This window comes from Camelus bactrianus, chromosome 8 (assembly GCF_048773025.1).
Source record: "Camelus bactrianus isolate YW-2024 breed Bactrian camel chromosome 8, ASM4877302v1, whole genome shotgun sequence".
NCBI classification, from domain to species: Eukaryota; Metazoa; Chordata; class Mammalia; order Artiodactyla; family Camelidae; genus Camelus; species Camelus bactrianus.
The window spans coordinates 28231874-28376052 of NC_133546.1; the positions used below are offsets into that span (position 1 = coordinate 28231874).

At 37.0% G+C, this 144179-nt stretch overlaps 3 protein-coding genes and 1 pseudogene across 5 annotated transcripts; 1 reads left to right on the plus strand and 3 right to left on the minus strand.

Annotated features, from left to right (window-relative positions):
* Nucleotides 1-248: 248 nt before the first annotated feature.
* On the minus strand, nucleotides 249-60705 carry ENPP3 (ectonucleotide pyrophosphatase/phosphodiesterase 3). The gene is made up of 25 exons (XM_074368358.1): nucleotides 60542-60705; nucleotides 57198-57273; nucleotides 53246-53368; nucleotides 51361-51486; nucleotides 48261-48321; nucleotides 47193-47290; nucleotides 43034-43113; nucleotides 40885-41004; nucleotides 40207-40316; nucleotides 38709-38774; nucleotides 38122-38194; nucleotides 34758-34866; nucleotides 33256-33384; nucleotides 32838-32869; nucleotides 30083-30210; nucleotides 24900-24966; nucleotides 22812-22899; nucleotides 21269-21447; nucleotides 19607-19658; nucleotides 18087-18241; nucleotides 11609-11744; nucleotides 9093-9170; nucleotides 8340-8472; nucleotides 6577-6733; nucleotides 249-793 (listed from the first exon to the last, which is right to left on the minus strand). Exons 1-25 carry the CDS (start codon nucleotides 60614-60616, stop codon nucleotides 623-625), a joined length of 2622 nt encoding a protein of 873 aa, XP_074224459.1. The 5' UTR covers nucleotides 60617-60705; the 3' UTR covers nucleotides 249-622.
* A 23412-nt stretch (nucleotides 60706-84117) lies between these two features.
* On the minus strand, nucleotides 84118-85065 carry LOC105077427 (microtubule-associated protein 1 light chain 3 alpha pseudogene; annotated as a pseudogene).
* Nucleotides 85066-88017: 2952 nt separating this feature from the next.
* Nucleotides 88018-127152, plus strand: MED23 (mediator complex subunit 23). Of its 3 annotated transcripts, XM_010965556.3 has the most exons (30): nucleotides 88018-88266; nucleotides 88614-88645; nucleotides 88803-88890; nucleotides 91222-91346; nucleotides 93008-93119; nucleotides 94582-94680; nucleotides 95256-95357; nucleotides 95756-95825; nucleotides 97213-97325; nucleotides 98537-98632; nucleotides 99188-99205; nucleotides 104276-104476; nucleotides 106023-106166; nucleotides 107254-107399; nucleotides 108427-108672; nucleotides 110262-110404; nucleotides 111510-111684; nucleotides 112354-112517; nucleotides 114688-114812; nucleotides 115831-116036; nucleotides 116125-116305; nucleotides 117270-117440; nucleotides 117873-118089; nucleotides 119630-119866; nucleotides 120793-120958; nucleotides 121507-121579; nucleotides 122547-122761; nucleotides 123423-123543; nucleotides 124291-124422; nucleotides 126041-127152. In XM_010965556.3, exons 1-30 carry the CDS (start codon nucleotides 88219-88221, stop codon nucleotides 126206-126208), a joined length of 4134 nt encoding a protein of 1377 aa, XP_010963858.1. In that variant the 5' UTR covers nucleotides 88018-88218; the 3' UTR covers nucleotides 126209-127152. The 3 variants fall into 3 exon arrangements, with proteins under 3 accessions (XP_010963858.1, XP_010963857.1, XP_074224460.1); XM_010965555.3 differs by lacking the exon at nucleotides 99188-99205; XM_074368359.1 differs by lacking the exons at nucleotides 121507-121579; nucleotides 122547-122761; nucleotides 123423-123543; nucleotides 124291-124422; nucleotides 126041-127152 and adding an exon at nucleotides 121090-121393 and having other exon boundaries at nucleotides 88213-88266.
* A 594-nt stretch (nucleotides 127153-127746) lies between these two features.
* Nucleotides 127747-141400, minus strand: ARG1 (arginase 1). The gene is made up of 9 exons (XM_010965554.3): nucleotides 141321-141400; nucleotides 140875-141071; nucleotides 137082-137154; nucleotides 134231-134405; nucleotides 131747-131906; nucleotides 130447-130541; nucleotides 130012-130116; nucleotides 129664-129800; nucleotides 127747-129420 (listed from the first exon to the last, which is right to left on the minus strand). Exons 2-9 carry the CDS (start codon nucleotides 140929-140931, stop codon nucleotides 129254-129256), a joined length of 969 nt encoding a protein of 322 aa, XP_010963856.1. The 5' UTR covers nucleotides 140932-141071; nucleotides 141321-141400; the 3' UTR covers nucleotides 127747-129253.
* Between the last annotated feature and the right edge of the window lie 2779 nt (nucleotides 141401-144179).

Sequence of the window (144179 nt, forward strand, 5' to 3'; positions counted from 1 at the left end):
AATTTGCTAGCCCTGAAAAATGATAGCATACTACATATGCTATTCTTTCACTTGCTCTTCATTTAACAGTAGCCATACATTCAATATATAGATCTACTTCTTTCTTTATAATAGTGGAACAGCATTCCATTGTTTGTTTAAAACCAGTCCTTATAGGTTATTTTCTGGTCTTTGCAAGAGATAAATATTTTCATGCATTTATGCAAAGTATATCTGTTGGCACAAGTTTTACAAGTAAAATCACTGAATGAAGGTAATGTGTGTTTTTTTATTTTAATAAATATTGCCTGATGGACAAGTATAAAATATTTTATAACAAAACTGAAGTAGAATTGGTTCAATTCAAAAGTGAGACCCACTTCTCTTGTTCTCCATTCTGTTTAGATAATACTGGGCAAGAAAATATAGCCAAGGATTATAAATGAGATAACATGGAATCTATAGCACAATCTATGTATAAAAAAACTTTAAAATAATACATTTTTATAGAAATGAAAAAGAGAAGGGAATAATGAAAATGATGCAACATGGCTTTAAGAGGAATTGAGGAAAAATAGAAAACTTTATGTTCTTCAACAGAAAAAATCATTTACATTTTGCCAAAATTGTTTTATGTATTAAGTTAGATAACGGTTTCAAATGTGGGTAAATATGTCTTTAGTTGCAATATTTCAGAGACAGGCTGTACTTTTTCCTGATAAAAGTCAAGCCCAGTAAGAAGTTCCACATCGCGGACCCGGGCAACATGTGCCTTGAATCTTTCTTCAATCCAAACATCTTCTTGTTTATCTTCCTGAAAAAGAAAAACAAAAGACTATTTTCCCTGAGGCATGATTTTTCATTAACAGAAAGATCTTTTATTACTTGAAAGTTGTCCCTTTTCCTGTGTGTTTGTTTTTTCTTACTGAGGTGTAATTGACATACAACGTGATATTAGTTTCAAAGGTACAACATGATGATTCAATATTTGTTCTTGTGGTTTTTATTGCCTTACATCTTAATTTGATGCACCTAGTTTTGTTATTAAAAGAAAAAGAAAAACAAAAGTACAAAGTACACCTTAACAAATACAGGCCACCATAAAGTCATAAAGTCGAGCCATTTTTATATTCACTTCAAATATAAATTTTTTAAAGGAATGAAATATTACAGATGAAGTTAAGTCGCCGATGTTCCTCTGCTCAGAACTAATTGTTATCATGAGTCAGCACGAATCCAGTCTATATTTTTAAACTTTTACTACACACCAATGTACAATATATAGCATTGATTTATGTTTTCAAATTTATATAAATGATGTAAGTGGTATTCTATAAATAATTTTTTCATTCAATATTATGTTTGTGATCTATCCATAGTGAAATATCTAGATCTAGTTAAATCATTTGTTTTTAGCTGTGGTTTGTGGTAGCACAGTTTATTTTTTTCATTGCCACATTGATAGTATTTTTGGCCTTATAAATAATAGTGTAATGAATAAATTGGCTCACGTCTTCTATGTTCAAGAACATGAGTTTCTAGGATATATAAATGGAATTGCTGGGTCATTGAGTACATGTAATTTTAATCTTAACCGATATTAAACCTAGCACTTCTCAAAGTGTTTATACCAATTTACACTTGCACTGGTAGTGGAGGATAATCCCCATTTCCCCACATCCTTGCCAAATAGTGTTTTATCCCTGCTTAAAATTTATTAACCCTGAGTATTATTGAGTATTTTTTTCAGCTATTTCTTGGCCATTTGACTTTTAATAGGTTTTTAACTATATATAAAAAATGCACAGTAAAAAATAGTACAATAAATAGTACAGTAAAAAACTTTTTACTATATATACAAAAGTTAGTTCAATAATTTAGAGCCATGGAGTTCTATGAAATTCCTTGCTCTTTATTTATTAATTTTCCCATATTTATATGATATTGCTAAATTTCAGTTAAATTTTTAAAAAGTAGGAAAGTTTAAAAGCGTGTTTAATTAGATGAGTCTGCTTTAATTTCAGATCAGTCTTTCAGTTGACTTCAGCACACTTCAGTTCATTTGTTTTTTAAATATGCAAGATTAAAATAGGCAGCTACCATTTGAGCCAGAGGAAGAATAAGAGGAAATTACTCTTTGTTTTGAACCTCCAAAGCATTTCTCCGTATGAGATTCATGATGTGAGTTAAGATTTTTTTAAATAAATATGCAGTGTACTGATTTAACTCATATTTCCAAAGGCGATCGAATTCAGCCTTTCTTCTTGCCTTCATTATTTCACATGTCAGTAGCATTTAATGTTTTTGGTGACTTTTTAAATGAAGTTTTCTCCCACCTAGCTTTTATCACTCTATTTTCTCCCGGCTTATCCATCTAACTGAATGTTTAGTGAACACCTGAGAGTATTCGCTTTTTGGAATTGCAATGTAATGATCTTAAAGTGTAACATATAGTTATACCTAGGCAGGGGTGATACTCAAGCTGTTTCACATCTGGTAGCTCACCGGCACCAACCAATCTGAACAGAAGCCAGCTATACACAACTGCCCCGCTGCAACGGTGCATCCCGACAGAACAGAAGCCTTGCATATATTCAATTCTTAGGAGCCATATGTAAGTATACAATTTTGATTTTATATATTACAAAATTCATTTATGGATTACATACGTACTAGACCTGTTACATAAATTATTGTATATATCCAAAAATACAACTCAGTTTGTTAGTTTTTGAGGCAATATTAGTTTCAGTGTTTTTCTCCCCTAATCACTTCCTTATTCTCTCTGTTTATTCACTTACAGTCTGGTTATTGCTGCCATCACACTAATGAAACCGTTCTGTCAAAGAGGACCTAACTGAGTGGATTTTTGAAGACCTTTCACTTAGCTGTTTACATCAAGCTTCTAAAAGTTTCTTTTTTTGTCTTCCATAGCTCTGCTTACTTGTTTGATGACACCTTCTGTTTCCTCAAGTGACTCTAGTTTTTTCCATCCTGGAAGAATAGACATTTCCCTCAATCTGATCTTTGGATCTCTACTCTCCACTTTCTCCCCTTTGGCATGATTTAATACCAAATCTAACTCTACAGTTCTGATCTCTTCCAAGTTCCATACCTGTATTGTATACCCCTAATTCTCCTTACAATACAACTGTATACCTCCAATTGCATTTCTGATATATACTGAGTAAGTTACAATAATAATAGTCACGGACTCATGTTAACATTCTTATTTATCTGACAGGAATTTAACACTACAAAGTTGAGAAAAACAGGAAAAAGAAGAGAAGGGAAAAAAGGATGGAAGAACAAGGGAAGAAAGAAAATAGATAAGGAAGTAAGAATCTAGTTCCCTACAAGTATGAGTGGAATCATGACTCTACCGTTTCTACAACTGATATCAGTTCCCTCAAACCTCTTATAGTGCAACTACCTCCCCACACTCAGTGATTAGAATATTTAAAAGTGCAGAATTTTCATATGACATGACCCTTGAAGCCAGCCAATGATTTCATTGGGTGCTTAAAGCGCAATTACCTGTTCTAATGCTTGTGAAAATACTGACTGATTTTCACTTATTAAGGTACGGCTTGTGTATGTACTCTGCTTTCTGGGTGATTTGATTCTGGGTGATTTTATCTGCATACAATTCCATTTTGTGTTGATTTTAGATTGTAACCCCTTCATCAAATGTAATTTCTTAATGATGGCCTCCAAGTGCTTACTATTCATTGAGAATTCTTAGGGGTTTATATGAAATATCTCATTTAACTATCACAACATCTTCCTCAGGGAAGGTGAATTTTTTTACACAGTTGAGGGAAGTGACATTCATTTGTTTACCCAAAGAGGCCAAATTAATACCTGAACCCAGATAACCAACTCCAAAACCTAGGCATTTAAGTTCCATTCCATACTGCCTCTCACATATTCTCCTAGATATTCAACTAGTTTCTCAATCTGAAGACCATCAACCAGCAAATCTATCCTTCTCAAAACGACAAGTCGTCTTATATACTTCCTGGCCAGCCATGTCTAAATTTTCAGTCACCTTTGATTCTATCAATCATCCTCTCTCTTCCCTCCCTCCTAGCTAATTGATAGTCACATCTTATTAACTTCACAATCTTGTAGTTATTTTTATAGATATCATATCCCTATTACTATACTCTTTAAAACCTTGGAATTTGTCCAATTCATTAGTGATCATGTCTTATTCCACAGAGATGATGCCCTGCTAATTTTGAGATCAGCTCCACTTTAGATGTTCTGGGAAAGCTTCGTGCCATTTGTACTTTACCTTGAAGTGTAAGTGGAATTTTTAGCAGATGGAAAAGAAGGGCATTCTAGGGGACAGAAGAGCATGAGCAATTAGTTGGAAGTGGGGAAACTCAAGAGGTTTTCAAGTAATTTAAAGGACTGGCTGGAAACTTGGGTCTGCAAAGTCAACTGAGGGTGATTGCAAAGAGTGTTAAGTACAGGCTGGATATTTTTGTGTTTGTGTTGTATTTTTATTCAGGGTGGATAATCAAAATTTTGGGATAAGAAAGTGTGTCATAATGAAAAACTAAATTTTAAGAACTTGGTAGTGCTATACAGAGATGAAGGGGAGGAAGACAGGAGACAGTGAAACTGCTTAGGATCCATTCATTCATTCAGAAGTCCTGATAGATGGCAATGAGGGCCTAGACCAGGAATAGCATATAGTTTGGCCTTTTCACACTCATTCTGATCAATCCATAATGGCTACCTAGAACCTCTATGATGAAGAGCTATTTAGTCCTGATTCAGTGGAAAAGGGTACCACATTGTATCAGTAACCAATGTCTGCCACTGGAAAAGGAAGTGAAGAATGATGGCTTACCCTTGTCAACCAAATAAACTTCTGACAAGAAAAACTGGAAGAGATTCAACTACACAACATCTTCTGATAGCTTCTTGGTTGGAAATTCCTCCTCATTCTATCTAGGGCTACGAGTGATTCACTGTTTATCCTCTAACCTTTGCCTTCCATCTTTAGTCACTGAAAGCAACCAACCAACACTTAAGTTCAAGTCTTATCTTCAAGATTCAGCTAGAATGTTGCTACCTTCCTTACCAGGAAGTAGTTCTCCTTTGAAATCCTACAATTTTAGCTGTCTCTCTTTGTGCCATTTATTTTTCCTTCTTCTATTTTTTACCAGGCTTCTAAGTGGTCTATGAGCCTTTTTTGCTAGAATACTTGTCTGATTTATTGATTTATTTGTATATCATCTATAGTACACAGCACGGTGAAGGTAGTTATGTGTCAAACACCTGTAACAACAGAGATGAATCCCAATCTGGCCTAGAACCTGGGCTTTAATTTCCATCTCTAATAGCCCATGGGATTTTCCACATGAACGCCTATTTCTACAAACTAGACATGCCTAAACTTAGTTAGCCTATACATCTGCCGAACTAGTTCTTGTTCCTAACTTTTCTCTTTCTGTCTTTTTCCTAATTACCTACATTTAAAATCTCTGATTCAGCGTTGAGTCTCCCTTTTCCTTTGGCTCTTACATGCAGTCACCAAGTCCTCTCCATTCTTCATTCTCTCCATGGAAGATTCTTCCTAATCTTCTCAATCTGTTCAAATTCTGCCTATCATTCAGGGCCCAGCCTTACTCCAGCCTCAATTTATGTAACCTTTATTGATTATTCCAGCTAAAAATGTTTCAAATTTGAAATACTGAATCCTTATAACAGTATTTGGCAATTAATTCTAACTTTGTAATGTTTCTTATTTTCTAATTTTTAAAATATTTCTTATATGATTGACCCATTTATGTGTTTATATCTCATTTATATATCAAAGTTATATATGAGCTGCTTGAGGGCAGAGACAATGTGCTCCTCTTTGATGTGTTCTAAAAAGTTTTACCATGATGTTGTGCACTTTATAGGTACTCAACACATTTGCTGAATGATCAGCAAATCCAATTACCAGAATACATGTTTTTCTGTAAAGAACATATATGAAGTTGAAGTAATCATTCATATATAATTTGCCTCAATCCAAAAGATTTTGAGGCGCCCTAATACAGATGTTCAAAAAAGGATGGTTATTTGCACTAACTTATTTTGTAAATAAATATATATATATCATCTCTATCTATAGCTATATGATATACATCATATAGACATACACATGTTCTTTCAGACCTCATGTTTCAAGTTGATGGAAATTTTATATTTACATATTCATATGAGAAACATTAATTTAGTGTCAACTTTGAGACAGAAACATAAGGTTGGTTTGTGTCCAGAATAAAAAAAATTAATAAGATACAACCCCTTCCCTTATTAGTGAATGTGAATAAAATGTGTCTAAATAAAATATATAACATGACTGTATAAACACATGTTCATGCAAGCATATATATGTTTAAATTGATATTAATTACACAAAGATCAACGGTCTAAGAAAATGTTTAAAAATGATGGCATATTTAGTACAGCTCTAACCCACGAAACACCTAAAAACATATTGGCATTAGAGTCACTTCTATGAAAGCCCAGATGAGCTCTGACTAATCATTTTCTCAGGGCCCGGAGACTTTCCGAGGGTATACTCACTGGGCAGCTTTCCGTGTTGGTAGGTCGGTGGGGGATGACAAAGGGTAGGACGTCCAACCACCCAGGGCAGGCGTCGGGGGTTTGGCTCTTATTTTGACAACTAGTCAGCACCACAAAGTAGTGCGTGGGGATGGGAACGCTGGTGTTGGCTGAATATCTAAAAACATAATTGAAAAGATTTGATGTTATTACACTTTTGCTTCGGAAGATTATAAATGCCTATTTTTTTTAAAGAAATGTCAAGGTAGAGTTATTTAAAAGAAAGTAAATTAATAGAAAGTAAAAAAATCTTATCATACATTTTTAGACTTCAGTGAGCCAGGATAGAGGACTATAGAAGTACAGGCTTGGTCATTTTAACATCATGGGAAAATATTAAAATACAAAGAAAAGCAGCGCATGGCATTTTGCCTTTTGTGTTTCCTAGTTTTGTTGGCTTTATACTTCATAGCAATGTTTACTAATAGAGTAGGGGCTGGGAACAAATGAGCCAGGGTCCCAGTTCTAGCTGTGCACTTCTCCTACATGTGTGGACATGTACTAATCCTCGAATATTCTACGACTTTCCAAGTTTCCTCAACTTTAACACGGAAGCAGTCCTATGCTACGAACTTCATGGCACAGACAAGGATAAATCCATGCAACTGATACATGACAGTCCTTCAGTTTCAGATAACAAACATGAAAGTGTTTAAAAAGTTTTAAGTGCAAACTAAAGGTAAGCTACCAGTATGAGTCCGCTAAAAGGAATATGAGTAGTAATATATTACTGTGATGGAGAGTAAGAGCTAGACGAGATGGGTTTGTGTCCTGGCTTTGCTACTTAACTGTGAAACTTAGACAAGTTACTTAACCTCTCTGTGCCTCTGTTTCCTTTTCTAAACGGGAGCTAATGGAATCTAACATGGGGATGTTTTGTGGATTAAATGAAGTATATGTAAGTGCTTAGATGTGTACCTAGAGTGTAGTAAAGTGCTATCAAAGTGTTTGCTACGATTATTAAATGGTGAAAGATAGGACTATTAAACATTGAAATAAGGAGTAGGCAAACAAAATCAAAAAGGCCACATACTTAGTGGTCATAAGTGTGACTTTATCAGAACATATAAGTAGAAATCATTGCTTTACATAATCCAGGCTTAGACAGTACAATAATTTAGTTTGACCCTCCCGTTCATTTTGATAATAAAGAGAAATAATAGATGACACTTCTAAAACCCTCTATTCCTGTGTGCTGCATTCAAAGGTAATTCTTAGCAACTTGTTATGACCAATTTTAGTACAAAGATGTACAATTTAGTGGGACTAGTGTTCTACAGGAAGCCTATACTCTCTCCTGGGTGATTTAATGAATCACCCACTATCCAAACTATTGGACAATATTATGAATAGTCACTACTTGATATTTTTAGTTATTGCTGGGCTGGTTCTACATTTATTGATAGTACAGCGAGTCTTCCCTACCTCCTTAACCTTGACAAAATCACATTTTCCCTTTCCCATTAGTGTAGAAAATTTCCAAATGCAAATTTTGCTAAAAATTTCCTGGGTATTTTTTCTTTGCCAGTTAGTTTAAATTGTTGCCGTATAAAATTTTTGCTAACTATTTAGATAGACTAGTTGAAAATGCTCAACAATTACACCTCTATATAAATATGCTATGTAACATTAAGAATACTGAGCTTTAATTTAAACTATTGAGGTTTCCTCTTAAAATACCCTATTGCTAAATCAAAAAGTCCATTTGGTTTCAAACTACTTACTCTGTAATTTCATTTGGAGCATCAAAATTACCATCATAATTATAATCAAATACTGGTCCACTAACCACATTTACTCCATTTCTGTCCATGGCGTATTTTACAAGAAGAGCACTATGGAAGTAATTCCACATTTCTAAAAATGAAAGAATAAGGTGTTAAAAAAAATCTACCTCTATTGGATGTGGAAATATTTTCTATTATAAACAGGATACATTTAAATAGTATCCAACTCTGCTTCAATACTTGTCAGTGGTCATTGAGTAATTCTGCAAAATAGTCTATGCAACAAAAACAAACAGCCCATCAATAATAACTTTTTGTTGTTGATGGAGTTGCAGTCTTGAAATTACAGTGAAGCATGTCTCCAAATGCCTCCCCAGGGCTGAGCTGCTTTGGGGACAGTGAGTATTCAAAAATGGTCAGAACACACATACTGCCTTATTAATTATGACTATGGGGACAAACACCTTTCATTTACCTATAGTGAGTTTCAGTAAAATTTTGCTTTGTGATTGGTTCTTTCCAGTTAAATTAGGATTTTTGAAAAAAATTATCAAAATTCTAGCAACAAGTCAGCCAAAGTTGAAGTAAGTGGAAAAGAATTTATGTCAGAGATCCTTCCTGTTTCTATATTTAAAATATTGGAACAAAATGACTCAATAAACAGGAACAAATTGCAATAAAAGATGTGTCTAGTTCAGAAGTTCAAGAAGTCACTTGGATATTTAAAATTTAATAATCTTATATACTTACTTTTGAATGCTTCATACATAGGGACCAAATTGCTTGTAATTAAAGCATCGTATTGACTATCAGAAGTTCTATTGTTTGCTGCAAAACAAATGAATTTTAGTAAATCTAGCTATAAGAGAAAAATATGACATACTACAGAATAGGCCCATTACTCTTACACAATAATGTAAATTTATTAACACACAAAACACAGAGACACCAAGCACTCTCTAGTAGAAGTAATCAATAATGCAGGCAGATTTATGCATTTGATACCTGTAGTGGGTTGGCGACCCTGAAGAAAGTATGTCCAAGTCCTAACCCCCCATTACCTCTGAATGTGATAGGTAAGAAAACAGTGTCTTTACAGATGTAACTAAGGTAAGGGTTCAGGATGAGATTATCCTGGTTTTAGGATGGGCTCTAAATCCAGTGACTGGTTTAGCATGCACGAGGTCCCTTATAAGGAGATGGGAGGTTGAGAAGAGGGGGGACTCAGGGGAGAAGGCCAGGTGGAGATGGAGGCAGAGATTGGAGTGATGCAGCAGCTATAAGCCAAGCCACACCTGGAGCCCCCTGACACTGCAAGAGGTAAAAAAGGATGCCCCCCTAGATTCTCTGCTTCAGTGGGAGCATGGCCCTGCCCACACCCTGATTTCAGACTTCTGGCTTCTAGAACTTTGAGAGAATAAACTTCTATTGTCTTAAGCCACCAAGTTCGTGGGTAATGTATTACACAGTTTCTAGGAAACAAATGTAATATTATGGATAGGAAAGCATAGATGTTGAACATACATCAAATAATAATGCTATGATAAGTAACTCATCCAAAATAAAATTTTCTTAAGAAAGTGAGTTTTAACTCAATGAAGACTGCTGAGAACACCACGGATGAGTGGCTTTGAGAACTCATGGTGGTGCCATTTAGTACAGTGCATGCTGGGCGTGTGTACCATCGAGTATAGACTGCCTGGGTTGGAATCCCAGCTCCACCGGCCACCAGCTGACCCACTTAGGCAAAGTGCTGTGTCACTCCATACTTCACTGGTCTCAAGGCCTCTACCTGATTGAATATTGTGAGGATTTAAATTGCTGCAAGCCAGTTAATATTTATTATAATGCTTTTTATATTTAAACTACACTTGGCTACCTTAACTAATACTCAAAACAAAAGGCCAATATGTGGGCACCAAAAGGCAATGAGAAGCAAGATTTCTTTTTTCCCTTAAGATTTCACATTCTGTTTATGGTCCTCGGATCCCCTCTAAGCCTGTTCTATTTTTTTAAAACTATTTTTAAGGGGTGTTATTTATGGTTTTTTTTAATGGAGATTTTGGGGACTGAAGCTGGGACCTCGTGCATGCTAAACATGTGTTCTACCACTGAGCCATACCTTCCCCACCTTTTCTACTTTTTAAACTGAACTCTAAAAGTTGGAAAATTGACAAACATAACATTATCTTCTTTTCAGAGAAAAATATGAATTTGCTTATAGGGGAATTGCTAACCGTTAGAATTTGTAATGGAGAAAGAAGGGAGTTTCATTCTCTCCTTAATACGTTTTGAGACAAGCTGCTTTTAATTTCATTTCCCTGTCAAGGCAAACATTTATAAATCAACCAACATCTTAGGGCTCAACAGATATACTTTTATATGCCAATTAAAAATTTTGTATTAATAAATATAGGAACTAAGGGTTATCCTAGGGTTTACATAAATTGGGTGGCTCTAATTGTCTCCAGATACTGTAATAAGATATATCAGTTTATTATCCTAATTCTCTGCTAGGAGTTTTTCATTGATGTGCTACTCGCTTTCCTTAAGCCTTTTTTTCCCACTGTAAATCTCAGCACCTCTAAATTATAAACCTTTCAATTGACCTCTTTGGTACTGGCTTCCAGAAAATTGAAGCCAAATATCTGGAGAAAATCCATTCCCAGAAGCTGAAATTGTTAAAAATCTCATGGGTAAGTTAGGGAAATAACAATTCCTGTAGAGCAGAGAAGAGATTTGAATTTTGGAAAAATCACACTGGTTTCTGCATGTCACCAAAAGAGATGCTTTCTTAAAAAAAAAAAAAATTCAAGTTCATTTGGCTGCTTAATCCACAGTTTAAAATTGTTGGACATATAGCATGAGTGAGAGGTTGATTTCCAGCCGATTTATCTTCAAGGCACAACTGCGTTCTTGATGCAAGCCTTATCTTGGCCAGTCACCAGAGGGGAAAAAAAAGTTTTTTTAGATGCTGTGTCCCTCTCCAAAGAACCTTCAGTTTTAAAATTAAACTTAAACCTGCCGAACTCTCTGAACATCTGGGCCAGATTAGAGCTGATGTGTGGTTCCCACTGCAAAATTTATTAGCCTTTATTATAGCTGCTGCACTGCTCCAGGCCAGGCCACAACCACTGGAAGCCTCCTGGGCAGCTGGTTTAGCCCAAGCAGGTAGTTTTGGTGGGGAGCATATGTTTAAGGCACATGCCCACATCCAGCTGATGAGGGCCTTCTAAGCTGCTGCTCTAAAAAAGAGTTATACTAACCAGGAGGGTAGAGGAAGCCGTGGGTGATATTCTTGTCTGCTAAATAGAAGGAACAATTTTGGCTCTCAGAAGGAGCAACCCTGACATCAGCCCGCAGACAGTCTGGGACAGTGGGAGGAAGAGGCGATGTGTCTCCCTGTTGAAAGAGAGAAAAGAAAAAAAAAAATTACACCCACGGTGTGGCTCACCCATCACCTTATATGGTTAGTAACTTCCCTAGAATGTTTTTCATTTAACCTTTTCCTATTTTCTTAGTGAATCAGGTCTCCGGAAGCAATGGAAATGGGTGTCTTCAGCAATGTTTTCTTCTGTGGTTCCCTTCTGGTTAGGGACACGGGAAGGGCAAATCAAATACACCTTGGGAAGGAATATTTGCAGAATAAAACCTGACTTGAGTGCAGAGGAATAATGGGAGCTACTGCTAAAAACCCAGATCCTTTTCAGGATTAAACTTAAGGTCAACTCAAAGAAGCTCTGGTTGTCTAAACTTACTTATTTTGGAACTTTAATAAATGTATAGCCATTCTTTATTCATCATGAAATATAAGAACATATATTTTTAATAATTTTATTTGCAACTTTATGTAAAGACTAATATAATAATTTACTTATTAGCAGGCATCCTATAAATGTGCTGCCTAAGTACTTAAGTTAATACAGTATTACATGATCATGTTTTGGTTAGCATATATTCATGAGTATGTAAACATTTTGCTATTCATTTAATTTTTTTCAGAGATTTTGCCTTATATGCCTTCTATTGCTCACAATGTATGTATTTCTTAGTAAAATTATTTTATAATTTATTTTAAAAGGTTAAATTAAATTAGAATGTTCTTCCTTTATTTACTAAATTATGCTCAAAGCAAAATTAGCTGTGATATCTAAAACATACCTGGTAATTATTTTATAATATATGCATGTATCAAAGCATCACCTTAAACTCACACAATGTTATAGGTCAATTATATCTCAGTTAAGCAGGGGAAAAATAAATAACGAAATGTACAAGACCAATTCGCAAAGGAAAAGGCAATAAATACTGTGTGTTATATTCACAGGCAGGAGAGTAACATGATGAGGTACAGAACAGGTAGGAGCTGAAGATGAGGGGAAAGACAAGCAGAGAATGTACCCCTAACATACTGCTACAATCCAGTTGGAAAAGACTAGACAGAAGTTGAGTAGAGTTCTCAACTTGATGGTTCAAACCCATTTATCTCAGCTTCCTTTTGAAACCTCATTAAAAGAACGGTAATGGTGAAGACATGAAAGAGATGATAAGAGATGATGTGTGTAGAGTTGAAAAGAAAAGGATAAGCTGAAAGTCTGTAAAGGAGTCCAGATAGAAAGAACATTTACTCACTGGAGAAGCTGAACCAGAGGGACAAGACCAAAGGACACAAGGCACCTTGGAGAGCAAGTGCACTATATTGAAAGCAATAGAATTAAATGAAAAATCTATATACTGAATGGTAAGATTCTGTCCAGTCTCACTGCCCTCATCCATGTAGCCTGCCAATTTTGTATGTTGGTTTGAATCAGAAGTGTCTTTTCTTTGGAAAACAAACCAACCTGAAAGGAAAACTAGATACTTAAAATTGGGAGTCCCCAACAAAATGTCTGGATCTCATCCTGCTTAACTTATAAAGAAGCCTATCAGCTGACAAGCCCCAGCCATGTAGCTTAGTGCCTCAACCTTAAAATATGAGCTGACAGCCAAGGACCACCAGATACTTGGTGTGGCTGGGGAGAGGAACCAAGCAGAGCAGAAGAAAACTCACTTCCCAAAGAGAAGAGACTCTGTGAATGGCATCCATAGAGAAGGAGCAGAAAGCACAAAAAAGTGAAAGAGATAACAAAGAGTTCTTGGGATTTCTGGCAGCAGAAATAAAATATTAAATAAAATCTAGGAGACCAAATTGCAGACATTTCTCAAAAAGTAGAATTAAAAGTAAGAGATGGGGGAAAGGAATATATAAAAACTTTATAAGTCTGATATCCTATTAATTTTGAAGAAAGATTATTTCTAAAATTCTAAAACTAAGCCATCAATTAAGCATATGGATAGAACAAAAACATTTTGAGATGCACAAAATCTCAGGTATATATCTTCCCTTCTTCCTTTCATAGGAAGCTCCTCAGAGATACAGTCACTAAAACAAGGAGTAAACCAAGAAATATGAAGATATTTGTAGAATATCTCTACCATTTATTTCACTCTCCTTCTGGTGGCAGATACTAGAAAACTAAGAACATTTCTTTATATTTAAAATATATATATATAGTGAACAGTCCTGAATGACCAGGTTTCTTTACTGGGTATAGAAGGGCACATAAAGCTGTTGTAAAGTGGGAGAGCCAGGGAAATGGACCGCTGACCGAGTCAGTCCTTAGACACCCAGAATATTGTGAGTGATGTTTCCTACCACACAAATTATTGTTTTCCTTGAGAAAATACATAATCCATTAATGTAGCCATGGATGGATTTTCCATGATATAAGGAAGTTGAAGTGCCTGTATTCAATAGTCAAAATCGTAACAGTGTTAAGGAGGGAAGTTTATTGTAATTTTTAATGAGCTTGCAGCTGTGGAGGTTGTGCTCAAGCAATTTAGTTGGGCAAAATGTTTACTATTTTTCTCAAAGTGGCATAGACTTTGGAGTAGGAGAAAAGGACCAGGATGACTTTAGTCAGAAATTACTAAAAAAAAAGTTACTTGTTTTCTGCTAACTGAAAGTCTTAAGATGTGTTTCTTACATGCCAAACCCAAACCCCCAAATATAAGTGCACTGGGAAAGGCAGGATGTGGCCTCCTTCATAAAGGTGAGATCAGGTGTGGGAGGGGAGGAGAGATAAATTAGGAGTTTGGATTAACAGATACACACTGCTATATATAAAACAGATAAACAACAAGGACCTACTATATAGCACACAGAACTATATTCAGTGTCCTGTAACAACCTGTAATGGAAAAGAATCTGAAAAAGAATATATATATATGCATAATTGAATCACTTTGTTGTACACCTGAAACTAACACAACATTGTAAATCAACTATACTTCAATAAATATTTTTTTAATTAAAAAAAGTTATTTTTAAAAGGTGAGATCATACAGTTGGCAGCTTTTTAGAAGGATGGAGGGAAGTGATGGGCACTTTTCTGATCCTGGGCTTTTGAGAAAAAGCATAGTGAACCACCACCCCACCATCCACCCTCTACACACACACACACACACACACACAAATAGTTTCATCCTGCCATCTTCTCAGAATTCCCTAGAGTTTTTTAAGCCAGAGGATAGAAAGTCAGGAAAACAATAAATAGAACTCAGACACTCAGATAAAACCTGAACTCACTAGCTCTCAAAATTCTTCAAGGGAAGCAGACAATGAGCACAGACAGGAAAGTGAAACACCTCCATTTCTAGTCTGGCACGGAGACAAAACAGGACTTGAACAGGGGATACAATTATTTTTTATTGAAGTTATAGACTCTCCTTACCTTTAGTCTGAATGTAAAAGCTAAAACCTTTATTTGAAGATGGGATAATAACGATCCTGCCTTATGGTAAGGATAATAGCTATACACTTTTCTAACTATTTTTCTTGTTACGTGATTTTTTTCTACAGGGAAAAGTATTTCTCATAGTTCAAAAAGGCATTTGCAATACACAGTAATGTCTTGGTTTTTCGAGACCCACAAAAACATGATTGGATCATAATTTATAATATCAGTGCTAACAAGCTTCAGAAACAAAAAGGACTGTAAAAATTCAGAGATGGGAAATATACACATAATGTGTAGAAATAGAGGAGACATTTTTCAAAGTGTACTAGATTTTCTTCTCTGAAAAAGCCATTTGACTTTTCAATTTCTGAAGTATATATGCTAAATAATAATTGTAATTCTTGCTCTTATTTTCAATTTTTCACCTAGCAACAGAAAAAACAATTCAATCTTCCTACTGAGAGGCCCATAAGCAAGGCTCATACACAGTCTGGTCAACCTTAATGGTTTTGAAGCAATCACTGTAGGACCATGATTTCAAATCACAACTACTTCCCCAGAACTCTTCTGAGATAATAACAACAACAGCAATTAGAAAACCCACCAAAACCACAGGAAAACAAAAGCTCCATAAAACTTAAAGACACAAGCCAATTGGGTCCATGCTCCAAAAAGTGCTTATTTAAAGTCTGATTTTTCAAACATAGAGCTGATTTACAACATTTTTATGCGAATCTCAAAACATGCTTGTATGTAATTTTCTTGAACCACAACATACTAACAGAGTAATTTCTGAATTGGAAAGCAGAAAATTGCTAGAATTCCATCCTGTCACATGGAGGGAGAAACACACAAGCAGTTCTGTGGGATCAGTGAAAGGACAGGAACTTTTGGTAACAAAGAAGCTAGTTTTAAAACAATAACAAAAAAGAATTGTCCCAAACTCCTAGTCTAAGCCCACTTAAAATCTCTCTGCCTTTGGTTTCCACTAAAGCTCATATAAATTCAGGAATGCAAGACAGCAGGGGGAAAGTATTAAAAACATAAACGTTCCCCTTAACTCCACATAATCCCTAATACCTGGACTTTTCAAAATAGAGGACTGAATTTAAAAACTGGCTTTAAATATACTGCCCCTCTCAAAACCAAAAATGAAATAGAAATTATTTTAAGGAATAAATAACTTCATATTCCTGTTTCATAGTATGCTTCATAGCTTGTTGAAGAAAATCACAGACAACTGGACCTTTTGCATATTAAGAAAGCGATGTTGCTGAGTTCTTAAGAAAGAACGCAGGTAACTGAAATATTTGCCCACATTGGAAAACAACTTCAATGCTCTCCTACCACGGACCACAATTAAACCATTGTCAGCAGCAGAGATGGCTTTCAGAACACACAAAGCTTTCATTAGTAGTGGGAAAGAATGTGTTTCTTGAAAAATCTTGAATTGGAAAAAGAAGAGTAAACAAACTGACTACAACCAATCACTTCGTGTCCACAAAAAGAGATGGATACAGTCGTAATGGAAAAAAATCTGAAAAAAAAGTATGTATATGTATAACTGAATCGCTTTGCTATGCACCTGAAACTAACACTGTAAATCGACTACACTTCAATAAAAAATAGTAATTAAAAAAAAAGAGATGGAATATCTGTACCCTTCACAAGAACAGTGATAGGTAGAGGTTTGTCATCAGAATCTTTGGATCTAAAATGCTAAGATTTTCTCCACAAAAACAGTTTCCTGATTATTTATTTACCCTTCTGGTTGGAAGTACTGCTTTGTCTCTAGTCCTTTAAAAATAATGGTTGGGATTAATTTACCCAATGCATTCATTCAATAAGTATTTACTGGGCAGCTCTGTTGTACTGGGGATACATTAAATCAAACCATCCCAGCCACGAAGGAGTGTTTTGGCTGACTTTTGACAGCCTTTGATTTTTGCTTTACTTTACATTTCCCTGATTGCTAATGAGGTTTAATTGCTTGGTTAATAGCTCTTGCCCATTTATTAACTAAGATGCTTGTCATTCTCTTGTTTACTGGTAGAAATGTATTAGCTATTCTGGATCCTAATTACTATTCTGTATATTCATCATTTGTTTCTTATATGCAATGCAAATATATTGTCCCAACCATAACTTAGTTTTTTTGTCACACATTAAAGTTAATTGTAGTAAATTCTTCAGTTTCCTCTGTATGTTTGTTGTTGTTCTGTGTCCTAAGAAATCCATCTCTAGCCTAAGGTCATAAAGAGATACACAAAGAAAAACATAGATCTGTTGTTTACATTTAGGTCTACAAATTCATCAGCAATTTAATTTTGTATGTGGTGTGAAGGTTGCCAATCTCTTATGGTAGCCAACTGTCCTGGCGCCATTAATTGAAAAGGAGTTTGCAAAACAGTGAAAGAGGAAAATGGATTTAAACAGTTGGATTCTCAACCTCAATCCAGAAAGATATGTGACACAGCACACCTGTACATGTAAGTCTAGCCTGACTTATTAGTGAGCTAGATCCTTCGGGGAAGGATTGCCTCTTATTCACATTGTGTTTCTCGTGCCTACCGTGGTCCCAGAAGATAGTACAGTATTTTTAAGAAATCAGATAAATACAAAACCCTTTATAATTTAGTCACCATCACCTTCTAGGTACACCCACCATATACTTGGGAAATACCAAATACAGTGTGTGCTTCTGTACTTCTTGCTGCTTCTCTTTGAAGTCTTTTTTTCTACCTGCCACGTCCATTGGCCTGTAAACACAATGTATTCTCCTTTTGTGCCCATATGGGTAGCACCTTTAAGAAGCTGTAAGTAAAACCTGGGATATTGTCTTACCAGCCACTTGCCGGTGAACTCCCTTTGGGATCTCTACCTCAAATCAAAATTCAACTTTTAGAATGTTAAAGAGATACAGTTTCTTTCCATCCTGTGGAGATCAACGGACCCTGGGACTTACCGGTTTAGGGACTGTATACGAGCTCCAAAGGGGCATCCTGATGGTTTTGTCAAATCCACTTACATACTCCCTGTGATAAAGGAGACAGGGCTCCTTGTTCTTCTGCATAACCCTGGGTCTCCCAAATGGCAAATTTAGTTTCTCTGTTGCTGTTACTAAAATAAAAATAACAAAATTAAAATGTTTATGAAGTTAGCCAATGTTTCTATGCATAGTAACCATCAATCTCTGATAGTTTATTATTTTCCAGTAATTCATAACTATTTAATATATTTAACCTCTTTTAATTCTTAGAAACCACCCTATGAGGTAGGTGTCATTATTTCATTCTACAGATTATAAAACTGAGGCTTAAATTATTTACCTCAGCACCTAACAGCTCACAAGACATATCTGAAGGTTTTAAGATAAAACCTTAAAATCAAAACACATACTTTATAACAAAGATGATCTACTTTAATAATTAATAATTATCATAGGAAAGAAATGGGAATTTTATCAAAAGTATGGCCTAATGTATTTATTCATTTTTATTTGTCTGCTATTGTAACCTAAATTTTATCAATTAGTGATGGTTAAAAAACCTGCAGGGTATTCATGCCATGGAATAACACTTAGTAGATTCTAAGAAGATTGTCAAAACAACCAACACATTTACTGAGCTCTTACTACATGCCAAGCACTATTCTAAGTACACACATATGTTAACTCATTTGATTTTCATAACAATTTTAAAAGTAGGTATTTTCATTCTATAAGTGATGAACAAGCCTAGAAAGTATAATACAAGAGTACTCAAGCGATGACAAGTTGACCATAGTTAATAATACAATATCGCATATTTGAAAGCTGCTGAGAGAGTCAATCTTAAAAATCCTCATCACAAGAAAAAAAATTTTGTAACTATGTGTGGGGACAGATGTTAACTAGACTTATTGTGCTGGTCATTTTGCAATATACACAAATAGAAAATCACTCTATTGTACACCTGAAACTAATGTTATATGTCAATTATACCTCAATAAAAATTTTTTAAGTAAAAAATAAAAAGGTAACAGGTAATCAAAATATTGCTCCAAGCCAGACACTGTTCTAAATTCCTTCCATGGATTAGCTGTTTTAATGTTTACAATTACATGAGGCGAGTGCCGTTATTATAGACGAAGAGACAGACACAGAGAGGTTAAGTAATTTGGCCCAGGTTACACAGTCAAGAAGCAGTAGACATAGGATTTGAACCCAGGCAGTTTGTCTCTTCACATCTAAGAAGGTGAATAGGGGACTGTAGACAGGTACAACCATTTGAAGGAATTTGTTACGTGCTTGGAACCATTGTAACTACTCCATGCTTGCTATTCTTGTTATTAGATGTGGGGTCATTTTCCCTCCTGTATATTGGCAATACAATCTTTGTGTTCAAAAGAACCTGTGAGCTTACTTCGTAGAATCCCCAAAAGGCAATATGTTATGTTTTGTTAGGTCTAAACACGAAAGACTTAACACACTTATTATTGACTTACTTTCATTTTGGGTGAGATTTAGCATTTGATTCACATGTTCTAGATCAGAATTCTGCAAGACAATGTGGGACAGGGGAAGAAAGTGAATCTAAGTAACATGTTCTAAAAGGTGATCAAGATTAGTTCTGTGGGAATCACGTGAATGCTTTACTACCAAACAAAAGAGCTGTACTAACTTGAGTTTAAATTCCAGTCTGGCCACTAACTCAGAAATACACAGGGATACTTTTTACTGCAGGAGTTTGCAAAGATATAACCGATAATGGGGCAGAGTATTCTGACCACAGCTCGAATCAACTAAATTGAGATGAAAACATCCCACGGCTTCTCAGGCTTGATTTGTAGGCAACTCCTTTGCAGATTCTGATTCAGTAAGCCCCAGCTCAGTGGGGTCAGAGATTCTCGACCTCTAACCAGCTTACAAATGATGCAGATACTGATCTTGGCACCACATTTTGAGTAGCAAGGGACATTCCTTACAGAGATGAACTTGGAGTTTGCTGCCAGATAGACCGAGTTTCTGTGGCATGGGACAATTTACCTAACTTCTCTGAGTCCTCTTTATCTCTAAATTGGGGATAAAACATCCACTTTAGAATATTTAATATTATTATTTTAAATGGCGGTTCCATTGAACTTATCTGGAGCAGTAGGAAACCCACACTTTTATTCTGATCTTTGGTGTAGATTTGATTTTTATTGGGAAGTTTGGACTTTCATCCCTTTAAGCCTTTTTTGGTTGGTAATGTATTTATGTTTGATTTTTTTCTGTGGTTTAATGTGATTTTGAAGATTAGAAAATGGAAAGTCTTCCCTAACCCCTGGCTCGAAGAAATAATTCTTACCTGAGGCAGTAGGTGTTTATTTAGCTCTACAACCGCACTTTGAACTTGGCATCAGATGCACCTTGACATTAGTTTTAGCTTGATGGACTCCTGATAACTGGGCTCCAATTTCATTCTGAAATCTCAGCCCCACCCATGTGGTCCAGTTCTCACAGGTGGGCTTGTCCTTGCATTTTGACCTCCTGTTCTGACTCCTTGCCTTTGGGAGGCCTCCTCCTAGGCTGAAATCTCACCTTGTTGAGAAAATCTCCTGGGATCTGAAGTCCTGTTCTGGAACTCAGCGGGGCACCTGATCTACTAAAAAAACCTTCCCAATGCTGACTGTCAGCCAGCCTCCAAGTTGTCAGATCAAAGGATTCTGGCTGCTACCCAAAAGAACATCTCCTACTTTGAACGTTAGGCTTCCTGCTGAATGGACTCCAGAGCACCCACCCGAGTGGGTGTGTCTGATGCGAGATCGCAGTCCCTGCGCTCTTCAGCTACTTTTGCTCTGAAATAACCAAGCATGACCATCTGACCTTTAGCGGTAAGAGGGATGGTTTATGAGGGAAATCAAAGAGAACTCCAGGATTCCACTGTTTGGAATGGTTAAGGACAGTTAGCTCCCAGTGGATTCACAATTTCCAAATGATGCTTTCCAGTTTACAAAACATATTCACATACTTAATCTTAAAATGTATCTCTCATTTGTAGAGATGGTTGAGAAAAGCCACTTAGGAAATATCTGAGCTAGAACACAAACCTGGTTGTCAGCTACCCTGGCTATAGATTAGCTTGCCCCTTTACATTCTTATGGATACATGAAGTTCTTACTTACGTTTTGTAGCTCAGAGCATGAACACTGTAGATTATCTGTGGGCAATGAAACAGTAAAGCCACAAACAGAAAACTTTGACAATTCCTCTGGGTGAGATGGTTCATAATAAGGCACCTTCAGAAGATGGTTTAAACTACCATGGGTACCATTGTTTGGTGCTGGCTGAATGTGTAGAAGATCTGTTTAAAAGATAAGTTCAAAAAATAAGTTCAAAGTAGTTTTAAAGTAGAAGGCAACAACATCTATGCAGAAGATGGGAGAAAACAAGCATCTACCATTTACCTCCTTTAATAAATTCTGCTCTAAATCAGTGGGACATTGCATATTCCATTCGGTTTACCAGATTCTCTGCCCACTCCCTGCCACACACACACACAGACACAAAATTTCTATACCTAGTCTTTCTGGAAATAAAAACAGTTGCTGTAAATGAACCACAGGAATTTCCAACAACTATTTCTGTTCCTCTAGAGAAAACATCTTTGCTTAAGTGATCACTTTGTGCCTTAAACATATCATGGTTTTCTAGCATAAAAACTATACTTTTAGTAAAAACAAGTTTAGAGAAGTTAAATAATTTACAATCTTACTTGTAGTATATTCACTTAATTATAGGAAAATTCTTTAAGTACAGATACCTTAAAAAATTAAACTAGTGAACTTTGCTTAATATTTAGAGGAATTTTTCTAGTTTTTCCTACAAAAACAAAACATACAAATATTTCACAAACATAGCCTTGTAAGTGGATCCTGCTGAGAACTACCAAGGAAATCTACCCCAGAACTGGAATCCTACCTAGTTCCTCTTAACCCTTCCCGAAAAGGGCCAGCAGCCCTGAAACCACAAACTCAGCCTTGGGAGCCAAGAATTTAACTTGTTAAGGCTACAACACATTAGTTTGTTAAACAAATACTCTTCAGTCTCTAAGTCATATTCAACTACCACAGGCCAGTGCGAAGAAGGAGTGACAACTGTGAGTGTATTTATGTTCACAAACTCCTATAGCTAAAGGTGAGATTGCAGCTTACTCATCGCCTTGCCTTGAAGTGTGGTCTGAGGTAAGCATATTGGCAGGAACATAGGTTAGATTTCCCCTAAACTCTAATTCTTTAAGTTTTTTTAACATTGTGTGTAATAATGTGTCTATCCAAATAGGACTTTTTTTTTATAACATCCTTTTATGTCAGAAGCTTTCTCTCTGTAATTACAAGAAAATACTTGTGTTTTTAGACGTGTTTTTCCTGCTTTGAAAAGTTGGAGGTGTGATTTTAATAATCTAAGTTCTATTAAATTAGATTTTCAGATAGTAACTAATAGAGAAGCTGGTCTCCCAAGATCTAATGTTTATCATTACTAGAAAAGCAAAAAGAACTCTCTCTCAAAACTGAGTAATTCTGAATTATAAGCAATTCTTCCTCAGCTTTTCTACTTCTTGTTTTCTTAGGAAAGAGCATCTACTTCTGGGGTTCCATTTATCACCAATTTCAAAATACAAATTTTTAAGACTCTCTCCACATTTTATTGTTGAACTTATGTACTCACCGCATATTAAGTTATAAATTTCAATATTGTCAAATGGTTCAACTTCAGTCTTCTCTTTAAAACTGGGTCCATGTGCCAGAAAGATAGCCTAGGTGGGGGGGGGGGGTAATAGTCCTACTATTACTGGGTGTCACGTAAATGCGAAAACAGATGTTGGAAGAGACACAATTTTCTTTCTGTAACAGCTCTCCTACTTGTATCTTAGACCTGTGGAAGGACTACTTTCCAGATCTGAAAATGATTTTGACATCATTTCCTCCTGTGATGTTGTACCAATCCCAATCAAACATAATCCAAACCATGTTTACTTTTTCTCCTGCTTTCACAGCATCTCCTCTGTCAACAGACCAGGCAAATACAAGCAACAGTGGACAACCAGTGCCAGCACAATTCTACAGTATCGGGGCAGTACATATTAGAATTCATCATACAATGTCATAGATTCTTTTTGTACTCCTTTCATATCATTGTTCAATTATGTTACAACTACTACGTGACCAAAAAAATGTTGAACTTCTTAAGCATTAAATTTTTGCAAAATTTATACTCACCCACTGATTTCTCAAATACATCTCCCATTTACTTTAGGATGAAGAGACCTAAATATTTTTATTTATGTTTGACTAATTAAAGTTAGCTTCATTATATTATTTATAACAGATCTAATTGCTTTAGATTCTAAATAATGAGAACAGTATCAAATATGGATAAGCAATTCTTTTCAGGTAACAGGAATACATTTACAGATATATATTTTTCCAAGATAATCAGCAAAGAATTGGAGGTTTTTCTTGCAGTAATTAACTGAATTATCAAATAGTCCCCTAATTAATAAAGAAGCATTCTGTCTCCAGAAATTTCTCAAGTACTTACAAAGAGATGTAACTCGTCATGACAACGTTAAGAGGCCGTATATTCGTAAAGAGCCTTTTTCTTTATTTGGAAACCATGTGTTTGTGCGTGTCTGTGTGCATGTGTGACAAATGGAACTAGATAAGACAGTCAGGTTGCAAAATGATAAAGCTTTACCTATGGGCGAATATTGAATACACTGTACTCATGGGCTCCTTCAGTAGCTTCTTCCCTGGGCTCCCAGGACACCACACACTCCTGGTTTTCCTCCTCCTTCACTGGCTCTAGGTCCAGGTCTCTTTGCTAGTATCTCTTTTTCTCCTTCTCTTCAAGGAAAAGTCCTCAGGGCTCAGTGTTTGGTCCTCTTCTATACCTGCACTCGATCCCTGAGATGCTTACCTAGCCATATATCTTCTAAATAATCTATACGCCTAAAACTCAATGTTTCATCTCTTTAGGTAGACCCTCTGATTGTCTATATTTAACATCTCTACTTGCACGTCTAATAAATATCTTGAACTGAATATGTCCAACTAACTCTCATTCTCTCCCCTCTGCTCAGCAGCAGCCACAGTTGACTATCCTAATAGCCTAACGAAGGCTCTCTTGCCCTCAACACATCAGACATGCTCCCACCTTAGGGCCTTGACACTGGCTGTTTCCTCTGCTTGGGACACCTGCCCCCTGAATATTTGAAAGGTTAATTCTTTCACCTTGAACTTGAAGTCTCTGCTCAAATGCCATCCTGATGAATCTTACCCTGTCTATCTCATTTAATTCTTGGGTAAGTTGTTTATTTTTCTTCTTCTTCTTTTTTTTTTTGGAGGGGGCAGGTAACTATGTTTATTTATTTATTTATTTTTAATGGAGATATCAGGGATTGAACCCAGGACCTCATTCATGCTAAGCACACACTCTACCACTGAGCTATACCCTCCCTGCTTCCATCTCATTTAAAGTTGCACTCTGCCCCTATGGCACTCCCCAAAACACCCCCAATTTCCACCTATTCTGCTTTACTTTTTCTTTATTTCCATAGCACTTAACTCCTAACATACCAAACAATATACTGCTTTATTATGCTAAATGTCTATATCCACCTGTTAAGATGAAAACTTCATGAGGGCAGGGATCTTTTGGTGTGCTGTTCACAAATGTATTCAAGAGTTTTGAACATCACCTGTCACAAAGTAGGTGCTCAATAAATAGATCTTTAAAAAAAAATCGCTAAGTTACCTCCATGCTCTTAAACTCATTGTTATAACCATGGTTGCCTCCTCCACAGGATGAAGATGCATTATTCCTATAAAGAAATGACATCATTACACTCTGATCATCTACTGATATGAGACCTTATTGCAAGCTGAACTTTAATGGATTTTGATGTAGCTTCTGCTTTTATATGAGTAAAATTTTCTGTCAATGACAGCACTAATATATTTATTTTCATGCTCAAATTCATACCACAGAGGAACAAAGAGAATAGTAGGAGAGAAAGAAGGAGAAGTCCAGGGTCTATAAATAGAATTCAAAAGCCTTCAACTCTGAAACATTAAGAAAAGGATAAACAAAGTCATATATTTTTTAAAAAATTGCCTTTGAGCCCATCTGTGCATTTACACATCCATGTCTGCGTGATGAAGAATGATTTGATTGATACGTTACTTTAAGCATTTCAGTGCTTTAAAAATAAATCTTAGAATTGCGGGAAAAAAATCAATTCCTATTTTATCATGGAGATGTCTAGGGAAATAATATAAAAGTATGAATAAAGAATACTCAGCTCACGTTAATTATAAGACTTGGGAAGGAAACTGTAAATGCAGAGTATATTTTTAACTTTCGGGATTTTCTTCCATGAGTTGTCCTATTACTTGAATGATTTTTCAAAGTTAATTAATTTGTATTTTGTGTTTGTATTTTGCCTATTTTTTCACATTTTAATCTTTGAATTGAGCAGTCTTAGCAATTTTATATGTAGCTAGTGTGTATACTTGAAAACGAAATAGTGATAAGTGAACCTAGATTTTTTTTTAAAAAGACTACTATTTCCAAATATTAGCCTTAAAAGATTTCTCTCATTTGTTTCTCTAAACCCTACCTCCCACTCCCTGCAAACACACACAAACACACGCACATACACACACACATATACACACACAGAGTTTCTGTTGTTTACACTGTAGCCTTAATTGAGAGCAAGACTTTAGTGTCTTTAAAAATCAACTTAAAAAAAAAAAAATAACTGACTCTCACTTAGCTCAAACAAAAAATAAAAATAAATCACAAAATAAAAAATAAACTGCAACACTGACCAGGCCACACTCAACTCTACCCAATGGAGGGAAGAAAGAAGAAACTAAGTACTGCCCAGAATGAGGAAAGCAAGGGTACTACTTACAAGGAGTTTTTAAATTCAGTTACTCTAAGGTTCCAGTCCATGTCATCCTAGTCAATTCCTAGTCAATTCCAATAAAATTGTTGGTAGAAGGTAAAATTGTCTTAAAAATATTTTTATCCTTATTGCGTAGATATTTGGTTCCCCAAGATTACTGGAACTATTGTGGGTAACTAAGTTTTAAATTCTGTGTGGCAAACTAGAGTGCTCATTAAGGAAAGAAAGAAAAGTTCTTTTGAACCAAGTCATTGGTAAAATTCTCTAAAATTGGTCTTTTATTTATCTTTCTGTTTTCAGAAAAATCTAGTTTGTTTATTTTTATATTTCCAACCCCTAGCCCAACTCAACTAGAAAACTTTACTAAGTATTACAAAACTGTATTAGGAAGAAAAAGGTCAAAATATTGTGTGAAAAGCCCTATTTCCTATTGCTTTCCAAGTGAAAACTTTAGAAATGTGCTCTTCTAATTGCTGATGTTCGAGCTTTCCAACCATTAATTTGGTTCTGGAAATTACACATGGAAAAATGGAAGCTGGCACTTGGAAAAGATGAGTTGATTTTATCTGTCATAACTTAGCTCAACTTCCAACTACTATATAAAATCCTTTGGAACAAATTCTCTTTTATCTTCTCCGTGTCTAATTAATAAAGTTGAAATCAAGGCCCTGTTTCTCTGCCATAGCTGGGAAATGACACAGATGGGAGGTGAGCAAGACTTCTTCCCTGATATCCAATTAATTACCAAGTCTTATCTTTCTCTGTAGTACTTTTCACATTTCCCTCGCTTTCCTCCTCTCCTGCCACAATTCTGAGCTAGCTCTGACCTGAGTTGGTTATCCTGATTCTGAGCTTCAGGACCTTCCTATATAACACAGACACAGACACACATACACACACAAACACACATAGGCCCCTAATTGTATTTAACACTGCATATCTCTGCTGGAAATGGAAACATATATTTCGTTTGTTTGTTTTAATGGAGGTACTGGGGATTGAACCCAGGACCTAGTGCATGCTAAGCATGTGCTCTACCACTGAGCTATTACCCTCCTCCCTGGAAACATGTTTCAATGAATACAAATGTGAGACAGAATATAATGAACCAGACCTACCCTGGAAAATCTGAGTCACAAGTTCACCATACATACTTTCCTGCCAGTATCCTAACTAACCAGTTTTACTGTCCCCCACAGCACCACAGCCTCCCTTGGGGCTGTCATAATGCTAAAGAATGGGTCACGACACATCTTTCTAACTGGCTTCCCTGCCACTCACTTGACCATAGTCCCCCATATGGCAGCTGGGGGTGCTCTCTGAAATGCAAATCCCAATATATTTACCTCCAGCTATCTTGTATCTACTAATGGTCTCCTACTTTCTTCACAAAGCCACACTCCTTAGTGGTGATAGACAAGGTCCTTTGTGCAGAGGGCAGCTTCATTCACCAGGTGCTCTAGCAATAAGGAACTACTTGCAATGGATGGAATCTAGTCCTTCTGCCTGAAACTTGACTCTCTCTATATCCTTCCTTGCCCCAGAGCTGCTCCTGGCTTTAGAGGCCTTTTAAAGGCACTCCACTGCTCCGAGCTCCACTGCTCTCTTTCAGAGAAAGAGGCACCTCTGAGAAGACACAGCCTGGCAGTACTCAAGGCTTGGCAAGCAGATGAGTGCCTTCCAGTAAAGAAAAGGGGTCATTTTCCTCCTGCAGATGCAGACTGTCAAGGCTTGGTGAGCTGAGCAAGGGATATCCACTTCCACTCATCTCCTCGGCTGAGTGCCTCTGTGCAATACACACGCTAGACAACTGCACAGACCTGCTTATGCGTCAGCATTTAGCCTAAGCCATCCTGAGTCTTCAAACCCTGGAGCAGGAATCACACCCACCAGGAAGCATTCTCTGACATCCTCTGGCATCCGCACCTGGGGTGTGAGCTCACTCTTTGTTTCCTTGTGGCTTGTACTTGATCCTAGTGTGGCAGTTCTTACACTTGATTGTAACTGTTGTCACCCTCCCGCCTGGGAGGGTGAGGACTGTCTCCGTTTCTTAGAAAGTTGCCCGGGACGTATTTGTCAGTTTTCAATCATAAAATGAAAAGCTTTTATTCACATTCTCTAAAAGGGAACTTTAGCTTTCCTTCAATTAACTTCAAATAATTGGGTGCCCCAAATTAGCAAAATCTAACACATTTTAAGCAAAATAAGGATGAAGAGGGGGAAGAGGAGGAAAACAGATTACATGAAATGATGAAATTTGCTACAATTTTGGAAAGGGAATCTAATCTAGTTATCAAATTCTGAACATGATAACTAAAGATGACATACTGTAACACAGAAGGTAGGTAGCCTGAGACTGATGTGGTAAGAGCTGGAGACAGAGTGAGGCCAGGACCTAATCAGATGAGGCTCCCCAGATGCCCTGGCTAGGGCTACAGCCAACATTTCCTCTGGTGTGAGTTAGTTTATTTTGTGTACAAATAGCAACAGAATAATAAAACTGGGCTCATCTTGTGTTACAGATGAGAAAAATGAAGCCCTGAGATGTTAATCTCTTCAAGTTCTCACAGGTCAGGTGTGAAGCCCGGCCTTGGACTCTGGGGCTGCTGCCAGCTAGTAAACGTACAAAGCTCACAGTCTGAGACTGAGTGTCAGTGTGTGAAAGCCAGAGGTATGCTGGTGGCTGGACTCCCTTCCCTAAACCATAGTCTGTGGTGTGGAACCAATGGGCACGTGGGACCATGGTGTCCTAACTCCTTTGATCTCATACTCTTAACAGTAAATATTTGGAGAACTCACTCACGTTTATATATCACACACACACGCTACTAAAAATCTTATATATTTAACATTAGTAAAGCCTAATTTTGTTTACATGTTTTAATCCTTTAGAGAAAGCTGTCCTGAGCCACACTGACCCAGAAGGTGATGATGCTCCAATTCCATGAAGAAAGGCCAGTGCCATCTAGCGGTCCCCGTGTTAAACTGCACCCTCTGGCCTAGCCGGGGCACTGGCAGGCTTTCCTGTTATCTCAGATAAGAGGCTCAGCCAAATCTCCAACTCCTCATCCTGCACATGTTTATATTAGAGCCCAGCTTCCTCGTCTTCCTTTTCTCCTCTCCCTTTGTTAAATGTATCTTTCAGCCACTGTATTTCCACTTTCCTCTGCATCTCCCCTGACATCATGTAATACAAGTAAGACAGAAAACACAATATGATCCTGATTCCCTTTATATCCATTCATGCATAAGGGAAAAATCCTGGAATAAAATACAAAAAATAGGGAACATGAATTAAGCTACCAGATAGTGTGCATGTATTTGTTTACTGACTTATTATCAGGCTTCTTCATGTGATCAGGAGGGCAGGAATCATTTCTGTATCCCAAATGCCTAGAACAGAGTTTGGTGCACACCTAGCAAGCATCAATAAAATGTTGTTGAATCAATTAATTAGTTGGTTATTTGGGGATGAAATGATTCAGAATGGTTTATATTTCCTCTAAACAGACTTATATTTTGCAAATGTTCAATGATTAATAGGAATTAAAATTATAACCAAAAACAAGTTACAACTAATTGGTCAGCTTGGCCATACAGACATAAGCGTACTTTTTATAAAAGCCACAAAAATGACAAAGGTCTTAAAGAGCCATTTCATCAGTTACTCATCACCAGCCTGTAAGACACCTGATATCATCTTTATACCCTGTCTGCTGCCTAAAGGAGACTGCAGTCGGGGATAAGAATGTGCTAGTACCGACAGTTTCCGGAACAGTCGATGAACAGTCAGGCTTCTTCTGACTCATTCTCATTCTCATTTATCTTGTGAAGATTAGGATGCTAAGATTGGCAACCTAGTAACAGTCCTTTCAAATGCAGAAGTGCTAGATAGCATATAAAAGGTCAAGAAATTGTCACACTCAGGAAAATTCATGTAATAATAGCAGGATAAGGTGAAGAAAATTTATTATGAGAGATGGCTGTTAACAGTATTATGAGATTAATTAACAGACACACAAACCTCACAGCCAGCCACTGTCGATCCACCAAAAGATGAGCTTTGTCAATTCTGACATTTTTGGCATAGTGCAGTCGTTTTGGCAAATCAGGAGTCAAATAGGGTGTGAAATGCTGATCAGGTTTTCGGCACTGAAAAAGAGGTAAATTATTTCTTCATGACACTTAATAAATGTATAAGCTAGTACAATTTCATCTCCTAGGACCATTTATTAAACATTTTTTAAAAGTAAGAGGATTTAAGCCTGGCTAAAAAATACAGGAATATTAAACCTATTATCAATGTACTCACATTCCCTAGCTATACTGTTTTTAATTGTTACAACATTATTTGTTGCAATTAAAAATAGGATGTATATTATACTGTTTGATGTTCAAAGTTTTATTCCTGTGTATGTATCTTAAACCTTCATGAATCTCCCCTCCTTTTTTGACAGAAAACAGATAGGTTTAGATTTAGTGACAATTACAACTTTTGAGTCTAAATTCTACATGGAAAGTATACAATACATTAGTAATATGAGTGAAAAGTCTAAAAATTAGTTTAATAGCACAAAAAAAACTCTTCACAATTGACTCAGTTTAACCTTTGAATAACCTACATTTGCTTAATTTTCAAAGTCATTAGTTTTTGAAATCTAGTACAGTTCTACTTGTGAAAAATTCATGGGTTTCTTCATAAATTAGAAATTGTTTCTTAATAATCACTGCTAACTAGATGGCATACTTTAAAACTATGTAAAGATGCAAATCATACTGGCAGCTATATATGCAATAAAAGTGAGAAAATGAGAACTAAAACTACAAAGAAACTTTTTCTCTCTTGTGACCTTTTCAAGAAACAAAAGGGAAAAAAAATACAGGGAAGCATGTGGGGGAATGAATGGTTTTTTCCACTTTCTCATTTTCTTATTTATTTTAAGCCTCAACGATGTTACAAAGATTTCAAGTCTGTGTCACTATTATCTCACGCTCAATCTATATAAGAAAAAGAAAAGATACTATGAAATTGACAAAAATTTTAAAAAGAAATACAGATAGCAGGCAAGTGAAGACTTATAGAATGAAAAAGGGAAAAGTATTTATTGCACAGTTATTTCTGCACAGTTATTTTTTCTTGCCTACTTTGCTATCTTTTTCAGTCTTCTTATTTTTCTACATTTTCATTTGTCATTACTTCTTGCTTAAGTCACAATTTTTGTAACTTCCAGGCAAGCACATCATGGCAGCTGCTGAGTATGCAGCTTCCTCAAATATACAAAGGACTAGAACGTGCCCTTAAAGACCACCAGTCATTTGATGAGTCACACTTTGCTGGCTGAGTGCACAGCCAGAGTGAATACAGAGAAACCTGGGGGTGTACTGCTAACCTCTGAAGAAGTTCGGTGTTTTTTGCAGCATTTGAGAATTTAAGTTAAAGACACTAGAATTAAGATAAAATTGCCATCCTTTTATCAAACAAAGTTGATGCTGTTGTCTGTCATGCAGCCAGAATGTTTGGAACTTTCCAGTTCGTGTTTGGGTATGTTTGCCCAACAGAAGCTCAGTCTAGGCCCACAGAACAGCATTCCTGGGGATACTGTACTACCACATGGATATTTTCCTAGGAATAATGGACTACTTTGTAAAATGAGAGGCTGTTTCTTCAGGCCCAGGCCATGTCTGTGATGCCACATAATAGACTCCCAGTGTCTATGGTATCCAATCCCTTTGCACCACTAGGATTATTGGACATCACCCTTCCTCATCTCACCAACAGGACTTCAGCTATATGGATCATAAGGTGATGGGGAAAAGGGAAAACAACGTGCAGATTTAGAAGTGTCCATATGTTGATGCTTCTCAGCTACCCATCCAATCAGCATGAACACACTGTATCCATACCCCTCACCAGTAAGGGATGACATTGTCCATCATGCTTACTGAAGATCAGAATATTAGATGTAAGAGAAAAAAGGAGCGATTAACACTTAAGGATCTCTGCTCAAGTGGTCCTTCCTACTTCAAACCTGCAGTGGGTCCCAGATTATAGTAACCATTCTTTCCCCAACATTTCCTTATCCTCAGTCTTTCACATTTCATTCTAACAGATTTTACTATAATTGCATATCACCCATACAGAAATAAATCCAGCCCCACCCCAAGGAATGGTAAACTGGTGAATTCATATAACAGACATACATTTGCAAATATACTTTCAACACAGAACTATTAAAACCACCACACAAGAATATTTCAGATCTCTCCAGGAGTAGCGAAATCCACCTGGAAAATCTGGATTGCTTTAAACTATATGGAATTTGCTCTGCTTGTTTACTCACAACCTGAGATGTAAGAACCAGTCAAAAGCAGTCGCAATTATAGCTAGAGTAAGGAGATGATTTTTCTGATCTGTATAAAAAGATCTGTAATATCTGTGCTTCACTGTTTCCTCATATAAAATGACACAAAAAAATGTGAAAAACGATACTGCCTGAAGCTCAGTAGCCCAGCTCCTTCTAAGGAAACATCAGTCCATTCAATTCAGGAATCAGTGCCCCTGTTACCCGAACCAGTTTCCTTTAGAGGTGTCAACTCCAGAATAAAATCAACTAAGATAAAAACAACTGGCAAGAATATAAAACAATGCTGAAGAAGGGTTAAAGAAATAAATTATAAGTGGCTTGGGCTAAAAAAGGTATAGAATATAAATTTCTCAAAACTCAGATTAAGGACATTACGTTAACTTAAACATGTATGCTAGGAGAGTGTATACTTACACTGAGGTTCCTAATAATTTCTTCAGAATTAACTGTTTCAAAAGAAAAATGAATAAATAAATCACATTAAAGTTGATACTCGACAACAGCAAAAAAATGTAAATAACTCGTTAATTTGACACACATTTATTAATGATTACGATCTGATAAAATTAAATTAATAAGTATTTTAAGCAAAGAATTGCTTTAGCATTTAAGAATGGAGCAGAATATATTTTAACCTAACAATATTAAATACTACCATAGACTTTATAGATGGACTGTACTTAAACATGAGAATCTCTCATTTGCTTCTGTGTGGTCCTTCCAAGAAGTCAGAAGGGCAGGCCTGGTAATCCCTACATTCTCAGAATTAGGGGCTGTGGTTATTCACTTTCAAGTTTACCTTTATTTTTCCATTGAGCATCTTCATACTTACAGGTAAAAAAATCATAAGGTATATTACGAGTCCTGATGCGGGGAGCAGGTCCTTCATACATGTAGAAGTTTATTTGGGAAAAATAATCAGTCATATATTCCCGTTGCTCACAATAAGTTTGATCCATTCCTGAATTTAAAAAATAAAATTATCCAGTGAATGGTAACAATTGGTTTGTCTTTGACAGGTCAAATAGAAGACATTTAATGCTACAGATCTCAAACCAAGTTTCACTGAGAACCTCTAAAATTCACTCCATTTTTTTTACTCTAAATGGCAGGCCTTGAAAATCTTGGCATTGGAAGAGAAGAATCATGTTTATAAGAGAAGGATTGACAGAAATTACAAGCAGATCATCTGTTCAAAGAAGATCAATTACAATAATTTCAAAGATGAAAACCCTCTGTAGGAAGCAAATGAGATCTTTATAACATCTGATTTTTACATAAGACAACTCGATATATTTTTAAGTCAAAAAAGTAACATGCATTTTTATAAAACAATGCAATAAGTATGAGAACAAAGGCTAGAGCATATTCACTTTTCATAACTGTATTATTTAAATTTATACAAGCAGCACGCACTCTAAAAAATATTTGGTAGTTAAACCTTTTTTGTTTGAGGATTCTTCAGACTCCATCTAAATTTTTATTGTTGTCATTTTTATTTATTTTATTATTTCTATCTTTTATAATTTCTTTTGACAAAATGTGCCTTAAAATATTTCCTTTAATTTTGAAGCAACAGGCCAAAGTATCAGGGAACCATTTTAGAAATTCTAAAATAAAATACTATGTTTCACATTGTCCTGATGTCCTAAACCATAAACCAAAGTTTTGCAGACCTGCTCCTTTTCCTCATCTCACTTCATCTAGACCACCTCATCTAGAAAATGTCCATTTCTGCTTTATGTACTTCCAAACACACCATGTCCAGGAACGTACTTGGCATTGAGTTAGCACTTTGAAAATATTCGTTGAATGAATGAGTACTTTAAAAATGAGGTTGTGACAGCTATCTCACTTCTTTTAACACTGGGGTTAACTAAAATGGAGAGCCATGCTCAAGTAGACAAATGTAGAGTGACAGGGACTCCATAGACGTCTATTCACATGACTCAAAAGAAATACACAGGAAGTGGTAAACTAGCCAGTGTAATGAACTGCAGCCAATCTACATGAATGCACCGGTCACTGAAAAGAAGGCACCTTTTAAGACTGAATAACAGCCTGATCACCTCCCTATTCAGTATTACTAACTCCAGTTTTACAGAAAATCAAGTGTATGGATGGACTTTCACAATGAATGTTAGAATAATTAAACTGGAAAGATAAATTTTAGTCCTCTGTTAATCACAGCCCACCACAAGACTCATTCTTTGCTCATAAAAGAGTTTCTAGGTCTAGAAATACAGGCATTAAAATATCACTGTTATTCATGTGTGCTCCCTGAAGTGGTAAGATATAATCAATAATAAAATGTGATTTAAAAAAAAAGCATACCATGGTCAGCCAAAAGGATTATGTTGACACAATTGTCTAAGTTTCTCTGTTTTAGACCTTCCATCAACAATCCAAAAATGTTATCTACTGACTGTAAGGCTTGAATTACCTAAAGAAAAAGAAATGGCATTAAAATTGTCTTCGTGATTTAAGGTTTAATTAACCAAATCATTACCTAATAGAGTAAAACACTGAACACGTTTCTTCCTTTGAAATTGCTGGGTTTTGAAATAGGGTATCAGAGCCCAACTCCCACACTACAGTTACCAAATACCAATTCCTGTATGTCTATAGACAGAAAAATTAAACACTGTTCCCTGCAAAGGAAAATAGACTACTGGCCAATAAATATCTAAGAAAAACAACCTCAACAAACATTATTCAGCTGCAAAGGTTCTCAGAATGCTGTCCAATGTTGGGGAGAAGAGTCCACAGACACTTCCATAGGAGCCTGAATGGTTACACAGGATCTGAAGGATCACATGACAATGCTTAATCAGGGAGTTTAAAAAGGGGCATAGCCCGTAACCTAATCATTCTGTTTCTGGGCTTTTGTCCTAAGTAAACAGAGTACAAATGGAGATTCACATACAAGGATACTCATTACATTGTTTATTTATAATTTAAATACAAGAAAAATTAACTTATACCACATCCTTAAGAAGGCATGTTCAATAACCATTAAAAAATATTTTTAAAGAACAGTGGCATAGAGAAATGACCACAATACAATGTTAAAGATAACAAATTAAAACCAAACTGCATAAGCACCCAACATATTGCATAATCCAGTTTTGTTTTTAAATATATTTAGCATTTCATAGTAAATTCACAGGCACAGAAGACTGAAAGAAAATGTATCAAGGTACAATTAAGAGTGATTGTCTCTGAATAGTGGAGTTCATTTTTATTTTATTGTTTGTATTCTTTTGTGTTTTTTAAATTTCCTACACTTCATCAATATAGTATATTGCACTGACTTAAGGTTTAAATGAATAATTTTTTAACCAACATAATCTCATTTTTTTCCCAGTGAATAAGAAAGTGTAATAGCAATGGATTGAGAAAAATGTTTAGCCTTATAATCTATTATAACAATGATTGCCTTTTTTCCTTCTTTTTTGAGAAAGACTTTTACAAGCCATTTACTGTTAAGAGCGTTAGTGCATTATCTTATAAAATTCTCACAGCAAACATTCATGGATGGTGCTTTTGAAACTTCTGGTTATAGAGACCAGGGAATTTGAGGTTTAAAGAAGTTAAGGAACATGTTCATGGTCCCACAGTTAATGAGAGACAGAGCAGAACTTGAATTCAAATCATCTCTATCTACTGCCAAATCTATCATCAACTCCAATCCAAGATGCTTTCCTGACCCTCATTCTCAGGGGGACCACACAGTCTGGTTTGCCAGTGAGTCACATTTCCAACTATTGTCGTGGCATAATTACCTCCCCTTTCACAGAACCAACCTACTCACGCCTCCTGGCTGCGCTAAGAGCACTTCCTCCTCTGTCTTCCCCCATTATCTGATCTTCTCCTCCAAATTTATCCCCCTTCAGTGGAAGGAACCTGCTTGCTTATGACAGAAATCTGAAAAATCATTGTTGATCCTGCATCACCCATCTCGCCCCAAGTCATAGCAAGTCTCTCTCTTAAATAAATTTTAAGGGCATTTTCTTCCACCCAGGATGGTTGCCACGGCCATAGTCCAAGTCACTACTATCTCTTTCCTGAAATATTGCAAATGCTGACTCATCACTCCCCACTTTCTCTTGCTCCCTCCAATTCATTCCTCTTACACAATAAAAGTGAGTTTAAATGTTCATAGAACTGATTCTGTCATTTCCCTGATTAAAATGCCTCCGTGCTTCCCATTGTACATTTTATGGCCTTTAGGGACCTGCATGGTTTGGCACCCGCCTCCTCCTGAAGGCTTTCTCCCAGCCCTTCCCCGGGTTCACAGTGCTCCAGACATTAGTGGGAGACATTCCTCATACAACAATTCGAACAGTTCCCGGCACAGAGCAGCCCACAGTAAGAGTCAGCTGCTATTGTTATTGTTACCATTATCATGCTGTCTGTTTGTCTAGCCAGCTGTCCATCTGTCTGTTCATTTGTTCATTTTATGTGTCCCTCTAATGTGCTCTGCTCCTCCCTCAATCAGGCCGTTTGTGAGCTTTTTTCCTTTCTGTTATTCAGAGGAGAACTTTCCAGCCAGCCTCACCACCACCCCAACCCAGGCTAGGTTGGCCCCTCAAGACCTCTCAGGGCACCCTGATCTTTTCCTTTGAGGGACTTATCCAAATTGGGCTTAAAATTTATTTGGGTACGAAGCTAGGGCATTGAATAGAAGAAGTTACGATGCCTAAAGTCAGCTGGAGGGGTCAGACAAATGCAGGTGAAGTAGTTGATCACAGCAATATGTATAATGATTAGAATAGAAAAGGAGAAATGGTAAATACATTTTAGAGAGTTACTAAGCCATTCCCTTTCAGAATAACCTCAGTATTAAGAGTCTGTGATACAATCCAGGGTGGTGTGTATACTATATAAAAGAGGATGTATACTACACAAAAGAGTTCAGACGTGAACAGGGCCTTATATTAGAAATTATTGTGGTTTAACAGGAAGGAAGCAGAAGGGCATATCTTGTACAAAGACAAATCATGCTGCCAGAATAAATATGCTGTGCATCCCAACTGCGGACAACTGTTACATGAGTTTCCACGGGGTAGGGAAGCACCACACTCACGGGGGCCTGTGCGGATTTACATTACGTCCAAGACAATGCAGGCCTGAGTGGATTGCAGAAGAAAACTGGCTTTAAAAAAAAACCATTTTTAAGAACTATATTTCTGTGGTAAATACAGAATGGTGTAGATAATGAAGAAACTAATACTAGAGTCTACTTCAATTATAATGGGGGCCTAGAAGGGGAATGACTCTACCTGAGGGTAATAATATATTAAGTCCAATTATAAGAAACTTCTGATTGGAACTGTGCTTGAGCAGACAGTGGATATTCTCCGGTGGACTTTCAGGTGACGTGCCTTGAGATGCACTGTGTTAACCTGTTAAGCTGACACACAGTATTTAGCCTTGACGTTTTCATTATGTGAAGTAACTGCCTCTAAGTATTCAGTAGGCATTTATCCAATTAATTAGGATGCAGTTAATAAGGCAGATATTCTTTTTAGACTTTTAATTATCTTATGGTTAATAAAGCAGACCATCTTTTTAGTCTTTTAACTATTTTTATGTCTTTGTGTGTATATCAAATACACTTTGATTCAGTTGGAATTAAACAACAACATTTTAGGTTGTGGGTTTTACATTTGTTTAAAAAAAAAAAAAAACTCACTGCGGCACTGACTGGTCCCTGTTCGTGTCCTGCAGAATCAGGTTCCTCCACATATATGGTATAAAAATCAGGCCTAGGGGTGAAATAGAAACAGAAAGGCATTATCCATTTGCAATAAACCTACAAGGTGGATTTGGGGAATCTGTAGGGCTAGAACTTTGTGGCAGTTTCCTCCTTTTTGCCTCTGGTCTTTCCTTCTCTTCGCCCAGGCCCAGTGCTTCCACTTGGCCGCAGCTGGGGTGGTGTCCCAACAGGGCATAAATGAGTCCTTGCAGGATGTAGGCACTGGGCTGACTCAGCTCTGAAACTCTCTCTTGGTCTTGCTATTAAGACCTCTCAGTTTGCCTTGGCCCTCTGTTATTTCCAGGCTTATGAGTTTTTGCTGATTCTTTGTTCTGCCATGTTAGGTCCTTCTCTAAAAGTCTGGTTTCAGGAATAATTCTTGAAAAATGCCCATAAAAAAGGAAATGCCAAGTTGTTGGTTTTTTTTTTTTTTTCCAAAATGGTCATTTAAACTAAAAAAAAACTTTCATTTGATGCCCACAAATTTCCTACGGTGCCAGCACTTCCCCGACACTAGATATTACCTTTCAGCTTTGGGCAGGTCCAGCCATTTTAACAATGTAAAGACCCTTTCTTCATATGTCACACTTCTGAAAAGAGGAGGAAAAGTAATTTTTAAAATTAAACAAATATTTCCTTTCTTTCTCATCCATCCCTCCTTCACTGTCCCCTCAATTAAAATAAAAGGCAATTAATTATTATCCATTCATTCAATAAGTTTATTTTTATTCGCTTCATTCATTTTTGCATTTATATGTATTGACTATCTATTTTCAGACATGACGTTCATTTTAAACAGAATTTATCAGTGGACAAACCAAAGATGCCTTCCTACCTAGAAGTTACAGTCTAGTTGAGGAAGACAAACACCTATTAAAAGATAATAAATGCTATAGAAAAAAAGCAAAGCTAGAGCTAGAATAAGGGACACTGAAAAAAAAAAACCATAAATACAAAACAGAAACAGACTTATAGACATAGAATACAAACTCGTGGTTGCCAAGGGGGTGAGGGGTGGGAAGGGACAGACTGGAGTTTCAAAATGCAGAATAGATAAACAAGATTATACTGTATAGCACAGGGAAATATGTACAAGATCTTGTGGTAGCTTACAGCGAAAAAAAATGTGACAATATATGTATGTTTATATATAACTGAAAAATGGTGCTGTACACTGGAATTTGACACAATGTTGCAAAATGACTATAACTCAATAAAAAATGTTAAAAAATAAAAATAAAAGAACAACAAATTTTAAAAAAAGAAAGAAAGAAAAAACAAAAAAAAAAAGAAGGGGCACTCAGTAACTGGAATGGGCCAGTTTAGAATTTGACATCTTTGTATGACCAGGCTAGGACAGTGTTAAGAAGGTAATTCTGGAGCAACAGCCAGAAGAAGGTGAGGAAATAGGCTGAGTGGGTACACGGAATGAGACTATCTCAGACAGAGGAACAGCTGGTGCAAAGGCCCTACAGCTGAAGCAAGCCTGGTGTGTTGGGGGTCATGGAGGAGGTCAGTATGGCTCCCTCAGCATGAGAATCCGGGACAGCAGTAGGAAAGGACATTTGAGAGGCGGGAGGACAGCAGGGTTCATACCAACAGGGCCTCGTAGGCTTTTATGCTGCATGAAACAGGAGCCATCGGAGTTTTTAGTGCAAAAGAGGGTCGTAATGGGATTTGTTTTTTTAAATAATTATTCTAATTGATGACATGAGAACAGAAATAGAACCAGGGAGATGTGTAAAGATGCAACTGCAGTAATACAGGCAAAAGAGGATGACATCTGAAACCAGAATATTAATGCTGGAAGTAATAAAAAGTTCTCAGATTGCAAATATTTTGAATTAGATGCACAGCATTTACTGATAGATCAGATGAGGGATGTAAGAGATAAGAAGCAATGTTAACTACAAGATTTTTGGCCTAAACAACTGGAAGGATACAATTACCATCAAGATTTAAAACCAGATAAATGTAATCATTTCTGCCAAAATGGGGTCACGTCTGCAAGTGTTTCACTACCTGTTGTAAACCTTATACATGGAAGGAAAGGTGCCGTTTATAGCCACATCTGATCCTGGCCAAAAGTAGGTACCAGCTTTTAAACCTTGATACATTGCTGTCAGCCAGATCTATAAGAAAAGAAAATTTCAGATAAGTGGAGGTCAAGAGAATAATTAGTTTGGGTGAAAATGGTACCATTTATTAGGAACTGAACATATTAACAGTTGCACATTTTATTTAATTACTAAAATTCATTTAAATTATTTGAAACTTGTCTTTGTAGCAGTTAAAAAAAAAACGTAATTAGCCAGGCATTTACCTCGAAAATCAAAAAACGTAGCAAAGCGATAAGAAAGATGGCTTCTCAAGTTGGAAAAATTGTACAGTTCTTCCTCTTTTAAAAATTTACAAAACAGAATGAAGAAAAAAATCAATAGATAATCTTTCTCAGTAACTTCCAGAATGATATGTTTATAATACAACATCCAGGTTTCAGATGAAGGCAACTTGGGAGAACAATCACACTCATTTAAAAGATTCAAATTATAATTATAAATAGTAGTGAAACACCTTCCCACCCCTCGCTCTTAGAAATTAGAAAGATAATGTGAAATTCAAAGTGGAGAGAAGAGAGTGATCCACTGTCATGTTGGGAAACAAAGGTTACTTTGGTGCCACATGCAGGATGCTACATACTGGTTGTCCATGCCACCAAGCTGGATTATCTTTCTCCTTCGAAGAAAGTGAAAAATTCTTGTTGAGGTTTACATCATACATATTATTGTCAATGATGCCATGTGATTCTGGAAATAAACCCTAAAATAATAATTTTTTAAAAGATTTAAGATAAAATAATATATTCAGAAAACATACTTAAAATAGCATAAAAACTATAACTAATGTTTTGAAAAAAGTCATACTTTTAATATAAAACCCCTGTACATACACATATATATACATACACACACACACACACACACACACACATATATATATATGCTAGTTCCACCATGGTCTATGCTGCAAAGGAATGACATTAGGCAGATGGTTTATTGATGGTTTTAATATAACTCTTGTGTTATTAAAAACTGTTAATTAAAAAATCCTATATTAACAATAATGATTAACCACTGATATTATTGACAATAGGAGCAAGAAATTTACTATATAGATGCTTTTCAGTATCAGATATCCTGGCTAAATGGGTTAAAATGTGTTACCAGTACTTTAGAAAGAAGCCTGCCAAGTCTCTGTGCTTCCTCGCAGCCATCCATCCATCAAGACCATCCTTCCTTTAATCCAATCACACCTATTCATTCAATCACTGCACACATTTCCACTGAATGCCTATGACATCCTATGCAGTTATAACTACATTTAGATAGATTTTAGGGTCATTATTTCAGAATATTACTATATATGTGAATATGGATATGCACATATATAGGAAATTAATAGCACTTATGTATAATTCCTTATTTACAATACATACATATATATGTATTATATATGCATGTGTATTTATGTACATATGTGTACATATAGTCAAGTCTTATTATTTGCAATAGTTATGTTCCATAAAGTTGCTGCAAACTCTGAATTAGTGAATACTGAACCATTTCTCCTAGGAAAAATACAAAGTTAGGTTCCTGTGAACCTCTGCTAATAACATTTTTATCTACTGATCCATATATAACCTTGTTTTGTGTGTGTTTCTATTTGAAGATACCTTATTTAATATATATCGTTGATTCACTGTAACTCATGCCTGAACAAAGCTTATCTAACACACATATCTTTTTACTCCAAATGGTACATCACGGCCTTCTTGCTCTTAGAAACACTAGAAAGTACTTCAGCTATATGCTTAAGGGTCATTTTAAACAACAAAATCTCTGGCAAAAAAGTACAAACATGCAAAAAACATGGCACTACATAGACAGTAGACTGTGATAACATTTGTTTACAGAATGAGAGCTAAAACAAGAAGGCAGAGTATTGCCTTGTAGGACCTCAGCTGGGGACATGTGAGCTGAGCAACTCAAATGTTTAGGTGAATCTGCAGAATGGAATCTGCATTTATACACCCAGACACACATGCGCATTTATACACCCAGACACACATGCACACACATACACATATATATATACAAATATATAGTTACTTAAGGACTAAAATTTAAATAAGTTGTAATTACTATTCCATAGTAATAAAAGACTAAATGCAAAGTAGGAAAAACATAACATCCTTTGGCAGTAAAGGCTTAGGCAGAGGACTCCTTAAGATGCATTCTAAATCTATAAATATTAAATAATTTAATTTTCCTTTGAGTTCATTTTGATCATTTCACTTATGTCTTCTTATACATTGAGGGGAATTCACTTGCTTTATCTAAAGAGATATAGCCAGTTTGAATTCATCTATGAAACAGGAGACTTTGTCAAGTTAAATACATGAAAAAAAAAGACTAGGAAAGAAAGAAATATCCCACATCAAAGTGACCATACTCATATATTGCCTCCCATTCCTAGCAGACCTTCAGATAAATGAGACTAATCAAAAGATCAGAGCAGAGGGAATGTCTCCCATCCAAGAGGCTGTCCTAGCCTGACAGAGAGGTAAATTAGCCAATGGTGGGATTCTCACTCACAGTTAACACCTCACAGCCCTGGACTGGCCTCGCACTAAGACATTCCTTCTATACCTGAATTAAGCCCTGACTGCCACCACATGTGCTTGTGAAATGTGTGACCTACAGCTCATCTGGTTTCTGCCTGAGCATGCCTGGTGTGGTCAGTTGCCTGCCAGGGGCCTGTCAGTCTTGCTACTGGGCCAAGCACTCACCGTGACAATGGTGTAATGATTTGGGAAGGTTTTGGTCGGATAGGCAGGTCTCAGGTATTTTGAATGAATCCCACATGTTTCTGCAACAAAGTACATTGAGAAATTAAGATGTGGCGGGAGGCTATAGCTCAAGTGGTAGAGCTCATGCTTGGCACACACAAAGTCTTGGGTTCAATCCCCAGTACCTCTTCTAAAAATAAATAAGTAAACTTAATTACCTTCCCCCAAAAAAAGAAAATTAAAAAAAAAAAGAGAGAGAGAGAGAGAGAAAGAGAAAGAGAGAAATTAAGATGTTTCTTCCTCAGGAGTTGTTTGAATAACTGAAACTTTGAACATGAAAATTTGTCAGAGAAATAGAAAACTGAGGGGTGAATTGTAAATGGAAAGAAGTTGAAATGCTGATGCCTAAAATGCCTCCATTCCAAAGAATGTCAGTTCTTAGGAGAGGAATGAGCTAAGTCAAGGGTCAGGAAAATTTTTCTGTGAAGAAATAAGTATCTTCTGTGAAGATAATAAGTATGTTGAGCTTTGCAAATCTATATGGCCTCTGTTGTAACAGCTCAACTCTGTTATTAAGGCCCCAAAGTATCCAAGGACAATATGTAAACAAATGAGCATGGCTGTCAAATTTCTAAGTACCTAAAGACACAGAGTATAAAATAATACACAAACTAAGCTACCAGTGATGTGGAAACATGACACCACTCTAGTTTCAAGTAGGACACACTTGCTATCTACAGATTCAGGCTATGACTTTGGATCACTTGCCTTTGAACCAGAGCTATTACTGAGCAGCTCATCAAAAGCAAGATCTTCTGCCATTGTTTCTTCTAGATCTTAATAATCTAAATTATGACTGAATAGAATAATTCTGGAAAGACACACAATAAACCAATAATAATATTTGCTTCTACAAAGAGAAACTAGAAACACCAGGAGAGTTGGTTGGTTAGTTGGTTGGTTGGGTTTTTTTTTTTCTTATTACATACCTTTCAATATTATTTTTAAAAGTTTATCATTTGCATATTTTCCTCCTTAAAAAACATCTTATTAAAAAAGGAAGTATGAGGGGGGAGGGTATAGCTTAGTGGTAGACTGCATGCCTAGCATGCATAAGGTCCTGGATTCAATCCCCAGTACCTCCACTAAAATAAATAAAAACCTAATTATCTCCCCCTAAAAAAAAGAATAAAAAATTTAAGTAAATAAATAAATACCAATTAAAAAAAATTCTGAAAATATAAATGGAATAAACATACATCCATGGTAATGATACACTACAAGGAGGAATATTAGACTGAATAGATTAGCAGGTGAAACAGCTGAAGAACATACAGATACAGCAAAAGCAGCACTAGGAAAGAGGTTCACAGTAATAAACACCTACATTAAAAAAAAAATTTCAAACAAATAACCTAACTTTAAACCTTGAGGAACTAAAAAAAGAACAAAATTCAAAGTTAGCAAAAATAAGAAAACAATTAAGATTATAACAGAAATAAGTGAAATAAAGAATAGAAAAATAATTTAAAGAATCAACCAAATTAAAGGGTTTTTTGGAAAAAATAAACAAAATTGATAAAACTTCAGCTAGATTAAGGGGGAAAAAAAGAGAGAATTGTCATATTAATAAAGTCAGAAACCAATACCACAGAAATAAAAAGGATTACAAGAGACTACTATGAACAATTATACCCCACAAACTACATAAACTTAGAAGAAATGGATAAATTCCTAGAAACATAGAACCTTCCAAGTCTGAATTACGAAGAAATAGAAAATCTGAGCAGACAAACAAGTAATTAAAAACCTCCTAACAAAGTAAATCTTCAAGCTGGCCTCACAGGTTAATTTTACCTCACGTTTAAAGAAGAATTAATGCCAATTCTTTGCAAACTCTGCCAAAAACAAAAACGAACAACCACAACAAAAAACTTAAGAGGAGAGAACACTCACAAACTCATTTTATCAGCATTACACTGACACCAAAGCCAGATAAGGATACTACAAGAAAAAACTCCAGGCCAATTTCCATGAATTTAGTTGTAAAAATTCTTACCAAAATACTCACAAATCAAATTTAATAGTATATTAAAAGGATCACACATCGCAATCAAGTGATATTTATCCCTGGGATGCGAGGATGGTTATTACTAGCTTTGCACTATCCCAGTTTCACACCTCTCTAGGGAACCTGACTTCTAGGTGAAGCCAGATCACTTCTATCTCACCTGCTTCCTAATCCTGGCCCTTCTTTTCCTGCTCCTACCAACACTGAGACAAGACAGTGGCTTCACTTGCCCACGAGAGTTGAGTCCACGAACCACCTCAGTAGTCACTGACACGACTCGGTACTGTGGCATCAGTTCATGCTCAGTTTACACAACCACTGTAGCCCAATCCAGGATTCTAGAGACGAGGGTCTAGACTCCCTTAAAATGATTCCTGCTGTCACGTACCTCACCATAGTCTATCATTCTCGGGAGCTCCTACTTCTGACCCTTTTACTACATCTACTCCTAATTGGACCCCCTAAGTAATGAAGAGCCCATGTGCCTTTGAAGACCAGTTAGTGACGGCTTCACACATTAAAGGGTCGAGATGTTGTCTAAATGACTTAAAAAATATATTAAACCTTAGAAAGGGAAAGCTCTCAATGGTCCAATATTTCATTGGTGTCATTTCCAGCCCTCAATGGGATGAGAAAATCAAATAATATCACTTCAAAAGAGGTTCAGGTCAGCCTGCCTAGCTAAATTCCCTTTTGGACACAGGATTTGATATCCAGACTCAAGGGAAATGCATATAAAGAAATAGAAACTGAGAGCTGTTAATTAACTTTCCAGACCAAAGTAACTTGGCAGTAAGTGAGAAATCCTGAATTTGGAGCCAATTTTTTTCAGGGACCCAAACTCTTAATCTTTCTACTAAAGATTTGTCTCAGAGAATGAGGGAGAAGCTGAGGAGACAAAGCTTCTTGTGTTGTAGGGGAAGTAATTTTTCTTTCTACAGTCATGGAATTTCAGTGCTAGAATTAGCAGTCAAAATCATTAGCTCTAATTCTCTCATCTTACAAATGAGGAAACTGAGATCCAGTAAAGGTGACCTACTGACTTAGCGTCAAACAGCTATTGTTTTTTTAATAATTTGGAAAAAAATAAAGTCAGGGAACCTGTAAAATTCACAAATTTTGAGGGCTGTGGAGGTAAAAGAGGGCCTGGTAGAGGGGGAAGGAAGAGAGGAATTGCAGGGCAGTGAAGAGCACGGGCCCTGGAGCCAACCCTGGATACATCTTAGTTCTGTAGACCTTGGGTAATACCATGCCTCTTTATTATTAACTTTATAAAGTTGCATGAGGGCCAAGTGCCATAACACAGAAATACAACATCATGATAGAAATGATAATAAACTAATAGTGATGGTAATCACTTAAAATCATGGTGTACACCACGTAGATATTCTCACAGTATTTCTATCAGGTGGGAAGTGACCATTTTACAGATTAAGAAACTGGGGCACCAATGGGGGAAGTAAATTTGCCCAAGGTCTCCAAGCAAATAAGTGGTGGAACCAGGTTCCAGGGACTTTGATTCCAGAACTAGACGTAGATACTGGACTTTAATTCACCTAGGAGACTTGGTATGTGCTGGCTCTGTCCAGGCTACTCAGGATCCTGTCCTTACTGGTCATATCCACCTTGCAAAGACCCAGAACCCAGGTCTGACAAACACTACTCTTGAGACAGTATACACAAACAAATTTTCATCCAGGAGAAGTTGTATTCAAATGCAAAACCAATCAGAAGAAACAAAAAGTTGAACCTGCTGCACAAAAAGGAAGGAGGAAGCAACAAGTATGAAAATAGACTACCAGGGGATGGGGAATACAGCTCAGTGGTAGAGCGTGCACTTGGTGTGCACAAGGTCCTGGGTTCAATCCCCAGTGCCTCCATTAAGGGGAAAAATTAAAAATAATAATAAATAAAATAAAAATAAATACGTGTTAAAAAAGAAAATAGATTATCATGTAGTGAAGTCATCAAAATCTTGAGAGGACCTCGGCTGAGACAAACCACTAACATTAAAGGTCAGAAAGAAAGGTGCACCATCTAGAAACTAAGTGTCTGTCATCTGCACATCCCTGATTGTAGGAGACTTACTCAGTTTATTGATAGTAGGTATTAGAGGACCCCATGTCTGTAAATATTCAGCTCTAAATCCATCCATGGAAAACAAAATAACTGGTGGCAGGTCAAATCTGAAAATGGAAAACAAAAAATTAGTTCATTATTTTGATTAAACAAAGGTACTTTTCTGTACTTATAATTCTCTAAATTAAAAAATACTAAGAAAGTACAGTAAGAAATAGTTCTAAGTCAAGTTTTCCTTTCTTTTCTGAAAAATTATTTCTCTTGACAGTCAGTATTTCTAGTACATTATTAATCCTTAATAAAAATGTACGATTTTTCTTGAAGTGGTACATAAATGATCTGGGTCTTTCAACTCAGAGATCTACCACCCTTTGAGTTCCAGAGTTTAAGAAACTTTAGCTAATTTTATTTCCATTTACTCCTTGGCACTGGCTACCTGTGACATCCAGGTATACCAGGTATGAAATTTACAAGAAGGGACAATGAGGGGAAGGGGAAATCCACCTTGACTGGGAAGTGACGTGTGGCATGTGCCCAGGGCTGGACTTAGCCCAGGGAGCAGCCACCATGAACGTGTGCAGGAGATGCATGGGAAGGTGGGGTGAGGGGCGGTGCTTCATGTGCTCAACACCTGTGCAAACCCGACAGAGTTCTCCCCATCCATTCATTCTTCAAAGCCCCCTTTCACTCTGAGGACTTCCATGGACAAACCTCTTCCCTTTCCCTCAGTAAGAATACATCTGAGGTGCCAGGATGTGAACAGAAAAGAGTTCTGGCTGGAGTCATTTAGATCTAAATTCTAGTCCTGATCATAGGACCTCGGCATGCTCATATAAATACTTAAACCAATTTTCTTGTCATTGTTGTAAGATACGACTAACTTAATATAAAAATGCTTTGTAAACAATAAAGCAAACCAAGCTGCGTTACAAGTGTGAAGCCACAAGAAATCTAATCTTTTGTTAACTTTTTTGCATTAAAATGTAAATAGAGTGGAGGAAATTCCATCCTGCTCTCAACTATATTCCCAAGTGCCACCTGCTGAAGGAAGCTAAAACATGCCCCGGGCCTTCTCACCCTTCTGGGCACTGAGGCTGCTGGGCTGTGCCACAATCTTCTTCCACCCATGAGGTTTCTCCTGAAAACAGAAGATCAAGCTCTTCAGACAAGAAAAGGGTAGCAAATGTTCAACGACACGATCTTTCCAAAAGACTTAATTCGCATCACTCCAATGACTAAACGCCTGCAGAACGTAAGTGCTGTTTCACATATCGGCAAGGCCGGTGCCTTTAGTGATTTGCACAGATCAGTAATGTGCACTAACTGAACACCAGGAAGCCTATCTGTACCAAGAAAACAAAGGGAATTTCTTTAGCTAGAAAAGAACAATTTCTTCTTTCTTTTTTAAATAATGTTTTTTCCTCAAGGACAATGTTTTCACAACTGCTAGGAAAAATGAATTTAATAAATATAGGTATACAATCTAAAGAAAAGAGAAAATAAAGCTTAAAAAAAGAAAGAAAGAAATAGCCGATGAGAATAGTTGATATCAAATGGAGAAAACTGAATAAATGTTTGAGATCCTAGCTAAATAATTCTCACTTAATGGATGTTTCTGTTTATAGAACATTGCAAGTAATTAATGAAATAGAAATGACAGAATATGAATGCCACCATCTGTAACCCCCAATGGATCTAGGCAATGATCATCAATGGCTAACATTCCCATGAAAGAGATAGGCAGACAAGACGTACCTCTTGATGGAAGTACACATGGTAGATAGACAGATACATAGATAGACAGACAGACAGACCGACAGACAGATAATAGACAGATAGGGAAATAGAAGACAGATAACACCTGAATCTGAACAGTCCTCTGGTTCTACCTACCAATTCACAGGAAATATAGGAGATGACAGACTGCTTGAGTCACAGGGGATGCAACCTGTAAAACCCATGTTGGAAAACTCTACAGGACAAATGACCCCTTTTCTCCCACATGTTTCATAGCAAGAGGAAAAAGGGGAGAATCTACTTTTCAAGGACTTGAAACATATCAGCCAGCTGCAAAATATGGAAGCTATGTGGATTCTACTTCAAACAAAAAAGATTTTTTTTAAATATTGCAAAACAAACAGAAAAATTTGAACACTGATTAGATATTTGACGACAATAAATAATTATTGATGACATTTTTAGATATGTTGATGGTATTCTAATTTTGTTAAATCTTCATCTTTTTTAGAAACATACTGAAAATACTTACATATCAATGATATTAACCCTATGATTTGCTTTGAAGTAATATAACATTTTGGAAGAGAGGTTGAGGGGCATAAAGGGTATATTATATTAGGGGAAAAAATCTAAAACTTGAAAAAAAGCGAAAGGAGAACTGATCACTAAACTTCATTTTAATGTCATGGTGGGAATTATTTAAAAAGCCCACCTATGGGTCATCTAATTCCTAGAAGTATATGCCTTTATGTAGCTTATTCTTTACCATTCGTTTTACAACTCAGTAAGGGGAGCAGTTAATTAGCAGAAAACTAACAGCAGTATAACTGACTCTTGTCTTGATACTAGATAAATGGTCCTACAGAAAAGTAGACCATTTCTGTCCCACCAAAAATTACCACGTTAGTGATTTTATCCCAACACTCTTTCAGGCCCATGTATAGTCTCTTCGCTGCTCTGAGCCAGCTCAACATTTCAGTTGGTTGTCTCTTTAATGAGCTAATAAACTTTGACATATTCACTTTACGTTTACCAGAGTCGTGTTTTTAGTTTTTGAAAATTTTAACTGTGTCAGTCTGAGACAAGATTGATCATGAGCTGATCATTGCTGAAGCCAGGTGATGGACCTATAGGGGAAAACATATAACTATTCTTTAATTTCTATGTGTTAGAAAATTATCATAAAGTTTTAGAAAATTCTAAATTTAAAATATAAAAGTAACTAGCTGCTTTCTTGCACAAAAGTCATTCAAATCACCTCCAACTACTGTCTGGAGATATAATTTTGGCAAAAAATCATTTAACGTCTTTTAAGTACTGAATTCTTAGAGTGAGAAGATATTTACCTTTATTCAAAAAATCAACTGAAATGATAAAAAGAACTCCATCAAAGTAACTAGGTAGTGGTACTGGCACTAGAAAAGTTGCTTTTGTTTTTGTTAAATTCAACCAATATTGTTCAATGAATTCAATGAGAAAATTTACCACATGACCTGAAGATCGGTCTTGAGATAAAAGTTGAGTTATAAGACTGGAGTGAGGGAGAAGGTAGGACAATATAAAAATCAGAGGCAGTTTGGTCAATGAATTTATTAGAGAAATAAGCAAACTGGAAACTACACTTGCCTTTGTGAATTTAGAGGGATTTTTTAATGATACAATATTCACTATTAAATATCAAACTGTATAAAAACTGATCCATCTATTTCCTACTAAGGGATTATAGTTAATAACGTTTTTACTGTACCATTTTAAAAAAAACAATTTAAATTAATCTTTTTTTCTCTAAAAATATTAAAAGTGTTTGCTCTACTGGGTGTGGTATTACGAAAAAGGGGTTGATAGTTTGAAGCAATTTTGTTGCTATGAGTATATGTGCATTTTTCATAAATCTCATCAGATGTTCAGAGGCATTGGTGATTGAATAAAAAAAAAAAATCTGCATCACTTATAAAGTGGCAAAGCAGGTGAAATCAGGAGCTGAATAACCTGGATTCTAATCTTGGCTCTGCATTACCTCCCCGAGAGTCCTTAATCAGTAATTTAATCACTCAGGGCATAGTCATTTCAACCATCACATTGGTTTAATGAACTGATATTTGGGCCAGATAACCTCTTTCGTGATGTTTTAACTTTCAGATCTGCCATTTGGTGTCTCAAATTGCAAGTATGTCTAACACAGTCACTGGACTGAAAAAGACCTTGCTTTACAGACAAATGTGAAACTTTAAGCTTTCTCCTTTTTTCTCTAACAAATCTGCTATGAGCTCCCTTCCTCTACAGCACACAGAACACATTTCTTCCCACAGTAAACTCATTCGGTCTTTCCTTCTGTACAGAATCACTGAAGAGTCTTTGACTTGTTTTGATTTTTGCAGCCTAGGCCAGCTCTAAGGTCACGGAACTCACAGAGGCACATGGAGCAACAGCTGCTTACCTTGGCAGGCGCTCTTATAGTCAGGACAGCAGTCCTTCTTCTGTAAACAGTCGTCTGAACAAGAGCAAAGGCTGGATTCTAGTCTGGTCTCCCCACAGCGGAATGTATTGCATGTCCACATTCGAGCTGTACAAGTAAACGATTCAGTTCTGAGCATACAACTTATTTTAACCATCTGATACTGAAAATATAAATTTCATGCATTTCTTCCTGTACTCATGGTACAGTCAAATTCTTGGCATATCTGCATTCTCAAATGAAAATACATAATACAAATAAGGGGCAAGCCACTGCTTTTCTTCATTTGACATGGGCGGCAAAGAGAAATGTAATTTTATAAGCTGCAGCGCTGGCCTAACAGGTACACCTCTGAGTTTGGAGAAACTCTAAGCTCCCGTCCTATTCCCCCACCAAGGGTAGGAGCTCCCGGTGGTGAAGAACCACTAACCTTGAGTGACGGTTGCCACCCAAGAGCAGGCTGCCCAGCCTTATCTAAGGACAGGCAGCAAGGAGGAGACAGTGACAAGAGAAGTAACAGCAGCACAGTCAAGGACTGTAGGCAGGTAAGGGTACCTCCTAGTGGAGAATGAAGGAAGTGGTAGATCAGTTTCCTACCAAGCGTCTGCTGTTCTCCCGGGCTGCACTCTAAGTGTGAGATCATTTTCAATAAATCCCAATGCTAAAATCCAAAAGAGGCTGGACTGAGGCTGCTCCTAGGGCCACATGCCAGGAAACAGTAAATAGGATCAACACCAGCTCCAGGCTTAGACAACTATATGGGCTCGGTGACAGCTGTGCATTTCCGTCATGTACAGAGTCCTTTGTTCTTCATTACATACTACTTAGGAAGAAAAGATTTTTGGAGATTAATGAAAGGGAGTACGGAGCTTATCCATACTAGGTTATCCGCCTCCCTTTTGCCCTTTTCAGAGAGCACAGTGAAAGGAGCTCCAGTGTGCTAACCTTCACTCTCTTTGAATCACTAGATCCCCCCACCACACACACACTTTCCCTGATTTCTTAGAAAATTACATCTTGCAAACTGTCTCTCCCACCTAGAGAGCAGTGTTTCTCAAGTTGTGTTCTGCGGAGCGTTGGCACCAGAATCACCAAAAATCACCAGCTTTCCAAGGAAGTCTTTTTCTGGAATTTGAGAACCACTGAAAGTGAAACTGATTAAGATGAGTAACTTGAGCCATAGTAAAACTCCTCTGAAACGTGTGTAATCACACAGCATTTCATCTGCTGGAGACTTGTTATTGCTCAGTCTCAACTAGCTGTACTGTGGATTCTGTGTTCAGCACTGTCAAGGGGGAAAGGATAGTTAATAGATCCTGTGTATATGGCATTATGGGTTGAAGTGTGTCCCCCAAAATGTTGAAGTCCTGACTCCCCCCTATTCCTATGAATGTGACCTTCTTTAGAGAAGGATTTTTGTAGATAATCAAGTTAAAATGAGGCCCTTAGGGTGGCCCTTAACCCAGTATGACTGGTGTCATAACAAGGTGGGAGTTGGACAAGGACACATGCAGAGGGAAGATGGTGAAGACACAGGGAGAATCCACATGAAGATGAAGGCAGAGCTGGGAGTTTGCTGCCACAAGCCAAAGAAAGCCAAAGAGTGCCTGCGACCCACAGGAAGCTAGGAGAGAGGTGTGGAGTAGATTCTCCCGCGCAGCCTTCAGAAGGAGCCAGCCCTGCCAACACCCAGCTCTAGGACTTCTAGTTTCCACAACTGCGAGGAGATGAACTTAAGCCACCCAGTTTGTGGAGTTGGATATGGCAGCCCTAGCAAACTCCTACACAAGGTGTCTGGTGAGCATTCGCACAGGCGTTAGTGATGGCACCACCAACGTGCTAACAAACTTGTTCTCAGGATTCATACTTGATTTCACACAGGCGTCTTCAAAATCCCAGCAGCAGTCGCCTCGGCCTTGACATTCCGCGTCACACCGGCAGCCCTCCAGTCCTCTATGTGAAGAATCAAAGCATTTTTTCCTGCAGCTGCCTGCAGAGCAAAGGAATAAGGAAACCAAAGCTCAGAAGTTGTTCAATGTCGCATAGTAGATGGTGGGAGCACAAGAAGTACTGAGCACAGGCTGGGACAGACAAACAGATCATTTCTATTGTGCTGTAGGATTCATCAGTGCAAGTGGTAAATGAGTAATACACAATGAGTGATTTTTTCCCCAGGACCCTAGAGAGGTCCCAGACTTGGAGACACCAGGGACCCTTAGGAGAAGGTAGGAGAGACGAGCAGAGGCTAATTATGGTGGAACTGGTTGAAAGTCTGCATATGCAACGCCTCCCACTCCAGAATAGAAGACTCATAATCTGGGAGAATTTAGGAGGAGGGGCTTTCATCCCAGAGACAGCAGATGTCATAATAAGGAGGATGGTCATAATAAGAAAAAAAGATGAACAGGTCTTACTCTTAAATACGAACAAATGGTTACCAGATATTTGAGAATAGCAGGATAGCATCTGACATGAAAGACAAAGATGAAAACAAACAAGAATTTAAAAAACAACTTTTGAAAATGAAATAATGCAGGAAGCAGAAGACACACAAACACATACACAATTAATATTGAGATGCTCGGAAAAGGGAAGATATTACATCCATGAAATAAGAAAGAAAGCTATAATTTAAAAAGGGAAGGCATATTCAGAGTGCTTTTGGAAATAAAAACATGAGAGCAGTAATGAAAAATTCAATAGATGGATGTGGTAGGAAGAATTACATTTCCAAATACTCCATGCCCTAATTCCTGAGACAGCGAATATGTTGCCTAACATGGCAAAGGGACTTTGCAGATGTAATTAAGGCTACTACTTAGCTGACATTGAAACAAGGAGGTAGTAAGTACCAAAAAGTGAAAACAAAGAAAATGAGGGTAATATTATTATTATTAAGACATCATGTTATATAATTTCCCAGAGCTGAAGAGCAAAAATTATTACATCAAAATTACCCACTAAATTTTCCAGGGCAAAACTCACACCAAGGGACCAGTAGAAATAAAGATATCTTGAAAGCTCCCAGAGAAAGATCATGAGCAAAAGATAAAGGATCACAGGTCAGAATGGCATCAAATTTCCTAAAAACAACAGTGGGAGAGGGCATAGGTCAAAAGGCATCTTGGATATATGCCAAAGAGAACTACATTGTAATTAGATGGGTGCACAAGACTAGAGGCATGCATAGCAAGTTAGATGAATCTTAAACAAAGTTCAATGAGAAAATAAGAAAAAAAGTTTATATACCATTTACATACAGGCCTTTACATTTTTCTATTCACTCTCCTCCTTTGAAACATTTTCCACACTTGGCTTCCACGACAAAACAATCACCTGGCTTTCCTCCCACATTCTTAGCCACTCCTTCCTAGTCTACTTCTGTTTTCCCCCCCCTTATCTTCCCAATCCTTTAAGATTGGCATACTCTGGTCACATTGCTTTAAATTCCACTTATGAAACTGGTAACCAGCCAGGACTTCACCCTCTAAAGTCAGCCTCATATATCCAACTACTTTTTGACTTTTCTATTAGACTTCTGGTAGATGTTTCAAATTTAACATATACAAAACTGAGCTCATGATAATTCTCCCCAGAGCAGCTCCTTCTACAGCCTTCCCATCTCAATTATGGAAATGCCTTGTTTTCAGATGTTCATGCCATAAATCTTGAGGTCATTCTTGCTTCCTCTGTTTCTCACTCCATATCCAATCTGTTGATAAAATCTATCCACCACGTCAAAAGATATCCAGAATCCAAAGAGTTCTCACCAGTTATAATGCTACCACCCTGGTCTAAGACATAGGGCTTGTCTACATTATTGCAATAATTTTCTAATTGGTCTCTCTACTTTTCCTGGTTTCACTCTGCCATTTATTCATATCGCAGCAGCCTGAGGGATCATATTGAAAAGTAAACCACAGCGTGTTATTCCTCTGCTCAAAACCTCCAGTCATTTCCCATCGCACTCAGAATGAATGCCGAAGGCCATACTTTGACCCACCAACCCACTATGATCTGACTCTTCTTTGGTTGATCTCATTTTATGACTACCCTTCTCTGGTCCTCTTAGTTCTAGCTCACTGAATTCCTCGTTATTCTTTAAATAGAACATGCCAGGCAAGCTCCTGCCTTAGGCCTTTTCACTTGCCATTTTTTCCTGCCTGAAATGTTCTTCCCCAAAATATCCCAGTTTCTTCCTCATTTCCTTTAGCTCTTTACTTGAAAGTTATTGCACACACCCCACCCCACCTTGACTCAATATTTCATAGTTCCCTTTCTAATTTTACTTATTCCTTAGCACTTCCCTTATCATATTGTATCTGTTTTGCTTATTTTTGTATTGTCTGTCTTCCATGCTAGAATGTAAACTCTTTGAAGGATTTTTGTCTGTTCATCACTATATCCCCATTAATTAGAGTGGCACTCAGCACATAATCAGTGCTCAACTGTTGAAGAGCAAGTGAAAAAGATGTGCATATAAAATGATAAATTTGTCACTCAAACAAATCACAAATGAGTGACAGGGAGAAAGGAGTGATGCCACATAAGCCCGGATAAACTGAGATGAAAGGAAGAGATTAAGGAACGATGACTCTGGGGACCCAGTTAGTAGCTGTGCTCACGTAAGGAAGGGAGAGAGCGAGCTGAAATAGAGATTTTGTCCAGAGATCACTGTATGTCTCTTGCAATTAATTTATGTGATTTGTGGGATAAGATAATGAAGAATCGATGCCCACCTGTGTTCACTAACATCAGAATAATGCCACCAAAATGGCCTGCCAACATTTGCTAGTTCTAGGACTGGTACTGCAGTTCAGAAACACAACAGCCAATGGACCAAGAAAAGACAGTAATTATCCAGCCAATGCCCATCTTTTCAGCCCCACTGTGTTCCCATGTTACACTGGGCTACTGAGTGTTTGTAAATTATTAAGTGAAAACGTAAGTGGAAAACTGCCAGGTAACCTCACCAATAAGTCTCCTAATGCAGAAGCCATAAGACTTTCCCCAGTGGAGCCAAATTAGTAGTTAATCAACCTAATTAAAAAGGGGAATGAATTACCTAACATTTGACCTCACACTTCCCCTTAGTAAACGTATCAGAACAATACACAGCAAGATTATAGAAAGTGCTTTTTATAGAGTCACTTGTAAATGGTTTACTTCCTGCTCATGCTAATGGGATGTGGCAAAAGAGGTGTGAGGTATTCTGATATTCTGAGATGAGGAACCCCTATTTTTTCTTTGCTTCTTATGAGAAAAAAATATGTAAAGTGTTTTTGTTTTTGTTTTTGTTTTTGTTTGGTTTTGTTTTGTTTGTGCACTCTTTCCGGAAAGTGGCACTGCCTAATCAAGAAATAATCAGTTCAGGGAGCGGGTAATTCCAGGGTGCTCGCAAGGTGCAAACGTGGTGGTGGGAGGTCCTGGGAGTGAAGCAACAAAGATGTTCGAGGCCTAGTTTATCATCAGATATTAATTGATGAGAGTAGTTGCTGAGAGAGAAGGAATCTTTGATCCAATTACCAAAGTCCTCTATGAAGGTGAGGGAAACTAAGGAGCAAATACTGGAATGATATGAATCTCAAAGAAGTAGAGGAGGGTGAGGTCAAAGAGCAAAGTCCAGAAAGGGCAGTGGGGAAGGTTAACCACAAATGTGGGCTCCTGAGAAGTGGGGTGTGGGAGGAAGAGGAATGTTGCAGGGGAGAGCCACATGTAGGAGAGAGGAGGCTCGGGAGAGGACAGTCCGAGCTGTAACAGTGAAGGTTAAGAGAAAGAAGAAAGAAGGCAAGGTTCTGAGAAAAGACCGAGGGGTATACCTTGCTTTTCTTGTTGCCTGAGTCCAACCACCAGGCCGAATGCAAGTGACACAATCACCAACAAAGTGAGAAGAACCTATTACAAAAAAATGTGAACTTTACAATTTCGTTAATAGACAAAGATCCAGATAACCGCCTTCCCTCAGTGATTATTAAGAAGCACAGCGTGCTAGCTTTGCATGATACTAGATCCAACAATGATAAAGGTACAGAATTTTATTTAATGCCTGAAAATAAGAAAGGTTTGAGAAGAATTTTGAAGTACCATTTATTACAGAACTTCAAAATCAAATACATTAGTGACAGTTAGCTTAACCCCAAATAGAGTTAAAGTAGGAATGAAACCAAAGGGGCCATTTACCTTGGCCCATTTCTCTTTTTTTAGCTAGATACCTGTTTGGAGATCATTTATTTAAAAGCATTCCAAAACTGTGAAATCGTTAACTACCTCGTTCCTAAGGAGCAGGGTTTTTTTTTTTTTTTTAACCCACTCTGTCCATCAGAAAATAATGAAAATATTTAACATATGTAAAACTATAGTGTCCAAATAATTAACTATGATCTGCTTTGATCTACAGTATAAACAAATGTTTTAGGGTAACCTGGAAGACATGTGACCAAAGACTGCGTGTGTCATTTCATTATCACCACTGCTGACAAAGCTCTTCAGTGTAATGGACTTTATGCTATGATTAGAATTAAACTGTGATATAAATTAGAGAGAATTCTTCCCACTGATCTCTATCCCCACCCATTAAGTCCAATGATAAACATTCTGGTTGATGGAGCTTGAATAATGTGTATTGCCATAAAGAAAACAAATGCAACAGGCACACAGATTACTTAGGAAATTAGTTTACAATATCAATAGACTTTGTTATTTTTTAATCACTTCTATGAAAGAAAAAAAACACAGTATCAAAATCTGCTTAGATAATAAAGACCTACATAAACTATTGATTTTTTTTGCTTGATTTCACTCTGAAAATTAACATATCTAATGTCTTCAATAGAAGTGAATTCAACAATTGTGAAAATATGTTAGAATACTATGAAAATAATTCTCATTTGACATCTCAAATTTAGCCTAAGGGTCAGTGACCTTCCAGCAGGTGTTCATTCAGTGAAGAGGAGGAAGAGGAAAAAGTGAGTATAAACAATCATTAAATAACATCATGAGCACTTGGTCCCTCGTTATGATGCTCAAAAGACACAGGTGACTAGGACTAGGGAGACCACAGTGCCACAAAACCCTGGGAAACTTTCCTACGGTAAACCTCGTGCATCATAGGATTACTAACTGATATATTATGGTACATCTTACTTTTGCTCTTTCGCCATTCAGACTTGCTGGAAAAATCAACAACATTTAGCTGTCCTCAGGATGCTTTAGAACTTTATAGTGTTGGGGGGAGGGTATAGCTCAGTGGTAGAGTGCCTGCCTAGAATGCACAGATCCTAAGTTCAATCCCAAGTATCTCCATTAAAAAATTAATTAAGTAATAAAAACCTAATTACCTACCCCCTCAACCTTTTTTAAACAATAAATTAAAAATTTGTAAAACAAGTTTGTAATGTTAAATCTTCATGTCTATGTCATGCCTTGGCACTTGTTCCCTGTATTTTTGACTTGCTCTCTACGTTTATTCTGTAAACTCCTCAAAGGTAAGAAGGTTCATTTTTAATCTTGTATAATCATTGACTCAAAGTATGTAATTCTGAATAAGCTTCTTGATAGTAAGGTGCAAATATATCTTGTTACCTTATGCCACCAACAAAATAGAGAGAGGAGTACGCTGGACTCTAAAAATCACTGAAAAGTGAACATTTGGCTTTAGCTTGGATGAATAAAGAATGCTAGAAACACAGCAGATACATTCACATTTTTTAAGTAACACTTTTGTTAAAATGTGGAAACATTAGGATACTTTCAAAACTATGATTTTAAACTATTGCGCTTCCATTAGGTGTCCTAATAACCCACCAGCAGGATACAAAGAAGGGAAATAAATGATAAACAGGCATTGCTCCCAAGGAGTTAGTAATTCCCTGAATTTGTAAGGTAGGATAAATATAATAAATGGCAGAAGAGCTAGAAGAGAGTGCCCAAGTTTCCAGGGGGATAATGAATAGCATATCTTGGTAGAATATCTTGGGGGTTTCCTTTGTCTAGTCACTGAGCTCAGTACTTAACACACATTGTTTTATTTACTCCTCCAAACAATGCTTGTGTGGCAGAGAGAATGGTGATGACATTAAGTGGGGAATATAGGAGCAAACTGCAGTGGGACAGGTGTGTGAAAATTATGTAACTGGTTTTGACTACAAAGTAGGTCCGGGATGAGGGGCCAGCCAGCAGGCACTTGAAATCCTGTAACAGAAACTCAACAAGAGGTCAGAACTACTGGCTTCCTTGGAATTCTTGGTGGAGAATATGCTCTTAAAACCATGGGAAAAAGATGAGATTTCCTAAAGAAAAGATCTTTAGATAGGATTTGGTGAAATTTGCACAATGAGAAGAAAGATAAATTGGCCCATAATGCAGATAAGGAGAAAAGTGATAAAAATGGGAATTTTCAATGCCATCAAGAAAGCAAGAGGAAAGAATTCAAAATGAGGAAATAATTCGTGATATGTGTATTGTTACCGAAACTCAGCAGGAATAGGACAGGGGAGAAGGACTTTTGAAGGGTGACTTCAGTGCAGTAAAAACAAGGCTAGAGGACAAAAAGTGGGTTGAGTGGTGAGAAAACTGAGGCAATGGATAAAATCAAAACCAGTGGTAAAAGGAAAAGAGACAGTAATAAAACCAGGAAAGGTTTTTTTGTTTTTTTGGTTTTTTTTTTTTGCTGTTTGTTTTTAGGACAGGGAAGATATTAGTATATTAAGGAAAAAGAAAGAAAAAATAGGTAAAAGAGACTATCTCTAAAAAAAAAAAGAGAGAGAGAAACTCTCTAGGAGTGACATAAAATAGGATAAAATCAATAGTCTAACAAAAAATTTTAATGTCTCACTCTCTGGCCTTAAAATATTTATGCAAAAAAAAAAAAAAAGCTGACTTGGGAGGTAAGTGTAATCATGCTCTGATCAATGCTGTTAAGTGTTCTGCCACAGATCCCAACCTTTTAGATTGATCAAATATTAATTTGTTCTTACTCAAATTCCTTCTTTGCAAAATATGATTTTACATCTTAACTTTGCTCTCGAGTTGTCATAAGGGATCAAACTGAACACAGTTACTTAAAACTTTACCTTTAAATAGCAACATGCATAAATAAAAAGAGGAGTCAACCTCCAAACATTGAAACAAAGCTACAAAGGTGAAAATGTTAAAATGTACTCACAATACAAATGATTTTGTACTTCTTATCAGTTCTCTTCACAGGTTCTTCCACTGATAAACTCAGCCTAGAATCCATTGTTCTATTAGTTGTCTAAACCTGTTTTACCAGAAGACCATAGGACTCCTTCCTTTTTCTGGTCTGGCAAAGAACCTGTGTGAATTACAAGGCTGACTGACTTTTAAATGTTTGAGAAGAGCACAGCTCTTTAGTGATTGGGCAATCAAGAGAGGAAAAAAGTTGTAATAACAATAGTGTTGAGAGATGAAAGTCCATTTCCAGTACATTGTAGACAGCTTTCTTTTTCTCTTCATAGTTTATACTAAATATGAATCAAAACATATGTCTCAAGAATCATAAAATAACCAAATTTTAATACAATGATTATTTATTTTTTAAAAAATAACAAAAAACAAAATGCCTTGTTGCAGAAATTCCAAAAAGCTTCTACATCTATAAAAACTCCATGTCACAGTTGAAAACCAACATATTAACCATGTGCTCTAACCATAGTAGGAACTCCAACTTGGCTAAATCTATGTAAAATATTAATTATGTGATAATTACGTCTTGCATTTTACAGTGTTCACAATTTGACATATTTTCATATGCATTATCTCATGTCAAATTTAACAATATCCCTTGTAAACATTTTATCCCTATTTTGTAAGATGGGTAAAGTAAGGCTCTGATTATTTAAATTAAAATATGTGAGTTACTTGTCCCAAGTCACATTTACTAGATGCTAGAAGAGAAACTGGAACCCAAGTCTTCTCTAGACCCAAATCCAAGGTGATGTTCACTAACAAACTAACTTGCTCTTTTCTTGTTTGTATAGATGAGAATGTCCTGATACACATACTTCATGCAGCTAACTAAAAATTAACACTTGCCGTGTGCCTCTACAAGGATTGGAACACATTGGCACTTGCCATCTACCTCTGCTTGGGTTAAATCACAAGCGGCTGCAGTCACTGACCTCCAACACTCCCTGAAAGTTGTTCAGGGCTGAGATCAGGAATGAGGCACTCTGTGCTCTGGGAAAACTGGCTGAACAGACTTTCAGATAGTTAGATATTTTCAGGGAAAGCTTTTGACACTCATTCTTGCATGTCCTCATATCTAGAAAAGAACTGAAATCATTAATGGCGACATCTGCTCGTCATGACTAGCAGCAGCCTCTGGCTTAAACGTGGGCTTGGCTGCACGTCCACCCTTCACTGAAGTCATATGTAATACTGAACTTTCCCCTGCCTCTTTTGAACAGTTTCTCAGAGCTTTCTGGGATGCTGTCTCCCAGGCTATAGCCCTCATTTTGCCTCAAATAAAACTTAACCCACAAGTCACGTTGTGTGATTTTATTTTAGTTGACAATGCTGTGAAGGGGTTACTGTTTTCTGATGAAAGAAGCTAAATTAATAGCGGTGTGACCAAAGAGAGTTCCAGTCAGTGGTGGGCATTGCACATGCCTACTTTACCCTAACACAGTAACTCTGAAAGTGGGAGTCCAGGGGACGTTTTCATTAGTCCTATAATTACCTCCTTAGTCAAATAAAGCTTGAGAACTCTCGTAAATTCATGTGCCAGACGCACCATGAGGCCAAACAAACTGAAATGTCAAAGTTTGGAGCAGAGAGAAGTTTGTTGCAGGGCCAAGCAAGGTGGACAGGCAGCTCAGGCTCAAAAAACCCAAACTCCCCAATGATTTGGGGGGAAAATATAGGTAAGATTTAGGGTGAGGATTGCAGGGTGTATGACTTTCTTCTGATCGCTTGGTGGTGAGGTAACAGGGCAGAATTTCAGGAATCATGTGCTCAGCCTGAAGTCACCATCCTCCACCTGGGTGGGGCTTAGTTTCTGCAGAAGAACTCAAAGACACTGCTATCTACATTCCTTGTGCTGCAACAAGGACTCTGTCCCAAGGCTGCACTATTATTGCTTAACTATTTCTTCCTCGTCTCTGAACTCCTTCCCTTCCCTGAGGGAACTGTTTGACTCTGCCCTCTGGAACCCAGGGAGGGTCAAGGAGGCTGAATGAAGCCTGTTTCTTACAGACAAGAAACAGTGGGGAGGGTATAGCTCAAGTGGCACATGCCCCGAGTCTTGGGTTCAATCCACTGTGCCCCCTCTGAAAATAAACAAATAAATAAACCTAATTAACTCCACCTGATGAAAATACTAAAAATAATTTAAAAAAAAAAAAAGAAAGAGAAAACACAGAAAGGATTTGAACTGTTGACTGAAATAAACCCGCAGCCTAAAAGTTGAGAGTTATGTTTAATTTGGCAGGAGGACTCTAGCCGGGATGACAGCCTCTCAGATCGCTCTGAGGGACTGCTCCGAAGAGGTAGGGGAGGAGCTAGGATATATAGGAGCTTTACAACAAAGACCAGGTAGTTGGAACATTAAAAGATTACTTGTTAACTGAAGAAAACCAGACATCTCAAGTTAAAGAATTCAGTGCTTTTCTATGTATGGGAGGGAGCAAACATTTAGGCTTATTGAATTCATTCCTTTGACAAGCACCTAGCTATCCAGGGCCAGTATCCTATCCTTTCTTATTCTGAGTCCCCTCAGAGTGCACCATTGTGAGTGGCTGCAGAAGCTGGGCTGCAGGCCTGTCCCCACTGGGGGGTGGCGGCAGCCCCTGATGACTTGGTTTCAGCATTCTTTACTGATACGGTTGCAGTATTTTCATTCACAGTGCCATGGAGGAACCCACAGGGTTCTTCTGTTTCACTCTTTTCTAACATAAAGGTCATAAAAATCCTGCAGGCTGCAGTACATTCTTTGGAAAACACTATTCCAAATTATTCCAACCCTAAAAACAGTGAAAAGAAATAGGAAAAGAATCTATCCTGATATCCAATGATGTAAATGCTAGGAATGTTTCTGGAAATCATGTCTAAATTCTAAAAGCCACATTTCCTTTTATGGCTTTGAGGACTTGTGTTGTTCCTCCCCATCACTTCCGCCATCCAGTATGCCCCCTGTCGACTGAAATAAATGTGCAGCCTAAAGTTGAGAGTTATGTTTTATTTGATGGGAGGACTTGAGCCAGGATGACATCCTCTCAGATCTCTCTGAGGGACTGCTCCAAAGAGGTAGGGGAGGAGCTAGGATATATAGGTGTTTTACAACAAAGACCAGGTAGTTGGAACATTAAAAGATTACTTGTTAACTGAAGAAAACCAGACATCTCAGGTTGAAGAATTTAGTGCTTTTCTATGTATGGGAAGGAACAAACATTTAGGCTCATTGAATTCATTCCTCTGACAAACACCTAGCTATCTAGGGCCAGTGTCTTGTCCTTTCTTATTCTGAGTCCCCTCAGGGTGCACCACTGTGAGTGGCTGCAAGAGGCTGGGCTGCAGGCTTGTCTTCACTGGGGGAAGGCGGCAGCCGCTGATGACTTGATGGTTTCAGCATTCTTTGTTTGCAGTATTTTTTATTCAGTGATCCCCCTTCATCCTAAATTTGACCAATATTTTGGGAGATATTTCATGACCAATTTTGTCCCAGGGCACCAGGAAGGCTTTTTCCTAGATTAGGCAAAGATTTGTTGACATGTTACTCAAGGTGCTAGTTTTGAGATCAGGCCCTGTTGATACTAAAAATTCTCTGGATCACCTGTCTTACTAGTCTTTTATGATCCAGGACATGGTTTTCCATCGTTGCTCATTCCCATATCTAGAATTATGCTATAACAATTATTCTATGCAAGGTTACAAGTGTGATCTCTTTCCTTATGTCGACTGAAATAAATGCGCAGCCTAAAAGTTGAGAGTTATGTTTTATTTGGCAGGAGGACTCGAGCCGGGATCACAGCCTCTCAGATCACTGAGGGACTGCTCCGAAGAGGTAGGGGAGGAGCTAGGATATATAGGAGCTTTACAACAAAGACCAGGTAGTTGGAACAATAGAAGATTACTTGTTATCTAAAGAAAACCAGACATCTCAAGTTAAAGAATTCAGTGCTTTTCTATGTATGGGAGGGAGCAAATATTTGGGCTCACTGAATTCATTCCTTTGACAAGCACCTAGCTATCTAGGGCCAGTATCCTGTCCTTTCTTATTCTGAGTCCCCTCAGAGTGCACCATTGTGAGTGGCTGCAGAGGCTGGGCTGCAGGCCTGTCCCTACTGGGGGGTGGCAGCAGCCACTGATAACTTGGTGTCAACATTCTTTGTTTACTGATATGGTTGCAGTATTTTCACTCACATTGCAGTATTTTCATTCACACTTAAGATGTTTAGCCATCATCAGTCTTATTGGAGATCTAGTTACACATTGAGAAATGTAAGAAACAGCAATATTATAGAATAGAATAAGTAATACAATTAGTAACATTAATAGTCATATAAAGCATAACAATTTAGAAACAAAAAACAAATTAAAACAATGATTCATATAACTAGGTGTAACCTGGTTTCAATAACCCTCAAATCTACAGGGGAGCCAGCTGGAGAAGTTAAATCCTGGAAGGATTAGGTAGAGAAAGATGTTTTATCCTTGTTTACAAAGGCATACTTTATCAACTTGTATGTCATAGAATAAGAGTAAAGGGTTTTTGTTTTTTGTTTTGTTTTGTTTTGTTTTTTGGAAAATAAAGAGTAAAGGCCAGTATGTTTCTCAAAAATCTCAAAAAAAAAAAAAAAAGATTATCAATCGTATCTATCAGTTCATTCAGTTCCATGTAATTAATTTTTATTTATCTGGATGAAGTCATCAGGTTTCCATTAGTTTCATAATTTACCCAGTTCAGTGGTATGATACAAAAGTTATCAGGAACATATTTGTTTAAAAGTCCCTTTTTTATGAATCTTCCTGAAGATCTTCATTTTATAAAAACAAAGTAAAACAATGATTGTTTATGTAAATAATAAGACTTAAAATAGCAAAATGGCATGGTTAAAGATTAGATTATAATGCAATTGACAAGCAACTTGGATATTTTTGACATACAACATTTTAAGATAATAATTAGCTTTATGGCTGATACCAGGACATATTAGATTTTTAGGAATTTTATATAAATTTTGGAATAACTATATTAGCGACTTATCTCCACAATATAACCTAAGTTTTATCCCCAATTATTTGACAATTTTTTTTAAAGCAATTTAACATGCCAGATATATGTCTAGTAAGTTTAATATCTCTCTTTGGGATATTTCAGGGGCTCTCTGAAGCAACCAAAAGTTAGCTGGAAGTCAAAAGAACTTTAATCAAAATTTGGTATTTGGGAAGCTTGTTAAAATGTTTCAAAACACTTGGTCAGATAAAACCATAGGTCACTGTGAAACAATACTTACTTACTTAACCAAAGTGACAATGGTTTTAAAAACAGATACAAATCATTTAAAGCACACTCACATAATCTGTTATCCAAAGTGGCACTCTAAGAAACTGTTTTCTTAACATAGAGAATTAAACCCCAGTCTTGTACCAGCTTACGTTTAACAAAATCAATTCAGTCAATCCCGACCATACACAAAACTCTTTTCTCAGGATTTCTTCTCAACAAACCTTCTATCACTTTTTAGATCCATATGATTTTATCCCTTAATTCTCCCATCTAGAAACTACCAACCCTAAGTAACAAAATGTGTTTTTATCTTTTACACCTTCTTTTGCTGAAAACATACACTCTACTTTTCTACTGTATACCAAAAAATGTTATTATTATTATTTGTAGTAGCTTTAATTACATATTTAAATTAGAACACTTAACTTTTAAAATCCTTAATTTCCAATGAAAATTAGGAAATAAGCAATTATGAACTATTTTTTACATTAGCATTTTGCAGATTGACAAACATAAACACCAATAATAATTTCTAAAAGCATGTGCTTTCTTATAAAAAATCTCTTAGGATGGCACCAGACCTATTTATCAATAGTCCCAAATACCTTAGCTTCTCTGCAAAGGGAAGCCTAAGTTTAGTCATTAATGTTTTAATACCTTACTTTGTTTGGGAATGACCTAGTTATTTAATAAACTTCCATCATTAAACTTAATTTGGCACAACTCTAGAATTTTAAGATACCAAATATTTGCAGAGATTGTTTTAAGCATACATTTCTAAAATACACTTATTTTTAAAGAATTTACCCTAAAGCTCTTATCTCATTTGCATTTAATTTACTTATAAGAATTTTATCACACCAAATTACTATTACTATTGTCAACTGAAATAAAATCACACAACGTTAGAGTTGTGGGTTAAGTTTTATTTGGGGGCAAAATGAGGACTTAATAGCCTGGGAGACAGCATCCCAGAAAGCTCTGAGAAGCTGTTCCAAAGAGGCAGGGGAGAACTCAGTATTATATATGATTTCAGTGAAGGGGGTACCATGCAGTCAAGCACACATTTAGGCAGAAGTTGCTGCTAGTCACAAGGAGCAGATGTCACCACTAATGATTTTAGTGAATTTCTAGATATGAAGAGATACAAGAATCGGGGTCATAAAATCTTCTCCTGAAAATATGTAACTATCTGAAGGCCTGTTCAGCCAGTTTTCCCAGAGCACAGAGAGCCTCATTCCTGACCTCCATCCTGAACTCCTTTCATGGTGTGTTGGGGTCAGCGGCTACAGCGGCTCATGATTTAATCCAAGAAGAGGTAGATGGCAAGTGCCATTGTCATCCAATCCTTGTAGAGGCACATGGCAAGTGCCAATTTTTAGTTAGCAGGGCCCCCTCATAGTCACAAATTTGACCATAGTTTGGGAAGCATTTCATGACCATTTTGTCCCATAGTGCTGAGAATGCTCGTTCCTAGGTCAGGTGAGGGTTTCGTCGATAGGACACTCAATGTGCTATTAAGGGACTAGACCTTATTAACAGTAGCAAAAACTCTCTGGACCACCAGTCTTACTAGTCTCTTATGGTCCAGGAAAATATTCCCTCTTGTTTCTTCCCATATCTAGAGCTGCACCATTACAATTATTGGTCTTATACAGAAGTATGTACCTGGTCTACTGCTTCAAGTCACCTAGTCATTTTATCAGAAATTCAGTCACACATTAGGTAATGCAAGAAACAACAATTTTGTAAAACAGACAAAGTACAAATAATATAGTTAGTGGTATTAGTAAGGTCATAAGTAAGAATTTAAGCCAAGAACTTCCATTAGATGCAGCTCAGTATATCCCCAGGTCATCTGACTTAGTCTGTTTTGTTCTGATCCTTGCCTTTAAGGAAGATGTTATACAGGCGTTGTTCATAAGGCACCCAGACAAACTTCCTAGTCTTACTGGGTTAGTTATCCTTAGTATAGTTTAATTTTTCCCAACATAAACTTATACTTAAATGACCATAGCCTGGTGTTAACCACGTAAGTCCTTCCCATAATTGAGGGAGGTTTCATATATATGTGTGTGTGAAATTTTGTTTCTTGCCTTGATTGAGCTTAGTGGTCTTGTAAGAAAATTTATATTTTCAGCCAGGCTCCAAGCAGGTGTTACTAGTTGGTCAGGTGAGGGTATCCCACCTTGTAATATCAACAGTGGCCTAAACAGAACTATAATTTCTTTTTTCTAGAACAAATTTTCTAAGGGATTTCTAAGAGCCTTGGAGTGGGGAAACCTCCCAGGATAACCCAGAAGTACTGGGTGTAGGTAATTGATCATAAACCTAACAGCTGGATTAGCTTTACCTCTGCATAAACTTGTGAAATATATTTAGTTCATAAGCAAAGATGTGGGCAATTATCAAAGTAATTAGTGTATCGGCCTGGTCCCATGTCTTGGGCCAGCTGTCTACCTCAGATGTCATCTTCTTCTCATCCTGGTCTGGTAGCTTCTCCTTTGCTTGAGCATTGTTTTAAGGTGATTTTAATGTCAGCAATCCTCTCTATAGGCCAGTCCAGTGCAGATGCCCCTTGTAGGCAGGAATATTAATCCAAGAGTCAGCTCCCTTCAGTCCGTTGTGCATGAGCTACTTAAGAATAACTGACAAAGGTCCTTGCATCTCAGTTGGAGATAGCCCTTAAATTGTGGCCTTTCCAGTGCGCATCATCTCCTGGTTGCAGGTCGTGGGGCACTGGAGCTTCATCCAAAGATAGATTTCTGAGATAAGCTTCAGAAACAAACTTAAGAGTGTCCTTTTAATAATTCAATTAAACTTTGCAATAATATAACAAAATGACAAGGAACAATCTGGGAAGTGAGTCTTAGGTCATAAATACAGAACTCCATTAACAAAATTAGAATTTAATATTCACTGAAACATAATCTTTTTCTCTCTAAAGTTACCCTCATTTTTATCAAATATGGCCAAATCAAGGTTAATTTTGTCAACAAATTAAGTCTGATTATTTGATCATATAGGCTCTTTTAAATTCACTGTGCTGGAGATTTTTATAAGCAGTCTCAAGCTGAAATTTTAATAAGGTCTCCTAAGGCCAGGAAAGCCACGTCAAGGGCTTGTCACAGATTTTGCCTGACAGATTTAGGTAAATTCTTTTCTTTTTGAGGTCCCCAAAATACCTTGAGATTTCTATACCTATGTTAGGAGGAGGTCTTCCTAATTTATCTGCTAAAGCCACTGGGAACCTAAGAGTTTTCAGTCTCTGAAGGGATCAGATAGAGAGAAAAGGTAACTGTTCCAAGTCTGCTTACACAGGTATAATTTATGAAATTGATGTGAGTCATAATTAGCTTAAGGAGAAGGGTTTATTTATATCTAGAAAACACAGATTAAAAGCCAATAATACTTCAGACAGGGACCATAAAAATTATAACCATTACTCGCCAGTTCACTCAGTCCTACTTAACTAATCCTTTTTGTTAACAGTTTCATGGCATCAGAGTTTCCATCAGAATTTTAAAATTTCTTACCCAGTTCAGTTCAGTGCTATAACCTGAAACTTATCAGAAACCAGTAATTCTCCTTGAAGAGAAAGCATTTTGCAAAGGCATCAGAATAAAACAATAACTGTCTATGAATGACAACAAGCTTAAAAACATGGTTGAATACCTAGTTACACTGTAATTGGTAAAGAAATCTGGTTACAATAACCAGAATTATGACTGGTAACATTTCAGACATACCAGATTTTTAGGGATTCCATATAATTTCTAGAATATCTATATTAATAACATTTTCTCATATAATATAACACAAGAAGATTTATTATTCATTTGACAATGCTTCCCATGTAATTTAACATGCCAAGTAAAACTTACTAGTTTAAAATCTCTCTTTGGGATGTTTCAAGGGCCCTCTGAAGCATCCCAGATTTTTAGCTGAAAGTCAAAAGAACTCTGATTAAAATTTGTATTTGGGAAGCTTGTTAAAAAGTTTCAGAACACTTGGTCAGGTAACAGTATAGGTCACTGTGAAATAATACTTATTCATTAACAATAAAATATTTCAAAGGTAAATACAGAACAGATGACTTAGGGGGTAAAAGAAACTTTACAATCTGTTACTAAAAGGCAGATTAACATTTTAAGAAAACTTTGTCCTCTTAACAGAGAGAGAGAACTAAATCTAGTCTTGTACCAGCTTACTTCTAAGATTCATTTACTCAACTAAATTTATTCTGAACTTATCCAATCCTGACCATATACAAAACTCTCTTCTCAGGGTTCCTCTTCCACAAACCTCCCACAACTTTCTGTATCCATATTATTTTGTCCCTTATTTTCTTTTCCATTCAGAAGCAACCAGCTTTAGGACAAAGGCACTCTTTTCCATTAACAAATTATAATACTATTCTTCATACTTTCTTTTACTGAAAACACACATCCTACTTTCATACTGTATACTGAAATGCTTCCTTTATTTTTTCCTAGTAGCTTTAATTAAATCTTTAAAATAGAATCCTCAACTCTTAAAAATCTCAATTTCTAATGAAAACTAAGAAGTAAGCAATTATGAATTGTCTTTTACATTAGTATTCTGTAAATTGGCAAACAAATATCAACAATAATTTCTAAAAACCATGTGCTTTCTTATAGAAAATATCACATTTTGGCACTAAAGATGTTGATCAATAGTCTTAGACTCCTTTAGTTTCTCTGCAAAGGGAAGCCAATATTCAGTAATTAATGTTTCAGTATCTTACTGTATTTGGGAGTGACCTAGATATTCAATAAACTTCCACCATTTAACTTATTTTTGCACAACTCTAAAATTTTAAGTTACTGAATATCTGGAGAAATTATTTTAAAGTAGGTATCTCCAAAGTATATCACTCCTCAAGAATTCATCCAAAGATTCCCATCTCATTTTCATTTACTTTACTTTTAAAAATTTCACCAAACCATTTTATTTTTCTTGTTGACAAATCTGCAGCAGATATAATAGGATTTTATTTGACTTCTATTAAACCTAGGTATAGCAAAGGTATTATACTTAATGTTGATGACTATAAAGACGTGTCTATATTGATTAAATCTGTAAACTAACTTTAATATCAGGTATTAATTTAATACTGAATATTTCCCAGTTCACGTGAAACTGAAATTCATTCTAGCCAGTTTCCTTTTGTATTTCTGAGAATTTATATAAGCGCCTAATTTCCTCTAGGCCAATTAAGTAGAGCTCATTTACAAATTACTTTTAATAATACCATCCAAAAATAAAGACACGTATAATACACACATCGACATACAGATAGACACAATCAGAGATCTCATAGTTTCATTTTCTAAACTTGGTCATGAATCAGTTATTACAATATAAAACTCACTAGTTTTAACTGTTGGAACAAGCTAAATTTAAAAAATTTCTACCCCCCCTCTTTTTTTTCCTGCAGTCTCAGGAATTAGAAATGTTCTAGATAAGATAAATGTTCTTGAGAGCCTGGCCTCAAGGTACAGGGAGAGAAAAGCAAGTTCTCCTAGAAGAACTTGTTCCTTCAGCGTCAGAATTCTGAAAAGATTTTCTAGGTCTGCTTTAGTATCTGGGAGAAGTGAGTGGGACTTTCAGTATAGTCCTGAGGCATTACAGTCCACACATCTTGCCTCTCATTCCAAGTAAAGGCAAAAAGACAATGATAATCTGGAACTACAGGAGTACTTTTTTTTTTTTTTTCCTAATGTGCTGCAGAGCTCTATCACAGAAAAGAAGTAGCTCTTTTTAGTAATATGGACAGTAAGGTATTGGGGTTTGGCACTACAGAATGACGAGGACTATTTTAATGGGTGACACAGAATGTAATCTTTCAATGTTGGTAGAATCAAGCTTGTTCAATGTCATCTTCATCATGAGTCACAAACATTATATGGCGAAGCCTGATTGGTCCTTCAGATGCAGAAACATTTCTCCCTTAAAAGTAAAGGAAATATGGACTTCATAAGTTTCTAACAGATCTCTGCCTATCAGGTGAATGGGAGTCCTTCCTACTGGAAAAAAAAAGAGTGCCTTCCTTTATGTTAAGTAGAATTCTAAAGGTAACGATTTAAAACCTTAATAAGTGCATTAGAAACCCCTACTATCTTTACTGAGGAATTACTCTGAGGGAGAGGTCCTTTAATTTTGGTAGTGTTCAAAACTGAAAAGGTGGCCCCTGTATCTAACAGGGCTTTGCTTCTCCTTGTATAATCATTTCCACTTCTCCAAAGGCGTTAGCCAAGGAAAGGGGAAAGCACCCCCACATTTCCCTGGAGCAGCCCTCTTATTGTCTAACTCATAATTCTGGTCTAAAAATCCAGTTTTCCTTCTAGGCTTCTCTTTCTTAACTTACAGTTTATTTTCTGATGCTCTGCTTTTCTGCAGTGAAAGTAAATTTTGCTTTTCTCTATCTGGTTGTGGATTGAATGGGGATTGGTTAACCTTCAGCTGGCATTGGGCACTTAATTGGCACAATTAAAGGCTCATGATTTTTTTGCAGATATCCCCCCCCTTTTTTTTTAATAGTCTTAAAAGTTGCTCGGTCAGTGTAAAAAGGGCATTTGTAGGTTATGCAGCCCAACTTAGATTGTTTTTTGACTAGAGTAGTCACTTCCTCATCTAAGCCTTCTAAAAAGGCAGAGTTAACTAAAGCATCATTTTGGTGAATAGAGAATGATTCAGATGTCAAGCCAGAATATTCCTTAAAGGTTTTTTTTCTTTTTAAACCTTTCACCATAGCCCGGAATTTGTTCATCAGGTCTTTGTTTGCACTGCTGAATCTTTGTCCAGTCTACAGTTTTTGGGAAAAGCTCTGAGATAAATTCAAGTAATTTTTGAGCTAATTCCTTGCATTCAGAGTGAGCCTGTGGACTGTGTAATTCAAAGTCCATTAGAGGTTGTTTCCAACCTGCTTTCTCTGGGCATTCCTTTGGTTTGCTTTCAGAAACTAATTGATACAGATCTTAAAACCTGGGTTCATAGGTCCAGATGGTTAACTCAAACCCCTTAGCAAATCCCTCTGGATCCTACTTTGGATTTGGGAAATTCCTTAGCCAAAGCTCTAAATTCTCCTGTCCAGGGTGTGTACATAAGCACTGAGGACCATTCACCTCTCCCTGTAATAGGCTTCTCCTTAAAGGAAGCTATAATCACCTCTGATTTTTAATCCTCCTTTACTGGAGAAGGGGGAACAGCAGGAGGTGGAAGAGAGAGAAGAGAAAAAGAGATAGCATCTGGACCAGACAATTCAGATAGAAGAGGATACGTGGGAGGAGCAGAGGGAGAGATCGTGTCAGTGCTAGTGGCTGTTTTTAGTCCTGATATAGTTTCAAGCAATTTGTTGTTGGTTTCCTGCAAAAATGTTATCATTTCCTCTTTTAGAAGCTTCTAAGTACCAATCAAGTAAGCATTTCATTCAGTTTATTTGACCTTACAGCTGGCTTTTTCTAACTGTGCATGCAAAAATATCAATTTGGGAATATCAAAAGAACCCCAATTTGGCCATTTTAGATTGAGGTCTCCTTTAGTATAACTTTCCCAATTAAGTAGGTACTTGCAAGTATGAGCTCCGTACATGAATCTGGTCAGGGTGTTAGTCAGAGGTTGGTTTCCTGACGCCCCTCATTTCTCTGTTTGAAAGACTCTTTCTCATTTTAAAGTTGAATTTATCAGGGATAAAATTTCACTTTTATCCCTGACAAATTATACTGAGGTAGCCAGATGGAGGAAAGGCATCAGCTCAGCCTCTTACCTAACCACTCAGTCCAGACCCTTGTATCTTTCAACCAGATCCCATCCAGCACCTCTCCACTGGGTGGGTATTTCCCCCCAGTATCTCTCAACTGGAGGGCCAGGTACCTGGATACACCACCAAATAAAACTCAGGATCATCAATCAATGTGGGAGATCCAAGTACCAGGAAAGACTGACCCAAATTCATCTGGACTCTCTGAGGAGGTGGATGGACACAAAGGGCTTCTGCTGGTACCAAGGCTCTGGTTCCTTGCAGAGTTCAGGTGAAGGAGAGAAGTCTGCTCTGGGTCCATTCGTAGTGGTCACCAAAACTGTCGATTGAAATAAATGCACAGCCTAAAGTTGAGAGTTATGTTTTATTTGGTAGAAGAAATCGAGCTGGGATGTCAGCCTCTCAGATTGCTCTGAGGGACTGCTCTGAAGAGGTAGGGGAGGGGCTAGGATATATAGGAGCTTTACAACAAAGACCATGTAGTTGGAACATTTAAAGATTACCTATTAACTGGAGAAAACCAGACATCTCAAGTTAAAGAATTTAGTGCTTTTCTATATATGGGAAGAAGCAAACATTTGGGGTCACTGAATTTATTCTTTTGACAAGCACCTAGCTATCCAGGGCCAGTATCCTGTCCTTTCTTATTCTGAGTCCCCTCAGGGTGCACCACTGTGAGTGGCTGCAGAGGCCAGGCTGCAGGCTTGTCTTCACTAGTTTTTTTTTTTTTTTTTTTTTTTTTTTAAATTCTGAAGCGCAGACTCCACATCAGTTGAATTGGAATCTTCTAGAGTTTTGCTGAGGCAGCAATATTTTTAAAGTATCCTTCAGAGTCATTTTTAATTTGGCCAAGTTCTGTCTGAACACTTTGCTTTGAGTCATGCATGCACTTTTGGATTTTCTCCTGTAAACATTCACTCTGGATTCTAATCAAGCTTGCAGATTTTTCAGAGGAGGTTGGAGGAACTAAGGGACTTGATAATTTGCCCAAGATCACCTTGGTGTGTGGTCTCTCAGAGGTGAGATTCCACCAGGTCCTCAGACTCCCACTGCAGGGTGCTGTGTCGTTATTGTGGTGCTATGCCATACTGATTGTACAAAAGAAAGACCAAGACTACATCACAATCTGCCTCAAAACTAGGAGATTCCTAGGACCTATGTTGCCAAAAGATCAGCCCCACCCTTGATGAGCCAAATTGAAACTCAGAGATAGGGTCTTAGAGAATAGAAGAAAAGAAAGGCTTTATTACTTTGCGGGCAAAGGGAACTCACAACAGGCTAGTGCCTTCAAAATTGTGAACCCTCCTTGGGGATGGGATAGGGCGATTATATAGCCATAGCTCAAATAATAAAACATTGGTAACAATCATTTTCTTGTCATAAGACTTAGAGTGGTGTCATGATGTCTCCAGGTGACCAGTTCTCTAAAGGCTAGCGGTTGTCACTTTTTCCATCTCTTTATCTCAAGGCATGGTCTTCTTGGTAATTCAGACTATTTCGTAAGGTTACAGTTCCACAATCTTCTCCCTGGAGAACAACTCAGAAACCAAGCATGATTATTACTTTCAATTACTGGAAGAAAGTAGAAACAGTAAAATTAATAGCTTTACTTTAACAATGGACCTGGAGCTGTGAATAGCAACTGGTCAATCAGGTTAGCTGATCGTTTTAAGGGCAAGCATAAGAATAAGAAATCTGTTAGCCTAAATGCGGCCATTTTATTAATTCTCCTTCACCTATGGCTTTTATATGCTCATTTGACATAAGCTTTCAGCTTTTCTGAGCTTCTGGGTTCTAATTGCCTGTTTGCACTTGTGACAACCTATCTAGTCTGCTTTGACTCTGGTTCACAGTGCTCCTACCTTTATCTTCCTCTCTGTGATGGTTAGTTCTGTTTGCCCACTGAGCTAAGCTGTAGTAACCAATTGTTTAATCTACCACACTGCCAGAACATCCTTCTTCTCTTTGTTCACCCTTGTTCCCCAGCTCCCTTCAACCCTGAGAATGAAACCAACCGAGTCCTGTTAAAACTGAGTTTCTCTGCTGATTAACCTCTCTATCCAAAACATTATCCCTTTGTTTGTCCAATACCTGTTCTCAAGATTGAGGAGTATCAAAGAAAAGGGGGATGCTGAAAGGGGCACCACCCCCCAACTCCTGCCTCTTGTTTATAGAAAAGCTGAAGTTTTCCAAGCCTCCCTGAGTCAAAGAGGAGCAGACTCAAGTAGTTGACTAGGACAAGCCTGCAGGCAACAGGGGATGATGTTTCAGGGCTGTTGCCCCTGGGATCATTCTCTTGCCCATCCCTCAAATAGAGATCAGTTACTCTTGTCTAAGTCCCAGGGGTCAGCTGCAGAAAAGAAATAAGAACAGGTTAGGACCCACCGAGTCCAAGATGGTGGAGGATTTGACTTCCAGGGGACCTTGAGCTTCATTATATATTCATTATATTATATTAACATGTTAAATGACACACCCACCACTTGACAATTGCCATGACAACAACCAGAAAAGCCCATACAAGGACAGAAAAACAAGGATTGATCAGGTCCATCACACCCAGAAGGAGAACATGGTGGCGGAAGCCTCCCAGAAAAGTCCACATGGCTCGACCTGGGCTGGAGCTGTCTCTACTGGCCATCTTGGCTGACAGTGCCACACCTGAGCACCTTTTCCTCACTTGAGTGCTTTTCTTCCATTCTCCCCGCTTGAACACTTTCCTTCCATTTCCCCTTCTGAGCATCAAAGTGGCTGTTCACTTCGTCCCTCTGCCTCTGATTTGGGAATTCTTTCACAATCGGCAGCAAAGACACTTTGGTGAGCTTTCTAATTTAGGGAACCCTCTATCTGCTAACAAGAACACAAGAAAACACTAGATAAGTAAGTCAAGGGGCCTCTGATAAAGTCTTATGTATGTTACAAGTTAATTGACTCTTGACATTGGATCCTGCATTCTCAAAGTTTTCTCAGATTATCTCTATGCTAATAAATGATGGATATTATAATGATGAAATATCTTAGTCCTTCAGGTCCCAAGGGTGGTAAACCTCGGAGAATCTACCCGGGACATGTACAGGTATGTACAGTAGAGATGTTGGTATTGCTCAGTTTCTAGTCATATTTTCTGCTATAGGAATTCCCCTAACTGAACCCTAAGCCCCAACCTCTTGAGTCTCTCAAGTCTTAGAAACTTATTCCTAACAGTTCTCCTAAGCATTGGACACCAGCCAAATCCACACCCTCTCTGTCATTCAGACTTTGGAATAGACTGCCTGTGTCATCTGAAACTGCACTTTCTAAGTTACTTGAACCTTGGGAGCCTCACTCTTCTTTTCCCTTTAATTTAATTTAATTTAATTTAATTTAATTTAATTTAATTTAATTTATTGAAGTACCATCAGTTATAATGTGTCAATTTCTTATGTACAGCACAATGTCCCAGTCATGCATTTACATACATATATTGATTTTCATATTTTTTTCCCTTCAATTTTAGAATAGTCTGTACCTTCTGGGTTCTGAAAGATTCATTCTGCATATTCTAATGCTTAGAACACTTGTGCCCTGAAAGATGGCTACTATTATATCCCCTACTAATCATAAATATGTTTTTTACATTCTACAAAGTTCCTGTGTCCACAGACTTCTGGGAACTTTTCTAAAATCACAGAAAGCCCACTTGTTAATGTCTGGGAAAAGCCCCAGGGGTGCCAACTTCAGCTTCGTTAAGTCTTAGAAACCTGCCCTTCCTGGTTCTCACACTAGAGCTTGAGAGGTAGTTGGACAAGCCAGACTGGGAAAGTTCAGAGAAACTACATAGACTGAGGGTGGTGGAGGTGAGGTAGACGTTAGGCTCAGGTCCAGCAACAAAAAAGTCCATCAGGACAGGGAGACCTCACCAACACAGCCAGCTTTATTTGTGAAACGAGGAAATAAAGGCTTAATTCTCTTTAAAAAAAAAAAAAAAAAAAGATAGGGAGAGCTCAAATAACAAAATAGCAGGGATAGGTAGGCAGGTGACTAACTTCAAGGGAGGGCTTATTATGAGAAAAAGGAAGGAAAAGCTACAGCAAGATTGGCGGGGCTGCTCGGCAAGCAGAAGGCTCACCAGACAGGCAGGTGGTGTGGGAAGTATGGATGCTAGTCCTCAGCACGTGGACATCCAATACTGGAGACAAGGCAGAATCTCGGCATGGACTGGAGGACCCAAGTTCTTGGAACTGAAATATTAGTCAAGTTAATTGGTTACAAGACACCCAAACAATCACTGATAGAATCAATGTTCATGGATTGATATCCCTATTTTGCAGCACCTGTGTGTAAGAAAAATCATTTTTCCAAGGTGAAACACATCAAATCTCATCACCAATCAGCACAGATGAGCATTTATAATCAACTTGGAGATAGGTAACAATAATTTTGAACCTCAATTAAACAAAATGTTATTCCCCAACACTAAGGGGGAAGAAAAAAAACCTCTACTGTTATACTTTTTAATTTTATCAAAAAATTTGTGAAATGTGTTTCTTCTTTTAATATATAAGTACACACATTTTTTATTTCATACACGTACCTACATAATCTCTTTGGTTATGCCTCTTGGCCCACAAAGCTTAAAGTATTCACCAAGTGGCCCTCTGCAGTATTGCTGATTCCTAATTTACCCCTTGATTCATCCAAGTTTCAAAGGTTGGCACTGATGTACTTAACCAGAGAAATCTGCACCAGCTTATCACTTGAACCAAAGTTCAGAAATAATTTTATTTCCAAAAAATTTCCAAGCTTTACTAAGATCCTTTTGTCTTTATTGTTTCCAAGTGTTTTAATGTTCTCTTTCTCATCCATGACTCAAAGTCCAGAGACATCTCCAGAAGAGACATCCTAAAACCAGAGTCCCACTGTGCTACTTGAGTTCACCAATGCTTGGGGAGGCAGCCCCACTAGTGTCAGTCCATTGGGCAAGGACTACCTTAGTTCAGGGTTACCATTTTGTTCCATTGTATCTAGCACAATGGCCAACACCTAGAAGACATTAAATGAACATTTGCTGAATAAAGTAATGGTTTCAAAAATAACCTTGGAGATTAATCTACCTTATAAATGTCTAGTGAAACGAATTTTATAGATTATAATAACCTTATAGGTATGTGATCCAACTCTTTATATCAAGCATTTCAGAAATAACTATTACCTCAAAGGAAGCCTCACACATGAAATAATGCCTCTTTGGGTGCTTTTATTCAATCCAGAGTAACAATAATAACTGAGTACCCCCAGTCCCAAATTTTATGTCAGATGTTAGGAGATGCAAGAATGTTCCATTTCTGTACCTATTCTAAAGAGCTTCAGTCGGACAGAAGAAACAGACATTTAACCATAAAATAGTGCTGTCTGTGCTATACTAGTGTTGCTAATGCAGTACCAGTGGAATAGAGGAGGAAATAGTCGACTCTTTCCAGAGGATTCAGAAAGTCATCTACATTCATTTTCTAGGGCTGCCATAACAAGGTTCCCCAGACTAGTTGGCATAAACAACAGAAATTTATTTTCTAAAAATTATGGATGTTAGAAGGTTAAGATCAAGTTGCCTGTAGAGCTGCCTTTTTCTAAAGCCTCTATCCTTGACTCGAAGATGGATGTAAATAATAGATCTAGAGTCAGAACAATATACAGCCTGTAACCTAACCAATAAATTCTGATAGGTGAGTAGGATGAAGAAGGAGTAAACATGAGGAACGTTCAGGAACACTAAATACTCATCTTCCATAGTAAGTTAGTACAGAATACCTAAAACTGAAAAAGCAAGAAATAGTGGGATAAAGCAAGTTATTTAGAAAAAGAATTGAAAGTGGTTACTTCTGAGGAGTAAGAGTTGAAGGTGGGGAGGAGTTTGGTCAGGAACTGTTGTTTGTTAAATATGAGCTTTGGAGAATATCGGCTTTTTTATTGGAGTATTGTTGATGTTCAATATTATATAAAGTTAGTCATCTTTTTAACATTTACATATGGTGCTTTGAAAAATTATAATAGCAAAAAGAAAGTAATAATTATATTAACAATATTAATCAATTGATTTCATGGTAAATAACTAAAAAGCTAAAGTTTAAATTCTAGAGAACACAAAGAGCACTACTGGTATGAGTAAAAGTACTATTTGAATCAAAACTTCTGTAAACAAAATGATACAGGACAATGACGTTTTTATACAGCACAACAGGTTATAAAAATCAGAATTCTTCCATCTGTAAAACCTATGGGGTGTATTAAAAGAATAATAAATTTGGAGTCAAAAGATATTCTGTGGCAGAAGAAAGAAGAAATGAAGAGGATTGAACTGAAGAAATTGAAATGTGAGTCTGCAGGAAATAAGATACTAAGGAAGGATTTAGAGTCAGAGGGTAACATGATAAAAGATGTGCTTCAGGAATGTTTTCCTGATTCTAGAGAATGGGATGGACCAGTCTGGGGAGAGGTGAAGGCAGGGAGGCCAGGTGGGTGTGTAGCTGTCACAGCCCTAGCAAGAGGTCGCAAGTCAGGTGAAGGCAGTGGAAACAAAAGAATGTGTTGAGTTTGAGAAATATGAAATCAGTCTCTGAGCTTAGAGAATAATCCTAAACCCAGGTGACTAGGATGAGTGGGGCCATTAGCAGAGGGACGGGCACCAGGAGGGGAGGCTAGTTTCCTGGAAAGAGGACAAGTTAGGCTTTTGACCCAATGAGGCTGAGATATTTCTAGAACACACAAGTTGAAATCGTCAGCATCAAAAATAAAGATAATATTTTTTAAGAAAGAAGTGTAAAAAATGCCTCTACTGTATTTTTTAAAATATTACTTTATAATAAATACAGTGCAACATGTCACATAATTTCTCCCACCCCTCTCAGGTAGCCAATATTGGTATTTAGGCATTTATACTAGTTTTCTGTGGCTGCCGTAGCAAATTACCACAAACTTGGTAGCTTAAAATGACACAAATTTATTATTTTACAGTTCAGCTGATTTAAAGTTTGATACAGGTCTCACTGGGCTAAATTCAAGATGTCAAGTGAGCTGGCTTCCTTTCTGGGACATCTGGGGGAGAATCTACTTTATTGCCTCTTCCAGCTTCTAGAAGCCACCCACGTTCCTTGTAACTCACTTCCTCCATCTTCTAGGCCAGAAACCCTGCATCATCTTTCTGACCATTCTTCCTTAATCATATCTCCTTCTGACTCTCCTCTTTAGCCTCCCGATTCCACTGATAAGGGCCCTTCGGATTACACGACATTCCCACATAATCCAGGATAATCTCCCTATTTTGAGGTCAGTGGATTAGCAATCTTAATTCCACCTGCAAATTTAATTCCCTCTTGCCATGTAATCCAACGTATTTGCAGGTTCTGGGGATTAGGACATGGACATCTTTGGGGGGCAGGGGTATTCTGCCTACCATAGGCAAAAATACTCTCATACTTTCTCCATGCACACAATATGCCTCTACAAATAGACAGTGGTTCACATTTTCTTTCTTTTCTTCCTGCTTCCCTCTTGAGGAAATAAAATTTATATTTTAAGGCAAGACAAGAAAAAATTAAGCATAAAATTCTCCCTGTGTGTTTGTTTGGGGTCCTCCCTCTCTAATGTGCAGGGTGCATCTGCATTACACATTAACCAGAGCTCCTCAAAGATCGGAGTGCTTGCTCAGCTGCAAAGATCTTTTTTTTTTTCCTTTTCTTTTCTTCCGATGCCAGCAATGTAACTTCTTAAAGAATAGCATTCTTTCCCAGCTCTGGTGACTTGCCCATTTCTTTGTACATGTTTACCTGGATTATGTATCCTTGGTGAAGTTTACAGAAGATATCAGTATGTCATTTTGACATACAATCCTTTGTTTTCAAAAGGTATGTGACTGTGCCTTTGACTTCTAACAGGCGGAACAGTTCTCAGGGCTTTCTGAGACTGTGCTTCCCAGGTTATAATCCTCAGTTTGGCTCAAATAAAATTCCCTTTTTTTCTTCTTACCTTGATAGTTAATTGAATTTTGATCAACATTTTCTTGGCGTAGTCAGCAGGATATCAGGGACACCCACCAGAGGGGACACCTAGAGTCTACCCCAAACCAGTGCTCAATCCCAGCACGGGCCCTTTGAGCCTCACCCACTTCTTGAAATTCCTCAGGTGCTTTGCTGAGTTATCCCGAAATCCAGACATCATTGCTTTAAAAATGTTGTGAATTTTATTCAAGCTGTTTTTCCTGGGATTTGGAGTCCTAAGAGGATACTCATTACATTTCCTAGGCAGGGACCTAGGGGGTACTTTGGAGTGAACTGGGTTGGCTGTCCTTTTTAAAAATTTGTCTTAAGTTGGAAAGATATGTATATATGATCTGACCAAACTGTTTGCTAGAGAAATGAGAACCTGAGCCTGCTCAACTCTGAAGAAAAATGGATATCTGCTCCTTCCACCACAAGGTGTTCTCAGGTGACTGAGAACCTAGCAGAAGTGTCTGAGGATCAGTCCTCCTGGTGTGTAGGGGTCCCACAGAGGACCCCACTACCATCATTAATTCTGCTCACTGGGTGGCATAATAAAGGCTGATCCCATAGTGTCCTGAGCACCTACAGCAGTTTTAGACTGTTGGAGGGAGAACCCAAGACATGTAAGAGGGTCAAACCCACCCAAGCTCCTTGGGGAGCTAGACTTGGAAATAGCGTACATTCGATCCATCACACTGCCCTCCAAGAGCTGTTCAGATCATATCTGAATTAGGCTACCAAATTAATAATTGGAAACTGTGCCTCAAAGGCTGAACAGCTCCTGGACAGGCAGGTGCTCACTGGAACTCTGGCTGGCTTTGTGTACAACTGGAAGGAAGCCAATGCTTGCAAGCATTTATCTTAACTCTTAAGTGGCCAGGGTGGAGTTTTTTTGATATTATTAATACTCATGTTCTAGAAAGCATATGATATAAATATATTAATATAATTGTTCATATGATTTCTAGAACATTTGGTATACACTTTTGATATTCTAGAGAATGTCAACTTAAGAAAACATCTTTTCAAAATTCTGACTCTGAGAGAATAAAAGTATTCCTAGGAGAAAACATGAAGTTATAATTCTTATGTCCTTGAAACGTAAACACAGCCCACATCACCTGAGACTACAGCTTTAGCTCAATTAGTGAAACTTAACATTGAAAGGATTGGGGGAGGGAAGGGAAAGAGGCTTTTTAAAACTCAAGCAGGAAAATTATGAGATCTCTGTCTGTCTTGACACATGTATGTCTGTGTATACGTTATAAATATGTCTTTACCTCCAGATGACGTTAGCACCAAAAGACTTAAAAAGCGTGGTTAAAGACCTGGTTACAATGTAATTATCAAGACAATTTGGCTACTTCTGTGACATACAACATTTTAAGATAATAACTATAATTATGACTGACATACCAGGGCATTTCAAGTTTTAGAAACTTCATATGATTTCTAGAACATTTATATTAGTTGCCTTAACTCCAGCTTGTCAACTAGCTAAAGATCAGGTAACAAATACTTATACTGACCATTGCTATACTTTTGGAGTGGCACACAACTTTGGAATGCTATGAAAATAATGAGGTTTTTAACCTCTTTAGGACAACCTATTAAAAAAAAAACCAACAGATTGCAGAGTTATAGTTACACAACTGCCAAAATAGTTAGCAATTATCAAAACAACAGGGCATTCCAAATCTGACACTATGGAAGCTAAAAGAAATCAGCTTGCTGGTGCTGCAACCAAACAGGCAGCTTTAAATATTTATCTTGTCCAACATTGAGAATGTCCATTGTTCTCCATTAACCCTGCTAACCTAGTGAAAGATTTCTTTCCACGGGCTCAAGAAATCACCACTCAAGAAGAGAAACAGATATGGCAATAAACAGGGGGAACTTTGACCCCATCACATAAATACAGTTTAGATCTGATAAAACAAAACAAAACAAAACAAAACAAAACAAAACAAAACAAAACTTATAGTGTCTATTGAAGCCCAATAGCTGTTACTTCAGCAGGAACATTTCTTAACCCATTGGACATTTGAGAAAATGATTTTATGGGGAAAACACTATTTTGGAAACTTTTATTCATGATAGTTCAAAGGAAATACATTACATTATTGACAGGGTCTTATTGAGACACTTAAAAAAAAATGGTAACTACTTTACAGCGAGCTCCCAGGAGATGAAAAAGATCATGAATTACAACCTAGAGATTTTGCTTGCTGGAAAGGATATCAAATAAAAGATTCTTTGCAGCCATGATGGAAAGAAACTTACTAGGTATTAACTAACTCATACACGACCAAACTGAAAGGCATTAATTCATGGATTCACAATTCTCTTTTTTTGTTTCCAGGCAGGCCTGAGCAGTCTTCATTCTGCAGAGAGACAATGACCACAGGTCCACACAACATGTCAAGATCAGGTGAGCCAGGGGCCAGTGCCTTCAGGGGTGGGCAGGTCCGGGCATGGGCAGAGCCTCAGGTTGAGGAGGGACCGATGGGCAGACAGGAAGGGGCCTAAAAAAAGACAAACCACACCAAGCTGGGGTGCTGGGGCTGCTCTCCGTCCTAGTAAGCACCCAGAGGGGCAACTGTAACATGGCTGGGCCAGGATCCACCCATGGGAAGAGGAAGGGCAGGTGGTGCTCCCTGGCTAGGAGGCGGCATCCCTGCCCAACGCACCCTGGGCAGAAGCAGCTCCGTTCAGGTGCCAGGAACTCCCTGGGCAGAGCCTGACAGGGACCCCCAACTTCCAAGCCAACCTCCCTTCCCCCTACTGCTGGCTCAGAAGCCAGGTTCCCTGGGAGGTGTAGATCATGTAGCGGAATCCGCTGTCATCGTTGTGCTCATAGATATCCGCGATGGGCGTGGACGCGCTCACCGTGCTGTGCTGCCTCGCCAGCAGGAGGAAGGCCGGCGTGGGGTTCAGCTGCAGGCGGCGCGCGACGATCTTGACCAGCTCGCTCATGTTGACATGGTCTGGGACCAGGAACTTGGTCTTGTCCAGGACTGGCAGCTGCTTCTCATCATTGTAGCGCTCCATGATCACCGGGATCCTGCTGGGGTGCTGGTCGTGGAGCTGCTGCACCTACTTACAGCTGTCGGGGAAGCTTCACCGCTGCTTGAAAGGCAGGTCCTAGGGTATCGCACGGACCCGGCGGGGTTCCAGGGCGCACGACGCGGGATGCGGCTGCGGTTCGGGGGCTCCGGGGCTCCGCACCTGGCATTCAAGGGTGCTGGGGCTCTCGCTGACCCCTGAGGGAGCAGCTCCGGGAGGTAACTCACTTGGGGTGACCTCTCATTTTAAAAAGATCCCTCCATCTGAATGGACTTTGACCCGTTTCTAGACCCTGGCTTCACCTAAGACAAACATCACCAAACTAGGGTGAGGAGACATCAACAGTAGCAGGCAACTGGCGCATCTATTTCCATCCTCTATAGATTCTAAGCTGCTTCATTTCCATCCTCCGCATCTAGGGTTTCCAGCTTTCCATTAAAATTGCTCTATCTCATTTTCTAGGGAGGTAGGTACATCCCCTGATCCTCAAAACTAGCCCACTACTTCTTCTAAACCAAGTGTTTATTTTATTTTTCTGTCTTTCTCATAGCTCATTTCAGTATTTACACTTCCAGTGATCATCTTATTAGCTGGCTTTCAGGGCTTTCCAATTCTGAGAAGCACTACCCTGGCCTCACTCTCCAGGCTGATCCTAAGACCAGTTTTAATAGCAATGCACATACACCAGCCTTTTTCACAAAGATGTCCTGAGTGCTTTCGCTTTGTCTGAGTCCTGCTGGTCACCTTTACCTCTATTTCTGCCTTTGCTTGTTTCCTGAAATTTTGATATATGTTTTGTTCTCAGCAACAGGCCTTCACTTTGAACCAATTTAATTGAACTGGTTTGAGCACTAGCACACTTCCTTAGGCATGATTTTATGTTCACCATTTTGTTCAATCTGCTTTGAGCTGCTCCACATAATTTTTCATCCTGCTAAAGCCTTGGCTATTCTTTTGGAAAGCTAGGACAGCTGATACTTCAGTCGTTCAAGCATATCTCCAACCAGCCCTTTTCTCATATGCTCCTTTTTCATTCTAGTGAACGGTGTAGTGTTTTGACATTTTATGCTGAGAAAATTATATATAATTTTATAGAAATTCCAAGCTAAAGATTTAGGGGAATATCTGAACTGAGCTGAACAGACTGGTCATTGGTTATGGCATTCAGAATTAACAGAACCACCTCTTGCTTGTTACTGAGGATTGGTTTGAAATGATCCACCTTTTTTACTCAGATATTTGAAGGGAACTGCTGAGTTGCTTTCTTTCTCTCTTTCTTTCTTGCAAACATGGTTTGTTTCTTTATTCTTATTTTATTTTTAGTAATCTTTAAAAATTAACATAATTGTAAACTATCAGAAAAGTTGGAGGTACCAACACAAAGAACAATTTTTTCCCCCAAACTATTTTAGAGTAAGTTGCTGACCTGGTGTTCCATCTTCTCAAAGTACTTCAGTGTGTACATACCCTCTAAATGAGGGCATTTTTCTACATAACCGTCAAAATCAGAGAATTAATGCTGATGCATTTCTACATCTAGTCCTCACAGTCCATTCAGGTTTTGTCAGTTGCCCTTTAAGAGTGAAAGGATTCCACTCAAAATTATGTTTTGCATCTAGTTGTCGTGAAACAGTTTCTTCTGGAAACTTCTGGAAATTTTCAGCTAGTCCTTGACTTTTTTGACCTTGACATTTTTGAATATCACAAGCAAGGTGCTTTATAGAATGCCCCTCAATGTGGTTTTGTCTTATATTTCCTCATGGTTAGATTCAGGTGATAAAACGTTGTCAGGAAAATAACTGAAGTGATGTCAGGCCCTCATATCCTATCAGGGTGGTGCATGATTTCAATGTCCCTTTACTGCGATGTTCACTTTGATCACTTCATTGAAGTGGTAGCTTCAGGCTTCTCTGCTGTGAAGTTACTCTTTGTCCTTTTGTGATGATCAGGTATTGTATGTGAGGTTACATTGAAACTATACAAATATACCATTTCTCACCAAAATTTTAATTTCTTCATCTGTTTATTTACCTTCTTGTGGACCATGGTCTTCAATTTTACTCAGTGAGTTATCTTCCACTATTATCATTATTTATGTTGATGCTCACATTGTCCCTGATTTGGCCAGTGGATATGCCTTCAAGTCCCCATCATTCTTTAAGAATATTCTTGCTTTCTGGTAACACCAGAAGCTTCATGCTCATCCTGTACTTTCCCTGCCTCAGCGTGCGATCAGGCATTATTCAGAAGGTCTCTGACTCCTTTAGGCGGAAAATGGCATTTACATCTGAGCTCTAGGTGTGCTCATTGGAGTGTTGCTGCTCCCAGGTCCTCTCTGCTACTGGAGCTAGGGAATAGATGTATGAGTGTGTGTATTTATGTATGTGTGTATAGACACTTACACCTATCATATGTATTTATTTCTAAAACTACCTATGTATGATATCCATGAGGTCGTATCAAAATATCCAGTTCCAGTCAAGCACCATAGGGTCCGTCCTACTATTCTCTCTTTCCACATTTGTATTTCCCTTCTCCCACCATGTGAAGCCAGACTTTCATTGCACTTACTATTTCTGCTAATTTGATAAACTCCCCTGCATAGAACCAGCCTCGCAACCTCACCATCACTGCCTCCCGTGCTTGGATGTTCACGTCATTCCACTCAGGTGCTTACAACCTCTACCGAGTCCTCGCCCCCATCCTCGAGGACAGAGCATCAAACCAAAGAGGATTAGTCTCAAGCCTCAAAGTCTAGTGGAAATTGCCCAGCTAGATTTCAGAGAGGCTTGAAATTTGTGACCCCTTTATTCTTTTCAATTTCTCCCTTTTGGAATGGAGATGTATATCCTAGGCCCACCCTATCATTGTGCTTTGTAAGAAGATAACCTGTTATCTGGTTTCACAGGTTCGTAGTTGGAGGGGAATTTTGCCTCAGAAAGACTCACACCTCAAGTCTTACCTATACCTGATTTAGATGATATTTAGACAAGATTTTGGACTTGGAGTTGATGATACCGGAATGGGTTAGGATTTGCAGGCTATTGTGATGGGATGAATATATTTTGCATGCCCTGGGCCTCAGTCTTTTTTTCTTTCCGGGGTGCAGAGGCGTTAACAGCAAGCTGGAAGCGATTCCCGCTTCATCTGGAAAGTGGCGGCCTGCCGCCAAAGACGCCTCAGGGTGACTTAGGCTCGAGGCTCCACTTGGGGGCGCTCTCGTATGGCTCGCGGGCGGCACTTTTCTCCACAGGCGGAACCGTCTGGCCGGGTCCTTAGTTTCTACGGGTTTCGTTTTCCGCGCGCACCCAGCGCTCCCCGACTTCCGGGCAGGCTCCGGTTGTTTGCTGGGCCCTGTAGGGAGCCGTCTCAGCTGGTTTTATGAAGAGGAAAGCCCCCCCCGGGCGAGCTGAGGTTTCCTGCGGCCGTCTCCGGCCTTCTGCCCCTGTATTCCAGGAGCTCGAGTCTGACCGGGGCCGCGCGCCTGGCGTCCGAGAAAGTCGGGGGCGATGGTCCAGATGGAGACGCAACTGCAGAGCATTTTTGAGGAGGTGGTGGTGAGTGGAACGGCCAGAGATCCCAGGCGATGGCTGAGCGAGGGGGTGGTTCGGGGGCAATGGCACAAGGAACCTGGCCCGGGCAACCTCTCCCTAAACTCTTCTCTGTTGTGATACCGTGTATGTGTGCAAGAGTTGCGCGGTTCTCAAACTGCTGTCAAATTCAGAGCCTCCTTTGAAATCAACAGCATCCTTTGTTACAAGCCGGGCGGGCAGGTATTGTTTGTTTTTGCGCGTTGCTTATTAAGGTGACTTGCCCTGTGATGTTACATTATATTATTTTGCTCGTAGAGGCCCTTTCCCCCCTTTTTGAAAAATTTACAATTGTTTGCTTTCTTTTTTAATAGAAAACGGAAATTATAGAAGAGGCTTTCCCTGGGTGAGTATATACGGCAGACTTTTGTGTTTTTATCTGAGTGTATCTTTGTTAAGGTTTTATTTAGGTCTCTCTTGGAGGTTTGAAAGATAAACTATAGTGGTGATGTTGAATTAACTTTTTAAAACTAGTGGCAAATAATGCGGTTATTGTTTTTTAGAATGTTTATGGACACTCCAGAAGATGAAAAAACAAAACTAATTAGCTGTTTGGGGGCCTTCAGACAGTTCTGGAGTGGTCTTTCTCAGGTGAGCACTGCACTTTTAATACATCCAGCTGACCCCTTGTTTTTTTTTTTTAAATTTACTTTGATGCTGCTGTTAAGGTCTTTGTGGAAAAGGAGGAATACAGTTGTTATCATCTTTTATTTGTTTATTCTGGTTTCCATTTGTTTCAATTTGTATTCTTCCAATGGAGAATCTATACTAAAAAATCAGATCGACTGCAACACAGTGCTTCCAAAAATCTCTTGCGTGTTAGATTATATAAAACCATTTTCATCCTCTTCTGATTTATTTGGTACACTTCAAAAGGGCTGGATTAGGGATTGTAATGGATAAAAATTTCATTCACTTACTCAACAAAGGAACTGGCCCAGCATTGATATAAAGATAATATAATGAATATACTATAGTAAAGGTACAAAGATGCTTTAATAAGTATACAAAGATACTATAATAAAATTGAGGAAAGGAAAAGTAAAACTTCATAACAAAGAACATTCACCAGAAAACATAGCCTTGAAAAAGACAAAATATGTGATCCTTAAGCTGCTTTTATTCCATTAGTACATTATCTTCACATGGTGCGTTATAGGTAGAAAAATGAGACCTTTTTGCAGTTGAGTGACTAGTGGTTAATTAACACTTGCTGCTCAGACGTGGGTCACATAGTGGCAATACGTTCATTTAAAAAATTTATTTTACTTTCAATTATTTTTTAATAGATAATATATTCGTATGATCCAAAATGCAAAGGATACCAAAAGTTGGACCCAATGAATAATCTGCCTTCCTTCTCCCTTAGCTTAGCCACATGTTCCTTTTCTGGTCTGCAACCAATATCCCGAGTTTACGTTTCCTTCTAGAAGTGTTTTATGCATAGGATCTTAATAGAATGTTCATATGCTGTGTACAGTTCATTAGCACCTTGCTTTTTTCCTTCTTAATAGTAAATTCTCAAAATAATTCTACATCAATCCATTAAGAATTACTTCTGTCTTCCTTTCTTACTTTATTATAGCAGCATAATATTCTGTTATAGGGCTGCACCTTCCTTTATTTAACCAGTCTCCTACCAACTGACAGGTTGCTTCTTACCTTTTTCACTTTAAATAATACTATAATGAATAGTTTTACGCACAGGACACAGAATAAATTCCTGAAAGTAATATTGCTAGGTTAGAGGATATGTTTATGTGTAACGTTTATGGAAATTGCCTAGTAGCTTTCCCTAAGGGTTTTACTAATTTACGCTCTCACTAGAAATGTATAAGAGTATCTATTCCCTAGAGCCGCACAGTACCATGTTAATGAACTTTTTGATCTTTGCCAATCTAAAATGTGAAAAAGTTTATCTCAGTATGGTTTATTTTTTTGTTTCTCTGAGTGATGTTAAACAGCTTTCCAATATTTTTTTACTAATGCGTTAAACAACAACAAGGACTTACTGTATAGCACAGGGAACTATATACAATATTTTATAATAACCTATAATGGAAAAGAATCTGAAAAAGTAGATAAAGGTATACATGTATAACTGAATCACTTTGCTGAACACCTGAAACATTGTAAATCCTACTTTAATTTTTAAAAATGAAAAAAAAATTTATTAAATAATTTATGAGTTAAGATATGGTTCTTGTCTTCAAGAATTTTATATTCTGGTGGGGGAGCCAGGACAAAATAAATTATTTCTCAATCAGCAGTATATGTTCAACAATAGAAATGTATAAGAGTGACACTGGTAGTGCAGAGGGGCAGGACATCTTGAGAATATTCTAGAAGACAAACTTATACGAGCATCACATTTTGGCATCAAATTTAAAGTTATGCAAGTCTAGAAATTGAATATGTCATTGGATTCATAACTGGGCTCTTAGGGGTTAGAGTCACACTAAATTCTCATGAGTCTGATGTACTAATTCACAATGGACTTTTTCCCCAGTGACAGGAATATTTATATCTGCCATTAAGAGCAGTGCATACAAAACCTTACACAATCTTTGCCAGAGTTTTCTATTAGGCATGAATATGTTAATAAAACTGTACTCATTTTGGAGGTTTTAAGCTTAATATAACTGAAGTACTAAATCTGAACTTTTTAATAGATAATATATTCGTATGATCCAAAATGCAAAGGATACCAAAAGTTGGACCCAATGAATAATCTGCCTTCCTTCTCCCTTAGCTTAGCCACAATAAATCTGAAAGTTTATTTTTTAGAGATTGTTCTCCACGAATGTTTACAGTGGAGTATCTCATTCATAGTCTTGATGTGCTCCCCATGTACTATTAGCTATTTGTTAGTTATGAAGTAGAAGTTTAGACCTAAAATATAATCATTTTCTCGTTTTCCAGGAATCTCATGAACAATGCATCCAGTGGATTGTTAAATTTATTCACGGCCAACATAGTCCTAAAAGAATTTCTTTTCTTTACGATTGCTTAGCAATGGCGGTCGAGACTGGTCTCCTTCCACCCAGGTATGTATAATGGTGGATATGAACAATCTAAAGAATTGTCTTTTTTATTAATGTTTAGAGATTGGTCTAACTAATATACATAAAATAGATAAACAACAAGTTTATACTGCATAGCACAGGAAGGTGCATTCAATATCTTGTAGTAACCTATGGTGAAAAAGAATAAGAAAATGAACATACGTATGTTCCTATAAGACTGAAGTATTGTGCTGTACACCAGAAATTGACACAACGTTGTAAACTGACTATACTTCAATAAAAAAAAAAAATAAAAAGAAATTGGTTGAGGTTGTTATAAAAGGATAAGTGAATGAAAAAGGGAATTAGACTCAACAAGAAATCCTTCATAATATTTCAGTTTTAATTTCTAGAATGCAGTAGTCTTAGAATTACTTACTTGAAATGCTTGAAACCAGGCAGGCTGTGCCTTTCAGCACAGGGGCTAAGATCATTTACTTTGACAAGCTTGTTCAATTAACCTTGTTGTTGTTATATTCACTAGTTTGTTTTATTTTCTGGATTCCACATATAAGTGATATCATACAATATTTGTCTTTCTCTGTTTGACTTGTTTCATTTAGCATAATACCCTTTAAGTCCATCCATGTTGTTGCAAATGACAAAATTTCATTCTTTATGACTGAGTAGTATTCGTGTGTGTGCGTGTGTGTGTGTGCGCGTGTGCGAGCGTGTATGTGTGTGAAACATATTCTTTATCCATTCATCTGCTGATGAACACTTGGGTTGCTTCCATATCTTGGCTGTTGTAAATAATGCTGCTGTGAATGTAGGGGTGCATGTATCTTTTCAAATTAGTGTGTTTGTTTTCTTCAGATATGTACCCAGGAGTGGAATTGCTGGGTCAGTTCCAGTTAACTTTTGCTGCATGATGAATTACCTTAACATTTTGTGGCTTAAAACAACAATAATCCTTTTATTATTAACATCCATGACTATGGTGCTTGACTGGGCAAATAGTAGGTAGTCTTTTTCTCAAGTCTCATGATCGCAGTCAGACAGTGGCTAGAACTGGAGTCATGACAAAGGTTTCCCCTTTCATACCTGGAGGACACCTGGCTGTCTGTGGGACGTCAGCTGGTGCTATTGGCCAGAACCTATATACGCCCTCTCCATGTGACTGACTTACTCACACCATGGTGGAGTCCAAGAGCAAGCATTTACAAGAGAGCTAGCAGAAGCTTCATCACCTTGTCTTGAAAGTCATACAGCATCCCGTTTGCCTGTCTTGGGGCTGCCTGGATTTAGGGATAGAGAATGACATTGATACACTTCATGGGAGGGGTCTCAGTGTCACATTTTAGAGGATTGTGTGGGATCAGAAATCTTGTTGCAGCCATTTTGGAAAAATACACTTGGCCATGAAATGATAGAGGATAAACATTTAACCAATAGCTTTTGGTAGATTTCTTACTAGTAAAAATATAATGTCATTAATATTATTTAATCCTACTTTGTGTTTAGTCTTTCATACAAGTAAAAAATGTGAAATACTATACATAATTTTTTAAAAGTGTGCTTGAGTAATAATGTACCTTTATTACTTACTACGACAAATCGAATATACAAAGTATGCAGATCTTGCCTATTACAGAACTTGCAAAATCTGTCTTGTAACTAGAATGGGTATTACTTTTTTCTAGGATGATTTGTGAATCCCTCATAAACTCTGAAACTCTTGAATGGGAAAGAACACAGCTTTGGGCCTTAACATTTAAACTGGTTCGGAAAATAATTGGAGGAGTGGATTACAAGGTACTTCTTCCTAATTATACAAAGTAATTGCTTTCAGGCATAATTAACTTTTCAGGGTATATATCATAATTTCACATGGGAGAGATGAAGTGGAAGTCTTTACAAAATCTGTCTCCATTTTGTTGCATTTCCTAAAGGGATTTAAAATTGCTCAGTATTTCCCACAGCTTCTCTGCTCCCCTCCCAGCATTCTTAAAAAGGCAGGTGGCTAATAAATTTCTATGACAAGTAGGGAAGTCACCAAGCAGACCCTGGGTGCCTTCATGCCACAGATCTTATGATGTTGGGGCCACTCTCAAATGAAAGAACACAGAGCCGGGGTGTGTGTGGGACTGAGAAGGGATGTAGGCATCAGCTGACGAAGGGAGCAAGTCCTGCTTCACCTCCCCTTGACCACCCGTGGACACGTGTCCTTCCTAGCAAATATCTTCAGCCTGCCCTTGACCGCGAACAGCAGCGTGCCCTCCCTAACTGTGTCTCATCCCACAGCTCAGGAACGCTGTCACTGCACAGGCTTCTGCTTCATTCAAGCTACTTTTATTCTTTTCCTTTTTGAAAGACTTGCCAATACCTGACCCTGTGCTTCCCATCTGTATTTTCTCTAATCTAAAATGACTTAACTGATAATTATTGGCTTGAATCATGATTTAATACAAAATTAATTCTAGGAAGCTTTATCTGGTTATTTTTTCTTTACTAGTTTCTTTAGCAGGTTAATATGTAGTTTTTATCTTCTTATTTGTATGGTGCTTTATCATTGTTTCTGATTTCTCTCATGTATATGTTTTGTCTGCCTTTTTTTTAAACATTTTTTTATTGAGTTATAGTCATTTTACATTGTCTGCCTTCTTGATCACAGTTTATACTATGGAAGGAAAGTTCTTATCTGTATATCAGATTCTGCCCTGCAATAATGCAACTGGTAATAGATATGAGCAGATGACCAGGGAACAGAATAGCATTATTGGATAAGTTTGAAGTACTAAGGTGGGTGATTGCTGATGAGAAGGGAGAATAAAGTTAGACTGTGCCAGTGGGAAGGAGCAGAAAGGGTCATCTGCTAGAAAGTTGACTATTATTGCCCATGTTTTCAGAGTACTTTCAAGTTCTATTCAAATATCTTTCTGTCTGTTAAGCTCAAATTTTTTGACCCTCATAATAATAGAAACTCTTCTAATGTTACAAAGGTCAAAAAAGCTTAGCAGAGTGTGGAAAGTTTAACTTTTATTTATAAGTGACTTTCTTTGTCCATTCATATCACAAGCCATTCTTTAGAATTCTGCCTTGGAACATGACACTTCTCTTGGGTTGATGTTAGGGGCTTGAATGTCAGCTGTGGTTCAGAAAAATTAAGTATGACCTTGAAGGTAACTTTCCAAGTATCTAATCTTGAAACCTTTAGATGTTTTAACTAGCACAGGGGACATTACTTAATTTTAACCTATGACTTCCATTATATCAGGGTGTTCGAGATCTCTTGAAAGTGATTTTGGAGAAAATCTTGACAATTCCCAATACAGTCAGCTCAGCTGTTGTGCAGCAGCTTCTAGCAGCACGAGAGGTAATTTCAACATGTCTCCAGTTTGTTGATCATACCCTAAAAGACGTCCAGTTTTACATAGTTCTGTGCTTTTAAAACGTACAGTAGTTTGTAAAATGTTCCATTCATTTACTTCTAGAAAAATCAGTTCTACTTTTAAGGTGCTGTTTTACTTTCATTATATTTCAAAAGGAAATTTTAAATTTTGATTAATTCATGGTTTTTAATTATGAAAATAATATAGATATTAAGGTATTTTCAACTATTACCAGCCATCACCCTATGGACCAATTAAAAGATCTTTGTGCTTCATAACTAACATTGCAAAAATTGTTACTTTGGTCCATTGCCTTCCTGTTGGAGTCTACTAATATTTAAAGCTTTTTCAATGTTATTTACTGTTAGCAATCTGTTCTATTGTTTATTATTCTTAGACATTCTTCACATATAAATGAATATTTTACGCTACAGTTTAAGCCCAATGAATCCATAAAATGATATCTGTACTTTTTAATACCGTTGTTGTTGTCGTTACATTTAAAAGGCTTGTCTGTGGGACTGGTAAAATAATAACAGTGCCCTTTTATTTTTCTTAGGTTATAGCGTATATCTTGGAAAGAAATGCCTGCTTATTGCCAGCATATTTTGCAGTCACTGAGATCAGGAAACTATATCCTGAGGGAAAACTTCCACACTGGGTAAATTTAATATTTTCTAAAATTTTTAATAGAAATTTTTTTAAAAAGTAGTTATATTAATCTTATTTTTTGTATGCTTCTTTTTTAAATGGTCACTTTATCCTTAGGTAATATGTATTTTTATTATGCTAATATATTTCTTTCATTTCTCTGCTGAGACAGTCTATATATCATGTGATAAAATATACACTAAGGGCACGGTGGTATGACTTGGCTTAATTCAGGGGTGGATGAACTGGTAAGGAATTCTTTCAAAGGAAGCAAAAGAGAACTAAACTTTGAGTAATTTTATGTGCAAGTATTGTAGTAAATCTTTACATGTTATCTCATTTTATGTAAACGATCCTTGTATTCCGAGGAATCTTGATTATTATATTTATACTTCTGTTTTGTTTTAGTTACTTGGAAACCTTGTATCAGATTTTGTGGATACCTTCAGGCCCACAGCAAGGATAAACTCCATTTGTGGTAGGGTTATGGTTTACAATATACCAAATATACTAGTACCTGATTTTTAGTGATCTGACTATTGAATAAAGATCTGACTATCTTATACATGTCTTGGTGGCTTGTCATTTTAATATAACACTAGGAGCTTAATAATGATCTTTTACCTGTTTGGGGGCACTTTGTGTGTTGAGTGCAGGGAGGGAGGAGCAACTGTCTGTACTGGGTCTAAGCTTTATGTAGAACTGTTCTAGAAGATGTATTTCCTTGTGATTAGGGGAACTTTTGATAGAGCTAGTGAAGCACCCAGGAGTCATCTGGAAGTGTCAGGAGATCTGCTTCTTTCTGGCCACAGCACACAAGACTCTCAGACTGACTCTCTCAGCCCATTCCAGTTCACACCTTTGCTCAGTTTTTCATTTATTTTGTTTCCTATTTTTTCATTTTTTTAGATTCTCAGAATTTTATTTTAAAGATAAGCACATGATTTGCAATTTTGCAGTGCTCATATATATTACTGGATTATTTCTAGAGAACATGGTGGCCTCAGAACAGTCTGGGAATGTAGACCATTATTTAGTCAGTGGTCAAATTTTGAGTACTTTCTATGAATCGGGTGCTATTCTAGACACTAGAAATACAAAAATAAACTAAACAGACACTAGACAGATTATTCTTAGGCTTCTAGCTTTTGTAACTGAGTGAATACTGACATTTAGTGAATTATAGAAGTACTACAGGCTTGAGAAGGATGATGATGAATTCAATTTATGTTGAACTTGAGGTGCCTGTGGGAAATCCAAGTGACAGTGTTCTTCAGGCAGTTGGATACGTGAACTTATTGATGGTCATATACTGTATCTAAGGCCTGACAGTGTTCTTCAGGCAGTTGGATACGTGAACTTATTGATGGTCATATACTGTATCTAAGGCCTTTAGGAACGTTATGCTTACAGTTACTCAGGTTGACCATAGACTAAAGGTCTGTAAACTTTTTCTATAAGTGGTGATGTAACAAATATTTTAGGCTTTGTGGGCTATACTGTCTGTTGCAACTACTCAGCTCTGCCATTACAGTACAAAGGCAACAGTATTCCAATAAAACTTTACAAAAACAGGTGGCTAGCTATTGGGATTTGGCCCATGGATTATATATAGCTTGCTGGCCTCTGTCCTAGATATTTGGACAAATGCAACATTTGTGAGTTTGGAAGGCCTGTACAAATTGGTCTTTAACCATCTGAATTAAAAATAATCAAAACAAAATTTCCAAACTTCTAATTAAACCATTTTTTTAAAACAGTCCCTGTTTCAGCATAGCTATTGATTAAATATTTGTAGAGTGAATGAAGGACCTGGCATTGCTATGTTCACATTTATTTAAAAACATTTTTTGTAACACATACAGGCCGCTGCAGCCTTCTGCCAGTTGTAAATAACTCGGGCGCCATTTGTAATTCATGGAAATTGGATCCTGCAACTCTCCGTTTTCCTTTGAAAGGCCTTTTGCCATATGATAAGGTATGTTGTTAAATATAATGAAACTTTTGGTCCATCTGAGAGAGACTTCATCCTGAATTATATTATGTGTAATGTTAAATTGACTCTTCATAGACTGAAGAAATAAATATTTAATGAAACATAGTTTATGGTTTATCGTGTAATTTCAGCCCCCAAGTCTAGCCTGTGGTTTTTGATACTGCAGGTGTGTATGTTCCAGTGATCCGCTTCTGACAAAGCACTTGGGGTTAGAAAGTTGAATTTTTAAACTGATTCCTTGTTTTCACTTTTCCTTTCCAAATCATGGACCAAAAATGAATTTGCAGTGTCCCCAAAACTTGAGTCAGCCTCTTATTTGTTAGATTTCTTTCAAAAGGGGAGGGGTAAGGGAAGACAAAAGTAGGGTCGAAAGTTCTCAAAGGAAAAAAATCCACAAACATCCATAAAAGGGAAATATAAGATATAGACATAAAGCTATAATGGAATTTAATAGAATGGAATTTGACTTGGTATATTAGTCAGCAAAACTTTGGAATGTGAAAAAGGGGTAAGCTAAATGGATTTACAATCATCATGATAGCAATAATAATGAAAACAGATAAATTTATTTTGTGCTTACTGTGTGCCAGGCACTGTTTTAAGAACTTTGCTTTGCAACAACCTTTATTCTTAACTATTATCGTAGTATTTCCATTATCCATATGATGAAACTGAGACACACAGTTGGGTAGTAACTTGACTAAGGCCCCACATTTAGGAAATAGTATAGTCAGGATTTGAACTCAGACAATATAATTCCAGAATCTACACTCTTACCCCTGTGCTATCAAGTCATTTGTCCCCTCCAAATTTGGAAATGGTGTTTATGTTTACACCTGTATGAGAATCTTTAGAAACTGTCTTCATTCTTTCTTGATTAGATTTCTGAGCAAAAAATCCTTTCCTTACAGTGATACGTAAGACTTCCATGTGACTGTAGCTGAAACCACTTCTAAGTTTTCCTCTAGGACCCTGGACGAGTCCCTTCACCTCAGTTACATCTTTTATCAAATGAGGGGTGGGAACAGATTCATTGTAAGCACTAAAATCGTATGATCTTTTCCCACTAGATACTGCCTACTGTGCGAAGGTAACAAGTGCCTTTAGAGGATTTTTTTTATCCCAACTTCAAATTATTTAAATTAACATTTTCTTTGATCTTGAAGCAGTAATTTTCTTTATTTTCTTTAAAGGATCTGTTTGAACCACAGACTGCTTTGTTGAGATATGTTTTGGAGCAGCCTTATTCCAGGGATATGGTCTGCAATATGCTAGGTTTAAATAAGCAGGTACTGTACTGTGCTGGAACCTAGTAAATTCTGCATAGAATCTGCACTGTTCTTCTCTCTTTCCTTTGCTATAGCTAACTGAGCAAAACAGTTAAGAACTATTTGGTGATTTTTTTTTTAATATATGGTTTATTAAACAATGTATTGTTTCTATCATTTATATATTGCTTTAAGAATGTTTAAATTAAAAAGGAGATATTTTAAAAGTTGGTTTATTTTGCATTGCTTTTTTTTCTATAAGGCCAGTTTCAAGTATACCTTTTGCCAGAGAAACCTACACATGACTTAACCATAATTTTTGACTTTTTTTGTTGTTTGGGTGTCTATTTTTAAAACCCTTGGTATCTTCAGCGTGGCCTCATTGCTGATCTGTTTTTTTTTTTTCTTTTTTCTTTTTGGTGTATGTTTGTTTTTGGTGGTTTAACATGTGGGAGGGTTTGTGCTGACTCTGGGTTCCTTGAGGCTGGCCTCATAGTCACTGTTTTGTCTTTTCTTTTTTTCTTCCTTTATTTTTGTTCTGTCCTGTCTTGTCCTGCCCATCCTCCAATGCTCTAGACCTTGAACATTGCTCAGGTATGTTCACAACCTTACTGTTGTATTGTGACTAACGATACGCTGGCCGCTTTGTAGCCACTGATTCCATTTAGAGAATACATGTATGGTCGGGGCTTGAAATTGGCAGGACCATGCTGAGACCAAGGCCACTAAAACGAATTTCTTCTTGGGATATGAGAGTTGTTTTTGGTGGATTGTTTTGGTTTTTGGTTTTTGGTGTTTGTTTTTTTTTTAATATTCTTTTTTTATTTTTATTTTTTAAACTAAAAGACAACACCTGGCACATGATAAAGCCTGTCACTTTTTGATGGGTTGTTTTTCCTTCCCACTCCATTTTTCTGTTTTTCATACTTTAGGGCTAAAGCTAGCCTGGTGGAATTTTCAGAGATGGAAAGATTTGTGGTGGCCTTTATCTTTCCAGACTATTAAAACATAAATAAATAACAACATCAATAAAAATACTTACGTTGCTTTGCCCAAAAAACAAAAACAAGTTAAGAACAAACCAAAAAAGAGAAAAAAAGCACTTTAACAGAGATGTGTTACTTTTAAAAGTTGGAGTGGTAAGCTTTACACAGGGAAGGCTTTTTTGGAAACATGGGGATTGACTAAGAAATGTCACACTCTTAGGTGGCCCCACACCTGCTTGACAAACACCCTTCTTTGTCAGTCTTTGCCAGAAGTGTCCTCCTCCTGGAGTGAGCGCCTCTCAGTCGAAGCCCACCTGTGGTGAGAGGAACACGCAATGGCCAAACTTTATAAACCAAACTCTTATGCAGTCCCAAGTCTGCCCCAGGACTTTTCACCTTTGAGATTTTAAGCAAAATAGTGGATCCAATTATTTTTGTTAAACATTTTTGAGACCAATGTATTAAAATAGACCAGCTTTTTGATTTTAAAAAGACGTTCTTGTCTAGGTTATATAAAATAGCGTTACTGTTTGCAATACTATAGTGAAGGTTGTGCCAGTGCTTCCATTTATAAAGCCCTATTTTTAAGGACATATAGCTTGGCCATAAAACTTGCTCAGTGTTGAAACTTTGCATGCCAAACCTCACCCTAGTAGCAGTATCTCTTTTATTATTTTAAGTTTTTTCTTCTGAAAAATTTACCAAGTCTCCTTGTTTGGACAAGCCTTTGTACATGTGAAACTGAAACTGCTTCACCCTACAGTATCTGACAGTTACCTCATATAACCTGTCAATGTAACATCTTAAATACCAAGTCATTAACTCTGATCAACTTTCACTTGAGTTAGAGGTAAGTATTCAGTTAACTTTGAAAAAATGCTTCATGCCATGTCTCAAAACTAATTTTTGCAATGAACTTTAAGTCATACTTGACTCATTTTTTTTTTGCAGTTTGGTGGATCAATGTACCCATGGTCATTTGAGCTGCAAGTACCTTCCCCCAGCTATCCTTAGCCATCCTTAGCTTTTGGCTTTTGGGGGGCAGCTCTTCTCAAACTAGAAATTGGCAATTTTTAGAGAAGAGTATTTCTGATCTGATCCTTTCAATAACTAACAAGTTTCAACCTAAAAAAAGTTTATGACTAAGACATACATCCATAAAAAATGAAGTTTATAATGGAAATGCTGACAGAACATTATTAAGATCCCACTGTAGTGTAAACATTGTCAGAAATTCACAATTCATCAGTAATTGTTTTGGCAGAAAACTGCAGTGAGTGGACTTGTAGATATAAGATATATGCTGAATTGACGTAATATATTATTTTTACCACCTGGAAAGTAGGGTAGAAAATGAGAACACACTGTATAAGAAGCATACAGTTAAAAATAAACAGGTTACCTTGTCACTTCCTTTATCGTTACAGAACTATATTCTGCACTATACTTTCTTGTCCTTTCTCTAGCAATGCAATAATTTACTTAAAGCTTTGAAACCTTTTACCAGCTGTCCATATTGCATTTTCCAGTAGGAATTGGGCTATGGTATTTCACCCTAAAATCGGTTGCATTCAGAAGGTCAAAAATAGCCCAGTTCTGTGACCAGCAAGGTAGAGTGTTCACAGGGGAAGAATCCTGTTTTGTGTGTTTAGGCAAGAGTTTGTGTTCCTTCTGCTGAATAAGAGCATCACAAAACAGATTCTCTCTTCAAGCTCTTATGTGGTGGTATGTGAACTCCGGCTGCCCTGAGACAGTGAAGTACTAGACCAATCATGCAGTCTATCTTTGAAAGGCACCATTGAAAGTGGTATAAACTGGCATAGGGCTCCAGTTCTGATTGGCAGAGAATATGATATATAACACACAAAGGGATTTTTCTTCCCAACTTGCCCTGCATAGGTATTGCTTTAAAATTGATTTCCGGCACTGAAATAATGATTTTAAATTAACTTAATCCCACCTAAGTGCAATATGTTCAAGCTGCACCACAGAAGCAGTACCAAAAGTATTATATGAAAATGTCAGGGGCCACTTAATACAGGATATGATTGCTGAGACTGAAAGTCATTATCATTTGCTATTTGAAATAATGGTGGGAAAGAATCAGGCATGGGTGGAGGTTAATGTTTCTATTAATGCCTTGTGCCTGATTTTCAGCTTTCACCAAAGCTGGAAATTTAAAATAAGTTTCCAATACAGTTTGAGCTATTTATGCAGAAATTGAATTATTAAAATATTGAAAATAGGGTTTAACTAAATGTGCATATATGTATGATGTAAACTGACTAATTCAACTTGTATGCCTATATCTTAAAGACTTAAATTTTAAAAATTTTTAGAAAGAAAGTTTGAATAGCCATAGACATTAGCATCCATTGGCTACCAGAATTATCACAGCCTGGTAATTGCTAATTAACCTTTATTCACAGATTATTAAGCTGCTTTAAAAAAAATTTAACTTGTTCCACTTTGTAAAATAATTTATGTGGTGGAGAGTCTTAATGTTTTATCTTTTAGCAATTGAAAATGAAAGCAAAACTTGTTCTAAAGTATTTAGCAGCAGAGATCATTTTATATTCCAGACTTTTTTCTTGTCCCTTTTTCTGTGTGTGTGTATCTTTAAAATTGACAATTAAAAAAGGAACATGTTTGAGCTATCCCTAAACTTGGTTTGAGAAATATCCTTGGCTTTAACCAAAAACACCTGGGAAATATAATAGAGTTAATTCTGGTAGACATTCTGCTACCCTCAAACTAACCAGAGCATTTGGTGCCATAGAAATTCCTGACTGATTTAATTCTTAACAGAAAATTTGAGGGTAATCTAGAGTCATGATATGTATTGAAAGATCATCAGCTTTAACTGTTAATTTCCTATTTGTTCTTACTTTGCCAAAAATCTTTATATGTTTGGTTTTCCTCTTTAAATCACTAACTGTATGACCATCACTACACTGTGAAAAAAATGTAGGTAAAAATCCAGTTCTTTAAAACAAATAGCTAATACTAAAAAGGGAGACTCAAAAATGACTCAGGTGCTAAAAACCAATTTTATTTAGTTTATTCTTTTTTCCTGAAGCAGATTGATGGAAGACCATCATGGATGGAGAAATAGATGACAAATTGGTTAGTTTCCAAACTAGAAGCAAATTCCCGTCACTAATGAAAAATTCCTACTGGAAATCCTGGCTTTACTTCTTTTCACAAATTTTTCTGACTCTTGTATACTTTGAATGATCTCACTCTAAATTTGTGTTGTCTGACACATTCCTTAGGTTGTTGGTGGTTGGCAGAACTAGTGAATTTCAAGCCCTGTACACAGTAGTTTTGCATGCTGACTTAAGAAATAGTTTGTAGTGTTGTCTGTTGCACTTTGCTCTGCTTCATAATGATAACTACATTTGGAGGAAAAGTACCGTAGTCTCAACTGGTGGTGTTACTATTGCTCTTTTTGTAAACCTGTAATGTGGTTGAACTGTGATCATGGCATTGTGTTTTTTGGAAAAAATATGAAACAACCATTGATGCTTACTGTTCTGGATAGATGTTTGTTCTATTTGCATGCTTTAAGAAAGTGCAGCTATATTGGAGCTTTATAAGTTTGGAGCTGGCAAAAAGCATGCAAAAGAGGGGATGCTATTCATTATGTTTTGTTTTTTTCCAAATTCGTCCCCATTTTGCATTTTTTCCCTAAATTTAAAGAAATCATATCCCTTTTTCATGGCAAAAGACTGATAATCACATCTAAAGTTTAGAGGGAAAGCATCTATATTAGTATTTTCACTAGAAGGGCTTCCAACTGCCTGGCTATTAAGTCATATGACATATTTTATTAAAAATATGAAAATGGCTTAAAATATGGCTTAACATATTTCTTTTGGTAAAAGTGTATTTTTTTAAATCACTTTAAAAAGCATAAAAATCTTTTTGCCTCTAGAAAGGGAAGTTGCATTTTCATTTTTAGTGTTTAAACTCAATTATTTTCTTATTTTAGATTTCAAAATAGTCTAATTTAAAATTAAAGCTGCATTATGTTTGTCTTCAGAGGGAAGAGCAGAGATTTAACTTTGAGATCGATTTATTTTTTTTGGTAGAGGAAGTTTCCATTTCAGTGTCAGGTCAATACCACATATTGAAAAATAGACATTGAGTAATCTGGCATTTATTTAGATATACCTCTGTATATAAAGTTAGTGTAGACTTGTGGAGATTACTCTTAAATGAATAGATTCACGCACTGCTTTGTCTGCTCTCCTGTCACAATATTTGATTCCTGGAAATCCAGGATTTTTATATTTTTAATTAGATTGCAAAATCAATACTCTAAGCTCCATTTCATATGCTTTTTACATTATCTTTTTTCAAAAAATAAATAACAAAAGTTTCTACCATGTAGTTCCCTTTGTCAAATTGGAACAATGATGTCTATAGTATAAAGTCAAAAGTTAATGGGAAATCTGTTTTGTGTGAGACCTGAAAAATAATTTTTTATGAAACTCATCCTCTATGATAATGTAACATGATGCAGCTTTAATAGACTAAATCTAACCTTAACTTTCTAAGTTCAACTTCATTCCATGCTTCTCAGCCTCTTGTTACAATTAATGCCCATTAACTGGTAACTTCTGAAACTAACCGGGAGGCTTTTGGAATACTGTATTTAATCTCTGCCCTACAGCACAAGCAGCGCTGCCCTGTGCTGGAGGACCAGTTGGTGGATCTGGTGGTTTACGCCATGGAGCGATCCGAGACCGAGGAGAAGTTTGATGATGGGGGAACAAGCCAACTGCTGTGGCAGCATCTCTCGAGTCAGCTCATTTTCTTTGTGCTTTTCCAGTTTGCAAGTTTTCCACATATGGTCCTTTCTCTTCATCAGAAGGTAAGTGCCAAACTCTTTGTCAGAGCCACCTTTCCTGTTGATTATGTTTTAGACTGGCATAGACATTGCCTAGTGAACAGAAGTTCCAAGCTCTGATTTCTGTTTTGTTCAGTGCTTTTATGGTTTCTTAACTTTTCACTTTCTTGTCACTGTGAAAACTGGTTTCAGTTATTCATTTTACATATTCACAGTGCAGGGACCAGGGGATACAAAATGAAAATGCCTTAGTATAGTACCCTCAAAGAGCTCCTTACTAGTGGGAAGATACAGATATAAATAATTTGATTATAATGTAATATTTCACGTAATGGAAGCATGTTTCCTTGCAATAGAAATGAAAGAGAATAGTGCCTATAAAGACATCAGGAGTGGCTTTATCAACAAGTCTTGAAACTAGTATTTGAAAGATAAGTAGAAATTTGCCAAGAGGAAAGGATAGAATGTATTTCCACAGAAGTAAGATCATCATTTGGAAAGGGACAGAAATGTGTGATAACTGGAAAGAAAAATATAAAGGGGAAAGTATTGGTGAGATGAGGAAAGCAGAAAGGCAGGACCAGGCGTGGAGAACTTTATATGGCCACGTGTTTGTTCTAAGGAGTTAAATTTACTTTGAGAGGCAAATGAGGAAGAGAATGACATCATCATATACGAGTTGGAAAAATTACTGTTAATGACGATATACAGGAAGACAGTGAAGTAGAGATGGATGGAGCCAAAATCAGAATCAAGGAAGCTAGTAAGGGAACTACTGCAGTGATCTGGGTGAGAGATGCTGCAGGCCTAAACCAGGACGGAGAGGAGGAGCCAGAAACCAGGTATGCTGAGGGATGAGTAGGACTTGGTGACAGTAGGTGACAGACCAGGAGTCTAGGATCACTCACTGCTTTCTACTTTGGCAGTGAATGAAAGAGTAGGACAATGAATCCAAAACAGGGAATCCAAGTGGAAGAGTAATTTCATGGGGAGGGTTGGTTTTAGGCATAGGACTTTAGACACACTGAAAGGCAGTAAAATAAGTGTTGTTTTGTCTATACCATCTCTGCAGCCTGGATTATTTGGGGAAAATTCTTTCATAAGAGTTGTTAAAATCCTTTCAACCACCACTTACCACCAGCCCCATCACTATCACTAATTTATGTTATAATCTACAGGAAACCAGGAAAAGCATTTTTGATAACCAGTCCCTGAGAAGTAAAAATATAAAAAAAAAATTAATCCTTTCGGTATGTGTTTTGATGAGATATTTTTAATATTCCCATATTAAACTTGCACACATAATCAACTTAATTATGTTCTAAAACATTTAACTTTTGATATGCATAGTTGTTTTGGAGGTCAAGGAGAAAACATATATAATATTAAAATAATTTAAAAGGCTTTACTTGGTGTGCCTTGAGTAGAGGCTAAGTAATTAGTAAATGCCAAAATTTGATGCTAACTTTCTGAGAGCATGGTTTCTCTCTCTCTCTTTTTTTTCTTTAAACTTTAATATATCTGTTTCTTTAACTGGCTGTGTAGATGTGTATTTAAAGATCTTTTACAGTTAGCAGGGCGAGGACTGATTAAAGGCAGAGATCATCTGATGTGGGTTCTCTTGCAATTCATTTCTGGAAGTATTCAGAAAAATGCACTTGCTGATTTTCTTCCTGTCATGAAGCTCTTTGACCTTCTGTACCCAGAAAAAGAAGTAAGTTTGGTTAAATAGTTAACAGTGTGATTAGAATGTGATTAGAATATGATTAGAATTATGTCCAATTTATGTTTAAGGGTTTTACTGTGGTTTTGTGAAAAGAACCATGAACTTGGAAGCTGGAAGCCTGGTTCTTTCCCCAGTTTTGTGATCATGGGATGGACATTGTCTCTCTTGACATTAGTTTACTCATATGTAAAATGAAGAAATTGAACTAGATTATTTCTGAAGTTTATCTTAAAACACAATTGAGTATCTAATATGGCAAACTATTTCAATACATTCTAAGGAGGTTTATAATTTTAAAAAGCATGAAACTGTTTTTAATCTATACGTGTTGAATGATCAAATAACATCAGTATCTGTTAGTATCTTTTTTTGGTTGTTTGCTAGTTGAGTGTGTCCTCCTAATGTTTTATTATTCAAGGTGTTTGAATAAAATATGGTATATATTGATGATTGACATTTTTTTGAGACATTTTATTATGGAAATTTTAAAATGCACAAAAAATGTAGAGTAAATAGAAAATAAACTCCCATGTACCCATCACCAATAAATATTCTTACTTCATCTTTCTTCCTCGTTTTTTGTTAATGCTGGACAATTTTAAAGCAAATTCCAGATATCCATGTCATTTCACCCATCAATGTACAATATGTTTGGTGCTACTCATTTAGATTGCATATTTCTTAAATTTTATGTTTTTGAAAAGCATATATGTGACTTTTAGAAAATTCTGTATTCATATTTACCATATTCAATAAGATTTCATAATGCTGCATTTAATTTTTAAAGAATAAAAATTTAATGATTGTGAATGCTTTGTGGCAGTAGGAAAAGCTTGACTAAGCACCTGTGGATTTCTGTTATTTTCTTGGCAAGTGAGAACAATCTTGCAATAGTTTCAATATTTGATAGTTGTTAGACCTTCTGATTTATGTTGTTGAATAGTCAAAGAACAATTGGAGTTGAATATTTGAATACAGGATATTTTAAAAAAAGATATATCAGAAATGATTACTAAAATACATATAACTAGTTAATTCTTCTCTTTCTTATAACATGCAAATTGTTGTTTTTTAGTTTATCCCAGTTCCCGACATTAACAAACCCCAGTCAACTCATGCCTTTGCAATGACCTGCATTTGGATTCACCTCAATAGAAAAGCCCAAAATGACAACTCCAAGCTACAGATTCCAATACCTCATTCCCTAAAGCTTCATCATGAGTAAGTTACTTTAGCTTGACTGTTTTTTTAAATTTAATAAACAGTATGGTATAAACTAATATTGGTCTATTTATGTAAAGTATGTAAATCTTCCCACACCCACTAGAGGTAAGGGTAAATAGTTAATGTGTATGTCATAACCAAGAGAAACTGATCAATACCAGCATCAGAAAACAACTAGAAGATTAACCAATCCTGTTTATTAGTACGTGGAGATACATACGTACATATATATATACACACACATATATATATATATATATACTTTTTTTTAAAATTTTCAGGTCTAATCTTTGCTTTTACATGTTTTACTTCAGTTAAAATACTTAATTTCCAAAAGTGTGTGAAAATGTTTCAGAATTTCTTAAGTATTTGGGATTTGCGCATGATCTGACTGAGATGTCATTCACTCCCTGGGCTGCCAGGATTGATTGAGCTGATCTGGCTGGCTTGCTCCCTCACATCATTTCCAAAGCTGTGATTACTCAAAGAAGATTCCCTTTTTTGGATAGGACTGGGTTTCAGTCAGGAGTATTAGGAATAGGTGAACTTCCCACCTAGAACTTCTGAAGTGGACTGCCAGATCTCATCATAGAAGACTGTAGGGTAGTCAGACTTCACGCTTTATTTGGCTTTCGTTTTATGAGACACCTCTAAACTATCTCTTCTTAGCGATATCTGTAGTGAAGATTTAGTGTGTACTTAAGCAAATAGATAATAGAAGCCTAGTTCATGAATCTGTGAGTTATTTCTTCATCATCTGAAGCTTAATGCTGTACATGTATGTAGTACATACTTAATGGTTAAATAGCCATTAATTGTTAACTTATACTTACTTAAGTTCTTTCTGAAATGCTTCTCAAACTTTTATATGTGTTAACACTCTATTTTGGGCAGAAACTATAATACCTATAGGAATAAAGATAGTATTAATATATAGTTTCATGAAATTAAACTGTCTTACAGTGCAGTTACCTTTCTGGAAATTATTTGCATTTTTTTCTGTTTATGGAACTTGAAATTTTAGGTTCCTACAGCAGAGTCTTAGAAATAAGAGTTTACAGATGAATGACTATAAGATCGCCCTGCTCTGTAATGCATACTCTACAAATTCAGAATGTTTTACATTACCCATGGGAGCTCTGGTGGAAACTATTTATGGAAATGGAATTATGAGGATACCTCTTCCTGGAACGAGCTGTTTGGCTTCAGGATCTATTACTCCCTTACCGATGAACCTCCTGGATTCACTGACGGTTCATGCCAAAATGAGGTATGTTCTTTCTCTTTATTTGGCCTGATGTCAGGGAATTGATATCAGTGTAGTATAGACTTGATTTGATGATTGTGTGTGTATTTTATGGTCAAGTACATTTTTTTTAATTTAGGTTTATCTTATTACAAAAATGATATCGTTTATTTATAGGTATTCTAGGATAGACAAATAAATCCAAAGAAAATAATTGATATAGTCCCTCCGTGAGAAGTAAGTGTTGTAAAATTGTGTATATATATACATACACACACACACACACACACACGTTCTGAAACTTTTTTCTATGTATAAATATATGAATTTATAGGGGCTTTTTGGTTTGGTTTTACAAAATGTGTCCTTAGCTACAATACTATTTTATAACCACCTTTTTTTCATGGTAATATATTAAACATCTTTTTATTTATATATTTATCTATGTTAACATCTTAGATTCAGTGCTCTTCAGAAACATCTATTTTAATTAGTACAAAGAAGTCTTTTGTGTGGCTATATATGATTATCTAGCCAGTTCCACATTGTTGAACACTGAGGTTATTTGCAACGTCTCAGTGTTATAAAGATGGCCATGAAGATTGTCTGGCTATCTTGCATCTATCCATGATTTCATTTTTATTAAATAATTCGCCAGAAGTAGAATTGCTGCGTCCCGCAATGCCAGAGCTGTAACACTGGTCCTATATTGCTTCTGGATAGGGGCGCTTTTAGAATTGACATTATGGTTTCTAAAAGACAGAAAAGGCTGTGTTGGGTGTGAGTCTAGAACCTCAAGTTCAAGCCAGGCCTGTAATATGAATGAGCGAGGCTGGTGCTATGCGAAGGCGAGTCAGATTACAGTGTGCATGGAAGCTGTATGGTTAGCGGGGCCTGAGGCTGACTGAAGTGTGTGGGGCTCAACGCACGGTGCTGCCCTTTTGGCTAATTTCTGTAATGTGCGAATGCACAGTAGTGTAGCTAATTTGTCTGAGTTTTGGGGGACGGGCTAGAGATCCAGACTTTTATTTCTAGACTTTCAGCTGTTAAATATTGGCTAAAACGTTGAACACTGCATAGTCAAAAAGAATGCCTGTGTGAGCCTCCAGGTGGGGTATTGGTTCTAGAAAATCCATGCTCTTTTTCAAATGGTAAACATTGTGATGGAGTTAAACATGCACTTTACTGGCATATGTGACGAAACTGAGGAAAGCCCTGTTAGAACCTAACATTTGGGTCTTAGCAGTGACTTACTAAGTAATTCTGTAGCAAAAGTTAAATAATCTCTTTAATGGTTTTATTTAACATATTTGAAAAAGAAAAAAAGACTAAAACCATTCAAGCACGTTCTTGTGAGTTGTCCCAAAATTTTGCTGTTCTGTGAGCAGAGGGGTCCTGATGCATGTTGAGAGCACCTGGAAACCAGCATCAGTCTCAAGCTGTACAGTGCGTCACTGCTGTGCGTCCTGCACAACCTAAATGGCTAAAACAGAGCTGATTCACTTCGTGTATTTAAGCTCAGATTTGTACCAAATTCTCTGTAAGTAGAGTAATCCTTGTATTTATGTCAAAAATACGGATTTTTATTTTCTTTCCTTTTTGTTTTTTCTTAGCCTTATCCACAGCATTGCTACCAGAGTGATAAAACTTGCTCATGCAAAGTCCAGTGTGGCCTTGGCTCCAGCCCTAGTGGAAACTTACAGCCGTTTATTGGTCTATATGGAAATAGAGTCTTTGGGCATCAAAGGATTTATCAGTAAGACAGGAGTTTCTGGTGTTTATAACCATTAACCCTTTCATTAGTTGGACATGCACTTTTCTAATTGCTAGGGATACAGCAGTGTTCAGAAGTTACTGCCATCGTAGAGATTACCTGCTAATGAGGAAGACAGACAAAAAGATAAATAGATGAAATATGGAATATGTCAGGCAATAAGTCTTAGAGAGGAAAGTAAAGCAAAAAGAAAAATTAAGCAAAAAGGACCCACAGAGGATTCAGGGAGTGGGTTGCATTTTTTTTAGGTAAAGTTATGGTAAAATGAAAAGAGGGAGGGGTGGGTATCAGGCTAGGTGCTTGGGATTCAGTGAACAGGACAGACATGGTCTCTGTACTCATGTAAAAACCCACAGTCCCATTTGCCTCCTTTGCTGAGTTGCCCCTGGGAAAGCAATGAGTACTAAGTCTGACTGGCGATAGCAAAGGAGTTTTTCTATATTGCAGACGATAGTTTATAATGTGTCTTCGTTGTTATGTAGTTCTAAATAATAGATGCTTCCTAATATGGAAGTGCTTTTCTGACTTATGGTAATTCTGACTTTTTACCGATACAGTATAACTTTAATTTTAAGTAACCATGGTTACTCTTCCCAGATAATTCAAAGTCAAATAAAACTTTCTTAGCAGGGGGAGGTAATAAAGCAGGTATGATGCAATTTGTATATTAAACAATGATCCCCATGCTTCAAAAGGCTGGGAACATTAACTTTATAAAAATAATTTTCAAGATAACTAAATAAATAAGTAAAGAAGGTTAGAGTAATTTTTTTCCCATATCATGGCTCTTATTTTATTTTTCCAGATGAACTTGAGTATCATTTGTCAAATTCCAGAGAAAAAAGCAAATTTGGCACTCTAATTAGGATCCAGATTTTCTTCTTACAATTAAAATAGAAATTATGGAGAAAATTTGGAAAATCTGTCTATATATGTGTGCATATGTATCTGTGTGTGTGTATGTATGTATGTGTGTGTGTTCATGATCAAATTTTTGCCTGGACTTTAATCGATGTGACTTTTCTTCAAATATCTATTAATGTATAGCTCTTACTAATTGGTGCTTTAAACTGTCTTGTTCCTCCAGGTCAGCTTCTGCCAACTGTTTTCAAGTCTCATGCCTGGGGAATCTTGCACACCCTTCTTGAGATGTTCAGCTACCGAATGCACCACATTCAGCCTCATTACAGAGTTCAGCTCCTGAGTCACCTTCATACTTTGGCTGCAGTTGCACAAACAAACCAGAACCAGCTCCATCTCTGGTGAGCTCATTACAGACTGTCTTTCCTTGGATTTATTAGAAACTTTGTTAGAGATGGGGAACCTAATTCTCTGCCTTGTAATATTTTTATTCACTTGTCATAAAACTCCTCTGCTTCTGGAGTATTTTACTCCAAAATAGAAGTAGAGTCCAGCTTTTTAAGTAGAAACCTATTGTAATAGTTGAGTCCTTGCCTGGGGATCTCTGGACTGAGAACACATACTTCTGAGGCCTTTGACGTTATATTCTAACTTAGCCCCTTACTATACTAGATTTATATATTTCAGATTATGGTTAATTTATCATGTCATTTTGATTTTGCTCTAAGTGAAAATACATTTCAGATTTTTTTTAAATGTAATTTTTGAAATGCTGTATATCCAAGTGAAAATTTTCAGTCCTACACACTATAAGCTATCTTTTTTCAAATGTATAAAATTGTCAGATGGTTTTTGCTGTATAATTTGACACCTCGGGTCCTTAAAACAAATTAAGCAAAACTCATTCTCACACAAAAGATGAGTTTTTTTTTTTTAATCGAGGAAGGGAAATTTATAGTTTGCATATTTTCCCATTGTGATTAACCAAGGATTAGATTTAATTCTGTAATTCTGAGATATTATGTGCAACTTAACTTCTTCATGATTCTTTTTGTTCTCCCTCCTTTCAGTGTTGAGAGCACTGCACTCAGGCTTATAACAGCATTAGGTAGCTCGGAGGTGCAGCCGCAGTTTACACGCTTCCTTAGCGACCCCAAAACGGTGCTCTCAGCGGAATCAGAAGAACTCAACCGCGCCTTGATACTGACCTTAGCTAGAGCAACTCACGTAACAGGTACCGTGAACATACAGCTACCACCAACAAAAACACATGAGCTAGAGTGTGCTGTGCCACTGCTGACTGCTAAGGGGATAACACACTGAAAAGATACTTCTCACTTGTTCCCAGAAAACCAGCTCTTCTGATATCTTCGCTATTCTTCTTGGTAGCTTCACCATTTCAGTCATTAATTTGAGTTCTTCTGTGTGCAATCATTTTAAGTTGAACATCAGTTTTCAGTCATCTGACAACATTTTAAAGTCATGATTCTTGAGCTTTTTGGTCTCAGGACTTTACTTTTACTCTTAAAAAAATTATTGAAATTTCCAATGATTTTCTTTATATAGATTATATCTATGATATTTACTTTGTTACATATTAAAGTAAAAGTTTTTTAAATGTTTGATTCATTTAAAAATAACAGTAATAAACCTGTTACGTTAACATAAATGATGTGCTTTTTATGAAAAATAAACCCTGTTTTCCAAAACAAAACTTTAGTGAGAAGAGGTGCCATTGTTTTACATTTTTTGCATCTTTCCTTAATGTCTGATATAAAGGAACATTGCTGAATTCTCATATTTGCTTCTACATTTCTTCTATTGCAAATGTTATTTTAGCAGAAGTAGGTAAAGAAAGTATGGCCTCACACAGATACGAAGTTGGAAAGGGGAAGAGTATTTTAATAGCTTTTTTAGCCAATTTGAATATTCTTTGATGTTATACAAAACTGGAAAATTGATAGTTTCTGAAATGTTAATTGCAGTGTGGAATCTAAAGTCCTATCAGTGAAGTCTCTACTCCTACATTATAGTTTGTTGGTCTGTTTTGTACCTTTTATGGTTTTGTATTCATACATATTTTATAACTTCATGAAATTGTTTTTTGGAAAACATTGGTTTAATGAGTTATATAGATCTTGTAAATGTTGACATACTTCATCATACAGTATAGAAAATTACATTTTGTAATCTCACTACAAATTTCATTAGAAAAAGTCTTTAAGTATTAGAAAACGATTAGGCTTGTGGTAGAGGATTTAAGTTTCCAAATTTCTAATTTTCACTCAAAAGTTCAAATGGTAAAATGATGCAGTCATGTGTTCTTGAAGTGACAGACTGTCTTTGCTAATTTTCAAGAAAATGTCTGCTTAATGCCCAGATCTGGATAACTGTAGTTTTCTGTCAGATGTTCTTTCAAGTGAAATTGGAATTTCATGAAAAAAAGAGCTGATTTGACACAATACTCAATCACACAAGTGTTTCTCCTCAAGATACCCATCATGCTTTGGTATTATAGCTAGAAAACCTTTTGCATACTTCCATTTTATTGCACAGAATATTAAAAATCGGTGTACTTAAGGGCTGAGAAAAATAATCCTTTTTCCTGTGTCTTATCAAGGATATTCTGAAGTGAAACTGGCGCTTTTTTTTTCATACTCCAAGTGTGTGATGGTGAGAATTGCAATAGCTATTAGTAGTTTGGTGCCACTGTTTGATTTGTTCTAATGGCCAGTAGTTTTACCCACCATTGCTTTTGCACCATCAGTGCACATACCAACATAGTAAAAAGGCCAGTGATATCTTAGTATTATTGTTTTAACAGCTTTGATCTCATTGAATCTACAAAAGGATGTTGGATACCCACAGAATCTGCAGACCACACTTTGAGATCTACTGTTTTAAAGAAATAGTTAATGTGTTTAGCAACCTCAAATTTATTAATGTAAACTGTCTCATTTTACATAAGTAAACCTCTTTGATTTAGAGAGTTATAGTAGCTGTTTCAACCACCAGAAAAGATATCTGTGGTTCTTTCTTAATTCTGTTTCCTTGGCTCAGTAAAGTGAGTGCTGTACCTCATTATCAGAGTGAATGAATGAACACTCTGGTGGCCTGTACCAGTATTGCATCATTGGTACTCTGTAATCTTATAAAAAAAAGAAAAAGAAAAAGATTCCAGATGTCTTTTGCAGTCTCTTCAGTAGTTATGTTCATATTTACTAATGTAAATCATTCATAAACTAAAGAATTTAGGTCCTAAGTTGACTATAACTAGTAAAGCAATGAATACAGAGCCATGAAATTCTCTGAGTGTATATATTTGTGACCTTCTCTGTGATATCACTTATGAATTGTGGCCATGATCTCTCATACCTGGGTTACATCTGTTTGTTTATGTTTAGATTTTTTTACAGGCTCTGATTCAATTCAGGGAACTTGGTGTAAAGACATACTTCAGACCATCATGAGTTTTACTCCTCATAACTGGGCTTCGCACACTCTTAGTTGTTTTCCAGGCCCACTGCAGGTAATTTGGTCTTGAATTGCATATTGAATATACAGTATATAAAACCATTCTTCCCATTTACAGTGTAATTCTAGAGCGTTTTGGTGACATCCAAAGAAAATTAGCTTTTATTTCTTTTTTTAAAAAACTTTGCTATTGCTTCTAAAATCTCTTGAGTTATTCTTTGTCTTATTCTAGAACTGGGTATGTTTCTAAAATTTTAATTATTATGGCTTCATCTTATTAGTTAACAGTTTTAGAATCTTAAGAGAATTAACATGTTACCTGAAAAATTCTCTCTCTCATGAACTGGAGTGGGGAGAAATGCAGTTTAATGGAGCTTCACAGAATACACATATGTACATTGACTTTTTTTTTTTTAAATCACACAGAGAGAAATCCTGTGAAGTTGGCTTTTATAATATGGAGAAAGGAAAACCTCATCTGTCTTCTAATTTTCAGAAAAAAATCTTAGGCATAATGAACAACTTTTTCATAACTTCTAATAGAGCTAGCACAGTAATTCTCAAACTTATCAAAATCACCCAGAGGGCTTGTTTAGCTACAGATTGCTGGGCCCCAGCTGCAGAAACTTCTGATTCAGTAGGTCTGGGATGGGGTCCAAGAATTTGCATTTCTTACAAGTGCCAGGTAATGCTGATAATTGATGGTCTGGGGACCACACTCTAAGAATCACTGGATTTGTATAATGGATTTTCCTCATAGAGACTAAAATATGTAACCAGAGGGTACATACATTTCTCCCCCCGCCCACCAAAGATGAGCAGAAGTATCAACAGATGATTGAAGAAAGTTTGAATTCAAGCTTGTTTGAATTTCTTTTTAGGAAACCTAGGAATGGAATCTTATAGATAATCTAGTATTTTCCCAGTATAGAAATTCTGGCCTTGATTACTGAGTTGCTTGAGGTCACCTAGAATATATTAGTGTCAGAGTCAAGCCCGGAACTGGCTTCCTGACTGAAAGCAGTGCCCTTTTTACTACAATCATTGAAATAAACTTCTGGTCTTCCTTTTAGGCATTCTTTAAACAAAACAATGTGCCTCAGGAAAGTCGTTTTAATCTGAAAAAAAACGTGGAGGAGGAGTATAGGAAGTGGAAGTCAATGACCAATGAAAATGACATCATTACCTACTTTTCTATGCAAAGCTCTCCGCCTCTCTTCCTTTGTCTTCTCTGGAAAATGCTCCTGGAAACAGATCATATTAATCAGATTGGCTACAGGTAAGCCAGAAACCTAGATCTGCATTCCATTTGGCAATCTATTATACCACACAGCAATATAATTTATTTTTGACTCTCTTCTCTTCAGAGTTTTGGAGAGAATTGGAGCCAGGGCCTTGGTAGTCCACGTGAGAACCTTTGCGGACTTCCTGGTATATGAGTTCTCTACATCAGCTGGGGGTCAGCAACTGAATAAATGCATTGAAATTCTTAATGACATGGTATGGAAGTACAACATTGTTACACTGGACAGATTAATTCTCTGCCTGGTAAGAATGCACTTGCTTAACAGATTTCTATGCAAACAGTCCCATTTTCTTTTGGCTCATTGTGCATGACTGCTGGATCTTGTGCTGATCTACTCTGTATTGTTTCTAAGGATTTAATTAATTTATACTATAAATCGAGCATTGCTGTCTGTTCCGTAAAGAACTAGAGATTCCTCAATTTCTTTATTCATTTATTCAGTAAGTTTGTATTAAATATCACTATGTTGTATACACAGAAGGTACAGAAGTAAATAAGACAGATGTGGTCCTGGCCTTGTGATGCTCTGAGCTGATTCTCAGAGGCTCCAGCCAGAAGCAGGAAATAGTAAAAAGTCACTGAATTTCTTTACAGAGTGCTGGTAACCATTTCTGTACACTTTGGTAGCCGTAGTCATAACTGAGTGTTTCTTATAGCCACCCAGTATCACCCTGTGTTTTTTATTCCTGACTTTGATATCTGTTTCTGTCCAAATTTTAAGCACTGAGCCAGGCTGGAAAATGCTACATTTTTTAAAATACTATATTGGTGATATTTGGGGGGCTTAATTGGTTAACATTAGTCTCTTACCTGTAAAGCATAGATATAAATGTCATAGTCTAGTAGGGGAACTAAGGTAAGTCTATAAATCAGTAAAATAAAAGGATAAGTTAGAGATGTAGGAAAAATATTGCCAGGCAGCAATGAGAGATCACATCCACCTAGGTGATGGATCTTGAATGATGGGTTAAATTTCAAAAAATAAAGATGGGTATCTCAGGTGAAAGCCAAAAATAGGCAAGAAAGGGTCAGATATGTTTGGGGAACATTTGAACAGTTGTTTTGGGGTTAGACTAGACACATAATGAAATTCCAATAATGAGATTTTACTGTATTCCAATTTAGAGTCTCAAATTTAGACTCCTTCGAGCCTTGCTTTTGTATGGGTTGAGCATTTTCATATAATGTTTCTGTTCTTCTCCAAAGGCCATGCGTAGTCATGAAGGGAATGAAGCCCAGGTTTGTTATTTCATAATCCAGTTGCTGTTGCTCAAACCAAATGATTTTAGAAATCGAGTAAGTGACTTTGTGAAGGAAAATTCCCCAGAGCACTGGCTACAGAATGACTGGCACACCAAGCACATGAACTACCACAAGGTACTGATGCAAATTAGTGCTTCGGTCAATCCTTTGTAAGGCCATACTTAGGTGTTTGGCTAATTGACTTGGCTGTTTTCTCTGTACCTCTGCTTTTTTCTCTCTGTCTATATAGAAACGAATTAGCTCTCTAAACTTCCTCGGGGTTCTAGACTATCTCTAATGTCAAGAACAAATTGAAACTACAGTTTTAGTAGCCATGGATTTTACAATACAAAATAAAAAGTTATAAATTCTTTTGTATGTAAATCTCTTTTGGTGTATCTTTGGGATAATAGAGATTTTTGTCAAGTAAAGGATTCTAGATTTCATTGCATTGCTGGGGAAAACACAGTTTCATATTCTTTGAAAAATGGCATGTTTATGTAGCTCTTTTTTTAAGAAAATAAAAAAAAGATGCCCTAAACATTTACCACTTCCTCACTTCCACAGAAATATCCGGAGAAGCTCTATTTTGAGGGCCTGGCGGAGCAGGTCGATCCTCCTGTGCAGATCCAGTCCCCCTATCTGCCCATCTATTTTGGGAATGTGTGTCTCCGATTCCTTCCAGTGTTTGATATAGTAATCCACAGGTTTTTAGAGTTGCTCCCAGTATCCAAATCGTTGGAGACTCTGCTAGATCACCTGGGAGGCTTATATAAATTTCATGGTGAGTTTTTTCAAATTTTAATTCCATATAATAGCTCTATAAACAAAAGTAGGCTGGACGTGACCATTTGGGTAACAGTGGTTCTAAAGGTTTTATTTTAGTAATTTTTAATAAACGTGTTTTGAAGGGAAGTGCTATGTGATGATGTCATGAAGTATGAAATAGATGACATAAAAATGTCAATAGGTAGATCATAGCAAAGAAAAAAGTAACATGCAAGAGATGCCTTATTTTATATATTGTGTGATTAATTACCAAATCTGTACAGAAGGAGAAACGTATGAATTTAGAACAGACTGATGGTCCTGTGGACTAAATGGATCATGGCAGCCTTCTTGAATGAAAAGGATTTGAACCATGATGTATTTGATTTGTATGAACGTAAAGGAAAAGAGAGAATACTAAGCAAAAGGAGTCCTTTGGGAGAATCATGGAGGTGTTAAAAACAAGGCATTTTGAAAACAAATGCCTCACTGGGCTAAATTGAGGATTCGTGTAGTGTACCTGATGGTAGATCACCTTAAATGCCAGGCTGAGAAGTTCTGATTATAACCTGCAGATAATCGAGAGTTAACTAGAAGTTATTGAGTAAAATCATGCCATGGAAGCATTTTTTAGAGAGATAAATCCAGTTGTAGTAGGCAGCATGTCTTGGAAGGAGGAAGCCATTTCAAAGACTTAGGTCAAAATGGTTGGGTATATGATTGACATCTAGACAAGTATGATGGCATGGAAAATGAGAAAGAAGGGACAGATAGTCAAGGAAGCAGGAATTGGGCTTGACTGACCAGTTATGGGGAGAATATGAAAAGAAAGAAATCAAAGACAGCTTTAAAGCGTTAAGCCTGGTTTGCATTTTAGCACTACAGAACAGGAATGAAGTTTGAGGGAACATTCCTTTAAAAACGTTTTTCTTTTGGATTGGGACAGAACAGAATGCAGTGAAAGTAGTTAGTCCCATCCCTGTCCTCCAGCGAGCCACTTTCTTTCTCTGTAGGCAATCACTGTTACTAGTTTCTTGTGTATCCTACCTTAGGTATTCTGGGGTTGGTATTTTTTTTTACAGATATTTATGTAATAGACATATTGTTCTGCACCTTACTTTTTTTTTACCTTTATAATGTATAAAGATTGATTATTTTGTATCAGTACAGCCAGAGCTGCTTCATACATGTCATAAGTGACTTGACCAGTTCCCTGTTTTTCACCATCTAGGCTGTTCTAATCTCTTGCTAGTATAAACAGGGCTGTAGCCACATTCCTTGCGCATATGTCATTTTTGCAGGATAACTTTCTAGAAGTGGAATTGCACTACCTTAGAATATTATGAATATTCCTCAGTATAAGCTGTGTATATTGGTAGAAGCTTTCTGCCTTGTCCTAGAATAAAAATATACATTGTATGCAGCTGTCCAATATGAGAAATAGTTTCATAATCTTCTGAACTGTGTTTTTTGGTAATCTTGGAAATAGAAGATTAGATTTTCACAGTTGTTACTAACCAGATAAACATTGTAATGATCTGTTTTCTTCTTGGCAGATCGTCCAGTGACTTATTTGTATAATACTCTGCACTATTATGAAATGCACCTGAGAAATCGTGAAAGTCTCAAACGAAAACTTGTCCATGCGATCATTGGGTCGCTCAAGGATAATCGACCACAGGGCTGGTGTCTAAGTGACACTTACCTGAAATGTGCTATGAATGCACGAGAAGACAATCCCTGGGTCCCAGATGACACCTACTATTGCAAATTGATTGGCAGACTTGTAGATAATATCCTTTTAATTGTGATTTTTTTCAGACTCTTCAAAAATAACTGTATAGTGATTTACGAGAACATATAGTAGCTTTTTATATATTCCAAAACTTCAGTTTTTTCAAGATTTTTTTTTTAATTTTACTTCTGTAAAAAGGTTTTGAAATCTTAAAATTAGCAGCATTATTCCAGATAGGCAGAAATTTACTTCATTAAAATTTATATTTTAATAAAGACCTTAGAGAAGAGATTCATTTCCAAGAAAAAATCCTATTCCTAAACAAATGCACTATTTTCTGCATCTCTTTGCCCCTGGAGAACATAGACTTTTGTTGCTTTAAATAAATCCTTGAATTTTTTTAAAAACATTAATAGAAATTTTCCTTTTTTTAGTGAAAAAGATTCTATATTGGTATTTTTATTTCTTTTATTTCATTTTAAGTTATTAGCACACTGTACTTAATAAGTCTACACACCATGCCACTATTTACTAGATAGAGCAATTTTACATGAATGGGCATGATTTATTTTCCTACACAAAGGAATTATTTCCTGAAGTAAAAGAACTACTCATTGTAAACTAATTTTCTTATTAACTATCCTTTAGTTATTAAATAGGTCGAGAGAGCCTGGGGATACTGTGGTTGCGTCCACAGCTGTCATGTCACAGTTGTAACACTTCAATAAGAGCAACCGTTTATACCTAGGGTTGATCACATGGTTACTATTGATACATTTCAGTCACGTCAAACTTATTTGTATTTGGTTTGTATTATTTGTCTCTTAAACTCTCTGATAAGTCACTTGGAGGCTCATTATCAGATAAACTGATAATCAGATGAGATGTTTACATGTGAAACATCTTGAAAACTGTAAAGCACTATACAAATGTGAGCCATAAATCTCAAGGTAATCAGATAGTTATTGCTTTAATCATCTGCACCGATGGCTGGCAAATCTCCTGGTCCATTTCCAAACTGTGACTGGAGATTCAATGAGTTTCCCAATCCTGCTGCCCACGCACTGCATGTTACTTGTGTGGAGCTCATGGCCTTGGCTGTTTCAGGCCAAGATGTTGGAAATGCTCTTCTCAATGTTGTCCTAAAAAGGTGTGTATCCTGTTTTATGTCATAAGATTCATTGTTTATTTGTAGAAGATGTTACTTTACTTGGAGCTGTTAGACAAACCTGTTGTCTCAAGGCCAACGCACACTGAATAGTAACTGTCTTTCGGTTCCAGATCTTGTCTTTGTGATAGAGGTGGAATGGAATGATCCCTGAACAGGGTCAGAAGACCTGGGTTTGTTCCCACTCTACTCTATTTGCTGTTTGATGTTAACTTAGGAATAATGTTAACTTCTCACTAAAGACCAACATAAAATAGGGGCTAATGATTGGAGAAGACGTATAAATAAGTGAAATCTTTCAGCCCAGCAACCATTGTTAAAGGAGACAACCAAAAAAAAAACAAAAAAAAGCCTTGTTTTTGTGTATATTGAATTTTTACTCAACAAAAATCCATTGTAGTTTTATTTTTTATTGCGGTAAGTCAGTTATCAGCCCCCAAATTATGTGTGTTCTCAAAATAAGATCCATTGTCAACTATATCAAATGTTTTTATAATTTCACATTTTTATTCTTTTTTTCTCACCAACAGTCAGCCTTTAGTGCCAAGAGAGAACATTACATCATGGATGAATGCAATTGGATTGATCATCACTGCCCTACCAGTAAGTTAATCATTGTGATTTGTACATAGTAATAGGATGCACTGTTCTCTTTCAGCCAAAAGAATAAAATGCACATAAGATGCCCTTGTATACGGACATCATGCAGTTAATGAAGTGTTTCATATTTTTTTAAGTTTTCACATTATTATTGCTTCAAAAATCTACAGTGGCTATTTTGTTTGCCTTTTGCATCAGATCTAAATAAATCTACCTGACTTACAAGTTCCTGCATCCTTTGGTCTCACCTCGCTTATTCAACTTTAATTTTCACATTACAATCTGATCTGCCTTTGACTCCTTAACATATTATGTATCTACAGCCTTTGCTTCTGCAAATGATGCTTGTAGAGACATGTTTCAGGTACTTCTGCCATGTAAGAGAATATACCAGAACCTTGTTCCTTCTGTCACCTTCTTTAAAGCCTACTCATTTTTCGCTGGCCTGGGGCTTGCTTCTTCAGTGAAGCCTTCTGTGATTTCTCTGCTCATGTGAAGTCTCCCTTCTGTGACCCCCACAGTGTCTAGTCAGTACCACACAGTTGTCTGCTGCAACATCTTTGAATGTCAGTAATATTGTCTAAACCTGTACTTCCTGAACTTGTTTGATGATGAACCTTTATGAATCATCTTTTTCAAACACACCTCCTATATATATATTTATCAATTATGAATATGTACCAATGTTATCTGTGTAGTAAATATAGGTAAAGCAATTTATTGTATAGTGAATATTAGATACTAAATGAACAGACACGCATATGGAGCCCTCTAACAACGCTTCTCCCCAGGTTGTTACTAACTTAATTTGGACTCATTATGAAGCCACACAAAGACACAAGCTGGATAAGTAGAAAACATTAAAGAATGAGAAAGTGCTATTATTGGGGGCCTTGGAGTAGAATACTGAATATGGGATGGAATACTGGATAAATGATAATTTTCATCAGGGTTTCTTCTGGTTTTAAAGGAGCCATATTGGATTGTCCTTCACGATCGAATTGTGAGTGTTATCAGTAGTCCCAGCTTGACGTCTGAGACAGAGTGGGTCGGCTATCCGTTCCGCCTCTTTGATTTCACCGCTTGCCATCAGTCCTATTCGGAGATGAGCTGTAGCTACACGTTAGCTCTGGCGCACGCCGTATGGCACCATTCTAGCATCGGGCAGCTTTCTCTCATTCCCAAGTAGGTATTATGATTTCTTAAAGACATTTGACTTTTCATTTTGTTTTTGTTTTTTAATCTCATTTACATGTGAGGTATTCATCTCATTCAGCAGAACAACTTACAAAGTAAAAGTGTTAAGTAGTTTCTAGATCATTAGAACTTCTCTTTTATTTTAGAATTATTTGAATAAAATTAATTTGTGTGTATAAATAATAATCTGGTATCTAGTTTTCCATTACCATTTTCGGAGACTTAATCAAATGCTTTTTCCAGAATATATCCCAAAAGTTGCCTTTTGAACTGTATAATCATATTATCCTATTTCCTGATTATTTTTTTGACTGTATAATTGGTACTAATTAGATTCAAATTTCTTGAGAATGACCTTTATATTAGGTTGGTTATTCTCTTTTTATTTCAAATAATTCACGTTCTGTCATTTGGTAATTTTACTATTATGAATGACTCCTAAATCTGAAGTAATTTATTTCAGTAATTAAATAAAAATAAGAACCAGTGAGAGATGTGAGATTAATTAGAAATGTTACCAAAATTAAAAGAAACTTTAAAAAGTTATTACAAATTTTGCAAATACTCAAGTAGGCTGTATTAACAAAATTCAAACAATTCAACTGATTTCAAGTCATAAGAAATTTTTATTTTTATCTTTAAATTACAGGTTTCTTACTGAAGTACTTCTTCCTATAGTGAAAACTGAGTTCCAGTTACTTTATGTGTACCATCTTGTGGGACCATTTTTACAAAGATTTCAGCAAGAGAGAACTCGATGCATGATAGAGGTAAATACAATCTGGGTTTTCTGTGATAAGATTAAGTTCTAAAATGTATATGTATATAGGTTTCTTCCCCAGTGTTTTTCAAATTCATGTCATTACCATTAGTAGGAACATCAGTTTAATAGGATCTGAGAGTAATTTTTGAGGACTAGTGTCCCCATGACTTAGTATGCCTGTAATGGTTTGGCGCAGGATATGTTAAACTGGAGACTCAGGGGGAAATGCTCATCATCTAGGTTGAGAAGAAAATTAAGGACGGAGAAGTGCATTTGAGAAAGCGCACTATAGTACGGAGGAATTAATTAAAACCATGAGAATGGGTGAAGTCGACCACCTATAACAACAGTGTAGAGAAAAGAGAAGGAGTCAGGAATAGAACCTTAAAGTTGAGCCACAAAGTGGAACTAAGAAGGTACAGTATACAGGATCCCTGAGACTGCAGGTGTCCCAGAAATTGAGAGGTGGTTTCTAGAAAAAGGACTGTCTATCTCTTAATTTTAATAGAAATTGCTAAATTAGGAAGAGAAATTGCATTTAAGCCCTAATAGGGGCACTTTCTAGCACTCTGGATTCTATCATAAATGCAAGCGATATCATATCTCATGTGCATAGAGGTCTGTATGATAGTGACAGTTACTCAGTAAACATGTTATTCTCTGTGCTGCTCTTGTGATGGAGTCCAGCTGCATCATGCTGAATTATTGGACCATTTTTGACCATTTAAATCATTTTGTATTGTTTGTTAAATAGATTGGTGTGGCATTTTATGACATGTTGCTGAATGTAGACCAGTGTAGCACCCACTTAAACTACATGGACCCCATCTGTGATTTCCTGTATCATATGAAGTATATGTTTACTGGTGACAGTGTAAAAGAGCAAGTAAGTTAACTCTATTTTTTAATGATGTTTAGTTTAGAAAACTTGAACATATGATAGACCTTTTTGTTTGTGTAAGTGGGGTTTTTTTTCTTTGTTAGTTATTTTCTTTTAAGGGGATATGGTTAATAGACCTTTCTAGGCAATAAGAATATTATTCTAGATACAGTATTAAAGTAAATGCCTGTTATAATGTCTCTCACTTTTCCCCCTTGGTATTTGCAACAAAACATCTGAAAAAGACCTGGGGGTTTATTAATAGTAAACTCACGAGGAAGAAACCATACAGTATGGCTACTGAAAAGATCAGAGAGGCCCTGTGTTAGGAGTGCAGGGGGCATAGTTTTCCCACAGTGATTACGGTAGACTGTGGGGACGTCAGACAGATTGCAGCATGACTAGAAGACTAAAGCCGGAGGGTGAAGAGAATAACTAATGAAAGGTATCTGAAGGAACCAGGGATGCTTAACTTGAATGTTTAAAGTCCTAGGAAATTACTTGTGTCTTCACTATTTGGGGGTAGCCATTTGGAATGGGTATTAAATTTGTTCTCTGTTGCATACACAGTCTGGTGGAGTTAAAGGGAGGCACATTCTGACTCAACATATAAAGAGCCACTCCCTGGTATGACTGTCTCTGAGTAGAAAGGACCTCCTTAAATCATAACTGAGTTTCCTGTCTGTGGGAAGGAAACAGAATCTTGGCTGCTTTAGAAGGGTGGAGGGAAAGCGGATAGGTGAGGTTAAGTGATCTCCCCTCCAAACTTTAAAGTTATTTCTCTCTAAAATGAGAAAGGCAGGTAAACTGATATATATAAACATATGAATCCTAGTCTACAGGACCCATTCCTTGGAGCTGGGGCCCTGGGGTGGGGAGCGTCTTGACCTTTCTGCCTCAGCAGGACTGTCAAGGAGAGCTGAGTGGGAACCGATACAAAAATGTTTTATTTAGCATATTCCTTATATTTGGCCCTAAGAACTTTGGGAATACAGAAAGGAAGAATTATTAATGGACTAATCCTTCTTGGTAAGATCAGAGAACATTTGAGTAAAGCTGAGAAAGCAATGGAACTGCTTGATGCATTTATTTCTTTAAAGTATTGTAATTAAGAGTAGATCAAATATTAGATTTAGTTGAATTCTAAGTGTAAATCAAAACAAAAAGTTTTATAGATAAATGTTATGAACATAAGTTATTCAGAGAACTTCAAAATATAAATGTGTTTCATGCTTCTGTGAAGATGGCATTTTAAAAGGATGATCACCCTATTGGATGTGTAGAATTCCCAGTGTGAACTGTACTAGCTACTGGCAGCGGGGTGACTGGCCAGCTAGGTAAGTGGTATGTTGCTGTAAATAGCGCATACATGGAGATATATATATATGCATCGCACACAAATGCATAAAGATAAGGTGTGTGTGAGGGACAGCACTTTTTTTCCCACGTGTAAGAGAGAAATAATTTAATCTGCCTTTGCTAAAACAGGACATGTAGAGAAACTTCTCACCCACCCCATTCTACTCCGTAGCTTATTGTCTCAGGATATGTGTAAATCGCTTCTTTAAAGGTGAGAAACTGAGGTTCTCTGGTTAAAATATTTTTTACTGGGTTTTCTTTTTAGGTAGAAAAGATTATCTGTAATTTAAAACCAGCTTTAAAACTTCGTCTTCGATTCATCACTCACATTAGCAAGATGGAACCGGCTACAGTGCCTCCACAAGCCATAAATAGCGGGTCGCCAGCACCCCAGTCTAACCAGGTGCCAGTGTCTTTACCAGTAACTCAGTGATGTCAGGTGTGCTGGGGAGAAAATGGAAGTGCATCCGTCTTTGAAGGTGGACTCGAGTCTGTTAAACCTGAACATGGCTGTGCTACGTCATGATGCAGTAGAAGATGTTCAGATTGTTTTATTTTGATTCAAAGGGTGAATCTGTTGAGCTCCAATTCCCATCTCCCTGTCTGTGTTTTTGTCCTCCAGAGATCATCAGGCTACGTGTTGTCATATCCGTAACAATGTATTCAAGCTACCCGAGAATGTGGAAGTATCTGATCAAATGACTTTTACTAGACACTCAATCTTTCCCATTTTGGCCATTGTTTTTGTTTTAATTTTTTATTATTAATGACTTATTCAGTCTTCAAATACATTTTTTAAAGGCACCACACATGTAAAATAGTTATTACAAAGCCTTTTATATTTAAATCTGTATCTTTGGGATAACAGATATTTGTCAAGTAAAGGACTCTAGATTTCATTGCATTATAGGAGCAGACAGTTTCATATTCTTTTAAAAATGGCTTAAAATTTTTATCATAGATTTCCAAGTAAAATGGACTCATTTCTATTGAGGTAGATTGGCAAGTTTTTGCCTTTTCTATGGACTTAAACTTACTATATGAAATGAGTTGGAAGCCATGTATGAAAATAACATAGCTAGAAATGCATAAGCTTAATAAAATCATGCTTAAATGGTGATTCTTCAATCTCTGTTTTTAAAAATAAAGTAATTGCTTTTTCAGGGTGACATTCTCACCTGGTAGATTATATGATTCTTTGAATTTTTATAATCTTAAAAGTTTTAAATATTTATATTTTTAAATATCATGTACATTTTTGGTTCTTTAGGGGTTATTAGATTTTGAGAGACATACTGTTAATTGGCGGGGAGGGGCATTAAGATTGTAAAATAATTATTGAAATCTTTTGAATGAATAAACTGATTAATTACTCAATTTGAATGAGCGTTTGCTGTGTGCCAGGCAGTGTACTGGCTGGGTTAGAACAGAGGACTGGGCAACTTCCATGAGTTGTACCCTAGAGTTGGTGACTGACATTGACCTAGGCATTAAGAGTTACTGATTTTTCCAGAAAAGAATTAGTGAAGTTTAACCAACTGTACCTCAAATTTTTATTTCCAGATACATTCCTCCTAGACCTTTATCTCTTCATCGCTCATATTATTATAATCACTAAATCTTTATTTGCCATGCAAGGGCAGTTTAAATTTTATATAATAGTATAAGCAAAAAGCTAATAATATTTTTAAAATTCTCCAGAAATTTTATGCGAGAAATGATTTCAAGTCATGGTCTCAATATATTCTTGCTACCTTGAGGAATATATTGCTTTGAGATCCTAAAATGGGAATAATTATGACACTGGTATTATACAAATATAATAAAGGAAATGAAAATCAGTATCACTTTCTCAGGGACATACACATTCCAATTAATTTATTAAAAAATCAATTTTTTTCTCTCTAGCTTAAGGGAATATGGCTTTCCCCATTTAGACTTTAAAGAGATTATTTTAATCAGAGACATTAATAGAAGACAGAAGCTTTTATTTGTGTTTAGAATGCAGCTGAGGTAAAAAATATTTATTACATCCTAAAATTTTTCTTTTTGAAAACTAATCATAACTTTAAGTGGCTCTGTTCAATAGGACTTTCTGCAATGGTGGGAATAATCTGTATCTGTGCAATCCAGTACAGTGGTTAGTAGCTACCTGTGCCTCCTGAACAGCTGAAATGTGGAACTGAAGCTTTTATTTTATTAAGCTTTAATGAATTTAACCATCTGTGGCTACTCTATTGGACAGTGTACTTTAAAGTAAGATACATCATAATTGTTCTTGTCTAAAAGTAATTCAGTAAAATATTTATCCTCCAAAGTCCATAGTGTCAACAGGTTTAGTTCTGGGTTGTAGGTTAAAAAATCAGATGGTCGAGACTCTTTAACATATAAAGCTGTTATAATAAGAACAACAATAAAAATTCTTTTTTGGAGCTGGCTTCATTCACAGTGTCCACTTGAGTTCTGAAAGGTTGGAGGAAAGGGGAAGAGTTTGCTTCCCTTGTTTTTATTACAGCTTATTCTCATTTATTTTTCCACTTTCTTCACTATATGCCAGAGCCAAGATGAGCTTTTAGGATGTTTAAGGGTTCAACTAATAAGACACTGTGATTGCAGTGAGGAAAGGGTGGGGCATTTGGAAGCCACAGATAATTTTAGGTGAAATCCCTATCTGAATTAACAGAAATTGGAAAATTAAATAAGTAGTTTAATTTATTTCCTCTATTTCCCAATAGATTCTCTGAATATTAGATAGCAGCCATATTTAATATGTCAATCAATGTCATGTTTGAGGTTTAGAAAAGGTAAAACGTGATCATCTAACATTAATGAACTTGGAGATTGCCCAGGCCTTATGATTACACATTTTACACATGAAGGAACGAGAACCAGAGAGTTTAAATAGCTTCACCAAGGTCTTACAGTGTTTTGGGGATAATGATTTCACTGTGGCTTTTAAAATATGTATAGTAGTCTTAAGCAAGGTAATGTGTGTGTGTGTGTGTGTGTGTGTTTTTCATGTATTTAGAAACCTGTGTAGGGATGACAGAACCTTATAAAGAGATAAAGAAGACGTTTTAGGGATTACATCTTTGAACAGCATAGAAATATGGTTTATTTCTTTCAGGTTAGGTAGATTCATCTCCTGCTGTCAAGAGTCCCACTCTATGTGTGGGGGATGATATATATATGTTTGTGTTTATTTTTAATGCCAGCAAGTTTTTATTTGGAAATGAATGTATATTTCTATTTCTAAGGATAAGTTTTTTGCCAAAATGGGATTATAAACTTTTTAATTTCACAAAAGTTAGCTCTTCCATGTCTTGAAGGAGGGAATTGATACAGTTTATACTGATGATACAAATTTTTGCCAAGGCACTTTCCTGAAAGCCCAGATCTTTGGGAGGATAACTCTTAAGTTTAACCGAACAATTAGATTTGCTAATTATGTCATTGGGAGGTTTCCATGCTCCCACACTTACTTAGGGGGGTCAAGGTAGTCAATAGGCTTATGGTTACCCTCCCGAACAACTCCAAAACAAGCCAAGGTTACTGCTATTGCTGTGTTCACTGTTCGAGTTACTTCTTCTGGTGTCTTTCCCAGAGATGGGTTCACTTCCATGATATCTAGTCCTGAGAGGAGCCCTACAACAAATGGAAATAATGTAATTTATTAAATAGTTGACATTTTTAATTTAGTACAGACTGACTTGAAATATTATCCAGGAATGCAAAGAAGTGGTAACAAATGAAAACACTTTAGTCATTGCATCGTGTGGTAGGCATTCTGGAAGTGCCAGTTGGGACTTGATTTTCAGATCGAAGAGGTTTAAATATTTATCAGCCAGGCGTATACTTTCTTCTTCATTAACTCAGATTGTTACCTACCTGTTTTGTAAATTTCTTCTGTGAGGTAGAGACCTTCTCTGTAAGACAGACCCCCCTGGACTGGTGTGCCAGTAGCTGGTGTGAAAGACGGATCCAGTCCATCGACATCAAAGCTCAGATGAATTGGCCTTTTCTTTCTTTTACGAGACAGGAAAGGAATTCAATTTAAAGTTGGCGGTTTAATGTTTAGTAGAAAAATACAGTTCTTACCTTGCTTTATAAAAATAAAAAACCCAGTGAAGTACCGTGATTATACTTACAGACTTTATTAATAACTTAAATTGATTAGTGTCCATAGCAAGTCCTTTTAATAATACTTGTTATACACACACACACAAAGCATCATACCTTCCTAGTAGATAGCTGAGTGCTTCTTCCATCACCTTGCCAATTCCTAGTTTATCCACTTCAGTCATTGAAAAGTATTTAATTCCCAGAGTTTTCAAAATATAGCTATGAAAGAGAAGATAGTAAAATAATCTATAGTTTTTAAGGACGCTAACTATGCTTTCTAATTTTAAAGAAAAGATCAATGTAGCAAGATACAAAAAATAAGTCTGTGAACTTTACATATATATTAATATATTTTTAATAGCAAGTCAAGGTAAAAATCACCTGAATACATTCATATATATGTATGGACATGTATGTGTATAAATATATGTAGATATATATAGAAAGAGACTTAGTGTTAAAAATAATTTTTTCTCATTGACTTGACCAGCATGCCTAGCACAAGAAAGGACAAAAAGGAAGCTAAATCACATCAAGGAATAGACTTACTGTTCTGCAGGGTCCACGTCTCTCAGGCCAATATACACAATATCTTTGGCAGACACGCAGGGAGTCACCCAGGAGAATCCTGGGACATCGGGGATCTAAAATTGCAATGTTTCCATTTGGTTATATATACTTCCCTTGAGCAAATCTTACTTCGAAAGTTAAGGACATTTATTAGATTGTGCGTATCATATTTAGAACATAAATTTTAAGGAAATCATTAAAAAATAATACAAGATTAAGAACGAAGTGCCTGCCCCGCTGTGCTACCCTTGATCACTTTGGCTTTACCCAGCCTCAGTCAGTGGGCCAGACCTAACCAGAGTCGTTTGTCAGCATTTTCCTTTTCCATGCCCCATTTCAGTGGGGCCCCACTTTCCCAGAACTCTTCTATAAAGAAATCAGTATGTTTCCATTACTTTCATAGCTTCCTTTCCTTCTCTTTCTCAATGCTTAAATCAAGAAGATGGCTTAGTGGCTGAAGGGAATTTTTTATCAGAACTTCAGTTTGACCAAATCTTCGAATGTCCTGGAGGCAAGTTTGGCTGTTCCCATAAGCTAGCTACACATTTTGCAAGTGTATAAACCTACCTCTTTGGTCATCTGTTGAGAAAACAACACTTGTGACATTTAGCAGAAGCAGGTTTGGATCCCCAAGTCTCATCACAAAGGCCAACAGACTACAATTGTATCAATAAAAATCATTATGGACCACAATGTTAAATCTTATTCTGGAATTTCATCTTACATCTTTTAGAAAGGAAATTTCCAGGGAGCAAGGAGGTAATTCTTCCTCTTGTGATTTAGATGTATGCTTCTTACAGTAAAAATATTAAATAATAAACCATAATAATCCACATTTAAAAACTCCATTTTTAAAAAGGCCCTGTGATGTGAAGGGGTCACTTGGTAAGAATGAGCAGCAATGGGGCATGTAGGAGAAAGAGGAGGCACTGGGAGACCATTCCGGCCCTTGCCTTGCTACACATTTGGCAAGTTTGTTAACCTCTGAACCTCTGCTAACTTGCTTATAAATGATTACTCTCTGCCCCACCTACTAAAAAGGGTAATTTAAGACTCAAAAGGGAAGCTACAAATGAAGTCAGTTTGCAAACTATCAAGTAAGGTAGAGGTACAGAACTTCACCACCTTTATCCACCACCCATTGCTTACTGGCTGCTGGGAAGATGGTTTGAGAAATTAACCAAGAATAAGGTGGCAGAGGAGTTCTTACTTCCGCTGCAGCTCCTGAGCTTCTGTTAGCAATAATTCTTTTGTAACCAAATATCAACCGGCTGTTTACCTTTCCCTTTAGTTCCTTCAGGAGGAAAGACACAGGTTGTCCATGCAGGTTCCCAGTGGTGGTTGTCAGGGGAGTGTTGACGTCAGTGTGGGCATCCACCCAAATGACACAGAGATCCGGGTGGACCCTGGCATGGCCAGAGATGCTGCCAATCGCCAAACTTTAGAGGAAAATTTTTGTGTGAACAGCGAGTTTGCAAATATCATTACATCCACCCTATGGTTAACACAATATTCTCCCCTAGTTTTCCTTTAAGTCAAAATAGTTAATATTTCTGAGAGGTTTTAAACTGGAGATGCCAATTAAACAATTATAATAATAAAGTATAGCTTACACTTAATATTTACTAACAAGTTATATTTATTCACTTCAGTGACATTATTTAAAAAATCGTAATTTTTTTCAAAACCACCTTCTAATAAAATTACAAATTACAGTTTAAATTAAAAATTAAAAATTAAATGTGTGCAAAGACACTAGCCACACAAGAAACTTTTTAGCATGTGACACTATCCACTTCATAGGGTTAAATCAGGCCTGTTTTCTGAACTCTCATCTCTTGATAAACACTTAATTCTCCCAAGTGAATTATGACAGAGTCTATTTTTCTTAAAATCAATTTATTTTACAGTCGGCGAGCACCTTTCAGAAGTCCTTACATCCGCTTTAGCCAGCGTATCCTGGGAGCTCACTCACTCTATTCAAAGCTCAGATTCTCCACCAGAACTTTCTACCCTCCTGCTACGCATTGAAAGACTCAGCCAGGTCCAGAACACTCAAAGTTCATCTCAGACACTCCAGGCTCCAGAAAACTTGTGGGAATGGAAAAGCTAAATAATATCTAACACGAAAGTTACGAGATCAGGATGTGCAATACGATGTTTGCATTCTCCCACTTGTGAATGTCCAAGTACCATCCAGAGAATCGTGCACTTTAAGATTCTCAGAGTGGAAGCAGTCATGCCTCGATGCTTGGCTATTGATGATTCAGCTTGATGTTTGTTTCCCCCTTCAGGTTTCTTTTCTTTTGGCCATCTGCTTCTCTTAAAATTTCCACTTACAAATTTGTACACTTAAAAAAGAAAGTGAGCCCCAGTTTCTCAGTGGCAGTTGTGTCACAAAAGCCCTGGTAAAATTTGGCTTTAGAGGAGAAGATGGAGGGGGCTGAAGTCATTGACTCTTGCAATGAGAGCCATTTGTAATGTTTGTACTTTTTCTTTTTTAACATTGACACATATTTATTGTGATATATAAGCAATAAAGAAAGAAACTAAAAGGAAATCAAGTTTGTCAACTGCACACTAGACATTTTTAAAACGAGTTCATGAAGGTATATATTCAATACCTAGATTAAATAAAACAGAACTGTGTCATATTTAAATAAAATCGTGGGTCAATTAAGTTTTACCTACAGCTTCCAAAGTATGAAATATTAATATAAAAGATGGCATTTCTGGAATGGATTACTCAAGGTCCCGTGCATAGAGTGGTTAGGAGCATTGGCACTGGAACCATATAACCTGGCTTCAAATCCCAGCCATGGGCCTTTTTAGGCAGGTGACCTTGGGAAATTTATCTAACTTCTCGGTACCTCAATTTTTTATCATGAGAACAAAGATATTAACAGCAACTACCTTATAGAGTTGTTGTGAGGATTTAAGTTATGATGTTTGTACTTTTGATCTAATCACACTTCTTCTGATAACACATCCTAGGACCCTGAGAGTAAACATGGAAAGAGGCGTGGGCAAAAATCATCTTTGCTATGTTGTTTGTAATGGTGAAAATTTGAAAATGACCTGAATGTCGAACAATATGCATATATATGTAGTGATATATCCTTGATGAAAAATTATGCAACAGTAAAAAATGCTTGTCTATATCATGAAGTAACATAAGGAAATTTGTAGTGTAGATTAAGAATAAAACATAGAATAACTTACACACACAATTGTTAAATACAGCCATATACAAGGAAAAAGTTACGAAGGAAGAAACATGCCAGATTTTCAAAATTCTGGTGGAAATGGTTGTTAGAGAACTGAAATTGCCACTTTTTTTCATGTATATATTTTTATTTCAAAATTTTTATAATGATTACTTTTATAGCAGGAAACACACACTTTAAATTTTGAACTAAATTGCTTCTATTATCAATAACCAAGTATAATATGCTGACTATGAATTTCCTCAGTGCTTATTTATTTAGATAGGGAAGCCTGAATATTTTGCTGAAATCCACTCATAGGTCATGTATTTTCTGCTGTAATAGACAAAGATAATGCAAGACTTTAAACAGAGCTAAATCTATGGTTCCAAAATAAAGTGGTAATCAATAAGATCAAAAGAAAAAAGGCAGAAAATTTGGTATAAAATGTTGATCAATGTTTTCCCTTCCTTATTTACTCTCTTCTCATGGTCTTGGTTATACTTCCTTTGTGGTATTTGTGCCAGAGCCCCAAGGAGATAATCAGGAAATCAGACCTGTGGTCTCCACCCAGTACCAGGCTTGTCCGTCCACTTTTCTTAACTTCTGCCACCACGTCAGCCAGCTGTTCATTTGCTCTTCCCACAGACCTTGGGTTCTTCACAATTTTAAAGGGACTGTCATTAGGGACTTCAGCAAAGGACAGGTCCCCATAATCTTTCACATTACATTCTATAATTAAAATTAAAAGTTTCAGGTTACTAAGTAAAAAAAAAAAAGATTACAAAACCATCTGTAGGATGATTCCAATTTTATTAAAAAGTATATTTGCCAAAAAAAAAAAAGCTTACAGTCTTCACAGCTGTCAAAACTTGTTGAAGCTTGAATTTGAGTGACATTATCATTCCACCTTTGCTGCGAACAGGTGCCTGCTGTATACCTCATTCTCTGTAAATGCTTCTTGAAATGAGCCAGTTAGGCGAGACACGGAAGTCTAACAGTGGTAACCTTCTCATTTGGGCTTAATGGGTGGCATCACTGTCTTGGTCTCTGTCTCTCTGTTTATGTGCTTTCTACTCGTCTACAATAAGCATGTTTTGTATATGTAATAAAAATAATATTTTAAAAGAATATATATGTATGTACATGTATATGACCAGAAGAAAATCCACCAGTATTTTCTAAATTTTCTGACACTATATAAACAGTCCTTGATTTCAGTCCAACCTGTCACCTGCTGAAGCAGAGCTCAGCTCGCTGCTCTGTCCATTGGACCTGCCTCATAGTGGCATTGTCTGAATTAAATAAGAACACATGGTTAGCAACGAGCCTAACACTTCCGGGAGGTCAGGAAATAAAGCCTCTAATATTATACTGTTTTAATAAGGAGAAATTGTAGGTCACCCAAAGTTTCTAAGGACCCAGGTACACTTCCTAAAAGGCCCTGCTTGGGCTTCAAGGTACAGAGCTTCATGTACAACTGTGGTATGGGCTCACTACAGTGTGCTCTAACCTAACTAGTCATCGTACACTATTTATTACATGTCACTATGTGTCTGTGTCTCAGTAACATCTTCGAATGGTTCAATCTGATGTAAAATGTGACCAAATTACGCTTCTTAACTGAGGGACCGGTCTAGGCCATTTACCCAAGGTTTCTGTTCCCTTTTGGGGTTTTTTTTTTTAGCTTTATGAGGTATCATTTTTGTTCACTAAAATTCACTTATTTTACTTATTTATTTTAATTGAAGTACAGTCAGTGACAATGTGTCAATTTCTGGTGTACAGCACAATGTCCCAGTCATGCATGTATACATATATATATATATACCTTTTCCTATTCAAAATTCACTCATTTTAAATGTACAGGTCAACCAGTCTTAGAAACATCTATAGTCTTGCAACCATCACCATAAACAAGAATATGAAAACGAATATATGTATGTATTGTATGACTGAAACATTCTGCTGTACACCAGAAACTGACACAACATTGTACACTGACTATACTTCAATAAAAAAAGAATGGAAATTTGAAAAAAAAATAAGGGCAACAAAAATTAAAAAAAAAAAAAGATTTAGAACATTTTCATTACCTTCCAAAATCCCCTCATGCCCTTTTATGGTCAATCCCGTCTTTTCTGGAATGTCATATGAATGCAATCATACAGTATGTAGGCTTCTGTGTCTGGCCTCTTTCACTCGGCCTGATGTCTTTGAGATTCTTGACGGTGTCTGTAGTCTGTTCCTTTTTATTGCTGGGCACTATCCCATAGTATGAATGTACCACTTTTTACTTCTCCACTCACTGGGTGATGGGCATTTTGTTGTTCCCATTTGTTGGCTTTTATAAATAATGCTGCTACAAACCTTCAAGTAGAAGCATTTTGTAGTGTATGTTTTCACTTCTCTTGGGTAAATATCTAGGAGGAGATTTGCTGGGTCATGCGGCAAATATTGATTTAAGAACCTGGCAAATTGCTTTCCAAAGTGGCTGTATCATTATGCATTCGCACCAGCAATATGTGAGGATTCCAGTTACTCCATATCCTAGCCAACACTTCATCAGGGTTTTATATATAAAGATGATGTTTGCTTTGGACTACACTTTAAAAATGTGTATCACTTTTCACTTGTGTGGTTGTGAATATGTGCCTATATGTATATACGTGTGTGTGTGCATTCACACATACACACTATGCAAACACTAGGCACTATTATTATATTATCATTTTATTTAATTTCCTTTTACAAATTAGGGTCCTCTTGCTGGTAATGCACTTCTTGCTGTCCCTGGCTTTTTGCTTTCAATTCCCCTGACTCCCCACCCACCCCTACCCCCAGTTCTTGCACATACAGATTCTCATACAATAGTCTGGCTGGAAAGACAAAACATCTGAGTGAGACTATTCATCCAACAGTATTTATTAAGCATTCTCCACATTGCAGCTTTTTTAATGGATGTACTTGTAAGGTGATAGGCAGAGCTGAAATTCTGTGCTATAAATGTCACTCCAGACAGACTCTCTTTTAGCAGAAGCCTGCTCCTTCCTTCAGCATGGGAAGGAAATCAGGCTGATCATTTTTCAACTTAAAAATTACCTTGTTCAAACTAGTGGCTGCCAGTCGGGAGAGGGAGGAGGGGAAAGGTAATATAGGGGTAGGGATTAAGAGGTACAAACTATTATGTATAAAATAAGCTTATATTATACATAATACAGGATACAATATATCCTTATATACAATAAGGATATATTGTACAGCACAGGGAACATAGCCAGCATTTTATAACTATAAGTGGAGTGTAACCTTTAAAAATTGGGCATCACTATATTGTACACCTACAACTTATATAATATTGTACATCAACTATACTTCAATAAAAAATTATTAATTTTTTAAAATTACCTTGCTCTTTAAGTTTCTCAAGCAGACCAGCCTTTCTCAATACTGTAGGGCCTTCTTCCACCCCTCCTCGTGGCTGAACAATTTAAAAATACAGTAATTCAGACAGGATCAGTACCATCAGATGCCCATTAGGAACCCTTTTCATTAACCTTATGAAGAGTAACAATCTTTTTTGAGTACCTACAGAGCCAGGAATTTACATTATCTCTTCTAATCATCACAGCAAGGTAGACTGAAATACTCCTATGTCAAATACGAGGATCGAGAATCAGAAAGGTTACAGCATTTTCCTCCAGGCACACAGCTAACAAGTGGCAGAGCCTTAGTTCACATCCAGGTCCTTTGGATTCTAAAACTTGCATCTCCTCTTCCCATCACACCCTGTCACCAACACAGTGAACACAGATTTTGCACAAATGCACTCTGATAGATAGAAATAATGATTAAAAGGAGAGGGTTTCTGCCTTGCAGTAACTAGCAAGCTAACAGGGGACCTGGGTTTTTAATCCCAGTTAGAGTACTTGGGAGATTTGCTTCAACACAGATACAAGATGTCACAGCCACAAAAACAGGGTGCTCCTAACTCTGCTGGGGCCGAGTGTGTCAGGGAAGACTGCATGGAGCAGACGACATTTCAGCTGAGTCCAGCAACAAGAGTAGGTATTCAGGAAGACAGGATGATGGAGAAACTTTACAAACCAGGAGAACAACCTCAGTAAAAACATCAGGCAAACGACAACAAAAAAAAGGTGTGGCACGAGAGAGACTTCCATGCAAGTCCTCATGGTATTAAGCTAGGGCTCTTGGGGAGAAAGCCGGCAGCAGGGAAAATCATCACCCAGGAGCTGAAATCAAGAAAACCAAGCCAGTATTTCAAGTTTTGACCTGCTTAAGTACAGGTGGCGTAATTCTACCCTTGCTCATTTTACATCAGGGAAGCTCACACACTTCGTTCCTGCAGTGAGTCTTCTCCAGCCTCCTGGCAGAATAGCCATCTAAAGAAGCAGTTCTTTTATGTGTCTCTCTGATTCTAATTTCCAACAGGGCTTTTCAATACAGAAAGTTACTTTTTTGTGTCTGTGTGTGAGATGGGAAGAAATGCCAAAAGGCTGGTGTGTCTATCCCTAGGATTGCACTGTAGCACCAAACTAAACAGATATTTCTTCCTAAATCAAATTGCCAGAGGACCTGCCCTGGCTGCCCAGCAAGTCCTCCATGGCAAATCCCTGTCCCTGGCAGCAGGGGACCGCGCACGCTCAGCCCGACACATTTTGCTCCTTCAGGGGCGCCACTCCCTTTTTAGACAAACTTTTTTTTAGACTCCCACCCCCTCATCAAGTAGATAAATTTCTCTTTAAACTCCACTAGAGTGATGCTTGTCTCAAATTTTGCCTTGGTCTTTTGTTTGTTTTTGTTTCTTCTCCATTGTTAAATTTCAGGCAGTGTCCATCACCCTCCCAGCATGGTATTTTCTACTGCAGGTCTCACGCTTAGTAAATACTCAAAAGTTGTCAATTTGAGAAAATTCCCTGCCCTTTTTCCTTCTCCCATTCAAACTTTAGAATAAATCTTAGGCACCCCTCTAATTGATCCTAAAGTTGCCCCTCAATATCTGCAGGGAATTTGTTCCAGGATGTCTGCAGATGCTCAAGTCCCTTACATAAAATCACGTTAACGTGGACCCTCCATATGCACAGATGTAACCCGCAGATACAGAACCCACAGATATGGAGGGCCGACTATATAATTACGATAACAGTTGTTCAACTTCCCAGAGCGACACTTTGCAGCATTCTCTTTTGTCTGATTCAAATCGCCTCTCATGATTGGTCTTTTCTCATTGTTTGATTTATCTGCGCATTTTGGAAATCACTTGATTAACCCAACTGACTTTGAAGGTCCTCTCCAATCCCTAGCTGGCACAACTCTAAGATCCACTATAGATTTAATGATGCACCAATGCAGATCAGGAGCACAGGCACTGGTATCAGACAGTCTTGTATGGAATTATACAGTCAAAGCTGTGTGACCTTGAGAAAATTATCAAACCTCTCTGAGCCTTCATTAACAGTAAAATAAATATAATAAATACCTACCCCATTTTTTAATACCACCTCCTTCCTCCAACCATTGCCTTGCAAGGAAATGAGGCAGGGGATGGAGTCTTTTCTCAGACTCAACCTTCTCTCCTTTGCCTGTTTATTAAATTTTTACCTCTTTTAGGTGTGGACAGAAGCTTATATACTGGCCATTTTTTCCCCTCTATGCTATGGCTTAGTGCAGTCCCTCTCTCTGAGTTCTTACTATTATGAGACAATAAGCTTCATTCTCATGGGGCCATGTTTTAATAAGGAAGAGCTGCAGGGGGCAGGGGGGAAGAATTATGGAGAACAGAGCATGCATCAGACTATTTTTCAAAATATTATCCCCTAGAGGGGCTGCTATTATCAGCCTAAGGCTTTCTGCTGAGATCCAGGGATCAGGACATGTTTCAGCCCTTTCTTCCGTCCTTCCCTCCATCTCTCTCTCTCTCCCTTCCTTCCTCCCTTCACTCCTTCAGTTATTTCAGTACGATCTTTTGTTAGAATCTGTTCCAAGAACAGGTGAACACATTGTAGATTTTGCAATTAACCCCAGCATTAAAAGTAACACTTCTGTGTCAGCAAAACGTCCCCGTGTTCCAGGAGAGAACTTTAAAAGATTCCAGGGGAAGAGAAGCAGTATTGACTGACGGCCCAAATGCAGTCTGTGTCTCTAACCTCCAACCTGTTCTAATCTGTTTTGCAATTAAAAAAAAAAAAAAAAAAAAAAAAGCCAGAGTGCTGAGCAAGAGTTCAAAACTAAGAGAAGCAAAACGTTGCCCAGGTGGGCAAAGAGAAAGTTCTGAGAAACCTAAAAAAACACCATTTAAAGCAACCACAACCACAAAAATCAGCCTGAGGAGTTTCAATTCACACTTCATCTTGTTTGCTTTTGTTTTTGTTCTTTTCTTCCCCCTCTTTTAGTACAGACGCTTGCTGGAGTCAAAGGTGTCTACAGTCTCACTGGATTTGCCAGAATGAATGTGTCTGGGCATAAGAAAAAGATTGTATCTTTACATGTTGCTGGCATGTTTTGGAATCTGGGAGTTTGTTAAATCCATTTGTCCTTTTAACATGGCCAACCTGCAGGCAGGTTTCCTTTTTTTGTTTTTCTTTTTCCCTCGCTCAAAGAGAGGTACCCAAAGGATTCTACCTAGGCCATGAGCTAACACTTTTACAGAATTATTAAAGCCCTAAAACACTATGAATCACTCCCAAAATTGAAAAGGCGATAATATTTAGGTTATCTACATTTTAAAAGAATCTGAAGATTGCTGCCCACCTATAAAATTTTTCTAGGTGTTAGGTAACTAAACTAATGTGTTTTTTAGAAAATTCTCACTCCCCCTACACGTGTACGGCGACACCAAAAGCAATGAGAGCGTGGACATTTAAATAAGTGGCTACAATGCAGAAATAGTCTATTTCCATTCAAATCAGGATATTTTTCTCTGAAAACCTGTGAGAAAAAAATTCAGCAGATTCACGTAGGACTGACTGAGGCAGAGGAGTCACAAGAATAAGTGAGTTTGTAACATAATTTATAGAATGCTGCAAAATGGTGAGAAGCCTTGAAAACAGAGATTTCAGGCCAGGTTGTATCAGGCAGATATTAAGCTTAACACCTTACAAATATCAAAGTTCGAAAGTTTCTAGTAAGTTCTGGTTATTAAAAGCCAGGCTGTTTACTAAAAGCCAGGCTGTTTACTCACCTGGCCCTTTGAAAAAGGAGCTCCGATGATCCCTATGGGTTTTGACTTGGAACTCATGCTCCAGCAGTTCTCACGAGTCCTCCAGCTAGTTGTCACTCTCTACAGCCCTCAGTGGTAGAGGGCATATATTTTTTTTCTATTTATAATTGAGTTGAATCCGTTTACTTTATTCTAATGAGGAAGAGTGGCTCCACCTACTGAACCAATGAGACAGTCAGGTGGATGTCCAGCAAGTTCAGACTTGGAATAACGATGCATTTTCCGAGTCAAGATCTCTAATTGAGGTTATTCATGTGGCCAGCTCACACCCATTTGACAAAACCAGCTGGTGACAATTTTTCCTAAGCACAACCTTGATTTCCTGATCATAATCATCTTTTCTAGTCAAAATCAGTTTATCATAGCAACAGAAGCAGAGCTGTGTAAACTCAGGTCCAGGCACATACCTGCTCCAGGTCGTTGCATCCTCCTGTGTTGAAAGGGCTGGGACTGGCAGGATGCGTGTCTCACATCCCTTCCAGTCTGACAACTTTGCATTCAGTTTTCACACTAAGATTAATGGTTAATCCACAAGACACACCTCATGCACCACTAAAATACAGTCTCAGGGTAGGCATCTAAATTCCTTTCCTGGTGATTACTCAAAGAAAATATTAATTGCCCAATTAATAACCCAGAGGTGTTACCATACTAATTTTGAAATCTGGTGTGCAAGAAAATAACAATTATTGGGCTCATAATATTATAATGAAGATATAGAAGTAAAAACAGCCCCAAGATTGAGTTTTTCTTGTGTGCCATAGGCTGTTCTGTCTTACATTGTCCCTTTTAATCCTTATACAGATTTTATGACCAGCCTCATTATGGGTGTTATTTTACTGATGAAGAAACTAACGCTCAGAGAGGTTGCCAAATGTCATGTAGAGGAAGAGCCATGATTCAGTCGTAGGCATTCTGGAACCACCTAATCACCGGGCTTCACATTCTAAACTCGGACGAAGTGTCAGCTGTCAGACCAGTGTGCCTCTGGGAAGTTGTTTTTCACAAACATATGGGTTTAGAAGAAATGAGCCTTAAAAAATCCTTCCAACTTTAAAGTAACCTGATTATGATTTAAAAGGAAAGTTTATTTAGTAGAAACTAATTTCTTTTTCCTATTGGTAGGTCAGAACATTGTGGACTGTTCAGATTTCATAAGGGCAGAGAATTTTGTCTGTTGTACCTCCAGTGCCTAGAACAGTGCTGACAGGTGATAGGCACCCGATACTTATTGAATATGTGAATGAGGAAACCAAGGTCCCTCAAGGTTAGGACCGTTTTCCATAGGCTTTCTATCTTTTACTTGTGGATTTCCTTGTAGATCCTAAATAATTACTTGTGGTATTCTGTATAGCTAAACATTAACCTCTTATGGTTTCACATTGCAGATAACTTTTCCTAGCCTGTCAGTAATCTGATAACTTTGTGTATGTCATCACTCAAAATTCTTAATTTTGAAATAGACAATTGAATAATATTTTCCTTACTCTTTGTGCTTTGGAAGTTTCATTAGCGTTCTTTCTACTATGTATGCATATGCATGACTGGGACATTGGGCTGTACACCAGAAACTGACACATTGTAATTGTACTTCAATTAAAAAAAAAAGTTCTTTCTATTCCAAAATCACAAATATATATTTCTATATTTTCACCTATTTGCTTTAGAGTTTATCTTTCACGTTTAGTTCTTTAATTTGTCTGCACCCATCTTTGGATATTGTGTAAGTTTTCCAACTATATTTTCCCCTGTAGAGTCCATCAGTTTCCTCAAGGACATTCACTGAGCAGTCCATCCATTTTGCCTCGTTGATTCGTGCGGTATTTCCTTCATATACCAAGTTCCCATAAACATATGGGTCTGTCACTGAGTTCTTTCTTCTGATCTGTTGGCTTACTTACCTATGGCTGCACCAGGTCCACACACACTATATTATTATCACAGCTTTATGATATAAGATATGATACCATTCTTTGGTCAAAAGTAATGTTTTTGCTCTTCTTTTTCAAAATTGATTTAGCTATTTATGGGCTTCTGTTCTTCTACATATTCAGAGTAAGTTGTTGGATTCCTTAGAAAAAAATCCTACTAGAATTTTTACTAAATTTATAGATTAGTCCATAGAGATTTGCTATCTTTCAAATTTCATTATATATATATATATATTTTACTCTAACATCTGAAATTTCCTCCTATATCAAGCTGAGATTGTCTTCCTGTTATTGATCCAGTGGTCATAGCCCTTCAATCCAAGTAAAACACACTATATCGTGGTTTCATGTCTTTCTTGGGTCTTCTATTGTTAGGGTGAATATCCCCAAATACCTCACCCATTTCTTGTATTACACGATTGCTGCTTTCCTTCGGATCATCAGCTGGGTCTCTCCCTTCAAAACACCTTCTGGCTTCCCCATCCCCTTCTTAAACATGTGGTTCCATTCAAAACTAAGTGCATACATCCAAGTATAGACGGAGTCATTTGGGTCATCCTTGACTTCTCCAGGTCACTGATAAAAATGCTGAAAAGGGCAGCACTTGTGTAAGAGCTCCTTGGCATTCCACTGGAAACCTCAACCCAGATTGCCATGGACCCAGTAATTAATCATCAATTCACAGACATAGCTATTACCTCAGTTCCCAACTCAACCACTCCATCTTGTCCACAAGGACATCACAAGGAAAACTACCAGGTATACATTCTTGCTATACTTTGCCTGCTACCTTTTGTCATCTACCAGTCTGACTTCCCTGTCTAAAGTCATTAGTTGACCCTGACAGACCCTGTTCTTGGTAAATCCATGCTGACTTCTAGTGATCACTGTTTCCTTTTTGTTGTAAACATAAACCATCTTTTCAATCACCAAAGCTGTCGTCTCAGGACTTCTGAGAAGACATCTTATCTATGTCATCCTATCAGAGGTTCACATTTTCCAACTCAATCCTTTCATTTTGGGGCAGGGGGAGGGATTTTTTTAAGCCTTTCTTATAATAATACAAACCTATTAACCAATATCTCTCCCATCTCTCTCTCTTTGAAATCCTATCTAGCATTTCCCTGAAGTTGGGACTACATCTTATTTGACTTTGCTCCAAAGCTACTAGAATGAGACTTGGCACATAGGCCCTTGTATGAATTTCCTAGAGCTTCCATAATAAAACACCACAAACTCAATGACTTAAAACAGCAGAAATCCATTGTCTCATAATTCTGGAGGTTAGAAGTCTGAACTCTAGGTGTCACAGAACCATACTCCCTCTGACACCGA

What these genes read in the sequence shown, in the direction of transcription:
- ENPP3 (XM_074368358.1), bottom strand. Translation starts at nt 60,616, where the DNA reads ATGGATTCTAGGCTGAGTTTATCAGTGGAAGAACCTGTGAAGAGAACT. An exon ending in AAATTATTAGGAACCTCAGT is followed by an intron (nt 30,211 to 32,837) that starts GTAAGTATACAC and finishes CCTCTTTTTCAG; the next exon opens with TGCCGAAAACCTGATCAGCA. An exon ending in CATGCTCTGAGCTACAAAAC is followed by an intron (nt 19,659 to 21,268) that starts GTAAGTAAGAAC and finishes ATTGTCTTGCAG; the next exon opens with AATTCTGATCTAGAACATGT.
- MED23 (XM_010965556.3), top strand. Translation starts at nt 88,219, where the DNA reads ATGGTCCAGATGGAGACGCAACTGCAGAGCATTTTTGAGGAGGTGGTG. An exon ending in AGGCTTATATAAATTTCATG is followed by an intron (nt 118,090 to 119,629) that starts GTGAGTTTTTTC and finishes TCTTCTTGGCAG; the next exon opens with ATCGTCCAGTGACTTATTTG. An exon ending in GAACTCGATGCATGATAGAG is followed by an intron (nt 123,544 to 124,290) that starts GTAAATACAATC and finishes TTTGTTAAATAG; the next exon opens with ATTGGTGTGGCATTTTATGA.
- ARG1 (XM_010965554.3), bottom strand. Translation starts at nt 140,931, where the DNA reads ATGAGTTCCAAGTCAAAACCCATAGGGATCATCGGAGCTCCTTTTTCA. An exon ending in CTCCTTTTTCAAAGGGCCAG is followed by an intron (nt 137,155 to 140,874) that starts GTGAGTAAACAG and finishes TAAATTGTTCAG; the next exon opens with CCACGAGGAGGGGTGGAAGA. An exon ending in TGAAGGAACTAAAGGGAAAG is followed by an intron (nt 130,542 to 131,746) that starts GTAAACAGCCGG and finishes TTGCAATTTTAG; the next exon opens with ATCCCCGATGTCCCAGGATT.